This window comes from Odontesthes bonariensis, chromosome 13, assembly GCF_027942865.1.
Source record: "Odontesthes bonariensis isolate fOdoBon6 chromosome 13, fOdoBon6.hap1, whole genome shotgun sequence".
In the NCBI taxonomy this organism is placed as follows: domain Eukaryota; kingdom Metazoa; phylum Chordata; class Actinopteri; order Atheriniformes; family Atherinopsidae; genus Odontesthes; species Odontesthes bonariensis.
In genome coordinates, this window is record NC_134518.1 from 16,759,588 (window position 1) to 16,903,766 (window position 144,179).

At 41.8% G+C, this 144,179-nt stretch overlaps 6 protein-coding genes across 7 annotated transcripts; 1 reads left to right on the forward strand and 5 right to left on the reverse strand.

Annotated features, from left to right (window-relative positions):
* Nucleotides 1–6,903: 6,903 nt before the first annotated feature.
* glod5 (glyoxalase domain containing 5) lies at nt 6,904–8,559 on the reverse strand. The gene is made up of 4 exons (XM_075480606.1): nt 8,377–8,559; nt 7,881–8,036; nt 7,420–7,575; nt 6,904–7,312 (listed from the first exon to the last, which is right to left on the reverse strand). The coding sequence occupies exons 1-4, from the start codon at nt 8,431–8,433 to the stop codon at nt 7,184–7,186; spliced, it is 498 nt and encodes a 165-aa protein (XP_075336721.1). The 5' UTR covers nt 8,434–8,559; the 3' UTR covers nt 6,904–7,183.
* A 941-nt stretch (nt 8,560–9,500) lies between these two features.
* Nucleotides 9,501–17,250, reverse strand: rlim (ring finger protein, LIM domain interacting). The gene is made up of 4 exons (XM_075481194.1): nt 17,119–17,250; nt 15,871–16,096; nt 13,562–13,666; nt 9,501–13,474 (listed from the first exon to the last, which is right to left on the reverse strand). Exons 2-4 carry the CDS (start codon nt 16,037–16,039, stop codon nt 11,373–11,375), a joined length of 2,376 nt encoding a protein of 791 aa, XP_075337309.1. The 5' UTR covers nt 16,040–16,096; nt 17,119–17,250; the 3' UTR covers nt 9,501–11,372.
* A 3,315-nt stretch (nt 17,251–20,565) lies between these two features.
* Nucleotides 20,566–82,777, reverse strand: nexmifb (neurite extension and migration factor b). Of its 2 annotated transcripts, XM_075481195.1 has the most exons (4): nt 82,657–82,777; nt 35,770–35,900; nt 23,968–28,177; nt 20,566–23,419 (listed from the first exon to the last, which is right to left on the reverse strand). In XM_075481195.1, the coding sequence occupies exons 2-4, from the start codon at nt 35,849–35,851 to the stop codon at nt 23,227–23,229; spliced, it is 4,485 nt and encodes a 1,494-aa protein (XP_075337310.1). In that variant the 5' UTR covers nt 35,852–35,900; nt 82,657–82,777; the 3' UTR covers nt 20,566–23,226. The 2 variants fall into 2 exon arrangements, with proteins under 2 accessions (XP_075337310.1, XP_075337311.1); XM_075481196.1 differs by having other exon boundaries at nt 23,328–28,177.
* Nucleotides 82,778–95,493: 12,716 nt separating this feature from the next.
* abcb7 (ATP-binding cassette, sub-family B (MDR/TAP), member 7) lies at nt 95,494–120,846 on the reverse strand. The gene is made up of 16 exons (XM_075481197.1): nt 120,651–120,846; nt 118,384–118,467; nt 118,211–118,288; nt 116,791–116,910; nt 110,764–110,896; nt 109,163–109,431; nt 108,480–108,568; nt 108,237–108,324; nt 105,593–105,767; nt 104,871–105,028; nt 101,254–101,417; nt 101,000–101,129; nt 100,448–100,619; nt 99,126–99,229; nt 98,297–98,404; nt 95,494–96,874 (listed from the first exon to the last, which is right to left on the reverse strand). The coding sequence occupies exons 1-16, from the start codon at nt 120,798–120,800 to the stop codon at nt 96,656–96,658; spliced, it is 2,241 nt and encodes a 746-aa protein (XP_075337312.1). The 5' UTR covers nt 120,801–120,846; the 3' UTR covers nt 95,494–96,655.
* On the forward strand, nt 120,693–126,027 carry uprt (uracil phosphoribosyltransferase (FUR1) homolog (S. cerevisiae)). Its single transcript, XM_075481200.1, has 7 exons — nt 120,693–121,402; nt 122,000–122,042; nt 122,138–122,207; nt 122,647–122,709; nt 123,928–124,089; nt 124,769–124,867; nt 125,614–126,027. The coding sequence occupies exons 1-7, from the start codon at nt 121,152–121,154 to the stop codon at nt 125,718–125,720; spliced, it is 795 nt and encodes a 264-aa protein (XP_075337315.1). The 5' UTR covers nt 120,693–121,151; the 3' UTR covers nt 125,721–126,027.
* Nucleotides 125,950–132,548, reverse strand: zdhhc15b (zDHHC palmitoyltransferase 15b). The gene is made up of 11 exons (XM_075481198.1): nt 132,405–132,548; nt 131,956–131,982; nt 131,761–131,855; nt 131,560–131,680; nt 131,202–131,271; nt 130,848–130,880; nt 130,076–130,196; nt 129,726–129,858; nt 129,427–129,553; nt 129,022–129,140; nt 125,950–128,018 (listed from the first exon to the last, which is right to left on the reverse strand). Exons 1-11 carry the CDS (start codon nt 132,544–132,546, stop codon nt 127,975–127,977), a joined length of 1,032 nt encoding a protein of 343 aa, XP_075337313.1. The 5' UTR covers nt 132,547–132,548; the 3' UTR covers nt 125,950–127,974.
* Nucleotides 132,549–144,179: the final 11,631 nt, after the last annotated feature.

The window sequence follows — 144,179 nt, forward strand, 5'->3', positions numbered from 1 at the left end:
GCGGGGGCAGCAGCCTAAGCAGAGAAGCCCAGACGTCCCTGTCCCCGGCCACTTCCTCCAGCTCTTCTGGGGGGACCCCGAGGCTTTCCCAGGCCAGCCGAGAAACATAGTCTCTCCAACGTGTCCTGGGTCTTCCCCGGGGCCTCCTCCCAGTGGGACGGGCCCGGAACACCTCACCGGGGAGGCGTCCAGGAGGCATCCTAACCAGATGCCCGAGCCACCTCATCCGACTCCTCTCGATGCGGAGGAGCAGCGGTTCTACTCCGAGCCCCTCCCGGATGACCGAGCTTCTCACCCTATCTCTAAGGGAGAGCCCAGACACCCTGCGGAGGAAACTCATTTCGGCCGCTTGTATTCGCGATCTCGTTCTTTCGGTCACTACCCACAGCTCGTGACCATAGGTGAGGTTCACGGATATTATTCACGGATTTTTGGTCACAATTTCTGACACATTCAGCTGTCAGACAAAAAAACAAAAAAAAACTGAAAAGACATTTTCATGTGATACTCATGTGGAATGATGGGTTCCTAGTATGCATGGCAGTAAAGTTGCGTCAAGGGGCAGAGTCTGTCAAAACATTAGTCAGTGCCAATAAATCAGTTGAAGCCGAGCGCACATTTGTAGCCCTGCTTTCAGCTCAAGGACAAACTGAGTGAAATATCTTGTTTGACTGTGTACATCTGAAAAGCAAACATATAATTGCCTTGAATGTAGAACAGTGCTGGGAAACATGGTTGCTTCCTCGTTTCAGTCAGTCTTCCTTAAGTTAATGTGTACTGCACTGTGTTTACCTGCACAGGGACTTTGTTTCATGCATTTGACCAGCTTGATCCTGCAGGATGCACAAGGAAACCAGTGTGCTCAAACCTTTTGGCTGGCATCCACAAAGAACGGTTTCGCAAAACACTAATGGGTTTATTATCAAAGCTAAATAAAGTTCAGAAGCAGAGACGCAGCCAACAAGTAACTCTCATAGGGTGCACCAGTAGAACCTGCCACGTAAGACCATTATGGAGACTAACTGATGTAATCAGCTTCCATTTCTTTAAACTGGTCTTATCTCGCATTGACAGGGCCGCTTATTTTTAGTGTTGTGCACAATTACAACCAATGAATTCCTTTTTCTTTAGAAATATTTGGGATCTACAGATATTGAAATCTACTTTTATTCACGACATTCTGAAATAACAAAACACCAACTTAGATTCATTTGAGTACAATTTAATTTGAGTACAATTACAATTTCAGATATTGTTAGATATGTCTCTTCCACTCTTATCTGAGATACCAAAGCTGCCCCTCACATTGTAAAGACAAGATCTTGAAAAACTAGAAAAATAGAATAGAAATAGAAACTAAATGACTTGGTTTCAGCAAGCACTTAGTGATAATGGGCGGAAGAAAATACCTTTCGATGAAAGAAAAGAACACAAGACTCTGGGACGAAGGTCATGGTACTCAACCTGTTGGGGTGAGCAGATAAGAAAAGTTATGAGAAAAAACAAACAGAATAACAAACACTGGCTTCTGCCTTGGCTAGTATTCACGATCAGAAACAGAAAGAGATGTATGGGAGAATGTTGGGAAAGGTGTTCAGTCTACAGCAGCATCACTAGGAGATGGAGAGGCTCAGGGTCAAAAGCAAACTGTGAGTTTTATGTTTATTGGGCCTGTTGTTATAGGTTAAACAGAAGGTGTCTGCTGTGTTGTCAGATTGCCCAGATTTAGAGATCCACATGAGAAGACCTTCACAGTTTAACACGCTGCCTCCGATTCTACCTTTAGAAACTCTGGAGTGAACCCATCGGTCTTCACTAACCGGAATCACAAGGCCTTCCAGATATGATTTTACAGGGAGCCAATCATAAGAAGCCAATACATGAAAAACTTGATGAGGGAATCACCAAGGAAGGATTGCCTGAGAAAAATCACTACAGCGGCAACACATCAACAAATAATTTGCAGAACTCTGTGGGCACAAGCAATAGTTGGCAGAGTAATAGAGAGAAAGACCAAAAAGGTAGAACAGAGGAAACGATTTTGACTGCTGCATATGTAATGTTGTTTACATACAGCTCTGAGTGAATACAGTTAAATCAGCAGTGAAAAGCTGCAGCTGAAATATTCATGTTAATTGTGGCTGGCAAGCACTGGAACCTACAGTTGGGGTGTGTAAAAGTTAATTTAAAGCATTTAGAGTTGCCGCTGCTGTCCCATGTTAGGAGAGTTGCAGGCGTGCTCTTTATGTAAACACTCATTTCAAACATTTTTTGAGTTGGGAGCTATTCGGTGTCAAGGGTAACTAACAGAGCGATAAGGAAAGACTGGCACTATTTAACATGGCATCGCATGAAACGGTTCCTCTACTTTCTCTAGATGATTTGTCTCAACTGAAAACTCAACCTTAAAATGACTAATATATTAGTCAGCAATAATGACACCAAACAAACATGTATGAAAGAAGTTCTTTGAAATTTTGAAGAAATAAAGGTATTACTGGGGGAAAGCTCCATTTCAGGGGATAATTTTCTGTGGACACTTCCCGGATTACTCTGTTTAATGTAAAAAATATCTAATCAGATAACTACAAAAGACCCAGGGCAGCTAGAAATATCTTTATGTGTTCAAGTGGAACATAACTGGGAGCTGTTTATTGGGACAACAAGGAACAGACTTAAACTACAATAGGTATAAGTTACACATGCATGGCTCTCACGTTCTTTTCACCCACACCATAAAGAGACAATACAAAAGTGGTGCAGTGATGCCTAAAGATTTTAGCCTTCCTTTGTGACATAGATGGAGTTTCCATACAACAATGTCAAAATCGGGTTGCAATTGTTGGCTGACAGTAGGCCTACTGTTAAGATTTACAGTTGGAAAACAGAGAAACAATTATCCACCCCCATCTGTACTGCAGGTAAGACACCTTATATATGGCTGGAGCATCAGGCACCTTTCACGTGTCACTAATGCTTTCTAAGCTTGCGTCTCATTTCACAGCTTTGAATTCAATGCCAAACTGATCTGTTTACGGTAACAATCCAAAAGTTTTGCACGTGAGCACACAACATAGCAGGTGATATGCTTTAATGTGGAGTGGGTTAGGATTCGCCAAGATGTAGATGTGAAGTATGTCTCTTGTGCATCCTATTGAAGTAAACTAGGAATATGGGGGATTTTAAGCCTAAAACAAGGACATTTAGCGCAGGGGAAACTCCTGGTTTCTGTAGGCTAAGTGTCACCATGTAATCACAGCTAGTGTTAAATCAGACACTGTAATAAAGTTTTTCTAGATTACTGGCTGCAGTTCCGCCCCCTCACCTAAACACACAAAATGTGCAGGACATAGGAACCACATATCGTATTGAAATACATCACTTTGAAAGTCATGAATGACACAAAAAATACAGATTTAGTCCTCATCAGCACAAACAAAGCTTTTTGTTTCTTAACGATTTCCCTTTTTTTCTTTGGGACTGGGCTGCTATGACAGAGCCAGAACAGCTGCAACACAGTCCAGAAGACTGGACTTCCAGGAGATACGTAGCTCTACCCACAGAGCAAAATGTAGCAGTTTTACCATAAAGACATTTTTAAATGACTGCATTTTATGGGCTGCAGAATTGCTGTAAGCCTACATTTTTGCATTATGTGTAGCTGTCACGCATGACCAAAAATGGCAAAATTACTCCATTTGTCAAGGCTTGAAATATGTTACACACCTACAGGTTCCTTTAGAATTGTAACATGCTTAAATTTGGCATTATATGAAACACTCACAGATATTGCACGACTATTACATGTTAAAGAATGAAAATAAAAATGCTGACAAGGAGGGATGTTGGGATTGCACAGACCATGTTCAAGCCCTATCTGACCCAGTCTTGTCCAACTACTTTTCATCTTTCTGCCAGGCATAAGATATACATCATAAGGCTTAGATATTAATGAAAATCTGATTAGGGTTATGTATAAAAACATGTGTTTAGGCTTAAACATCAACAAAGACTTGGTTGCAGCTTTGTACTGTCTTCAACAAGAATTGAAAGAATATAACAGTCTCAAAATGTCCACTCTGTTGGCTTTCTGGTGACACTATGATTCTGGCATGTGGACAAATGTACCCGTTACGTATTTTCCTGCAACACTGGGCTGATATCGGCACACACTGATTAAGTTTAAAAAAAAACATTGTCTCTAAGTTATTTTGGGAACATTTCATATCGTATGTCATAAGCAAAGCAACCATGGAAGAAAACAATGATATTACTTGTAAAAATGACTGACAGGGAAATGTGGAATCGGTGATAAGGATGGGGTAGAGGGTTAGCACGGTGGCATGATACACACAAAAAAAAGTTCTTTCTTTTGAAAACAGGCCAACTCCCTTACATGAAATGTATTCGATGCCTGTAAAAGACACCTGGTTAATCAGTCACACAACCTTGGGGAAATTGCAAAGAAGGAAATAAGTTATGATCTCTCCAGGGTTCAAGACACACAGATTGGTGAACAAAATAGCAACAAGAAACAGCTATAAAACTTCACAGGTGTGTGGCTGACATAAAAAAAATTGAGACTGAGCTCGGCATGAGCCATAAGTACTTATGTTATAACATAATGAGTGCTCAGTGGTGATTTCTACAGGAGTAACACTGAACACCTTGGACACAGTGGCGTGGATCTGTTACGCTAGCGGACCATTTCACAAATGATGTTCCATGATGTTACCAGTCTCCAGAAGCCAACTGATTAGCAATGGAAGAGTGATGTATCAAACAGCTCTCTGAACCACCATCGGTCTTAAAAAAAAATGATGTAAAATCTTTTGGAAAAATGTCTCTCCATCCCTCTTACAGCGTTTCAGAGGCTTGTAGAACCACTGCCAACGTGCGTCAAGGCTGTTCCCGCTGGATGTGGAGGCCCAATGTCTCACAAAGACATATGATATTTTCTTTCCTCTATTTTGTCCGCACAAACATTTGCCACATTACCAAGTAACAACATTCTGGTAGCTCGAGACTGTAAATGTCTCTTGGACCACATTTTGCCAGGATGACATAAACACAAACATCCACGAACAGACCTCTGACACAAACATCAACTATGCTAAAACCATTACTCCCGAGAGGCGGATACGCCAAATGTGTCTTACTATCGATTGCACTGTAACATGAGACCAAAACACATTTGCATTCAGACAAAGTCAACAAATCAGAGAATTCAGCCACAGAAGAAATAAAATAAAAGGTAATAGAAGGTTTTTTTTTTTTTAATGTTTTTTTCCCTCACAGCCATTGACACAACACAGTGGTGGCGCCTCCTATAGCTGTGACATAGATGGAGTTTCCAAATAACAGTGGGCCTGCCGGGCCAGGTTTCTTTAGTTGGGTAACAACAAGCCTCAGTGTTTCAGGTTTTCAGTCGGGAAATGGAGTATTGGGGCAGCTGTGTCCCGATTACGGGAAACACCTTTAACTTATGTTCGTGGGAACAGAACCATAACAAGATGATGCGCTCTGTGTGGGTGAGAAGAAATCTCTCTTTTGTCCCTATATGAGTGTCAATTTCTAGGAAAAAAGCCATGGACTAGAGGAATTGGGAACTTAATATCTTCAGCATCTGAAAAATATAATTTGCAAAGGTTAAAGAGTCAAACAATAAAACGTATTATCATGAAGTCATATATTGCATTCACCTTAGTGTATTCAGTTTTGATGTGTGCTTGGTTAGAGTTAAAAACTCATCAACACCCTAAACTGACTTCTCTGAACCCTTAAGCTACATGAAGATTTGCGATCAAGCTTAATCAGCAGATGGCATTAAGTTTAAATTCTGAGATAATCTGAGCACTGACTGAGGATCTGAAGCTAAAGCTACAAATCAGGAGACACTTTAAAAAGACTTCAAAGTGCTGGATGCTCAAAACTGTCCGTGTTCAAAAATATTTTTTTCCAACAGATGTTAGTCAGGTGGAACAGCGGAAGTCAAACACAACTATTGTTGAGGGTTTATTATTACCTTTTATTGTATGTATTTATGCATTGTGCTTATACAGAGTTAATACACTCGTTTGTGAAGGGATCAATCAGGGAAAGGGAAACAATAACCCTGTCGTGTGACATACTTAGATACAAGGCTGATGACCTCCACCGGTCATTACCATGAGCATTAAATGTGCATTGTACCGCGATGGTTGCAAATGATGATGCTTTGAAAAACCTATTCAGTTCCTATAGGTCAGGGATCTCAAACTCTGGTCCTCCAGGGCCAATGTCCTACAGTTCTTAGATGTTTCCCTGCTTCAGATTAAATGGATCTCTTCAAAAGTTTGTTAAATTCTGCACAAATGAGGCAAAAATCTCAATCAGGTGTGTCGGAGCAGGGAAACATCTAAAAACAGAAGGACAGCGGCCCTCGAGGACCAGAGAATCAAAAAGCTCTCGGACCATTTTTTGCCTTTACACCAATTCTTACAAACACAGTAGTTCAAGAAACTGCGCAGGCTGGTTCCAAGAATTTGGACTTGTCTGTGTTCTCTAAGGGAGAGGACTTCATGATATTGAGTCAGCAGGGAGCAAGTATTTGTCTGCTAAACTCTAAAGGAAATTCTTTATTTGCTTTATCAATCCAGGGTCTTTATTATTCTAGTTCCTTCGCACCACCGCAGAATGAATTAGGGACCAAGCTGGCGCCTTCCTTTCTGTTATTAATATAAAAAAACATCAATACGGCACCGTGTGTGAAAATCCTGGTCGCTTATGTTAACCTCAGTGTCTCTAAGACAGTCAAACCAAACAAAGAGGACAGTCCTGATCGTACCAATATGGCAGGTTTTCATCCTTCACAGCTCACCGGACAGGACTGAAACTGGACAAGTGAAAATACAGAGCCAGGGGGACATGTCAAGGGAGATTTTTATTTCATCTTGAAAATAAATGACTTTGACAACTGCTTTGTCCGTATTGGTTTCTAAATGAGCAGTGTTGAGACGGGCCTCACAAATAGAAACGAAAGCAGAACTACAGTGGCGGATGCTCTCCACCCTGTCTGAATCAGGTGCAAGTGATGTTTAATTGCAGCCATTTTTGGTTGAAACGCTTCATTGTGAAACTTAGGGAGAGAAGAGTCAGACTGTTTATCTTGGCGTGCACACAGTCTCACGAAGAACCCTCTGCTTTAGACTGGCTGGCTGTAGTTCGAGACTTCAATGAGATTTTGGTCAGGATCTCTGAAGTAAAGTGAGGTTATGGGCCCCACGGCACCGCTCCTTTCCACCGGACCCTCTTCAATCTCGACCCCACAAACCTGCAGAGGAGGAGAGACCACTCACCATTTCTTAAGCAGCTCATTAGTCTGACACGCAGTGATATATAATGATAAGTAATGAAGTGAAATCTGTCTGAGAGGCCCACCTTCAGATGCTCGGCAACAGCAGCCAGTGAGGTTTTGGTGATGAGGCACAGGTCTGCCGAGCCTGCTGTTGGGCGCTTGGCTTTCGGTTCGAACTCTTGACCCAGCTGGTGAAGGTTAAACTTCTGCTGCCCAAAAGTGAGAGCCTTACGGTTTCCCTGGGAAATAAAGACGAGGCAAGCGCAAGGTGTCTCAAAGCCAGGGAGAGATGCCATGAGTTGACTGAAAGTCAAAGCCTGCCATCTAGTGGAGGTCAAACCAAATGCTTCAGACTTTTTCTAGGAAATAATTTGCCCTTAAAATGCCAATTCATAGGCAAAAAAAAAAAAAAAAAAAAAAAAAAAAAAAAAAAAAAAAAAAACGTAAAGAACAAAATGAATGTGCAATTAGAGATAATGGACCATGTTTAATCTTAATTTGTGTTTACCTTAAATGAGCTGACCTTTATTGAGCTGACACTTACCTTGAAAGTGATCACCTCCATGCCAAGAACTGAGCTGTAAAAGTTGATCGTGTCCGGCACACTTTTCACTGTCAACACCAAATGATCGAGGTGGCTCACTTCTACGGGAATGGTGGCCTTGAGTCTGACAGCTCCTTGTGTTTGAATGGAGGTTATCTAGAAACAGAAAAGTCATTTTTAAGAGCCAAACAAAATACGCCGAGGCATTACACCTTAATTCGACACGAACAGCGCCGCCCTGCCCAGGAAATGGCTCATTTTTGTTTGAATGAATAAATAAAACCTCGCTCTAGGAGCAACAAGCCAGCACTCTCAATCCGAGCCTTTTACCGTGATGTGGGCCAAATTTGCTGAGACGGGTTATCGCAGCAAGCACTTATCTAGACAGAAGTCTCCATACAGACGTTACAAATGAGCCATTTCGGTCTTTGCAAAGTAGAAGTGAGAAAAGTAAGAGCAGACGTTAGCTAAATGAACAGATAATTGTTCCTTTTACCTTAAAACACGTCCTGCGCAAATGAGACAAACGAGTCCCAGCCGTCCGGAGCGCCATCCTTACCACAATGTGTCACTGAGCGGTAGGCTACTTCCTTGTAGCTTTTTCCCCCCTAGGCTACAGTACACTGGTTACAGACTTATAAGTTAGGAAGTAGTGTAATAGGCCTTATTTTTCTGTATGTGAGCTTTGAATTGGGGGGAGAGAAATCCTGTTAAAGCAATAGACGCGTTAGTAACAACATAGAATCTACTCTGCCACACGTTACCTTCCTCACGGCCACCATGGGTCACAAATACGGTGACAGTCCTGCAACTTACAAGCTTCCTTTCAATGAGAACGATAATAACGTTCTAATATGTATAATACAAAGATATTACACAAAACTATTTTTATTTAGTAGCTAACTATTCTGGCTTTGTAAAACATCAAATAAATCTTAATAAAATTGTTATATATTTTTTGTATTATTATTATTAGATTATGGAATCATGAACTTATTTTAAAAAAAATTAAAAAAAATGAGTCACTACTTTGTTAAACCTCCAAGGACTTTTTCCCCCTCCCAGTCCTCTTTATTCGTTTCATCGGACCTGCACCAAACAAAAAAAAATCCCGTAGCATCATCCCCTTGCCAAATGCAGATTGATGACTCATCACTGAACACAGGCCAGGCCTCAGTGATGGTTTGCGTTGGGCTCTCCTGGCGGTCAGTCCAATTGTTGTACCTGCATGTTTGAGATTTACCTTTCCATTCTCTTCGTACCTGCTCCAACTTTTGAATACACCCTACTGGGAACAGCCAACATCTTTTGCCACACACTGATCTGAATTACCCTCTCCCAATTTTTATAATCCAGCTCTCGGGGTCGTGTCACAACAGCTCATTAAGCTCTCTTTTAACTACAGACATCTGCATATTTACACTTGCAGGTATTGCTTTAGAACCACCTCCTTGCTCTTCACACCATCGTCAAGGTGATCGCTTGACTGCTTTTTTTTTTTTAAATAAATAAATCTAAAAATAATTAAGTGGGGGGGGAATAAGTGGACAGACTAACGTGGCACTTGCACGCAGCATATGATCATTAAACAGCACAAGAAGAGAACAGAAAACATACATGTGATGCATAACTACATAGCATGACAACTCATTTTAATTCAGCGGTTAGTTTCATTCAACACCCAGTTAACATACTGCACTGGGTGGGTCACAGAACGGGGCAAAACATGAAGCTTCACCTCAGAGGAGACGTACATTTCATTTACATGTGTATAGTATTCAACAATTTCTCGCTTTCAAATTGTTAAGTCCCACAACGGGAGGTAATAATCGTGGCTAAGACATCAAACAGTGAAACAAGAAACATGACAGGAGGGCATTAACAGCGATGCCCTTTCCTTCCTTTAGCCAGTGTTCCTGCTCATCAACAACAATAGTAAAACCTACAGAACTTCTAAATAAAATTAACTTCAACACATACTTTAAAGGGTAATAAGTCTTCATTTAAGATTTGAGCCATAAACAACCATTTTTTTAAACGACAGCCCACATTTATATTGTGGTTTGCATCTCCCCAACGTTTGCACATATTGCACACCAGCTTGGAGCACTTGCTCATGAGGGCTCACCGGGCAAGTGTCGTGACTTTGCACTGAAGCTTAGACTAAAGGACAGTGACGTTAATGTGTCCAGATAACATGAATGTGTGACGGCGGAACCCTTGGATTAATAAATTAAGCAGTAACCTTTTCAGTTAGTTGGACCAAAAGTTTAAGAAATGTTTCTTGCTTGGATTAAGGAGGTAAATCGTATGCGTTTAAAACCCATTATGTAGTAATTTAAATCTGCTGATAAAACAGAAATCTTACATTAGTGATGGGAGGGGGTAAAAAAAAAAATAAAATCTAGCCAGCAGCTAATGATGATGATTGAGCAAGAACAATTGTAAGATCACTGTACACCAGAAAATAAATGTCTCTTCATGGTTGGGAGAGGGGTCAGAAATTGAGAGTGACTCAACATCTATTACCAACACTGAGACACTTCCATTTCTGATTTTCCTTCTGTATCATTGTAAGGCTTAAAGAAAACAAAAACAAAAAAAAAACAAAAAACAAAGGCTTCAAGATTCCAAAAGTAGAAAAGTTGAATTTGCTCTCTTCAAGCCAGTACAACACTGATATATATATATTTTTTCTTCTTTTCCTCACCCAAGAATTTGGCGCAGACTGAGGATTTTAACGGGAAACGCCACTCCAACAGCGGCTTGTTTCGGTCGCATGACAGAGCGAGCGAGTGCAAGTTGCAACCAACTGCAAACCAATTTCCGCGCCTCGAGATCTCTACGCAAATCCGCTAAGACCGTTTCCGCAAACGGGTGGCGGAAATGCAGCGGTGCTTTGCGTAAATGCGGCCAACGTGACCCAGATCTTTACATGAGAATTTACAATCCAAAACCCATTCAATGATACAAAGAATGATTCAAATGTTTTTTGTTTTTTTTACAAGCTTATTTACATCTAATACCTTTGAGGTGGTGTAACTAAGAACTGTCCCTATTTCCAACACAAGTCATTTAGGATTTAATACAAAAGATTCGATTTGAAGTGCCTGTACAACCTGCAGGTGTGGAGCATTTATTTGTAAGAGGGTTTATTTCGATACATAGGTCTGCCTGTGTGCATGACATTATGCAATGGAACACTGCATGGTCACAACAGGTTGATCAACAGCATGCATTGTTTGCGCCCAATTTGTGGACATCAATAGTAAATATCTAACTAGAAACAGAATATGTCTTGATATTATGGGATGGAACACCCCCAAATTAAACAGGTGACATTATGATCAAGCTCACCGACAGTATGAAGGAAATGCATTTCAACAATGGAGACATGTTTTCAAAGTGTCTTATATGACTTGGGTTTTTACTTAGTTTAAGAAAAAAAAACGAGAGAGAGAGAGAAAATAAAGGCTTGCAGTCTATTAGGAGTTACACCACGCTCTCTCGGTTGGCTGATACCAGGACAGCCCTGCGGCAGATGGGGCAAGTGGAGTTTTCAGAAAGCCAGCGGTCTATGCAGTGCACGTGGTATTCGTGGGAGCAGGGAAGCTTCCGTAGCTTGTTTCCCTCTGCATACTCCGTTATGCAGACGCTACACGTCTTCAAGGCGTCACTCTCGCCAAAGTTGCGCATGGAGAGGTTATCAATCTGTTCTTTGGTCAGTCCCTGAGGCTGGTCGTCGTCATCATCGTTCAGGAGGAAGAAGTGAGCAAGTCGCAGGAAAGGCAGCGAGTTGGGCTCCTCTAGGTTGATGGGTGGTCTCGGTCGAGCCCTACCGCCAAGGGCCTGGGGACCAGTGGCAAGGCCCTCATCTGCATCAGTCTCCACTGTCCTTCCCCTGACTCCAGCAGCAACTGGCTGCTCATCGACATCAGCAGCAGGAGCATCAGTATTACTAACATCTGGATTATTCAGAGTTTCCAAGTCTGCAGGTGTGCTTGTGCCACGGTTCGAATCTGAAGAATCTGAGTCTGAGTCCATGAGGTAGCCAAGCTCACCGAAGCCCGTCATAATCTGCCTTATCATAGACTGGAGAGCCATTGAGGTTGCCTCTCCCAAACCTGCATCAGAGATTCTTCGGATGGGGATTCGAATAGTGCTGACGTAGGTCCGTACACCAGCACGCTCTGAGCGTGAGAATGTCCTACGAAATCCACCTCGCTCACTCTCATAAAGAAATGTGTTGTTTGAGTTCTGGGAACGTGAGCGGGTACGACTGGCGATGCTGTCTCTTTGCCGGTATTCACCTGGACGCACGCGACGCACCTGAAGATCAAGCATTATAGTCGGGGGTCGGCGCCCTGCTGCACCCCCTTCAACCCCAACAGTCTCTCCTTCCTGAGATCCAACATTCTGGGCCTCTGGGACTGGTTCTACAGCAGCCCTCAGAGGCTGAGCATCACTGTCCGCAGTGCTTTGCCTGGAAAGAACATGTTGTCGAGTCCGAGAACTGCCCTCCACTTGAGGCACAGGGGGGTTATTAATGGAAGAACTAGGGCTTTGAGATGTGTAAGCATAGCGTGGATTAGGTAAACCATCAAGCTGATCCAAGTTGAGAGGGGAGCGGCTCCTGGCTAAACGGGCTCTAGTCCTGCGTGGTTCAGGACTGCGGCTGCGGGCTCTCCTTTGTCCTCTACGTGGAGAAGGACATGGTGGGGGTTGTAACAGCAGAGCTGCAGGTGGAATGGGAGGTTCCCCTACAATCTCTGGTGTAACAACCTCTTGGAGTTCAGGCTCTGGCTCCACAATGACAGCCAATTCCTCCACAACTGGTTCTTCCACCACCTCAGTCTCCATTGGAACCTGTGGTTCAGGATTTGTCATCACCTCTTGGCCCTGTTCAGGTGACTGTTCGGGGGACTCCTGCACCCCAACCTCCTCCAGCTGCTGCTCCTGCTCCTCCAGCTGCTGCTCCTGCTGCTGCTCCAGCTGCTGCTCCAGCTCCAGCTGCTGTTCCTGCTCCAGCTGCTGTTCCGGATGCCGCTCCGGATGCCGTTCCGGATGCCGCTCCGGATGCCGCTCCGGATGCCGCTCCGGATGCCGCTCCTGCTGCCGTTCCGGATGCTGCTCCGGATGCTGCTCCGGATGCTGTTCCTGCTGCTGCTGTTCCTGCTGCTGCTGTTCCTGCTGCTGCTGTTCCTGCTGCTGCTGTTCCTGCTGCTGCTCCGGATGCCGCTCCGGCTGCCGCTCCAGTTGCTGCCGCTGCTCTGGCTGCTGCTGCTGCTCCTGCTCCGGCTGCTGCTGCTGCTCCGGCTGCTCCGGCTGCTGCTCACGCTCCTGCCCACGCTCCTGCCCCCGCTCTTGCTCCTGCTCCCGTTCAGCAGCTGCCTGCTGTTCAGCCAGGTTGCGGTTCACACTAATTTCCAGGCTGAAGCGAAAATCACCACTATTTGGGTTGGTCTGGCTTACAGCCCTCCACGACTGGTTTCCACGATGACCAGTTCTGGTTGTGTTGCCTGTGCGCCGGACTGTGTTGAGCCAGTCCAAGAGGCTATCCCCACCGGCAGGATCCTCAGAGCTCTCTGGTTGTTCTGAACAATCAACAGAATGAATGATTGACACATCACATATAAATCCAACAACAAGTCATATAGTTGAAAGGAGGCGGACAAACTTACCAACTGGATCTTCACTAGTCTCAGTAGTAGGGTTGTTATTCTGCTGCTCTGGGCCATCTTTGATCTGCTGAAGTCTACTAAACAGCTCATCCTCTGTTACCTCTCCTGGAAGAGATGATAAAACAGTCTTATAAGATGAGAAAATTTGTCGTTTGTCAATCCACAATACTTTCTTGAGTGCTAATTGGGGTCAAATTCACTTGCTCTTCTCTAGTGATCTGCAGGGAGAAAGACATGGCACGTGGATGGGAGAAAATGACAGCCTCACTTCCTACAATAAAGACAAAATTTGAATTTAACACATTGATAGAAAATAAGAAGACACACTACATAGCTGGTAGGTACAGAGTAAATGTGACATATGTAATAAAAATAAACATATATATAGAAGCCCTTTTGTTACGTTTTGTGCTGTACTGTACTGGCTGGTTTACTTTGAACACAGCAACAGGACAATACTAAAAGCCTCCAGACTTACCAGGGCATGCCACTGTCCAGTCAATGCCCTCTCCTTGAAGGATGATCCAACCTTACATTCTCCCTCCCACTGTGCAGGGAAAGAAACAGATTGGACGTCTTCGACTGTCCACAGATGGTTGCATTTTGAGAACATTCAGGAATGCAAGCACAAGTATGGTGGGGGAAAAAAAGAAAAAAAAGGAGAAAGCTACAAATAGTTGTGAATGGCGGGGGGGGAATAACAGCAGAAAATCAAACATCTGACTTCTGTCTGGGCTAACTAATTCATCACCGTAACCCTGTATGTCCAATTCTTGTCTTTGAAAATTGGGACTTTTTTTTTTTTTTTTTTTTTTTTTTTACAGACTTTAAGCACAAAAGCTTGCATAGCTAATGTACGGATGTTGGCACAACTATTTGGTGACAATCTGGTTCAATTTGATACTGCTTTACTGTACTTATTTGCATGAAGTCAGCTCAGACTCAAGCAACCTTTCTCGAGGTATGGCCAGCTAGTGCTCTAACGTGGAGCATAATAAGGTAGCTTAAAAGAAGCAAAAACAAAAAAGCCGTTTACACACACCGACACATTTTTAGAAGAATGTGCAGACAACTTGACCCGTCCTCTTTCCACTGCTGCTGCTGGTGTCCCTCTACGGTGCAGAGGAGGCATAACGTGATGCAAAAAAGTACAGTGTGGAAATCTATGTTTTCTTAACAGCACATCAAAAGCAACGGTGAGGCTCCTTGATGGCCATTGCTGTATTGATATCAACACCAAGTGTTTCTGAGAGTATTCCCAGTGGCAGGGACCGAGTGGAAAGCATCGGATAGGTCACCAAAAAGGAAACTTAAAAGGCCACCAGCATGCATCCCAACTTAACGCACTCTCAAACAACAAATGCTCTGCAGTGCACTTGTATAAAACAGCTATAGAATACCTAACCTATAGAGCAGGACTTGTGGGCTGCTCACGATCATTCATCCCAATGTTTGCAGCTTCCCCCCATAATGTGTAATGATGTCATCAGAGTTTCTAATCATTCTAAATTCATTCAGGTTTAGTGTGTTTAATCAGATGTAAACTTCCCATCTGCCCATCACTCGTTTTAGATTGATTAGCACTAGTTTGAAAACACATACTGAACTTAGGGTAATACAAGGACTTGTGGTCATCTCGAATTAAGTCATCTTTGCCGTGCGGCAAATCTGTATACTGTTAAAATCTGCCTGCTGTTTTCATGGTGCTGACATTACCTGTCGAGCAACCAAGTTTTTTTTGTTCATGTCATTTCCTTTTACGTGCACAACTTGATCAGGATATGAACCCTCAGTAGCTTCAAAACAAATAAAAGTCATTAGACTTAACTCCAGCTTTGAGTGCTCATGTTGCCATCCGGCATGCTTTGCTTTAGAGGGTGCAGCTCTCCTCTCCATTTAAAAATAACAATGATCAACCTTTTTCGGGCGCCACTATTCCCATTATTTAGGACAAATATCAGCCAAAAACATTTAGTGTCAAGACGATATGAGCACCCTTTTATTCCTAAAAAAAAAAAAAAAAAAAAAAAAAAAAAAAAAGAAATATATCAAATTGTACTAATGCAAACAATGACGTTTCAAATTCACGGTAACCCCATTAAAACATTTTATTTTTTTTTAATAAGTGAATTTAAAAATAAATTTAAAAAAAATACACACAACAAAAAGTTCAATTATATCAAAATTGTCTTCATCTTATTTACCAAACAGGGAAGCAAGGAATTCACGCAAGTTAGATTAAAGGGGCAAGGATTTCCACATTTGTTACAAGCCAACAAGTGTAACTCGGTAAGTGTAAGATTTATTACCTGGATTGCCCAAAAGATTGTTGTCTCTCATAAGACGATAATCCTCGTCACTGAGGTTGTTGACAAACTGGTAGAAGGCCTCCTCTCTGTCCAGACGATCGAGCTGCCTTCTACGTTGCGACTCTGGCTGGTCATTGCCACCCTGCTCTACACTGTCAGACCCTTCCATTGACTCAGAAGGGAGGGGATGTCCAAGGGATGCTGTCTAACCTTCAGCAAAATCCAGCTGCAACAGAAAAGAAAGGCATTATATAGCTATGTATTCCCAACCACAGCTTCGTAATAGCACACCTTTAAATATCCCTACAGAGTACCTACCGGTACGTTATACACAGCTAATAACGAGGAAAGAACAATACTTTACAGAACTCAAAACAATATGTGATAAGCTTACGTTTAGCTAATGTTAATGCGGTTTAAGTCCGATAGTTACAAAAGAAAACTGAAATGCTAGCATTACAATAAACGCTACAAGAAACACTAGCATGCCGAGTAACTGGCTTTACAGTCGCGCAATATACACGGTATTATCTAGGAAAATAAATCACTAAACACTTTTTAAGAATTTTTCAGTCAACTTATTGGTATAATGATTTGTGTATCTTAAAGGCCTGTGGAGAGTCAGTATGTTGGTCAAAGTCGAGATAAAAACAAAATGGCATCGTATAGCTTAGCTTGCGTTTCCTAGCTACCGATTAGCATTGTCCTTCGTCGCTGACGCTGACAACTTCAATAACTTTGAAATATAAAAAAGTAGCAATGGTATTTAAGCAGTAATCACAGGTACGGTAGTGAACCCTGTACAGTTTGTAGTTTAGGTTTGACACAAGCTTATTAAATGCCCAAAGAACTCCGTTATGATGCGCTAAACTTGGTTAGCCATTTGACTATTTAACTTGGAAGCTACAGTACGGTACACAGGATATCCAATCTTAGCCAACTCCGCCAGTGTTTCTCAGTTACATCAAATTGACTGACCGTTTTATTGTTCAATTGTGAAGATAATATGAAACATGATGTGATCTGAATACTAGTACTATTGAATGTTTCTGAACACTTATTAATCCATGAGCGTAGAATTAAATAGACATTAAGCTACTACTAGCATTACCGCAAGCTAACGACGTCAACCAGTGACGTTCATAGCCAGTACCTGACCAGAGCGAACAAGCTAAAACGAGCTAAGCAGTTAGGATAAAGTTAATTAGAAAGAATATATCATCTGTCACAAAATCTCTAACACATTACCTGCTCGATGATGTTAGTGGCAATTTATTGGACAACGCAGTTGTTTCTTTAAGATTCTCTGAAAAAAGGGGATTGACGGTTTAGCTGAACGCGATCTCAGGATTCCATTTTCTTTCTTGTAGGAAGACTGCAATGAGCTTCCGGAAATGGACTCTGTTGTTGATTTTCCCTGAGCTTGATCTGCCAGGTAGACACTGACCCTGCGTTTTCCGTTTAGATTTAGGTCCACCAATCGTAACAAATAATGTGATTTTGGTTATATTTGTAGACTGCATAGTGTATACAAAAGTTCTGTAATTCATACAGAGTCTATGGTTGTATACAGTGTAACAAGAGGGGCTGCCTGAAATAATAAATTTAGGGTTTAACATTTCCTACTACTTTATAGAAACAACAGAGAAAGGATGCTTGTTTTGAGCAAGAGTGTCGCCAGATAGCTGTAGCGGCACCATGCGGTTGTAAATGCAAGTACCGTACATTTCTGCAGAATTCAGTCTTAAAGAAAAAGCAGGAGCGTTCTATCTATCTATCTATCTATCTATCTATCTATCTATCTATCTATCTATCTATCTATCTATCTATCTATCACCCTCTTTTGCAGAAGAAAGAAAGAGTGTAGCTGACACACACACACACACACACACACACACACACAAAGCTTCAAATGCTGGGTATCACAAAAAAAATCACAATGAGTGTCCATCCTCACAATACCAGAATTTTTTCTTTTATGACTATTTCATGTTTTGTCGTGTGTGTATGTCTACATTTTTTAACTGGGACTGTATGCGAAATATGCAGTGATACATACCCATGATGGAACATTTGCTGCATGTCATGCACATTGTTTTACGGCCCTATTTACTTGAATTTCTCCTTTCCAATAAAGTTTTCTCTTTGAAAACATGTTGCACTACATGGCTGATACTTTACAGTGTGCTGTAATGGGTTCTATTTCTGGGGAACTACCAAAATACTTATTTGGTTGTTTTTGGTTGGAGGACTTGTCAATTACACAGTCCCATTGTATTGTTCAAAAATCAAAAGTTTATGATTTTAAAACACAGTAAAATAATTCGCCAAGCTCATTTGGTGTTTGTTTAACGTGAGCATAACATGTTCATGTGCCTGTGGAGAGTTCGCAATATTTGTGTTGACTACAGTAAAATGTTGCATCAAGGATTAATTGGACTTACAGCGTAGCTTTCCTCAAAAATGATCAAAGTAAATAACATCAGATAAAGAAATACGTGTGGGTGGAAGAAGGACCGAACTGAAACACTGACATGCTAGAAGAGACCTAGCATGACCACTTGGCAATGGGTGGCACCTCTGATAAATTTAATTAACCTTAAGGGTTAAAAGTCGGAACTTGAGATTTTGTCTCAAGTTCTGACCTGTGCAGCCAACCTGTGGAAGCAGCCACAGATTGGCTGCTTAGATGTCCTTTGTTGTTTTTTCCAAAACTACTAACACTCGCCAATAGAAACGTGAAGAAACTGAGAAGCTAAAAAGCGTGACAGGTCTATTTTGTCTATGTTTTTTTTTTTTTTAGATCAAGAACTGCATTTGCCGTATAAGCTGCTTTTTTCTGGAATTGTCTAAAATGGGACAGGCTAGACTGAAAGACCATGTTCATGTTGCAGATAATTGTAAATCCAACTTCTCGTGTTGTTCTCTCGTCATTGCAAGTTGGCAATTGGAAATTCTGCTTTCAACACCGCATACAGGCCAAACTGCTCGCATCCTTATTAAAAGCTCATGTTGATGGGAAATAAGTTGATCTCTCTGTTTCATCGAATACCTGGAAATACACCTTTATTATAGCCTGGGAATTCCCATGCTGCTTTGCGCGCGATTTCATTCACACTGCAAAGGCAGCCTGGAAACCACTGCCCTTATTTTTGCTTGAGTTAGGGAACCAATCACAGAACGGGGGGGGGGGGGGGGGGGGGCAGCAAGACGATGACGACGTCTATGCGCGACACCGAAGCTTGTTGAGTGTTAATCCAACACGGCAGCGGACACAATGTTACCGTTCGATGCAGCCTTAGAAAGTGTTTTAAGTAGCTTAGAACGCAAGTTTACTTTTAAAAAAGAGCAACGTTTGGCGTTGAAAGATTTCATTGCCTCGTTGAATTTCTGTCGGTCTACATACGTCATCCGGTATAAGTGATAGAATTGGCTATGAATCGCGCGTAAAGCAGCATGGGAAGAACCAGACGCCATTTGATAGACATTCGTAGCTCCCAATAAACGTCTCTAGGCATTCGTAAACCACGCCTCAAATACAAGAAAATGCACACCTAGTTCCCAGACCACCATCTCATCGAGATGTGGACGCGTCAGCCAGGCTACCTCTATTGGGCATCTGTTGAGAACTTTTAAAATGACCCAAACTATTGTTCTAACACTCAAACAGGATTATCTTGAGGTAGCACAACATCATTTCAATTAACTGAGCACATCAGATTCGTCTGAAAATCCTTATATCCAAAGTTTTTTCTTTTACAATAAGTCTACCATTCACATAAAAACACGTCTAGTGATTATATTGTTTGTAGGTTTCCACCCTTGTAAACAGGCAGAATTAGATGCTCATTCTGTCAAAATGTCACTCTGCTCTCTTCTTAGTAGTGAAAGAAAAAAAGACACAAACCCTTTTCCGAATGACAGAGATACCTATATCTGTCTGTGCAATGTAAACACACAGGATTTCATTTAATAACCAGAGGTGTACCCAATCTATCGCATTACACTTTCAGTCTTATAATTTGCCTGCTCCCTTATCTGCTACGGGTGACTAAAGAACAAAAACAATGCTAATACCAGCTGACAAATTTGGAGGCAGACATCACAGGATCTGTTTACGGTGCAAGACTGTATCTCGAGCTCCAATTAAGCATGCCAGGATGAGTTGCTGTGTGGACCACAGTAGCCCAGCTCAGATTTATGGATGAACAGTCACTCCAGCAATGCCTGACCCTGAGTTCTAATTAGATGTGACATTAAAGTAACATGAGCTGAAGCCAGACTTGTAAAGAAATTAAAATGACTTTCGTCTCAGAATCTTCCAGTATAACAACCCCGGATAGACTAATTGGAAATATTAAGGTTGTTTTTAGGCTCACACATTCCGTGGCATGAGCAAACACTGAGCAAAGCAGATTACTTTCTCCCATATTTAATATCATTATGGTTGTACCCCAAAGATGGAGGGATATTTACTCAACAGATATGCTACTTACCCATACCTCAGTGTTTTTCTAATAATAAGATTTTATTACAATTTCTGGTCACGTTCCTTTATTCTAATTTTGAATTGGCAGGCTGTGTTTGCAGTGAAGTTGATAATGTGAAGATTTTGTCTTTACTGTGATGTCATGTAGGTGCTGGCAACAGCTACGGGTGGGCGGTAAAAAACACAACCCGACTCTCTTCAGAAAGCAGCATTCAAAATCTTATTTTAATTTGTATATTTACTCCATAAACATTATTACAAAACTCAGCAAGTTACCAATATTACATTATCACCATACAGGCTTGATCACAAATATTTAAAACCTTTGCAACAGTTACAACAAAACAAAAAAAACAAAATAATACTCAAATAATTTACATGAAAATCTATAAAACAGCAAATTGTTCACAAATTATATTTTTTTTTCCCAAGTTTTCCTTTTTTTTTTTTCTTTGCTTATTTGTGTTTTGCACAGTAACACAACACTCTCACAACAAGATCATGGTCTTATTACAAAACTCCCAACAAAATGTAAATATTTCTAGTTTTCTGTTGATACTTTCATATTTTGGTTTTTAAAACCAGAAACTTGTCACTGTATATCCTTTCCACTGCCCACAGAGGCGCATAAAAGGTTACTCACACACACAAATACTTCACAGCACTTTCTAAGAAAAATATACACTTACAAAATATGTTACAAATTGGCACACAAAAAATATACAAGATTTTGTTGTGTCAAGAGTTCATTAAGATTCCTTCTGGTAACAACTCTAGACAGTATATATAAAGCTCGGTAATCTTTTAATGAAAACAGTGAAAGTAATTCCAATCAGTGTCAAAGAATCATGAAGTGAATACATCAAACATAACATTATAATATACATTCATAAAGAGGGTTAGGTACCTAATCTATTTTGCATTTCTTCTTTTTGTTAACTCTGGGAAAGGAAAGAAACAAAGAAACAAAACAAAAAAAAAACTCCAAATCAAAACCAAAACGGGAAAAGAAAAGAAAACAATTGTCAGCTTTCTTAGCACCATTAACATGAGGCAGCTCAACAGTGGCACATTTTAGAAACAGAAATTAGTTAAAGAAAAGGAAAAAAAAAAAAAAAAGAAGAGGAAAAAGAAAAATGAACTCAGAGAAGTACATTCAATTTGACAATAGGCAGAAATGAGAGAAGGCAGACTAAATGGGCCTGCAGCCCATGTGAAGCTTCCCATCAGCAGCTTGTCTTGGTCCTAACCCTGATACACTATAGAAAAGAAACAAAGGATCATGGCAGAGTAGAGAGAAAAAAGAGACACAGAAAGATTGATTATGATCCTTGCCTTATGCAAGCAATCAATTACCATAACCTGTGTGTCAGAACTGCCAAATCCAGTGTGACAAGGCCTGTTCTCAAATCAATCAGTCAATTTGCCTGCATATCTTCGTGGAGTAATTACTTCTATGTTCAGAAATGATATTATTGTTCAAAAGAGAGAGAAAATATAGGCCTTATTTGAGTACACATTTGTAAAAGCTACCGTGTAACTGTTTGATTGGCTCTGCATTTCTCCTGAAATCCATTAAGTTATAAAATCTTTAGATTTTATAACTGATTAAATATGATTGTATGGTCCGTTTTAAGGTGGATTTTTAGATGTTTATTTCAGTGCTCTGAGGTAGTGAATGAGCCTAAGGTAACTGATAGCAAAGATATGGGAAATACACTGGATCAGATTGTAACAATACATTTTTCTTCTCTTTTTAAAAAAAAATCTATTTGTGGCCGTGAATTACTGGTCACAGAATTTTTCTACCAGCATACTGACCCATTCAAACTGAGATGGCAGGTAAAGACATGTAAAGAAAAAGTACCTTGTAAACAAAGAAAGGAGTTAAACGTAGACATCATGTGGAAAGTGAACAGAAAAATATGACACACCAGAGGTGCAACTTATAAAGTAAGGCAGTGTTATGAAATAAAATGACATGAAAATGTCAACAAAAGTTACCGTTGAAATTATCCTTTCAGTTAGGATAGTAAAATTTCCATGTGGAGCAGATGCAAAGACATGCTTTCCTTCATTTACAAGACTACTGATTCCATTTGTACTGAAAACTGTTGTCACATTCACAATAAACCTAACTGCAAAAATGTCCATTCACAGCTGATGCATGCATCAGAATCTCCATGGGTAATAATCTGCCTTAAATTTCCAGTACAAACAGCTATTCAGTGAGGCCCAGCCCCAAATGACAAATAATTCCCTCGCTTACCCTCAGACATCTGCACTACACTCCCCTTGGTCCAGAGAGAGCTTATTTGAACTTCTCCTATTTTCTCCGTCTCCGTCCTCTACAGTGGCCTTCAGAGCAGATCTCCCCTTTACCTCTCTTTTGTTGCTTCTCAGTGCCACACGATGTTGAGGTAAATTGAATTTGGCAAACATAGTGGGGGAAAACGAGAATAATTCACAGTCTTTCTGATTTGGTTTAGTGCGTGGTGGTGTACCACTGCCAGCTGTTGGTGCCTTTCATCGGAGAAGAGAGAAAAAGTCTCAAAGAATTCCTGTAGTTGCGAGTCTTTGTAAGGAGTCTCCAACCCGAGCAGCCAATATTCCAATGGATAGAAAAGAGGAACAGCCAATATTCACACATATATAAGAGGTCATTTACACAGCATTGTTACTTTTGGCACATTGATTTTAAGATTATAATCATCTTTTTTTTCTTTTTTTGCAAATATTGCATGTCCTTGTACAACAACATTGACAAAAATACTCTGAGGGTGGAGCTTTTATGAATTTGCAAGGCGTAAAAATGTAAATTTTGATAACCAGTTCCTCTAAACTCCAGGAAAAGAAGAAATGCTCAATTAAAGAAAACAGGGAGTCATTCCAACTTTGAGGGGAAAAAAAGACAATGTCTGATATGTCATCAATACAAAATGGTCCCATCTCGTGTGTTTAAGATGTCTTGGGCTAAAATAGGGCTCATAAACTGTAGGTTTCCCTCTTGAAATGAGCCAGGCAGTGCATGAAGGACAGCAACAACAGGACATCCATATTCTGCATACAAAAACAGATGAGGAGGGGAGGGGGGAGGGAGGGGGTACGTAGAAGTCACTCAATGCATTTGTGTATATAGCTACATCTTTAGGGAAAAGGGAAATAAATATATAATTCAGGGGAGCTAGTTCTGCTGATAAAATACAAAAAAACAAAGTTCCTCAAATAGGCGACAGAGCTGTTTTCAAGGCTTATTCTCTTTTTTTTTTCAGACAAAAGTAAAACAAAAAGAACGACTATAAGAAGAACAAACAAAGCATAAACAACAAAAGCAAGAAAAAAATGCAGCCATGGTCGTTTCAAATCTCAATCAAGCTTGACACAATCACTCAATAGGTAGTTTGCAAAGTACAAGAAGTTTGTCATGCAGATAATAGTTTCCTCTTCAGGGGGGGTCAAAAGGAAGTGGGAGGAGTCAGGGGAAACGTAGTACTCATGCAGCTCTGGCATAGCGTCAGTGTGGGTATGTTTGGGAGGGAGGGCTGAGCAGGTGGTGGGGAGGGGGGAGTGAGAAAGGGGAAAAACAGCAGCTGATAACAAAATATTACCTCAGTTTCTCAAAAGAGGTCATCAGTGCTATGTCCTTATTTGGGTCTCTCTCAGCTCGCTTTCCCTTCAGTGTCTCAATCCGAGGGAACTTTGCGCTGGTCTTGTGGCGATACAGCTTTTTGTGCGCAGGCCCGGGGTTAATAAAGTTGGGTTTATCAAACATGTTGCAGCCTAGTGCTAGCTGAGGGAATAAGGGATGAGCGGAGTTGAATTTGGCCTGGTTTTTTACTCCCTTCCCCCCAGCCTTTCTGCCTCTGCCAGCCCCTGTTAGCACAGCTCCTTTTTTCTTCAGGTCAGCCTCTGTTCCTGCCAAGATTTTGAGGGTCTTTAGGTTGAGGCTGTTGGCCTCGGAGGGCATGCAGGCCTCCGACATGGGATTCCATAGTGGCTCAATGGAAGCCATCATGAACCTTTGGACCTCAGCCATACCAGAGACAATGTTGGACAGAATATTGGAGGGCTCCTCAAATTCTCTCTGGTCATCCCCTACCAGGCTGTTACTCTCTGACCAGCCAGTGCCAGTCCAGTCCCCAGTGCTTCTACTGTCAGTCAGGCCTGTGCCACAACCACCTGCCTGGTTCTTTGCTGCCTTACCCTCTAACATAGCCTTGATCTTTTTGGTGGACCGAGAGTTCTGTTTGGGAGTCTTGACCTTTTCTGACTTGGGAGCTCTAGGAGCCCGGACTTTCTTTGGACTCTGTCCTGCAGCTGTCTGTTTGCAGCTGCCTTTCCTCTTTGACTTTATGCTTTTCGCACCAGCCAAAATCTCAACAGTCTGTTCATCGAATTCGGTAACTCCGAGCTCCTTTTTATCTAAACCGATGACATCCTGACCATTGAAATTGTGCAGTGGAAACTGACTTTCCTCCACCGCATATGCATTTGCTGTGTGCTCTTGTTGCTGTATACCGTCACAGTTCCACTTTACGTCCCTATTGCAGTCCATATTCATATCATTCACATCCTGGTATTCACCAGCATTTCCTGCCATCTTCATTTCGCGCCCCACCACCTGGGGAGACAGGTTGGGGGTCTCAGGAGGGGAAAGCTCTGACAATGATGAGTGTCTGAACTTGTCAGGAGTGAAGTTAGAGATATCCAGCAGATCTGAGGACTCCCTGAGTGGGGTAAGGGCATCCACACTCTGCTGAATCACCACTTTAGGACTGCAGTGAGCTAAGAAGCTGTCTCGGCCTTCCTCCTCACCCTCTCGCTCACAAGACTTGAGGCTGAGAGAGCTGTAATTGCTGGAGGAGGCTGACAGAGAGCCCACTGAGTCATAGCTGATGAGCCTACCATTGTCTGTGCACAGGGACCCTCTCTGGTATTGCACCTGCCCCTCCACACAAGCAGACTGACACACTTGCAGATCTGCCCCAGGCTGCAGCCCCGCCTCAGTCAGGTAGCTCTTCTCATAAAGCAGCCTGTCAGCCTCAGGGCTCAGCTGGCTGTAGTTAGACACTGGCAGGCTGTCATTCAGAGGCACAGCAGCAGGAAAGTTGTTGGGTAAGATGGGAGTCTCAGGGGTTTCTGGCCCAAAGCTCTGGCTGTGATTTGTGCAGAGCTGTGGGTGCCACATCTGGGGGAAGCTAGGGCAGTTCTGGGGAGACTGCTGGAGCTCCGACTCGGAAGGAGGGGAGAGGACGCAGCTCTGAGCGAGCTGAAGAGAGGCAAACTGTTTTTCCTCATGGGACAGCCCCAGAGAATACTGCTGCCTAGAGGACTGCTGAGAGAAATAGGAGATAGCTGCTCCACCAGAGGAGTCTGTAGCATCTAACAGTGTCTGCAGGTAGCCCCCTGGGATGACAGGGACACCTGTCTCCACCTCCTCCGAGGAGGGTGCTTTGTCAGAGGAGCAGGTGGATGAAACAAAGGGAAATTTCTCCTCAGATGCATGAGCTGTGGTGGAATTGTCAGAGAAATGGGGTTTGACTGTAGTTGAACTAATGCCTGCCTGTTCTAACTCAGCAGTCGGGTCCTCAATCTGTGTCGCAGTGATACAGGCATCCGTTTCATTTGTCACGCTCCTTCCTTCCTCTCCTTCTGCCTCTTTCATTTTCTTGCTCCTCAGCCTGGCTTCGCTTTTGAATTTCCTTATCCTGACTGTTTTATTTCCTCCCAATCTCCTCCCCTCCCTCTCCTCCCTCTCCTGGGAGCGGCTCTTGGCTGTGACTGTGTACGTGATAGAGTTTGTGTCTAATGTGACCGGGAGGCCTGGGGCTGCTATTATTCCTCCTACCATGGGGGTGGCCTCCTCTTTAGTGACAACACTCTGGCCCTGATCAGAGAGAGGGGAGCCCTGTGTTGTTGCTGATTGCTCCACAGTGTGAATTCTCTGAACCTTAAGCCTGTTTGCAATCTTGTATTTCCTTTTGGGATGACTAGAATTGAAAGGGCGATGATGGCGTCCGTTTAGATGAAAACCACGTTGTTGTTTATCTCTGGCAGCCAGCTTAAGCTGTTCCTGTCTCTCCCTTTGCTTCTCCTGCCAGAAATCCTTCAGAGGAGCCAGTGTCTCATATTTGCTCACTGTGTCGGCATTTAGGCTCACAGTCGCATCCACAGGGTCCAGCTTGCCCAGTTTCACTGACATGAGTCTCTCTCCTTTGAACCTGTTGATGATAATGTACTTGATGACCACGGGTGGCTCTTTGCGACAGGATTTCCGACGTTTTTTGGGGCACCAGTCTACATCCTCCTCCTCTTTCTGACCAGAGGGAGCTTTCTCTTTTTTCTCAGCATTCTTTTCACTCTCAAGCGAGTCAACATCATATAAGTAATCATCACTATATCGGACCTTTCTCTTGGAGCGCAAGCCATAATTGAGAGGGTTCGAGGGGCTGAGAAATCTTTTTGAGTGACCCTTTTTAAACTTGCCCTCCTGCAGAGTGTCTAAGGAGGAGCCAGTGCAGGAGCTGTCATCACTGAATTCCCCTGACTCCTCTGTTGAATTGAAGTCTATTAGGTAGCTAACTTTGGAGGTGGACATGGGGGAGCCTTGAGAGCCATCAAGTGGGCTCCTACTACTGCTGTCCCCAGCTTTCCCTTCCTGTGCAGCCTCCATGATAAGCTCATCAGTTTTGGGCTGTAGCTCCTCAGTGCTTCTCCTCAAGACTGACGCTCCCTCCTCTTTCTTGGCACAGTTGGCCAGGACGCTGGGGAAAAAGTTGAACTGTGTCTCCTCCTGGAGCACATTTGTTTTTTCCCTCATGTTGTCCTGGAAAGATTCATAACGAATCTTAAGTGAGCAGACATCGCTGCTTAATGTTGAATCGTCATCTTCATCATCGAACAGATTGTCAACATCCTCCTCAGAGAAAAGGTTGACTGATAGTTCATTCTTAGAACAAAGGTCCAAAAGTTCCATCTTACTCTCGCTGATAAAAGACTCAAAGTAGCCCCAGTCCTGACCAGCATTAGCCAAGAGAACCTCTTCTCCGCTAACTTTGTCCAATAACAGTCCCTCATACAAGTTCTTAGCTGTTGCATCATCCTCTGGGTCATCACAGTCCTCAGTTGTTTTGTTTCCATCTGGTCTCTTACTCTCACTTGAAGCTTTTGGTAGAGGAAAGCTGAGGAGCTGGTCAGAGAGGAGCTGCTCCCCAAAGTGACTCACTGTCTCTCCTGCATGGCTCAGGCACTGGATGCTGATGTTATTGATGTCTGAGAAGTCCTCACGACTCACATCACCTATCCGAACACTTAGCCCAGGGTCTGTGTCAGGGTTGGTGTTAGGGTCATGTGGGGGGTTCTGGATAGAATTAGGGTCAGTAGCGTCACGTGTCTCGATAAAGCAACCAAGGCATGTTCGAGCGGGCTGAAGAAGACACTCCTCAGTCAGGGCAGACACAGCGGCAGGCTCCATCATTGCAGATGACAAAGGGAGGGCAAGTGGTGAGGAAGTTTTCTGGGCGTCTCCTGTTGAGCCCCAGGAGCTTAGAGCTGGGGTGGGAAGTGATGTGGGAGCGCGGTGAAGGTGGGGGACTACAGGTGCAGCGTCATCGGAGGGAGGGCAGCGGGCCACTGTTTGGTCCAGAGAGGGGTTGGTGACAAGGGGCAAGGGGAGGGATGGTGATGTAGGAGGGGTCCTCTGGTGTGTGGGGCAGGCCCGCTTCAAAGTCTTTGCAGCAGGAGGAGGTGAGGAAGATGGAGGGAGAGCAGCATCGACGAGCCCGCACAGACTCAGATCACCACTCTGCTCACATAACCCTACAGGGAAGAAGGAAGGAGAAAAATCAGCTCCTTGAACTTTAAGTCTGAACATATTTTTTGTTCTGTTGTTACACTCACATTCTTCTTGGCTGCTCAAATGTAATTTGTGTCAATTAATCCCCTGGAGTTTGAAATGTCATTTTGTTACACCAGTCTTAAACACTACTAATTTACTTTTTTGTACCAGATTCAATGAGCGGCATTAACAATGTCAAATTAGATAACAAATCGCTCATTACTGTTGGATATTCAAACATAAAAATTAACACTTTGACGTGACAAATAGTTGTCTGCCTCACATCAAGTTAAAATGGAGGCAGACATGACTGAAAAAAAAGCTGCAAGAAAAACAAGATGTTTATTCAACAGTCCACAATAAGCAGCTACATTATATGCTTACATTTTAATGTCTCTCTGCTTGATTGAAAATGAGTGTAAGTGACTTGCATGAGATTTACAGTATGCAACATTTATTTAAAGGAACAATGGTTACTAAATGCTATACATGTTATGTAGCAATATGAATGACTGAAAATATGTTTAGAAATATGAGAGAAACTGCTTGTTTATGGAAATATACATCAACAGCACTGCTGTATTATACTGCGGAATGAAAAAAATCTGAATTCAAATCATTCAAAAGGGACATATTGTGCAAGGGGAGGGAGGAAATCTCTTTTTCTGTGCTTCAGAGATTATATTTAAGTGTCTGAGGTGTAACTCAAAAACCCTGGCACTTTTTTTTTTTATTTACAGTGAATTTCTGTCACACTCCTAGCTCAGGGTAGAATTACCCAGCCTCCCCATCTTTATCTCTACCAAACTTCAAGTTCAAATCATGCTGCATTCACTGTACCACAGAAGTTGGAGAATGTTTTGCCCTTGCTTATTGTTTTGTTATTCATTTAAAAAAACAATAATGTTATCATCAGTTTTATAGTCCACCGAACTTAAGAAAGAAATGCAATTTAATAATCTCAGTACTAGGAGTTGGGCTCCCTTATGTTTTGAATGCACAATCAGCAGCTACACCATTACTTAAATAAACTTAACTTCAGAGAAAAGTAGCTTTTATTAGCAAAGTTCTTAATGTTAGCGACCAAAAAGTCAAACTTAACACGGAAGAACGGATCAACAACGAAATCCAGGGTTTATAGAGCCAATGTAGAGCAAATGTGATTTTTGACTCATGTGTCCTATGTGAGCGTGTATGGTTGTCTGTCTCGTTTGTCTCTGTGTGGCCCTGTGATGGACTGGCGGCCTGTCCAGGGGGTACCCTGCCTCTCGCCCATTGACCGGATAGGCTCTAACCCCCCCGCGACCCGACCGACGGATTCAGCGGTAAAGAAAATGGATGGATGGATGTCCTATGTGAACATATTTCAACAGCCTTTGTGCCTAAAATTGGGATCACTCCCAACTATCCGTGACCGAACCACAGATGAAGGAAAAGTATTTTTTTGAGAATAAAAGTCGAGTATCGAGTAAAAAAGGGCATCGCGTGTCTCCTTTAAGTTCAGGTTTGCATATACTCAACATCAGTTCATGACATTATGTATGTAATCTCAGGGTTGTTAAAAAAAATTTAAAAAAAGATTAAGTTGTATTGCCTCACTTTTCCCTCTTTTTTTGGCACAGATCCAGCTTAGCTTTAATGTGGCAACATACCATAAAATTACACAGGCTGGCAGCAACAATAACAGTAATGAGCATATTGAAAGTGATGTTTTATGATTTCTCTACAAACAATTTACGACAATATCTAAAACAGTTGAAGACTTCCATCTGATGTGTAACAATCAAAACTCAAAGAAGCCGGCTTGCAGCAGCAGGCAGATCGCTTTGTTTGCTCTGCATAATTAGATGACAGCAGCGGAGGCAGGTATGTACACATGGGACTCGACAGGCCCATATGTTGGAGACTGTATAACCAACATTATCCACACCTGCCTCCCTCTCCACAATCCCAAGCTGCTGCCTCGCGCATATTCTTTAAAACGATGCCAGGAAGAAATTTTGAAATTGAAGAATGTAGCACAAAAATTAATGTGCTCACAGAGGTTAACTAGCAACAACCCCCATTTTAGAATGGATGCATCTAATCACTATTAAGGTACTGATAAGTGCTTGAGGGGAAGACTGCTTCGCAAACAGCATTCAGCACGGCTGTATTGGTGATAAGTAAATCTTTGAATATGGATATGATTTGAGAGTGATTTAATGAGGTAATGAAATTTTCTGAGAGCCGGTCTCTCTTGGTCTGTGGCAGAAACACCGGAGCAACAAGAACGCCTACTAAAAGCACACGACTGCGCGACTGCCATCCTTAATGAAGAAAACCTTAGAAGAAACATACATCCTCTCTCTTCCTCTGGGAGTCAGAAAACTGTTATAGCAGCAACTTGTCAGAGGCGGCTGAAGCCTCACAACGAGGCGTTTGCCATCAGCTCCTTTCAATCTGTGAGCCAGAATGACCTCAGAGCAAAAGCATGTGACTGACACATGTTCCCTGTGGAGAGTCAACACATACACACTTTTCAACATTTAGTATTCAATTTCTGCTGCATTGTGTGACCCCTGTTGGAAAGCAAGGTGCAATGAAGGAACACAATGAAAAATCAAAAGAAAAGAAAATCAATTCATTTGTATTCATTTGGAATTACATAAGGATGGAAGATTTTCCGGCACTCAAAAAAATAAAAAAATAAAAAAAATATAAAGAAATAATTGGTTCTCAATTATTTGCCCAATAAAGAGGTAAAGTCACAGAAAATGGGGAGCTACAGAAAAAGGGAGGAGATTATTAACTTCCGTTAGGCCCTTGTGCTTGCAGGGAACCAAAGCTGCCACCTAATGCTGCCCAAAGATTTGTTCGAAAATTGCTGTGAAACATTAAACTCATATTGAGAAATGGGTTTCCTCCAGGTTTATAATGGATTAACAATCTATCCTATCCAATGTGTGTGTGACTGTATTTTCACTATGTGACAGAAAGCGTGTGTATGCATGCGTAGGTTCATGAGTGTGTGTTTGAGTGTGTGTATGAGCGGGAGAGTGATAGAGTGTGAGTATTGGCTTGGGGGTATAGTGTTATCGAGAGGCCATCTGTCTCCAGCTGGACCATTAGCTCCTCAGCTGTTCAGAATGTGCCACAGATCAGTCAGTCAGACAGGTACACAAACACACACACACACACACACACACACACACACACACACACACACACGCACACACAGAGGGACTTACAGCGATGACTGCAGCTGACAAATCGAGTTTGACATTAGAGGTCAAAGGGGGATCGGCAGCCTCATTTTCACTGATATGGTACAGCATAATGTTACTACTGCATCTGAACTGGCAAATGTACACAAGATAGACATCCAACATGCTCACTGCCGCCAGGACTCAATATCCAGCTTGTGGAGAGAATAGCGCATAAAATAACAAGAACAAAAAAAAGAAAAACTCTGATATCATCCTAACACACTTGTGGTTCTCTAATGGTGTTATCAAGAGAGAGGCTCCTTGAATAAAAGCTGAAGCTGGATGTGACACAGTTCATGCAATCTGGCATGAACATTCACGACTGAGCATATGGAAGAGCCCAGGCTGCTGGCAGGTGGTGGTGATCTTCTGATCCCCTGTGCTGCCAAGCCCAGCCATGCTAGACAGCCCGACCACCGCCAAACTAGACCAGACCAGACCAGACCAGTTAGCACTCTGAGTTCTCAGAGTCACATCTCTCCCTCTTCGTGCACCTGAGGTAAGCCTGAGTTGCTCTGTGCCAGGCAGCTCTGCAGACAAACAAGCCCATGTCGAGGGACATGGTCATGAACATGAGCAGGAAGGCTAGTTGGCGCCGGTGGCCCTTTCTATAAGTGTGTCAGATCCCACACTTGCACATACGCGCCCATACTTCTTCCTCTCTTTACTTACAGCCACTGTATAAATTCAACAAAATAAAATAAAAACTATATTTTTTCTATAATCCTATAGACCAGGGGTCTTCAACGTTTTTCAGGCCAGGGACCCCCAAACTGATGGAGAGTTGGAGCAGGGACCCCCCTACTATTTATATGGCATACAATTGTGTTTTATATTTAACGGGGCCTAGTGCCGTGTATAAATATAGCTACTCTGTTATTGTACATTCAATACTAAGCTATTCAAATAATACACAGGTTAATATATTCATGTTTGTATTTTAAACATGTGCAAGGTACAGGGTGGCCGTGCCACTGCCATTTATAAACAAACATCTTGCATACAACACTAAGCTATTCAAATAATCCACAGATTTTAACTTTAAACATGCATGTAGATGGGACAATGAATCCTCAAACCATCTGTGGATAGCACACGTTTGCACACAATTTGTGAGAAAAAACTGTTTGAAAAAAAAAAAAAAAAAAAAATTTTTTTTTTTTTTAAATGTTAAAAATCGTCTAATCAACCAAAGATTTCGCGACCCCCCTGCAGTACCTCCGCGGACCCCCTGGGGGTCGCGGACCCCCTGTTGAAGACCTCTGCTATAGACCTATCCCTGATATTCAGTTTATTTGAAAGTATATATATCCATTCAGTGCAGAAAAGGGAATAAGATAGATCATAGCTCACAAAATGAAGTGTGGTCCAGATGAAGACAGCTGAAATGTTGTTTCATCCTTTTATGGGCTTTTTGAAATCATTTCTTTCTGCCTTACTGTCTGCTCTTCCATCGTTCTCCGCTCGCTATCTCCTTTCTCCCAACTTCCAGCTCCTTATCCCTGTTACATGGAGGATTCTACATCTGTAAAATGCAAAGCTAGCCATTTCAAAGGCTCAGCCGCCTGGGGTGTTCTCTCATCCAGCTGGTTGGTCAGCCAAAGAAGCCTTTCTCACTTCATCTCCACTATATGACATTTTATGAATGGTGGTGGAGAGGATCAATCCAGCCAGTACAGGATGTTCATAATAAGTGGTGAGTAACTGCAGCATGATTCATAGCTGTCCTCCTGAAAGAGATGCCCTATTCCTGCTCAATGGAGCTGCTTTCACCCTTTTTTCCACTTTTTGATGGTCTCTTCTCCTTACTTTCTCTCCTTGGGTGCCGCTTGAGGAGCAGGCAAATGCTGAGGATAATCTATGTGATTCTCACAGAGGGAACCTGTCAGTCCCCTCTGAGCCTGGTTAGAGCTGATACATTAAGATAAACCTTATCTAAGGATCTGTGGAGCTTAGTTAGTAGATTCACTGGATGCTGGCTACTGGCATACACCTGATAATCGGCCACATACTGGCTGCTGTTTTCAAAATCTCCTTTATAACAGGAAAAAACAACCTCCAAAATAGCAACCTGTAAGCTGCAACCATCAAGTTTTGATGAGGATCTGAGCTGTGCAGTGAGGAAAGCTGCCTGGCTCTTTTTGGTGGTTGTAAGCATCCACCTGGGCCGATCCTATTTGCTTCCCCACAGGTTCCACCAAAACAAAGACCCATTCAATGCTGGACTTAGTGCTGGCTGTGGAAAAACATTTGAATTGAACACTATTGTCTTTATTCTTTTTTTTCTTTTTTTTTTTAAATAAAGTGTTGTGAAAGTGCTTTGCATTGAAAAATGACTGAAAATGGACTGAATACACAAGCAGTGAGCTTTTCATGCTATTTGGAGCAAGGCAGGGGATATTCTTGTCCAGCCTGCCTCTCGGCTTATAAGTTGTAGTTTGCTCAACCTCTTCACCCAATTTGCCTTATTCCGATTCAGATTCTGACCATGTCATTGTAAGATAAATTGCAGCAATTTCTTTAAATCACATGTACACAAAGAGAAAAATATTAAGCTTGTCTGAATATTTTGGAGCGATGCAGAGATGTGGTTATAACACCACTTGGCCAAATTAACTCCATTTGTGGGCTGTTCTGCTCCAGAAAACTGTACACTAAAACTTCTTTCTTCAAAGATGAAGTGAATAAACAATGCTGCTTAGAGTTCATTAAAATTTAACCATGTAATCCTTTTCAAGTCTTATTGGGTTCTTATTATAAAGGACACTAAACACAGAAGAACAAGAATAGAATTTGACTACACTGAGTGAAAGTAAGGAGTACATGTACCATTGATTTAGGTCAAGTTTTTGCTCTCGCTCACTGTTTTAGCAGTGTACATATATATATATATAGATATATATATATGTACACATATATTTCTTTTTGTTTTTTGTGGCGATGATAAAGTAAGTTGTTTTCCCTTGTTTAGTGTTCACCACTGTGAATTGTAAGGTTTAAGCAGGTCACACAAACTCCAGCGTTATGGGAAAAGAGTCCACAGTTTTTGTCATAGAAGTCAAACAAACTTAAAATGCGAGACTTCCGCACTGGATGCATTTTGTGCAGGTGTGAGGCTGGCACAACTGTAACAAAATAACACGGCCTTGAGTGGTTATGTGCATTTAAGATGAGAGGAATATGCACGCAGAGATGTGATGGAGTTTCAGAAGGGATGTAGGAGCAAGAATTGTGTGAATTTGATAGCAGACAGTAGTTCAGCTTCTACTGTATGTCTCCATCACACTGGTGTTGGTACCGAGGGACAAACAATGGCTTAGTGCTAAGATAGAAAAGACGGGAGCTGTGTGCAGTAAGTCTTGCTTTCTCATTTAATAATTATTCTTTCGTTATTATTCTTTTTTTTATTTAGCCTCCCTTTTCCCCAATGACATCTCTGGCATGGGAAAACATAGTCTTAACCTGTTAAAATGTCTGGCCAGTAACTGCTGCAGTCTTCTGGCAATAAGTTGGGAATTTAATGATATACATAGTGAGAATATGACATATATGACATTTGGATTTGAAAAACATATATTTGCATGATACAAATTTAGACATTTATACTTTGATGAAAAAAGAAAAACACCTGAAAATCTACTTGAAAGTTCTACGAGAAAAGGTTCTATGGAAAAGCTTGAATTTTGAATATGTGTAGGAACCCTGAACAACAAAAGATAATCTATGTTAGAGAAACTTCACATCAAGGTATAATCGCAGGTACAACCCACGATGAAAGTTAGATAATAAACAAAGAAATCTAAATAAACTTGAATTTGCACACAGACCTGATTTGTGCAAACTGATGAATCTGCTAATGGCTGGACCCGCTGTCACATTTGTACCTTTTTATGCAAGAAATTAGATGCCATATTTGGGAGTTGTGGAGGCATGAGCAGAGAGGATTAACAATAGTTTACAAGACCTCATTTAATGTTTCTTTCTCATTTTAAAAAGACAGGATGTGTTTCACACTCCTCATTTCCTGTCAAAAGCTTAAAACTGAAGGTGAAAAACTCATTTTAAGGAAGCTCGTTTCAGGGTATGTACTAATACTAATTGTCTCTCCAAAGCTTTCATTTATTCAAGGGAAATATTCAAGCGCTTGCATATTGCTGGTAAAATTAAGAAATTAAAAATTCTTCTTTTGGATCAACAATAAAGTTTCCCTAAATGTTCAAAGTTCATTTTCAAACAATTTAAAAGCCAAATTAACAAGTCGCTAAAGTCATATTGAATCGACTTCACGTTTACGAGGTTTAGATATCAGAGAAATCTGCTGTTACCTGTGTCCTCCACGACATTCGCATTCTCTGGTTCTGAAGTCTTCACGATCAATGTGAGACTGCTGTCTGTTAACACATCCATCAATACGGCTCAACGCTGCACCACCTACGCATCATTTTCACTGTCCCACCTGTTGAAAGAGAAAGACAAAGAGAAATATGAAGAGAGATGAGCAAAAAGGGAATTGTTTATGGATGACTGTCTAATGAAGTGCAACATTAACGGCAGTAGCTTTTGACTTCTTTACAATATAGAGTGAGAGTAAACACAAAAACAAAGTTGCAGTAATTGAGTAGACAGCTCTAAATATGATAGAGATAACAAAGAGGCCTCGAGGGCACCAAACAATCACTAAGTTCTTCTCCATAACACAGATTCATGTCTAAGATTAATTTAAACTTTGCCAACCAAGAAAGTACACAAAGAGCCACCGCTAAGATTTCTATGGCAACTGTAAGCCACACTGTCCTATTTTAAGCTTCATTTAACATTTATAGCAGAGTTGTTAACCTATGCGAACTTCACATAGGCGGCGCTGAGCATATTTGTTTATTGTAATTAGCTGACTCCCTCTCTCAGACGCAAGAGAACAACCTGACTCAAAGAGGAGAGATTAAAGCGATGTGGCTGAGGTGGTGACAATACTTATAATACTTTTTATTGCAGCAACTCGAGATGGTGAAAGTGTGGGTGGGGAATGATTGAGTGCATGTAGTGAATGTGTATGTATGAGTGAATGAGCGCACTGGGTGCAGTCTAATACAGGACTATATTTTGAAGGCAGAGAGGTTGAAGTTTGTCAGCCTCCAAAAACTGGGTGATAAAAGAAAACCCATTGTGACTGTGAAAGAACAGGATACAGAAACTCTGGGCCTGTAAATGATGAACATTTGATGTTGTGGTCTCCTGGCTTTTTATATTGTTTTCTTTTTTTTCCCCCTGCAGTCTCTCTCTGGAGGAGTGGTGCTGCAGGATGACAAATGAGCCAAGGGAGGGGATCTAATAACATGATCTCCTTGTGGTGTGAAAAGGGTGGATGGGAGATTAAGACAGAAGGTAGACAATAAGACAAAGGTAGTGTGTGGCTGACTACAACCAGCTGCCATCTCTTTCATCCCTTTTCTTCTAAATGTCATTAGCTGTTCACTGACCTGAGTAGGAGAGCTACCTGAAGGGAACCCCTGCCCCAGCTTACAGTTGCATACACACCAGCTCAGTGGGTAATTACCTCATGAGCTATCACATCTACTCATGAGTGCCGCAGGTACAAGGGCCCTGTAGGTAGAGCCTGTGTGTATAATAGCCTAATAATGCAAGTACACATACTAAACGAGAAATTCAAATGGGAATTTTGAACTGGAAGCCAGGCATAAAAATGTTTAAAAAATGAAGAAAACATCGATAAAACAAAGCAACACAACCAAAACAATGATTAAAATGGACCTTGATGACTCTGTAAATCAAGACGAAACGTTGTCACAGAGATTTTTGTTTGAGTTAATGAGCTCTCTGGTTTGCTTTAAAAGCAACGCTAGAGAAGTTTGTGCACCTTAAATTGTTGAACCTCTGACTCATTTTTAAGCACACCAACCTTTATGCACGTTCATGGGCTTGAAACTGCCCCGGAGCACCCAGAGGCTGAGATATTGCACTTCACAACTTTTTTTTCCATCCCGAACCCGACACCTTTTTGCTTTACGATACCACGATTAAATTAAAAAAACACTTTTGCCATCAAAGAACAATTACTTTTTTTTTTTTTAGACAATGTCGCCATTACAAATAAAGTGTGGGAGAAAAAGCACTGTTGTCAATAATAATAATAACGTCAAATAAATACATTTTTTTGTAAAAAAAAACAACTATGTGGGCAGGAAGAAATAGTGTACAAGCAAAACACGTGATAAACATCAGATTGGACATTACTGCTGGAGTTTGCTCAAAGAAAAAACAGGGAGCAAAGTTAGCCTTATTGTTGCAATCAGTTTGTAAGAACTGATTATCTCTCCTGTTCTGTCTTTGCGTGGCTCTGTCTGTGAAGTTGCCGACGTGCATGTTTGAATTGATGAAAAGAACATGTTCGTGATCATTTCTCCCTCTGCTCTGTGTAGGGCGTAAGTCAGGGGAGATTGAAGCTGTGGTTGAAACATGTTTTTATACTCCAGAAATGACTAACTGGAAACATAGAACATTACAGCGGCAGCATGTCCATCAGTTATGTTATTTGGCAAACCTTGAAATGCAAAGTTATAACCTTATTGTTATCATCTCTGATGCACAGATGAAGCCTCTTTTAGCTTCCTCAGTTTGAAACTAACATGAAAATAAGTTCTTCTTCAGTAGAAATGTTTGCAGCCTTTCAAAGTGTCCTCAGCTAACTTGCAATGCATGGCACTGTGATATACAAAATGCATATTACGCTGCACATGTATCAATTTCACACATACTTCTGGCTTCTTTTTCCAGCCTCTAAAGCATGGCAACAAATTCACGTGTATAGCTGTCCATGTACAGGGTTCAGACAGAGGTTTGTTTTTATGACATTGTGGTTCCATCCCACAACTGCAGGGTGGGCCAAAGAGCAAAAAGTGACAAATTTTCTACTAATGCTTTAAGCCCAAAAGTGTCCCCACACCATCATCATGCTGAAACTTTGAAACAAAAAACATTTAAACACATTCCTCTCTATGAATGATATGAGCTATGCGGTTATCAACAACACCACCTACTTGCCCTGAGTGACATTTCAACTTCACCCAGCCTGCTGACCCAATCTGTTCAGCTACAATTCCCAAATCTACATAAAACTGAATCATAGCAACAAACGTTACATAACCTATGAGCCACAATTCAACAGTGAAAACATATGCAAGTCATAGGTTTTCTTCTTTACTTCAACATACAAAACTCCAACTCTGTTGGAACCACAGACGATGGCAACGTAGCTACAGTGGATACAAGCCGGGAAGAAATGCTGTGGTGCTATGCAATACAAGGATAATATCAAGTTAGATCATACAGTGAGTCAGTTACGGATATTTATCACAGAAATGACATTATCTTCCAATGGGTTGATATCGTAAAAAGGATGGGAATTGAGAAGCAGTTCCAAAGTTCCCAAAGCATCGGAATTGTGCACTTCTGAGTTTATCAATCCCTCTATCGATGCCGGCGGGTGGTGGCAAATGCACACTGACTGTACACTAACATGTACATGCTGGGCTCTTAAGTCTGTGTGGATCATGAGACACAAATCCCACTTTCCAAACACTTGAAAAAGAACATCCTTTTTCTAACTCAGTGGAAAACAAATCCCATACTTATGATATAGCAACCTTCAAAAGAAAAGAAAAACACAGTCAGTCTAGCCAACTTAGCGATGTATATACCTGCCAGAGCGAGAGCTCTGCCCTTTAACAGGGACACCTCTCTCTTTCTCTGCCCCGTTCAATGAAATTTAGCTCTGCCTGTAGTGTGTTATCAGAGGCTGTGCACTGACTGAGAATACATTGGAGGCATGTTTCTTCTAACATTCTCTCTGGGAAATCACAGGACACTTAGATATAGCCAAAATGACTGCATAGATATCGCCTTTAACTTATTTGGATGGCTTTTCTTTTTTTTTTTTCAGATGACGCAGCAGTAATAATAACAGACCCAGAGAGCAGTCTGTAAATGTTCACGGAGTGACTGTGAGTCGCTATGTCGCCATGACGCTGTTCGGTAACAATTTCAGACCTGTGTTACAGAAGAAACAGAAAAATATATGAATGAGACAAGCTTTATCAGTAATGCGGTTGGAAAAATATACTGTACATGTGAGCTCAAGGAATTAGGAGAGAAGCAAACATGTAAAAGGCTAGACATGTAAGGCAGAATATATGATAAATGACACATTGTACGCGCAACATAAGTGCTGCTGTTTACAAACCGATAATCTGTCACAGTAAATATCTTGCATTATGACAAAATTAACACCATAGTTAGCACATTGTTCTTTGACTAATAGAGCTTGAATAAAAACAATATTATAGAATTTCCTCCTTTTTGGGTGTTAACCGAGAAACTGTGGCTACAACCAACTTCCGCTGCTGCCATTAGTGATGAAAGGGTAAACTCGGGTGTCATGACGATTAGATGTGAAAGGATTGCACCTTTTTAAAGAAAGTAGCTATCTGAGATTGGAGCAAAAATTATATGAAATTGTTAGCTCGTTGATATTCTATTCCAATCAGTTTAGTATTTTGCTCACGTTTTCTGTTTTCTGGATGGAGTTGACAGACACTAAACCCAAAGTTTATTCTATTTGGGATCTCAGATAACAAGCAGTTGTGTTGCTGCTGTAAAACCTGTGTCGTGGACTTGTTTCCCCATAGAAAATTGAGTGAAGAATCAATAAGAGGATCGATAAGAGGATCGAAAAGTGGATCGATAAGAAGCATCAATAATGGCTTAGGTATTAATAAAATCTTATCAATTCCCCACCCCTAAAGTACTTATAGTGACAGGCTATGAATACGCAGCCAAGACCTGGTCTTCACTTCAAAGAGAAGCACCATAACACCTCAAGCCCCGGCTTAAAAGCTCATCTTTCGAGCTATGAATTGGTTTTGAGGTCAAGTTGTATTAATCACAGAAAAACTGAAGTTGTACCTCTGGCAATAAACACATCCCCTCCAATAAAGCATGAACTGGAACTGACTGGCTGAGATGAGCTATGCCCGGCCTTATCAGCCTTATCAATACTGCAGCCTTGAGAAAAATAGCGAAGGCACAGCAGTACCATTAAAAATAGGCTGTAACCAGCGAGAGGTGTGTCTCCAGCATGTCTGCAACACAACACATAGCTGGGATGCTGTTTTGGCCACAGAGGTGCTGCAAAGGTTCATCACTGAGTGCTGCTTGTAGGTGGGTATGTTCAATTGCATGTGTGTTAGATAAAGCCCCAAGGCTGAGGATCCACAGCATCAACATCCCCTAGCAGAAGCTGCACAATCACATGGAGTGAGGCAGAGAGAAAATTAAAGCTGGGCATTTAACAACACTCCCAACACTCCTCCTGCCAGCCAGCTCCAGCGCCTCAAATGTGTTTATTTTCCACATTATTCATGATTCTCCTGTATGCTCCCTCTCGCTCCCTCCTTTACCATCTCCACCACTCTGTCAAGACCTGACGAGAGGCCATTTCAATAATGAAGATGGACTAACTGCAATGGAGAGTGCACATAAATTGGAGCTACAGCCAACAAGCATGTCCAATTTGCCAAGCGGTTAAGCCTGATGTCTAGGTGCAGCTTTAAAAGAGCGCAGTGGCTGCCGTCAACAGGTTTGTGCAGACCCGATTCATCCATCCACATCATTAATACTTCACAGAGGGCACCACCATTTAACTCGGCTGCAGGAAACTGCTCTTTAAACACCACACATTAGGGCACGTAATCACTAGAGCACTCAGTTTTTGAGCATTCAGCAGGTGCTGGAAAATGGCTAGTACTCCTGACCCTTCCATTGTTCTTGCTTGTGGGCTGGGGTCTTTTGTATGATGAGATACAGAAATGGAGACAAAAAGCAGAGAGCGGAGGAAGACAAACAGAATTATTAGAATTTGATTTATCCTTTTAAACCCTCCTCCAGAGATCATGTGTTAATGTGCAAGCTGGATAACAAGATAAGAACGTGTTTACCCGGTCTATATGGAACTTATCGGCACCGCAATCTAATTCCTGCAAGCTTTTTCCAAGGTCCCAGTTTCACTGCATTTGCCCTCGATTCAATTGTATTTTTCTCCAATGAAGCCGCAAGAAAACGGCTAGTTGGAGTAGGATTGTGTATAATTGCCAAAAATACTAGTCGAGCTCCCACAGTGGTAGTAGATGTAGATACAAAGAGCTCATTGTGTCAACAGAGGGAGAGAGTCAGGGGCCAAGGAACAGATCACCAACTGAGGAGCTCTGAAAGAGGGCACAGCGCCACAGGGAGCACCGAACCAAACAGACAGCGCTGAAATGGCGACTCCGCTTTTCAGCACAGGTGTACAGTTACAGAGGAGGTTCACTGACTGGCTGGAGACAGGCTGAGTAACCTGCTTCACACACTATTCACGGCAATACTCTTGAGCTTGCAGCAGTATGTGGTAGGACTAAAGAAAAGCAAAAATCCAATACAGACACGGGTACTGTAAATAATAATACATACTACATAAATTCTTGAAATAACACACACACACGTTCACAGATATATTTTGGTAGTATGAACGTATTTAAGGCTTGAATTCCGAAATCTGGAAAGATTATGTGAAAGTCTATTAATACTGTTGAAGATCAGGGATGATTTTAATAGAATTAGAATCTATTTAATATGTTGCAGTCTTGAACATGCCCAGGTTTAACCACTGACACTCCGATATTATTAACAATGAATTTCCAAAGCAGTTGGTACCTGACAGACAAACAAGTGAAAAACAACAGCTGCGCCGTAATCTCTATTGTAATTACATGCAAAATGTTAAGTGAGACAGAAAGTAGCAACAGAATGGCTTGTCTTCCATGTTCCCTCCTTTTGCACAGTACACAGTCTGTATGGGTTACAAATTCAACTGCTGAGGATGTAAGAATACCTTATTCATGTGTGCTGCTGCTAACTTATATGTGCCATGAACTGAAAATATTATCAGCAAAAAAGTTTGCTACCGGTAGAAGATTAGTGGTGCATTCTAACTGAACAAGGATGTCAGGAAAAGCTCCGATTTCCAACTCAGATACACCAATCCAACATGGCTTCCCTGTGCTTAAGTCAAAGCTGGATTAAAACAGGCTTCTGTTTATTAGAACTTCTGTCTACTTGTGTCTTATCAAATCAGTCCACAAACAGTACTAACCATCTTCCATCTGTGAACCTCAATTTGTTACCTGTATCAACAAAATACCATTCAATGCTAACAGTTTTGCAAACAATAAGTAACTTTGTTAGCCAGCAGACCTTACTGATTTTCCAAGGTGTTGTGCTGAAAGCAATCAATAAAAGTCTACTCAGCTTCTGAGGCAGAAGTAATGCACCACAAGTTGTAATTCTATTACGGCATTGATAGTTTCTAATCGTCCAAAAAGTTGCTAGTTTTGACGCTAAAGGTTTACATTTTAAAAAAGTCACAAACCTGGGTCAAACAAATTGCCTTTTTGACCCTCAAAGTCTCTAAATTGGCAAGAGTAAGGTGAACTGAAGCTCGTCCTTCATCGCTATGAGTGAGAGGGATGCTAGGTGTGAAAAATGAGATATTTAAGCTTACAGTATAGTGGTATTGTGGTAAAATTGTGAAATTAAAAGAATTATATGTAGTTATTGTGTTAATACACATGCGGCTGCAAAGTTGCCTCATAACGAGAAGGTTTCAGTTCCAGTCCCAGCCGAGGTCTCTCTGGAGTTTACATGTTCTCTCCAGATACTCCAGCTTCTTCCCACAATCCAAAAACATGCCTTTTAGTTGGTGATTCTAAATTGACCCAAGGAGTGACTGTGAGCGTGCATTGTTTTTTGTCTCAGTTGTCTCTGTAATGGCCCTGTGATGGATGGGTAACCTGCGCAGACTGTATCCTGCCTGTTGTCTGATGGCAGCTACGTTAGGCTCCAGCCTGCAAAACCTGAAATGGATAAAGCGAGCATAGAAAATGGATGGATGATACACATGATAATATAAGTGTTTTTCAGTTTACATTATTTTGATGCAGTAATGTCAGTGGCCTTGTGGCTCTTTTGTTTATAAGTTAATCGTTGGCTGTTACCCATCAATCAAATGTAATATTTGGGGTTTTTTTTCTTTCATTTTACAGTTTTGGTTACAGAGTCATCACTGAACAAGAATCCCAATTTGTTGTGATACTGCAGGCTTAGATACTACATAATACTACATATTACAATGTTTATCACAGGTTTTGTTCATTTGATGAATAAAGCTTCTGTTTGTGTCTGCTTTTTGGTTCTGAGGAAAATATATTGCAGTGTCATTGAGTTGTTTGATAATTTTGTCTTTTTTAACATAGTTATTCCATCAGCTGCTCCTATGAAAAATACTTATTCTTTCATATCTATTCATTTTTTTCTGTTCAATAAATGACCATTTCAAAAACTGTACTGTCTATATATGTACAGCGACAACAAGACATGACTGAGATGGCAGCTTGGTGTGTCTGTACAAGGCGTGTCATGTGCTTCCTGAATTGTTTCACATATTTTTGTTTTAGCCACTGTTTCTTAATACAAAGCTCAGACTGGCTAACTCAGTCAAAAATATTGCTTGTCAGGGAAAATCTGTGCTGCAGCTTAGGACAAATGTCAGTGATTTTGTCTCTGACACATGAGGAGAGAGAGGGGGGGGGGGGACATTTCTTATCTGTATATCTTAATACATTGGTGCACCCTACATGTGCCTCTGCTACTGTGCACTGTCTGTGTCAGCTGTTTGGTGCTGTATTTGATCCAACATCCTCACCTACAATCCCTCACATGGCCACTGTGATGGCAGAGATATGGCATCCGCTTGAGATAATCATCGTCAATCTCAGGCTGCTGAAGAGCCAGGGAAGGATCCGATAGGTAAAGATTCACTATGAATCAGGATTAGGATCTTTATCAGCGCAGCACAACCTGCAGAGACAGATCTGGACAATTGTAACTACTGTAAAACTTGAAGGCTTTCGGTCTGCCTCAGAATAAAGGGGTCAGGCCTCTGAATTTATATCGAAATCCAGTTTTTTATCAGGTGTCTGCTCTAGCCATCAGTATTTCTGCACGTAAGGAGATTGAAGGACTGCTGAAACATATCAGTGACACGTCTTGCAGGATATAATTATAGCTCAGAGACAGGCTACGTATCTTTCCAGTTTAAGGTTTAATTAAAAAATGTTTTCCCACTGTTTTATGGCAGTCAATTCAATATTTTTGATGATTCTGTGACTGTTAATAGAACAGTTTTACCGTAGATAACCATCAGGTCTCACGGTGGACAAACTAGTATTAACACTTTTAGAATATGATCAAATGCAATATGACATAATAGATAAAAAAACAATGTACTATACGTTTTTTTTTTATGACTGTATGGACTGCATCATAAGAACTCATTTAATTCTACCTACTTTGGACAAAATACAGTAACATGAATACCTTTTTGTTGTATTGTAGTACTGCATTTCATTTCCATCTCAGGTTGCCATGTGTCTGCATCTCATACACATTTAATTCATTTTTTTGTCAAATTTAAATGATACACCACTTGCTTCAGTTCCTGAAGAATGACTGCAGTATTCTACCAAGGTCTTGGCAGGGTGACAGCAAAAAAGATTGCTTCACATACAAGAAAAACAAACCACAAAAAGGGGTCTTTTAAACTATATTCAATTGAAAACAGGACAAAGACATATGAAATGTTGAAAATGACACATGACTGATCTTAGAAAAATATAACCTCAGTTTGAACTTGATGTAAGTTCCCCCAGAAATATTGGGGGATGTTTACCACTGGGTTGCATCCCCTCTTCATTGAGCCACACTCTGTCAGTACCCGTTAAGTTTAAAAAAGTGAAGTTTTCTTTTACATTCTTACTTGATTTCAGCCCTTTGTCTTATTTTTCATCTCATAATGTGCTAAATGTTTTGAACTGGTGACGGGCAGGACTACAAAGAGGTCATTCCAAGGCATAACGTCTGTTCTTAATGCAGTGCTGCCTGAGGTCCTGAAGATCACGGTCATTCAAAATTGATATTCAGCTTTTCCATTTGAAGACAGATATTTTTTTAAGTAATTCTTTTACTTATGATATGTACCGTAGATAAACTTCACTAATTCTTTTTCAGAAGTTTATCTTTAAATGATATACAGTATTTCCCCGCATGGCCTTCTACAGAGGGATGGATCCTCTTTATTTCTTAATGACTCAGCTTTTCAGGGACACTGTTTTTTAACACACTCATGTTACTGATCTGTAGCAATTAACAGTGACTAAGCTATAAGTTAAACTGTTTAGTGTATGACACAACTTTTACAGTTTTTTTGTTGTCCCTGTGTCAACCTTTGCTGCCATCTATTTACAAATAAACTTTTTTTTAAAACAAGAAAACAGTCAATGTGGTGTTGTGTGTCTATTGTTTTCCATGACATGTAGAGTTAAAGTCACACATTGTGCATTCTTCTTTATTTAGATTTTATGCTGCATCTCAATTTTTATGGGACCAAGGTCGCACAGTGCAGAAACAAGCCGATACTGTATGATGTCTAAATTTAACATTGTTATCTATTCACTGATAACAGTTCTTCTGTTTATCTTTTGCACAACCTGAGCTTTTCAACAGCAGGGAGAAGAGGACAGTAAGAGATAAGGAAAGGAGAAAAATAAGCGAAGAGAAGGTCACCAGTAGGAGAGAGACAGGCGATTACAATGCATCGCCGCTTCCCTCCAGAGACGGCCGCTGTATGTGTTGACAATGCAGCTTCATTCATACATGTGCGGATGATCGGGAAATCAACGCTACCACTTGAAATAAAAATGAACAAACAAAATGGGATGGGGCCATGATAGTGAATGGCAGAGAGAAGAATGGCAATAAGGCAGGCAGTAGGCGAGGTGTTAAAAGTTGATTAGGTTGTTAAAGGTCACATAGTCAGGCCTCATCAGCTGTCCCAGTGGAGCGCAAGAAGCAGCTAAGGGCCACAGCACTGCCGCTAATGAGACAGAAGCAATGGCATCCTCCCTCACATATGGATATATCCTGTTCTCATGTGTAGAAATATCCCTATAGTACATGAGAGTGCATGCCAGCACCCAGTTAAAGTGACGACATGAACAAAAAAAATCTCGACTGGCCTGAGGTTGTTATAACAAGCCCTGCATATAGCACGGAGAAGGTTGAAACAAGCGCAGCATACTACAGAGGGAATTTAAATGCTAAATTATTTGAGATTGGAAATGTACTAACCATGCTTCTACACACAGAGTGCACACATGCATATGTACTCACATGGGCTAACCAACCATAAACTTTCACAGTACAGATTCATTTGCTCATTTGAGCGAATCGTGTTTGGTCCACCCACAACTCTTGAAGGGTCAGCCTTATGAAACGATTGCGTATTTAATGAGGCTGTGCGTACAAGAAGCTCACGCGTGCACCTTCCCATACACACTCATTACAACCGCAGTGCTCCCACTCAGTACAGTTAAAAAGATGCTGATGTATGAGTAACTGCTGATAAATACAGAATGCATTTATGCATCCACCTCACAGAAACACTGAGCCAAAACCAACAATCATGACCAAACCTTGGAACTCCTGGCGAATACACACAAGGACGTGCCCTCACATGCATGCATCGAAGAATCTTCAGTGCAACAGCAAAAAAGGTCAGCCGTCAGAGATGCAATTATCATATTTCCAACAGGTGCATTTATTAGAGCTACGCTTCATTTGCTGTGCTGAATCTAAATCAGACTGGGGGGACTGGGGGCCATTACACTGCAGTGATCAGTGCTAATATGGTGACATAATGTCCTGCAGGTTTACATGCCTGCAAAGGCACTCTGTCAATGCTTCTATCTGCCACAACAATTCCTGTCAGACACTTTATAGCTTAAAGTGATCAATATTTTTTATTACCACCACTTTGTTCCAGCTCTCTCACATAGGCTCTGGAATAATGGACATTAGCGGGCTGCTGCCTTTCTTTTCTTCACGAGTGAGCCTATAGATGTCTGTGTACATGTCTGTGTGTGCTCCTTATGACAAACAAACGCGTGACGGGCTTTGTCTCGAGTTATTTATTATTTGTTTATGTGACTGACCGCGCAGAATTGTGTGCCGCATGTGCTTGTGTTCAACATTGCATGTGTAATGTGTGCGGCGGACGTGTTCATGTAAGAGCTAAGAGTCCCTCATAATGAGAAGCCCTTAAAGGTGAGGCTGGATCACAAGAGAAAGGGCATCAGAAGAAGTGATGATGGTCGCTATGGCACTGGGCACAATGGTCGGAAATCACAGCTTCCAAAAAAAAAAAAAAAAACAACCTCAGCACATGTAGCAACACAGAGGTATACTGTACCCGTTTTAATTTAACGTCTGCAAGAACAGACCTGTCTACAGCAGAGATGGTGGAAAAAAGCAAAATCGCACTCAATATCAGTGTTGGCTACAACTGCTAAGAATGGCTAATCAATAGAGCAGTGCACCTATGGGAGACATGTTCCATTAAGTCTGTGGGTCAATGTGTTTTCCAGCAGATAGCACTGGTTTATTTTCCCTGACGCTTGTCCCTTTCCCCATTACCCCCATGCTTGATTAGCTGCCCTGCTTGCCTCTATTGATGTGTATTAGTGATCACCCCTGGAGTCCTATCAGTCAGTGGCTCTCGGGTGAACACACATGACCCGTGACCCCTGCCCTCCTACCCAGGATGATCCTCAGTTAATAAGAAGTATGTTCACCAAACATCTGCTGTACTAGGGACATTATTCTTCTGTCTGAAATGTACAATCACAGACACAAATACTATAAGTGAGTTATGATGCAGAGCTGGATTAAATATTGAGTGATATGGCTGAAAAAAAAAAGCCAATATGTCATTTGCTGGTTTAATGAAAGTGTGGGTTTAATTTGGGGACATTTGTCCTTTGTTTGATACCTCTCCTTTTTATTTATTTATTTTTTTTGTCAACAGCAACATTTTTTGTCTTCGTGTACATCAAGTCAGACACACTGACAAACAGAATGTGAGAACGCACACATATCACGAGAACTAGTAATTAATGAAATGACCTCTGAACGCTGCACTCCCAGCAACCCCCTCTCATCATAGCCACACGCAAACACACACATGCGAGAATAGAATTGCTGTCTGGAACCTGCCAATTATTCTGTACTTTACTGGACCCTCGCTGCATCAGAGGTGTGATTGGAATAACAACCACCCCACCAAACCATGTTGTTCTCCATTCCCTGTAGGGCTGCACTGAACCAGCATGGGGAAGAAGAAGGAAACACTGTAGCCATGATGAGGAAGAGGAAGGGGACAAGACCGAGGGAGTGGCAAGGGGGAAAAAGCAAAACGTGAGGATTACATGACGGAAGAAGAAGAAGGAGAGGAGAGAGAACGAAGTCCCTGGCAACATGCATCGGCAGTGTGAGTGCTGTCTGAGTGACACTCACTCTCATACACCCCCCCTCTGGGGAAATAACCCCCTTAATCCAGCATGCTCTTTCAGATAGACAAGATCCCCCTTCTTCTCCCAGCACGGATATGAAACGCTCCCCCTTGTGATTCAAATACCAGGGATGAAGGCTGGAAATCAAATACACAACATTGTGACGTGGCACAGGCAGAGAAAGACATCAATGTTCGATCTCCTCCTCTCTGGCAGCTGAGTCGCTGCCATAGAAGAAGGCACAAGGTCATTGGTTACCACAGTAGGAAGTGGCCTGCCATTGGCTCTTTTGTTGGGAGGTAGCATAAGTCAGTTAGTTAGGCTACGGCTACACGAAAACGAAACGAGGTTTTTTTTGAAAACGGGTACGAAAATTCTTGCGACCACACGGAAACGCGCTGCTGTCCAGACGAAAACGGATGAAAACGATGAAACGATGCAGTACACACGCCACTGTGTCACGCCACGCTGTGAGACAATAGAGAAGTGTTAAAATTGGCTCACAGCGTCAACGTGTGACTGACGTAAAAACGTTTTGGCTGTAACAATGGAAACGAAACGAGGCCGTTTTCAAACTTTCCCACTCTGGAACCCGTTTTCAAAAACTATCGTTTTGGGGTAGTGGGAACGCCGATAACGATAAGAAAAAGTATCGTTTACAATGAAAAACGTTTTCGTGTAGCCGCAGCCTTAGTTAGTCAGTTAGAAAATGTTTGTCAGGTTCCTTTATCTGAAAATATCAGACATATGATATTAAAACATAGTTTCATTTATGTTGCAATAAAATGTGCTTTTTTTTTGTCTAAAATAAATGCAGTAAAAAGCAGCTCCTAGCCTCGGCTTCTTAAGAACACCTTTTAAATCCTTCCCGCTGCTTTTAATGCCTTGTTCCCCTTGGTAATATCCTTTCTCATAAGCATGCACAATGTGACCAACATTCAGAGACAGAGTTAATTAACGGTACACAGCACTGGATGGACCGCTGAATCAATAAAGTCAAGGCAGGCCCAGTCGCAGCAGGCTGAGCGGCGGGACCCGCCAACCACATAGCCTTTTCAGTGCAAACCGAGGGAGGTCTTTTTCTCTACATACTGGTGAATCACTCCACAGCCAGGCTGCTTGGTACACAGAGCAAACTGCAGAGCTAGGCCGACACAGTGTGATATCATATTAGCATTACAAAGGCTTTCCCACCATCTGTGACACACTGTGGAAAAAAAAATCACTTTTCAGTTTCCAAGCCCTGAGTGCTGATGTTTCCATAGGTTCTGTGAAGACGGCTGATGTGAGTGTGGCTGGGAATGACAAAGGAAACGTGCATTTACTCCAGCCTCTCCGACAAGTAGCCTATGGTTCACCTACACTACAGTACACACAAAGTCTTGCATCTCTACCATTGCTGACTTACTAATATCACCATGCTGCACACTCTAGTGTTTATACTCTTAAAAACATAGGTTGGGTTCCCTAATTGATTCAAACATATAAAACATGATAAAGAAATCCATTAAAAGCAATGCTCTCCTCAGAGAGAGCTGAAAGAGTTCTGTGCTTCACTCAGCGGCCTAGGGGAATGAATAGACTTGGCTCGTCTACACAGCCCTCCTTGCTTTCCACTGTAGCCTGTTGTCACTAGCCCCTGGTCGTATGCCATTCGCCTACTTGGCAGGGAGAGGTGCTGTACAAAGCAACTGGCAGGTCTGGTAAATAATGCTGATGGAGTGTGATAGAGAGAGAAGTATCTCCTTTATTCCACAGAGCTACTCTATCTGTTTCAGCTGCGAGAGAGGGTGGACAAATGCCGGCTGCTTTTCTTCCGCAGTCTATTCGACTGGAAAGGCAGGAAAAAGAAAACGACCTTCCCATCTCTTCTTTGTGTTATCTTTTATTATGTTTGCCAGCTTAAGAAAAAAACAAATAGGCTTCAGCCAATCTTAAGCCAATGGTTTACCAGAGTCCTGAGCACTGCAGAGGAGACAACCTGCCAACAGCTGGGATTTACAGTTGAAACTTCATGCATTCAATTACACAGATGAAGGAGGGACAAGTGGACAATAGCAATGCAGCGTTGAGGAGAAACACTCATCCACGCAATCATGCAAAGCCCTCTACTTAGGCAGGAGGAAGAGTGTGAGAGAAGTATGTATGCTTATCACACACTGTATGACTGACTTCATAGCTCAAGCTCCAGCATCATCCCAGAAATATGATCACCGTCCTGTGAGAACATTGCCTGCTCCTCAACAATACTCAGTATTAATGCAAAAGCATCTTTAAGTTCATCCTCTGTATAAAAGAGCTCTGCGGTACATTTGCATGCTCTGTTGATTGCGCTTGTACATATTCTTTTAATGCATTTTAAGGCTCTGGCAGCAGGAATATGCTATTAACATTGCCCATTATCCCTTTTCACTAATTTTACACCCTACGTTCAATGCCTCGTGCTTGAAGAAATGAGGGAAACGTGCAAGAAGCAGCATCTATTATCTAAACGGGGCAAGCACTGCTTAGTCCAAGTGCACACATTTGGTAGCTTCAGGCAAAGCGAGCAGTAAAACTAATCTGTGGAAGGAAAAAAGAATTGTGTAAATGACAGCTCGTGATCCCATATATGCTCTGTGATTTATATTTGTATGAACACACTGTCCATGTGGTCCCCTGTCGTCTGATGTGTATATTAACTGGGAGTCTTACCGCATATGAAGAGCATATATGGCACAGTAGCAGCATGTAACGCCTCTCTCATCCCCACGGGAGTGCAAAGGGTCAATGAGGTTTCCAGCCCGGTGTAATATTCCTGTCACCGAGCCTCATTGTGAAAACACCTGTAGATGCATCCTCCCTCTCACTAAGTGTAACTCACATTAGCATATGGCCAAGAATATCCAGTCTGCTGAAGCCCGTCAGGAAGACAGCCTGGTGAGAGCTAAGGTAGCAAGGTTAGCTCTCTTGTCAAAACCAATATCCACCTCTTGAAGACTAGACCGGGCAGAGGCAGCCAAAATCATCTGCATAAAGGAAAGGCACTAAAATCCCCTCTCATAAAATACGACAGGGGAGCCAGCTCACACTGGTTAAAGCATGATGAAAGGAATGGAATCCAGCACAGCTCCCTGTCTGTGGATAATCAAACAACCCTGGCGCTAAAAGCATGGCATTCAGATTCAATTGTAAAAGCTGCTGCCATCTGAGGAAAGAAAAAGACATAAGAGAAAAATACATTCCTGTTGTTTTGAACTCTGTTGAAGCTTAAAAGATGTGTTTTATAATGTCTCCCATTAGAAATAAACACACAAACTCTGAAACCAGAAAAAAAATAGTTCACAGTAGTAAGCTCCGAAATCAAGAAATGCAACCATATTTGTTTCAAATGGTGACTGATTGATAATGCATTAAAAGCAATAAGGATTTATTGAGTGGGGGTATAGGAGTATGATCTCATGATATCCTCGAACTGGAGCATGACAGCCACATCTGATCCTCAAGGGAACAGTGGTACATATTAACCAGTAGATGATGACAATGTATCTCATGGATTGTTTATGAGAAAGATACCCATGGTGCTATAAGCAGAACACCTTGTACAGTCAATTGTCAGAGAAAAGACAAAAGATTATAAGATTTATTCACTTAAAATGGAATATGATATATCTGTGGGGTAAAAACAAAAAAAAAATCAAAGAGCCTCAAACGTTCCCTGACACAACAACAGGCTTTTATACTTGGAATGTAATGAAGTGGTGCACCAAAACAGCCGAGGCAACAGAGAGAGCGTACCAATGCCTTATTACATGTGTGTGAAGTGGAGCTGGGAGCAGGGAGGGTGCAGGGAATGTCTCAGTGACAGAGGCAAAGGCTGATGAAAGCTCTGCACAGAGCAGTTGAAAGCGCAGACACATGACACAGCTCATAACAGCTCACCATCCAGGACAGGATCGCATTCATGTAGCCCTCTCCTTCATGTATATTTAAACACTCGCAGCTCCAGTTCAATTTCGGCTAAAAGCATTTACTTTTCGGAGCACACATGCACATATACAAATATCTGAGAAAAATCGGGGCAAGCCTCTCACAGAAGCCGACAATGACCCCAAAATGGAAAACATTTTCTTGACGCAATTTCTTTTTTTCATTTTAACAAGCAGAGAAACTGAGCAGGCTGTAGTGGCCCTGACACATTAAGACTGTGTGATCTCACACATGGTTTGTCTTCAAGGCCCTTTGTGTGTATGTGTATGGGAGTCAATGTGAGAAAGCGTGTGGGTGTGTTTGCTTGACTATATCTTTGTGTAAGGGAAAAAGAGAATGACGCGATGATGAGAGCAACTGAGGGAAAAGGAGGAAGAGAACATGGACAGGATGAGATGAAATTGAGAGACAGAAAAAAAAAAACGGGATGGTGATGGTGGCAGCAGCCGTGCGTGTGTGTGAGGGGGGGTCTCTGTGAACCCAGGGGGTAGGTAAGATTACAGATGTACACACAATGTTTTGGAGCACAGGCCAAGGGCTGAATAACAGAGTGTTGCTTCTTCTGCAGAGCTGCGTGCTGCAGCTCACTCTGTGCCTTGTTCCGCTCAATGCCCAGGGCAGCCATTCAGAGACGCTCCCCGTGTAGACTTTCATGTCCCAAAAAACAGAGTTCCTCTGACAGAATGGCACTGTTGTTGATGAGCCTTTAGAAAGCCAGCAGAGAAATTCCAGAGGGCACGCATTTTTTTTTCTTCATTGTTATTCACGTTTACTATCAGCCAACCAGTCCAAGAGCAGTGCTGCCATTCTCCTCTGGTTCTTAGGTATATATTTGCCATTTGATTAAGTGTCTAAATGGAGGACAGTTGCTTCCATTAAGCAGCCATCCATTAAGGTGAAAATGTAGGGAAATTTTAGTCATATTGAGGCAGAAACAATCTGACTAACCTGAATTACTTATAAATTACTGTGACATTATTAGATCTTTGTCTATGACCTGATTCTGAACATTGTGGTAGAACGGTGCGTCTCGCTACCAACACTGGTAAAACACTAGCAAAAGTCAGAGAAGTGACCACGTTTGGTAACACTTAGTAAAAGTGTTATCTTTGTGACGGTTACCATTAAGTGTTCCTACTGTGATGTGTTTTATAAAAGAACTTGACCAAGACAAGATGCACATGACAGAGCAGGCTAAAATATCAACCTGAAAGAAACTATCTAGCGTGTGTGTTAGTATTACATGAAACGTTCATTTCGGGTGGTTTTGACACTGGCTGTTATGAGACCATTATCGCTGCATCGAGAAGATTTTCCTTAACCTGAAGAACAGATGCACAATGTGGATTAGCCATTAAAATGTCATTAAGTCTTATTACGCATCAAATGATTTTATAACAATGTCACCGACATTTTCTTTGATCTCAAGTGCAGTGATTAGTCATTTTAATGTCAACAGGAGTTAGTGTGTTGTTAAATGGTTTTATAGTCACAGCAGAAATTCATCAAAGCAGAAACATTAAACAACAACGATCATCCTTGTCTCATTTGTACCGTTTTTTTTCGATACACACACACACATATATATATATGTATGTCTATTATAGATGCCAATTAGTAGAGAACATTTCTAATTTTAATCAGCATACAAGTGCAGACTATTTATAAGCATCTTGAATATAGTAAATAGTGGTGATAGCATAGTGTCAAAACAAGGTGTGGCAGCCACAGTTTGACAATAGTAATAAAAGGTACAAACTGTGATCACGGTTTCTTAAGAAAACAAAAAGGGATGTAATGATTTTAAAATGCATCTTATGTACATTTCACTTGTAGGAACAATTATAGTTCTTGTGTTTATTTTGTGTTTTAGCCCTCTGTGGTTAACAGTCAAATCAAACATATAGGGTGGGATATGCACATCCACCTTCATGGGGTACAGGCTCAAAGCCAGATGGCTGAAACATGAAGCCTCCAACTTCTAACCCTGTGAAATCATTTTTCTCAACTTATAGCAATCAACGTTTCATCAAGCAGTTACCTGGCAATCTAACAAGAACAGTGTTTTCAAATCAACGCAATCTACTTAAGGACAAACCAGGAAAAAGCCTGAAACAAGAACAAGTAACTCATATCAATGAAACAACAACAGCAGGCTAAATTAATGTTTTAAAATCAAATTATCTTTTTCTCTCATTTAAATGTAAGACGTTCTCGACTCTTTTACCCCTAAGTGTGGACATATTCCATACGTTATGGACATATCCATATTGGACTGTCCTCTGAAGGTTAGACAACTTTTGCTGGAGTCTCTGTAAGCTAAAATAAACAGCTGTTTCAGTGTAATGAGTCTGTGGCTGTATAATTTCACATGAGTCATCTCAATTCTGCAACATGCCAGCATTGATTAAAAATGAGCAAAATCGTTGGACAAAACTGGGCAATGAGCGTGCTGCAACATGGGTTAAGTAGTGTTTAGTAGGGACAAGTCTGCTTGTGTTTGTAGCATGTTTGAATAAATGCCTAAAGGGAGAAAAACAAAAAAACAGCCAAATACAAGCTTAAAGATGAGTTGCTTGTAAAGAAAATAGTACACCCAGTAGCGTCTGAGCTTCCCTTCCAAGCTGTTCCCGTCTGCCTCACTTCTTCTGCCGCGATAACATAGCAAGTTTGTGCCAAACAGAAAAACAACACATATGATAAGCTGCAATGCAGAGGACTTAGCGCCATTGCTCTTTTTGGGCTCATGTTCAGGTCCAGGGGGACGTATCGTGTTGTTCTTCTACCTGTTCTGAAACTGTTATTTAAGTTTAGTTTTTAAGAGCTACTTTCATGGTGTTCCCTAGTAAAAATGTCTACGTGAATCACATAAATGTTTTTTAAAGATGTTCAGCCCTTAAGGTGCATCTTTAATTTTGCTGGGAAAAAAACCCCCAAAAAAACCACTAATTTTAATTAGATGACAGCAGAGTCTGGCACACAATCGCTGTTCCCCAGATATCATTCCCTGACTTTATGTTGTGAATATAACACGAGGTATTGAAGGTGTCGCAAAACATTTAAAGGAAACTTCTTTTTTTTTCTTATCAAGCAAACGATGCTTCTAATGAAAAAAACAAAGTAACATTTTCCTTCGTGAAAGGAGGATTGAACCAGGATGTAGCCGTTGCATATTTGTGTTGTCATTTCCATTAGGTGACATTAGATAAGTGGTGTTAAATATATTAAAGGCAATACACAAAGAATTCACACCAACAAACAAACAGAGCACTTTGATAAGACCAACTACATGCTCACTCTCAGTCAGTTTCACCATAAAAACAGAAGATTGAGGAGGTGTCTCTCTTTTTTTTTTTTAAACGTAGCGTACATCATTACACATAGGAAGGAAAGCAGAGTCCAGTATGGTCCTCAACCAAGACAACACATATACCGTGGTGAACAGAGCTGATTTGATTAGTCAGTTTGCCCTGCTGACGAAGAAAAAAGAGCTGTTGGCTACAGTTAATTCATTCTTGATCTAGCACCCTGTATCAAGTGTAGCCATTAAATTGAAATGTCTCTAAATGTTTCTAAATCGTTGTTCTACTTTTGAGCACTGAATGTTGCCTTTGTTCAGATATAGAATGATAAAAATCAGCTATCATTTTTTATATTCTCCGTCTGCTTTCTCATTTTTCTTTCCAAGAGAGTTGACAGAAGAACTTCACGACCTCCGTGACTGTGGGTCCGCCCCCTGATCATGAATATTTGAGACTGCCCTCAAAACAACACACTGATCTTGAATGTTACTCAGTCTGATTTAGAAGATTCAGAAACCTTCATTCCAGTTATTTTTGACACATTATCATTAATGTTAGAGCATCAGTTTGAATGATTCTTTTGCCAAAAGAATATGAGCTTAAGAAGTCAAAAGTATTTTGGTTCATTTCTACATAGCCCTACTGTGTTAAGTTCTCTTCCTTGCACGTGTTCATTGCTGGAAAATCTACTCTCATACCTAGTTTTCATACCTCCATCAATTAGATTATTGACAGGAAAGTATAAGTATCCAGTGCCACTTGTACAACTACAGCTGCACATTATATGCAGCAAATGAAGAGTGACGTCAAGGGATACCAGCAGTTAAAAGAGGTCAAAAGCAGGTGGAGCTGTGTACAGTATCTTGTGTAACAAATCTTGTTTGGTGTGTGAAATTGAGGAGAAGCTGACACACATTCACTTTTTCCCCAGTTACTCTTTTGAAGTAGCAGCTCTCATCAGCAACATGCGTAGCTTACTCCCTAAACCTCAAGGCCAACACAGCTGCCTCCACAATGTATATGGCAGCTTATATTGACTCCACATCTGTGGAAAAAAATGGAGCATCTTCCCATCTCTTCCTTTTGCAGCACCAGTTAACAGAGGGAAACGACGTTGATACATTGCCCGATTTTCAGATTCCGTTTTCTCTTAGGTAGCATCGCTTTCTTTTGCAAGAGAAATGCTCTTTACCCTGGAGAAAACAAAGCGTTTGCTTGAAATGTGTTGATTTCTACCCGATATTCATCGTTACTGCTGCTGCCAATTAATTGTGTTCTGGTTATCAGTCTGATTGTGTGTATCCTAAATATAACGCAAAGTATTAAACCAATATCAGTGCAGATCCATTTGAAAATGATCTTGCATCTTTTAACCTTCGCTGGGTTCTACAAGATACTCAAAAATATGTTTCTTAGCCAATCCAACCCCCCACCCACACATACCCTGCACCCTGCTTTAATCAGTGTACACAGTCAAATCTCATACCCACTGAATGATGTAGTTGATGGGAAATGTGAGAATATCGTCTGCCTCTTGTAAGAGAAAGTGCATTTTCCAATCCAAATCAAGGCCACTGTTATGTCACTGAAACAGTGCATCAGCTTCACCGCAGCACCTCTCTAACCTTGTTAGATTTTCTTTTTTCTTCACAATTACAGCCGAGCATTGGGCTTTTGTCCTGCTCAATGCCACGGTGGCCTTGCTGCTTCCATCCAGCTTCTCCTGTGTGAATGACAGCTGATAAAAGCCCGGAGCTTTTGCTGGCGTCACCGCCACTTTGTAATTCCACTGCAGGGGAGTGTGCTTTTAGCTATGAAGCCCACTGTCAAAAAAGCACTAAAGACACAGGCACAAACCCTCCCCAAACTGCCCTAAAGCTCCAGAGATATTTCCTCTGACATTTTATTGACAGAGACAATTGTCACCATTCCCCCCATGTGTTGTGTACTGTAGTGCAGCACCTGCATATGCCATCGCTGCAGACAATGAAATGATACTGGTAGCAGCATCAAATTCAGCCATCCTGATTATGAGGGTCCGCAATAAAATTTCATAACAAAAAAAAAAGATGACAATAAAGCCTCTCAAGTCAATAATGCACCAAGGCGGCACAAAATTATTTTCTACAACCTAGAAACCTCAAGTAAAATACCAAAGCCAGCTTATTGATGCTTGCAAAAGTGTGTGTGCATATATGAGTGCATTTGTATGTGTGTGAGAGAGGGACCTTGAGTGCAATGGGAGGAGTAGATGCTGCAGCATTCAGGGAGGGAAAGCAAAGCTAACTGTGAGTCAGACTCTCTCTGTCTCTCTCCTCGGCCCTTACCTCCCTCCTTCCACTTTCACTCTCCCCTTCTCCTCCTTCTCTCAGCACTTAAGCAGCTGCCTCCACTTATGCAGGGCACATTTCAGATGACAGGAGGGAGGGAGAAAAAAGGGGGAGGAAGGGAATGATGGGGAGGTGGCAGGAGGGGCACTGGGGGGAGGAAACAAAAGGTTGCATGATGATTGCACAACGATTCAAAAGCTGCTGAAGGGGGACATTCCAGCTTAGGTGAGAACTCTTCCCCCTCCTCCTGCAGCTTTAAAAACCCACACTGCTATGCATCAAAGAGGAGAAGGTTAACCGCTAGACACAGTAACCTCTGTAATAGAATTGTTTTCTAATGACCATCAAAGAGTGTTTACTACCTATGGGCCTGTGATTAATGGCTGTATGTGCAGGCCACCACCTATTTCCCATCCTCTCTCCCTGCGCTTGAGGATGATCACAGAGATGTGATGACGGTTGGGATGGGAGATTTGTCTTTCTGAATGGTTCTTTAGGATCTCTTAAGGTATGAATAGCTTGATCTCATGACCTGTTATATGAAATGCTTGTGTCTAAAATCAAAGTAGAGCAAAAAATTGGGCTGAATGGGATGATTCACTCAAGATGCTTCAGTTGTTCAAAGCGAGGAAACATTTTGCTAAAGCGTCTCCATAACATGAATTTCTAACGACTTTAGACTTTTTTCTTAAAAAAAAAACAAACTAAATCATAACAGAAGAAATGGTACACCTGACATTTTTGGGTTGACTGCATAAGTTAATGATTAATATCTATGCATTCTCTATACCCACTTTATCCAATTCAGGATAGCGGGAGGGTGGGTGGAGCCTATCCAAGCTGCCGTCGGCCAAGAGGTGGTTTAAGCCTGATTCTTAAGGCTGAGTTATACTTCTTTTAACTGCCCTTGCGCTTGCGTCTTGCGTGTATGTTAATGGCTCGAGACGTTTATACTTCATTTTGCTTTGTCGGCGCTTGCGTGTGCTGCGTGGCGATTCACCGCCAGGACAGTAGGTGGAGTAGCGGGTTTTTTCAATGACAAGCCTACTATGATGAAAGGAAATTCACCGCCAGGACCTCTTCGAGTGGATTCATGCTTCTTCTTCTTGTAAATAGCCGGTATTTTGTCAGATTTTCAACACCTTGGGGGTCTAAACGACTACTTTCTCGCCTGAAAATGTTTCAAATGTTGCTAAAGATATATATTTACAGAGTTTATAGCTTAAGGGAAATCAGCTTTTCAGGCTGGCTGATTTGGGCTCGGACAGGAGTGAAGTGCACTGTGTGTAAACGCTCTGCATACTGTCAGATCGATGAGTATGCCGTTTTCAAGTAGTAGGCGGTTTCGAACACAGCCAGTGGCTTGTGCTTGCGTCTTGCGTAAAGTTTAGAAAATTGAGGTGACACACGCAAGCACGCAAGGGGGGGCTTGCAACCGCGCAAGGGCTTGCGTTGCGTCTTGCGTTGCGTCTTGCGTTGCGTCTTGCGTTACCGACTATAAACCAGGCTTTACTCGGCGCAACCGCGCAACTGTTCTGGCTCGAGAACCATTAATGACGTCATCGAAAGCGCCAGCCCCTTAACAGTTCCTTCAGCTCATAAGCGCAGTTTGCGCCGAGTATGCGTCACATTTGCAGTTCTCTCCAGACCAGCGGGCGTCACTGTTGAGGAAACAAGCTGAAGAACCGGACGAAGAAAAGCATACGAAGAAAGCATACACAATGCCACCTGTGGTGTAGAACTGTATATGTATCTCAGAGCTAAGCGGCTGCGGCAAAAACAGAAGAGAAGGTGGAATGTTCGTCCTTTGCAACAAGACGAACTTTGTCAAACGTTGTCCTTTGGGACAACGTTGTCCCAGTGTAACTTCATAGACGTGTCGTACAGATGTTTGTAGAGGCGCACCCTCTCGGTCACCGCGGTCTCTGCAGTGTTCATGTTTCCTTTCTCTTGGTCAGCTGTTTCCGGTTGAGCTCGCGCGAAGTCAGAAAAAAAGTTGTGTGCGCGACCTTGCGACGCGCGAGGATTTTTTAGCTTGCGACGGGGGGCGTGGCGGAATTTTGGGTCACGTGACCGCTTGCGCCATTTGCGACCAGCTAGTAAGAATGGGTCAAAGCGAGGTTGCGCCGAGTAAGAATCAGGCTTTACACTCAGGTTTCCCATTTGTCACAGGGCCACACAGAGGCAAACAACCATACATGCTCATATTCATTCCAAAGGTACATTCACAGATCAGCCTAACATGTATGTTTTTGACTCTCATGCATGTTCTCTCCACATGCACAGGGAGAACATGCAAACTCCACACAAAAAGGCCTCAGCCAAGATTTGAACCAAGAACCTTGTTGCAGTGAGTAGGACCAACCTCTGTACCGCCCTATTGATTAATAAGGTGCTGCAAATGTTGGATAAACCTTGTTATTTATATCTGACTAGCCTCAGCCCACAAGATTATTCTTCATTTGTTACGTATAAAACTCTTGCTATTTGAAATTGTGGACTTTTGTTAATGTAATGTATTTCCAAAGTCATACTGCTAAGCCACGGTGTTGTCTGCTTATTTTGGTTATGACGCGTCTTCTAGCATGCACACAATAGATGATACAGACACAACAGGATGAGAAAGTAGGTTAGGGTGCCTTTTTGTGCAACACTCAGGAAAACAATCAGAATCAAAGTTCAAAGTTTAGTTTATCTCACCACAAAATCTTGTACTCTGTACTAACTACAGCCAGACGATACTGTCAATTGAAACATGTTGTTTTGGCGCACTTGTTGAAACAACTTGTACTTTAATTGCTCTTGGAGTTTTAACTGTCTGACCAGATTTGTATGCGCAGAGAGGTTTTTGTCAAGCTAAAGGGGCACAAAGAGAGCACAGATCTCCAACACAGCTTGCAGTCTTTCTCATGGTTTAAAGGAGCTTAAGGCTTTTCTTTTTTTTATAGTTTGTTTTGTTTGTTTGTTTTCAAGTGGAGTTTTATGAAGGACTTATGAGTAGTCAGTGTCTAATCTCTAATGCAACACGTCAAAGCATCGGACACAGATGTAATGGGGTCTGTATAGTGACATAATGTTGCAACCTGAACCAAATCGCCCCAGACTGCGTCACCACAAGGATATTCTTCAGTTGAAAAAAATGCCCAATTCAAAATTCACAATGTAGCATCATCTCAAACAGTTAAGACATTTTTAAGGTTTGAGTTGTTTTTTTGATGGCAAAACAAAAAATTTGCTCATAGCCCCGCTCTGAGTAGCTTCTAGCTCCGCTTGTCCGTGAGGAATTGTCTCTGACTTTCCGAACTGAGATCACTCTGACTGCTTTCTACTGCAGGTAAGACACTGATGACTCATAAGTATTACACGCAACCCCACATAAAAAAATGTTTTAATTAAAAACAAGACTGTAAAATATATCCTTTTATCTACCAAGCACTTTTCATGAAACTCTGCCCAGTTCATTTCTATCCTAATTCTGTTTAAACTATAACACTGACTAGCATAATGTAAGTGCTACAATAACTAAGAGTTTGTGTTTTAAAGCTACAAAATGTTCATGCACCTGTAACAAATGTGCTGATGGTGGACAGTTAAAGATGACTATCACTGTGACTGCAGGAGCTACCAGAGATTAAACTGAGGTTATTCCCTCCTCTTCCTTCATGGAGGAGCCATATTGACGGGGTAGGAGGCAGTAGGGGTGATGCAGGACAACCTGCTGCGGCAGCTTCAAAGATTACAGGGTCTCCATCCTCTCTGTGGCCTGGAGTCAACTGCACAAAGTTTTTCTGATTAGAATTAATTTACTGGTTCATAGCATTAAATAAATACAGTGTTTCTTCGGGGGTCATTTTGGCTTGGTTGATACCATTAGTCCCTTTAGTGCATTCGCTCGCTGTGCAGAGTGCAAATTGTGTTTTGAAGGGGATTTAGTTTCCAACACGGGAGGTCACTCTGGTAATATTTCAATAGTAAACATAATGTTGTATGGCAATAATTATTCTATTATAATCTTTAAGCCTAATGCACATTTTTGTAATCTTTTCTGGATGCAACCTTAAACCTAAACAGCTGCTCACCTGGTTCACAGCTGTTCACGTTTAACTCTTCTCACATAATCTTCCCTCCTCGGCAAGACTACAGTAGCAAACAGCTAATAATATGTTGGTGATATCTGATAAACCTAGTCCCAAAGAGCAAGCGGGTGAGACCGAAGTGAACAGAGCGAACTTGGCGCACTTAAAGGTTCAAATTACACGTCAGATACTATTTACAAACCTGCACTGTTATTTTTCAGCCACTTTGTGTGGAATGAAAATGTTGTCCATCGTGACAACAATAATCACACACTTTGCGGGCCTCTGTTAACTTGTTTTGTTTTTAACACTCCGGTTAAGCCAGACCTCCTCCCCTGAATTTTCTAGATGAAAAGCTCAGCAAAAAAAAAAAAAAACATAGTATGCCTCATTACCCGCCCTGCGCCAGACATCAGACAAGGTTAGCACCCAAGCATTTAGCATGCTGGGAGCACAGATGGTGGACGAAACCAGAGCTAAACTTACAACGGCTAGAAAGCAGTTAAAAGGGAAGTCGCTGTATCTCAGAGCTCTTGTTAAATGTGTCACAGGTGATACTGGGTGTTACACTAGGACAATTATATTTTATTATATGACTTTAACTCTTTCACCAGTCACTCAGCAGTCAGTGTATTCTGTCACTCCTTCAATCTCTTTTGAAAAGTCCTGGAGATTTCTATGACCAACCAGAAAGTCAGTGAGTAAAAAATTGAAAATGTGTCATTAAGTCATGGAAATTTTTAAGCTTCCTACTTCCCTTTCTTAGGAAACAATTCCAAATATTGCTGTGTATATATATTTTCAATCATTTAATAACACAATGTCAGGTTTATTCAAGAATCTGGAATACAGAAGGATAAAAATATATCTAATAAGGTAATGGAAGCATTGCTTTAAGAAGATACATTTCTATTGTAAAATGTCCAATAGCTTTGATGCTATAGAGATTAACTCCAAGTAAAAGTATTGCAGAAAAAATGCAGTGTAAACAGTGTATATCAGGAAGGTGTTGGTTATTTTGATATGTTCATGAATGGCAAAAACAATTAATAATAATAGAGTTAAGGCCCATGAGACATTTTATACAGTCTAAGACATCAAAAACGAAAACCCATAGCATCTTGGCTCTCCTTACTCCTTATTCTAAAACATGAAACATGTCCTGCTAATTGTCCAGTCTCTTGGGCCGAGACAAAGGCAGCTTATTGATAAGAGCTCAATAAGTGAGCATGGAGGTCTCTCAAGGGCTCTGAGGAATTTCCAAACAATATGTGGCCATACCAGATTGTGTTTAAATCTGGACTGATTTTCTTGGTGTGATATATTATCCTCACGTTTTTGTCTTTTAACCTGATAATCATGATCCTGATCCTTAGGGTAGAATATGTTTATCCATCAGATATTACACTGTTGTTATTTCCTCTTCCCTTGTTAACAGTATTTCGTCTTTATTTTGTCTTTCAAAATGAGAGCCTAAAGTGAAGACAGTGTTCATCCACATCACAAAATCCATTCCATTACTCTCACAGCAAAGATTTCCCTTTGTTCTCGGAGGCACAAATTATTTCCCCGTTGCTTCAGAAGGCGACTCCTTTACTTGGCTTCAAAACCAAAGGACAGGGGCAGGCAGTGTGGGAGGAGGAGGATGGCAAAGGACAGAAGGAGAAGAAAGGAGATACACAGAGAGAAAGCGGGAGAGTGAGGGAATGGGGAAGGGAGGGCAGAGGGGGAAAGAAAAAAAGCCAACGAGGCAGGACAGGAAAATCTAGCAGTGGATGTTAGTCAGAGAAAGAATATGTGTGCGATGTGTCTGTATGTGTTTAAGGGTAATAATGAGGAGGATGTAGGACAGAACAACAACACTACTCTGCCCTTCAGTCCCTCAACAGATCTCGATACTCACCTTCCATCTCTGGCTGCTTATACTCCGCCTTTCTTTGATATTTGGTTTCCCCTTTAAAGTCACTGATGTTATTAGTTTTGCAAACCCGGCTTACGGGCTTATTGATAGGCTGTGCAGATTGAAGAATAAATGGTCTCAGAATCTCTGATGAGAGAGAACAATAATTCTTGTCTATTGCTGCTGAAGCTGCAGCACATCTGCAAAACAAACCACGGCAAGAGGGAGTTTCTGTGTTTTCCTGCATTGAGACACTCTATGCTGCAGTTTTTGGCCACTGTGTGTTCAGTGGTCTTCCTCAATAATACATGAAAACACCAGCTTTCTTGTGAAACACTTAATCAGGCAGTATGGAATCAGAGAGAGCAGTGAATTGAGCACACTGTCACGGCTTTAATGTGCGTCTCTCTGCATTTGGAGGGAGGTGTGTGTGTGTGTGTGTGTGTGTGTGTGTGTGTTTTGTTTTTTTTTTTTTTGGGGGGGGGGGGGGGGTTAACCGCTCTGATGTGCCACGGCTGAAATTGGCAGGCTATCAGTCGCAACCCTGTAACACAATGTACAGCATTTCTAAACAGTATAAAAAGATATGACAGCCAAGAAGGCAGAGAGACAGATTGAGGGAGGAAGAAGAGATGGAGATAGAGTGCAAAACGCAGAGTGAGAGAAATACCATTTTTAGCTTAACGTGTAAGTCTAAATGTTTTCTTCACAACTGGGTCAGAACAACACTTAATACTAGACTCAGAGAACAAGCATTTTTTTTTGTTTTGTTTATTTGAAACTCAGATTCAATGCAAGGTGCAGCAGACCTAATTTCCCAGCAGAATAACAGAAACACAGCAGTCTCACGTATTTGAAATCTTCCTCATTTGATCATTCACATAAATACAACCATTTTTATTTAACAATTTATTCAACATTTCCAAAAATGCTCAATGTTTTGCAAATATTTCCCGGTCAAAATAAATATTCAGTTAAAGCATGTTCAAAATGCTTTTTTTCAATTTGTACACAAATTCTAAATTCATTCACTTCATTGATGGTTCCAAATATGCAGCATGGCATGTTGTGTCAAGCTACAACGTACTGCACTGTGTTCCTGTTCATTGGCAGATGCTTAGCTTCTTGTTATAAAGAATCTAATGAGTAAGAACACCTGCTTTGCCTTCCACTGACGGAAAATAATCCATCAGTTGGGGTAGTTTGTAAGTTCCCAGCAGCCATACAGGCTGACCGAGTGTAAACCTTTTTAGCCAGTTCTGCCAGAGTTTTCTTCAATCTTAAAGGGTTTTTTTTTTCTCCCCACCTTCACCTGGTGCTTACTCAAACGGGAACTGTCCTAATGTAAAGTGTAAATGTAAAGGCCTGAAATGATTGATGTGTAGGGGTGTGTGTGTGTGTGTACTGGCACAAAATTGGATTAAATAGAGAAGAATGTACGTGCAACAGCTAAGTCACCATCGAGATGTAACTAAGCATATAGGTATGAGCCTTCCATTGTAAAAGCGCTACAGTGATTAATATGGTTCAGCTGGCAACAAATTGTTTTACTCCAACTTGTGCAGTGAGTAGCTTTCCACTCCTTAAACAACCATGTCAGAAGGAACATTCTGTGGCCGTGGAAAAGGAGTTACTCTGTTTCAGATGGTTCCACATCAAGCTAACAAAAAGAATTGCTGAAACTATTAAAATTAGGCTCATATCTGTCTGACACATTATTAAAACCTGGAAGAAAAGTAGGGATATATTCCACTCCATTGTTCTTTGAGAAAGAAAAGTGATGGAAAGAAAATCTTGAACGAACAATGAACAGTTTGTGATATTGAATTGAAGAAAATCAACAATGGAAGTCAATGGCAATATTATATGGTGAAAGTAGAAGCATTTCCACATGCACAATGTGAAGAGAAGTAAAGATATTTGCACTGTACGGCTGTGTAGACTAAAGAGAAACACTATATCTTTGAGGCTAATTGCAAAAAGGGCTTTATTTGGCTTGGCCTGTTTAGTCCAGATTGGGCTACTGTACAAGCCTTTGGGGGCGGAGTTATAATGTGGGGTGGCTTCAGTTGGTCTGGTATATATCAAGTAACACTATGTGCCCATAAAAGTAGGTCAGCTGACTAAATGAACATACTGAATGAACAGGTTTTTACATCAATAGATGTTTTCTTCTCTGATGGCACACGGATTTTCCAAGATGACAATGACAGGTTTCATCAGGTTTAAATTGTGAAAAAGGGGCTCAGGGACTATGAGACATAATTCTCACTCTGGGTTGGTCACCACAGAGTCCAGACCTTAGCTCCAATTAAAAGGTTTGGGAGGCGTTGTCAAAGACTTTATGCAGGAGTCCAACTCTGCAATCATTAAAACAAAATTTGGGTGAAAATGTTTTACAACTCTGGGCAGAAATAGATGTTGTGGCATTGCATAAGCTTACTGAAATGATGCCATGGTACATGTGCGCTGTGATGAAAGATAAAGGTGGTCCAACAAATGATCGGAGTGTGTGACTTTTTTTTTTTGGCCAGACAGTGTATCAATAAATTTGAAAAAAAATCTCTGTTTCCAGGATGTTTCCAGCTTCATTTTACTAGAATTTAAATTTGTGAAATTAAATCTGAGGTGATTTGCATAAATAACTAACACACAATGCATCGTGAAATAAACATGCAAATGTATGAATAACTGAATAAAGACATACATGTGTAAAAAGACAAAGGTTAACAATGGTTTTGCCCGTGGGGTCACCTTAAACATTTTGTGTCAAAATGAAGGCAAAAGATGGAAAACGTTTGGGAAAAGAAGGCTGGATTTTCAGTGGACAATTGACAGCTAAGGCCTCCCTATTGGTAATCAGGCCTATTGATTAGAGCCCGTATGGTGCTGTGAGGGACTGGGAGCCAGTGGATGTGTGCATATGCACAGTGGTATTAGCAGTGCTTATTCTCCAAGCCTGTGGGACAATGCAGCCTCTGAGCGAGGTGATTAAAAGGCCCGAGCTATTGAGCTTCTCCAATCAATGCCCTCCTGTGCCGGACAGAGCAGGAGGCCACTTTCTAAACAACACACACATACACACACACACACACACACACACACACACACAGATACATGCACTAACATGCTTTCATCTCCTTCTTTTTACTTCACCCTTCCCCCAAATTCTGAACCAGCTTCATTAAGTGTTTGGACCAAATCCCCATCGCCCGGCTGTATGGCTTCTTCAACCACATCGCAAAGGGCCTTGTCTTTTGCATCATGCACACTGGCCAATTAAACAAATCAAATGCTGGAGAGAAAAAGGGGTGCAGGATAAAAGTAGGAGCTTTCCATTTAAATGGATAAGGTTAATGAGTTATTTGTATGGTTGACGTATTCCGATGGTTTAAAAGGTTAGGCGCATCTACACAGCTGCCCTTTGGAGTGATCTCCTCCGTTTCACGCTCCCTCAAGCAGCGGTAATGAGAGGTCACTGTGCACCATAAGGGCCTCAGGAGCCAGCAGCCATGGCCTGACCACCACACAGCCACTGACATATTATGATTTCTTTCAAGATAAACAAACCTTGAAGAGAGGAGCAGGTCATTTCATCCCTTTCTCTTAACCTACCTCTCTGTCTTCCTTTCAGTATCCTGACAAGTGGTTTGCTTTCAGTTCGCCACAACCGGAGAACACTCCTCTTTCTCTTGTTTTTTTTCTTTCTTGGAAATTTTACTTTCATATTTTCAGTGACTGCAGAAGCCTATTTTTTGTTTCCTAATGGAGTTCCTCTTGTTTTTCTCATCTCTAAATCCTATTTTTTAAGGGGCTGGCCTGTCCTCTTTAGATCCGCCGTATTAATCAGACATCCTGGTGTTTTTGTCGCTGCATGTCTCATCAACACCTCAGTTAATCCAGTCAAAAAACACTGCAAATTGCTGATACACAATCAGTCATGAAAAACAACTTAAATTTAGCATAACTATGGAGTAACATGGCCAATATATATCGCACCATTATCCATACTGACCGCATTCTATCCATGAGTTTGGACGTGATGAGATGATTAAAAAGGTCTGTAGGTCATGCGTAACACAGGGTTACTGATTTGGTCATTATTTTTATAAGCCTACATGTGCAAATAGGACAAAAATGCTCATATCACAGACAACCAGGCAGCCTGGGGTGTGTTGCTGTCAGTTTTGCCAGTGTGAACGGACAGAGGCGGTGGGCTCTGCTTAAGACAGAGTATTGTACAAACACAAACAAACGAGGCAGCGGCCACTGTGACTCAGTGCTCTAATGAACCAGCGTATTGACTTGCTGGCTTTCTCTTTCTCTCTGCCTCCATGTCTTTCTCTCCCTTACACACACACACACACACACACACACACACAGCCTGGCTCGCTCTCTCCCTCTGTCTGCTATGTTTGTATGGATCCCAGCTGCCACTCGGAATACCAATTACTGTAGGACCAGGAGTGGGGGAAGGAGAGGGAGAAAAGAGGAATGAAAGAGGGAATGAAAGAGATCTGTAGGCTAAGGACTGGGGAGAAGGAAGGAGCAAAAAAGACGAGAAGTCATGGAGCTGATCCTGCTCAGCTTTACTTGGTCACTGGGAGAAACCGAGTTACAGGCGATCACGGAGCGATAGCGTCATACACCGCCACTATGTCAGGACTTCTTGACATCAGACTTGAACACACAAGTTGGAGCAAAGGAAATAAAGGAGGCCAACAGGCGATCTCTGCATGTCTGTTTTAGTGACTCCCAACCAGCAGAATAAAGCAGGCAGAGGTTCAAAGACTGAATCTTTTAATCCAAAATGAAGTTTGTTATAAAACACTTTATCTGAGTCTTTTCCTTTTAACACCATCATTCTATAAGGACCAGCTGATGTGCTGCTGAACTCTGTACAGAGGTGAAAACCTCTGTAAGTTCCTTCAAAGGCAGTTTGCTTTTTAATTTGATTTTTTTCTACTTTTTTTTTTTTCTTTCAGCTTTTTACGTCATCTCAACATTTGAAATCGTTTTGGACATAAGATTCAAAACATTAATAACCAGAGAACTGACTTTATAGTCACAGTTTCTCACGACCACTTGTCACATTATCGGAAAAAATTATATTCACATAGCAAGCAAGCCAGGAGTTGGTTGTGTAAAACATTGGAACAATGGATGGAAGCTGAAAATATCACTTTCCTACATGTTGAAACTTACTGAACAGTCAGTGTTATACTCAGGAGGTTTCTATTGCCTTACAGTACCAGTGTAGTTGTTATCAGCTCAGGGAAAAACACTGTTCTTTTCTTTTTTTTCTTAATTCACCTGAGGACACCATGTCAGATTAAGCTGAACCTCCACACAAAACTCTGTAAGTCCTTCTAGAGTCACATTTTTCCTACAAAAGGTTACAGAAAAGCACCGGGAGGTTAATTCAGACATGTTCAGGTTGCTACCAGATTAATGGAAAGCAGTGCATGTCTAAGAGGGTGTTTTGTTTTCTGAGACAAAAAGTGCATAAAGAACCTAAACAAACCACAGCAACATTTTATTTTAGCTCAAACTCTAGAGCACTAATCCCTCAACTTCAAGATGAGCAGTTCCATCCCTGTGCCCACAATCCCTATGTAGCAATTCATAAGTTTTTATTCATCAAAAATACCAAAACTCACATTTCTCTATCCAGCATCATTGCACACAATAATCCTCTGGTGTCTTTTTCAACAAAAGATGCAATGTTAGATGAGGTATATTTTAAGCCAAATTTTGCAGTTACAAGTGTTTCTTCTTTTTTTTTGTGATCAACTTTTTTTTATTGCTTTAATGGGCACAGGTGTTTCTTCTTAAAACACATCTGAACAGTATGTGAGTGAAACTGCAAAGACACAGAACAAAAGTCAAAGCATACCTTGTTTTTATCTCAGAGATGCAACAAGTTCTCCGACTGAAATGATCACGTGAATGGTTTGTTCATACCCCTGAGCACAGCTCATAACAGCGTCCTTTAAAGTACCACCCCAACAAGTGGCAGAAGAGAAATACTATGACTCATTTGAGTGTGTCCACATCAGAACACGTGTCGCTCTCAAGTCTTTTGTTTGACAAGCCACAACGTTTTCATAATTTTTTGGTTTAGGCTCCCCTTTCTGCCAACTGATGTCAGCTGTCATTTTGACTGATCGTGGAATGGATTGAGAAGTAAGGTGCAGGGCTTTCAGTGCTTGTTCTCTCAACACTTTGACAAGACAGCACTTAACTAAAACACTGTTATTGTCATTTCTTCATTGGGTTAAGGCAAGGCAAAAAGGTCATCCTTTTTTTTTCTATTTCGACCGTCACCCTCATGGTGCCATTGAACTGTTTGCCGTGGTTACATGTGAACACAATGCTACGTTTGGTTTAGAAATTAACATCACTTATTTTTGGGTTCGATATCAAAACTACTTGACTTGACTATGAATACAATAGTCATGGTTCACGCTAAAACAGTTTTTTGTTTTTTTTTTAAACTCAACTGGGCCATCGTAGATGCCATTTTTACCCTGCAGTTGCTCTCACAGCCACTAGAGGTCACGCAATTTTTGATCATAATTAACTATCGCATGTGCCTGCAAGGTAAACACCACATTAGCATGTTTTGGGGAGGACCGTGTCCAGCGGTTCAACCAGTTTTGACAAAACTGCAGAATATAAGGCCCCTTGGGAATATGATTCTGTTGCACCTTTCAAGAAACCAAAAATTGTCTGCATCTGTGACATCTACATCCAAGATGCTGTGACACTCTTGCAGCTGACACATGACGGTAAATCAAAGGAGGCCTTTTTCTGGTCTTCCCGAAATAGCAGCAGCCCAAACACAGGAAGGGAACAGGGTGTTTCACTGGCAAAAGTAAAATGTTCTCATTGTATTTGTGGGATGAATCTGCACGCTGCATCTCCCTTATCAAGATATTTGTACATGATAAAGAGATTGAGACCATCGGAGAGCCTTCGGGTCCAGTGACACCCCTTCGCTCCTTCCCCCTTTCTTTTCTTTTCTTCAACTGCCGCAACAATTCTCATGACAACCATAATGAGCACGCTCACATTCTGCACGATACCACTAATTTGAGAAATTTCCAGCACAAAGACATAATTAGACAAACTAATTAGACGAAGACTTCACTGCACAGAGATCCTCCACAGTTCAACTCATCCGCCTACCTGCCGACGACTAAAATAGGAAGCAGCCGTCAAGCCCATCCATGCTTATTCCCTTCAGTTAGTGCAATGAGATGTTTGTGAGATTGCGCATAAGGGAGAATAACATGATCTCTCCCAAGGGCTGCAGCCACTCCTCAGCAGCAGTACAGCAATGCCTTTATTGTTGCTTTGGTGTCACATAGGACTAACAGGTCTTACCAAGCCACAGAGTGTCTTCCTATTTATATCTGAGGCTGCACACTCTAAAAAAGCTGCGCAGGCCTCCAACTGTACGCCTCTGTGTAAGACATGTTAATAAATCAGAGAGAGACACTCAGTGAACACTTAAAAATACGCAGAGTTCTGGTTTAGATGTTCATAGTGAGCTATAGGTGAAGTGGTGGGTTTCCTAATGAAGAATATGACAAGAGTACTTAGAGAGAGTTGATATGGTGAGGGAGGTAAAAAGGTAATTGATTTTAAAAGTGATGGGAAAACCCACAGGTCTCAGGAGGGAGCAAAAAACTGTCTCGACGGATGCAGAAGCCCCAGCTGCCTCCAAGATTAATGGAGTTAATTCGCAGTCTCACTTAAATACATTTTATAATGGGAACTTAAATTAACAGTTCGTAAAGGCCCAAGAGACAGAGTCAAAGTGTAAATTGTTACATTTTTTTTCTGTTTTTCTTTTTTCAATTTTTTTTCTCCCAACAATGAAGCCTTTTTCCTCTCAGCAAGAGTTCCTTGCGGGCACTCGGCGTTATCCAAATAATCGTCTTCTCTTGTTTGCATTTTGTGCAGCATATATTGGGGCAAAAAAACATGCAATGATTTTATTATTACATGAGTGCAGACTGACCCATGCATGCACAAAAACAAACCTGCATGCCCACATGGAAGCTCAGGGTGCCAAACAGGCTTGTGCACATGCGCACAAACGCATCCACATTTCCGAACGCTTGGCAGACTGTCACTGCATTCATTGTGGAGTCTCAATAGTTGTGGGCAGATTTGTAAGAGCATGAGAAAGAGATACAGGCTGTGTGCCACAGTGTTTGTTACCACTAATTTTCTGTCGGGTCACCAAGTCCAGATAGACTGGGCAGCAAGGGATTAACAATCAGCACGGAGGGCTTCTGCAAGCACAGGCAGCCCCTAAAACAAATAATTCATATGCACATATGCGCACACACACACAAGCAGCATGTAACAAATACTTTACGCACAATGCACATAGATACACCGCCTCTCCAGAGGTCTCATCACTTGAGCAAAACCCCATAGCAGCATACATCTTTGATAGCAGTTTTTAAACCTATTAGATCCCATGGCTTGCTCTACCCTTACAAAGAGTCTCTCTCGGCGGAATTACCTGCATAAATAAACCATAAGAAAATCCCAAATAGTGTACACAATAGGCAAAAAAGGTGCACACATGCATATGCACATACCTCAGAGACACATCAAAGGAGCATGTTGTACATAGTGTCATTTGAATATAAAAGGGAAAATGTCTGGTCTTGTGATGCTCTCAAAGTGTTTGGCCAATACATCAGAAACTGAGAAGTGAGGAAAAAAATAATGTCATAGATTCTGTTGGATTCAATTGCTAAAAGATTCAAACCTAAATTCTGAAAATTTGCTTTCTATGATCTGTCTCGTCATGTACAAGAGACAAGCCAGAAAATAAACGTACTACATCTGGGATCCAAATCCAAATCCAAATCATTCCTAGCTGATAGAATCTCCCTCTTCTTCTGACTGTTATAGTCCAAGGCAAAGTTCAACTCTGTAATTGTGTGAGGGACTGAAGCCAGTCTGAAAACGGGAGGTGAAGCTGGAGCGATACAGACTTCTATCAGAGTGTCGTTCGGAAGTGCCAGGCAATATCCAGGTGCAGGATGGTACAGCTAAAGCTCACCGTGGGAAAGCGGTTTGCATCCAAAAAATGACTCCCTGCATTCTTAAGATGACAGAAAGCTGCTCTGTTGAAATACAATAAAGAAATATGGCAGCAAAATGAATAAATACGGCTATGAAGAAAATTATTAAATAAATAAGTGGCACAATAAATAGTTACATACAGATCAAAGAGATCAACTGCCAAGCAAATCTGACATCAACTTAATTTGTTGAAGATAAATTTTGCTCTTCCTCCTCATAAAGAGGATGAAAAAAAGAAAATAAAATCAGTCAAGAGGAACAAGGAGCTGTGGAGCTTTTTTTTAAACATTGCAAAACAAAGCAACACTGACGGAATGCTGACAGAAAATTGTTAAATTATGAGCATTTGTAAGATGACTTATGATTATTTCTACTAGTGTACAACAGGTCCATTCAAAATCAAAAATATTCAAAAAGAGCATTTAAGTCTAAGACTTAATGAGCCATTACAGTGACTTCAGTTTTTGGCTAATACAATAAATATCAAGGCGCTAAACCGATTCAATTCAAGGAAATATTGTGCAAAATGGGTTTGGCACGAAATTAGAACCAAGCAAACAAAAACATAATCATGTGCCATTGTGACATGTGCCGGGTGCGCCAGTGTATCTGCGCTTCCTCCTGTGGGATCTTTACAACTCAGCGTGTTTGACCAGATACTCCTTCACCTGAGATTCTCATGCGATAAGCCACCGCGTTAAAACAACGATGCTCACGTAAGTAGGTTCTCCTCAGGCCACCAAAACAGCTTTGACCTGTTGGAGCATGGCATCACATTACTAAAACCAGCGTTTGGACAGACGTTTGTGATGATGTAATGAGGCGGCTCCAAAGAGGTTCCCGACATTAGGCAAATCAATTCTCAACTAGCACCAGAACCTGGGTCATATTGATTGAAAAGGTGTATGGGGCACATCCTGTGCTTGTACCTTGTTACTATGGTGATCTAACCAGGAGTCACCTCCATAATGCTGGCAGCTTTGGCTTTAAGCACAACATACCTTGCTAGCCCATTAATCTCCCCTCTCCCATGAGAGATGCAAGATTTTATTTCAGTGTGGAGTGAGAGTTTAATCCCTGAGATTGTCTCTCATTTACTTAACAAAATATTCTTACTTAAAAAAATATTTCTCAGTTGTCTTTACACATTCTACGAGATTTTGAAATGATAATTTAGTAGCCAACACACTGTATCTTTCTGGTTCCTATTAACAAATGTGTTCAGAAGGGCACTGCCCCCGTCTCATTTGTTCTTAAAGCTGACATTTATCTTTTCCATTTATCTGTTCTATCATTATTTCAATAATGTATATTGTTATTTTCACTTCAAGCTCGATGAGCACAGTATGACATTGAAAAAGACACCAAGCTTGTCTAACCTGTGTATACTACTCCTCTTCTACAGCGAATTTGAGGCGACACACAACTCTAAGGCATTCAGTGCAGTGTAACTGATCAGTTTGCTCTATTTGTATTGTCTGGAGCTGATTCTCCAAGAATAGCAGCTCTCACAGGATGCCAGGGAAATGGAATGGATTTTATATATCTTATCTGACCACATTTAGCTTCTGTAAACAAGAGTTGGAATTAGTATCATGGGATCCAGTCAGGAATTTACTTGGGAAATAAGTGGTTTTGCACATCATTACTTCATACTGCTGTTAGAGACACCAATACACACTTTAGAAAGTATATATTGAATATCTATGTATGATATTTTTTTTTAAGTTTATTAATGTAAAACTAATCTGAAAACTGTTAACAATTCTTTTTTGTAATTTATAAAAAGTCCTCACATTCAGGTTTTAATTTCTTTCTGAATTGGACTGCAATCGAGGATTACTTTGATTAGCTGTTAACTTTTGCCTGTTGAACTGCACAAAACCTTTAAAATTGACAAACTGCTGCAGATTATTTTTCTGTCGATCAAGTATATGAACTCCTGAACCTCTTGCTTCAACAAAGAACAAACATTCAATTCCCTTCAATTACACATTACAGTCTAGAATTAGCTTGAAAAAAATCCATCCATACATTTTCTATACCTGCTTAATCCCAGTCAGGGTCGCGGGGGTGGGGGCAGGGGAGGATGGGTACACCCTGGACAGGTTGCCAGTCTATCACAGGGCCACATAGAGACAAACAACTATCCACGCTCACACACACTCCTAGGGTCAATCTAGAGTCACCAATTCATCTGACACGCATGTGTTTTTATGGCGGTAGGAGAAAGCCGAAGTACCCGGAGAGAGAATTTTTTTCTCTCTCTGTTTCAGGCAGAAAAAAATATATGTGGTACTTGAATTAAAAACATAGCCAAAGCTAACTATTTTGAACCCTGAGCTCCAACAATATGCAAAATGTCACCATGGCTTTATGAGACATTGTGTAACTAAATGATGAATTAGCTCCTTTATCAGCGACGGCTATACTGAGGTGCATATTTGACTCCTTGTGGAGAGCATTTTACAGGCTCTGCTGTGATATATGTGGGCTGCATTCTGACAGTGTCGCTGAATGATGACTAGGGGAAATGGGTTAGAGGAGCAGGGAGAGATAGCAAGTTGAAAAATGTCTATTTGCGCATGACGGAGCTTCAGCACATCACAGAATGTTGTTGTCAAGGGTGAGCTGAGAAATAATGTCAAGCCCACATCCTGGCCCTTCAAAACTCCTCATGCTACAATTAGCTACTTGTTTATGACAGCAGTGACTGGGTCACTGTCATAATGTAAAAAATACAGTACTGTGTGTGTGTATGTGGGAACGTGTGTGTTGAGTGCACTGTGAGAAATAACAGGAGTCACAAAGCTGAGGAAATCTCAGAACTAGCAGAAATTCTTACTGAGGCAGACTGGAGCTGAAGAACACTGGCTGAAAAAGGTAGTACACACACAGCTGTACATCCTAGAAGTCAAGCAGCCACACTACACACTTCATGCACTTCATACACTCTCCTGCGTTGCATCTGAAATGAGAAGTCCTAATTATTATTTCCATTGTGCCCCACTCCTGTGACAAGGACCACTAACTGTGAATGATTATAATTATTATCTGTAGTAGAATAGCAGTCATGCTGTTGTATCATCAGCAACATCATCCAACAGATCCGGGTCAGATCCAACTTGAAATTCATGTATGCAATCTAAGACACATTCTCTTGTGTTAGGATATTTAAAAACATTCGACTCCTGCTTCGATGTGTTGTCGATGGATTATGTTTTGCCTCCAGCACACTATGGCAAATAAAAAGTAAAGCGATTTTCGTCAGCTGATTGTAACACCGTTGCAGCTGCAGAACAAGGCTTTTGTCATTCTGCTGTCAACATCAGCTATAACTTCTGATAAAACAGCTATTTGATTCAATTATCAGTAATGTTTGAAAAGGGCACAAATGGTGCCACAAACTCCACAAACAGCAGCGGGATTAAATAGAAATGAATTACGACAGATCTCAGACCAAACGCCAGCAGTGATGTAAATTTTACAAACTCAACTGTGAAAAGATTTACTGCAAAATATAGCCTGTCTCGTATTTGTACATAAATTCACAACATTGTTTAGAGTAGAAAACAAGCCTGTCTTGAATGGCTGGTAATTATGTACAGCAACAAATAAAGCGTGGTTTCTCTCTGAGGCACTGGTGGCTTGTTAAGTGGTGAACAGACAAAACAGCATTTAGAAAATGAAAGGTGCAGGGAAACATCCAGGGCACAGCGAGCTTCCCTCCCATTAGAAATAACACTGTCTCTCTTGTTTTTTCCAACTGGCTGTACTGGGAGGACGCACCCTGAACCCCCCCACTACCTACAGTAACTATGTATCTCCTTTTTTATTGTCCTGCCGTCGTCTGCCCGACACTTCCTCTAATCTTCCCCCATCGTCCATCCTTCCTGCTCTGTTCTTTCCACCCTCACGATGCATCATTCAATGTTTTGCTCCCATTCTCCTCGTCAACCGCTTTCATTCCATCCCCACTTTTTCCAACCCTCAAATCAAAAATAAGGCTGATGAAGGTGGCGTTTTATTCCAGTGCCGAGAACCCTGACAGTGCATGTGCTCAATGTAACATGAATATGAAGCTGCTGGTCCAACATGATGAAAAAATCTGTTCAAATTAGACCAGGGGCATTACAGACAAGGGGAATCTATTAGTGGTATTATATAACAAAAAACAGGGCTGTTATTGTCACTATGTGTGCTATTACAAAGGGAACAATACATAGAAGCACACTGTGTGAAACCAATTAAAATCCAGCCCTGTCATATAGCTTCCTCCCTTTTTGGGTCATGTTGCGAATCTGCCACTTTCACACCACTCACATCAGTGCACCTGTGTCCGCTGCATTAAATCTCCACCTCTTTGAGCTCCTTCTCAAATTTCCCAGCATTGCGCCTCACTATCTGTTTCAAGAATCCCACGAGCTGAAATTCAAGGGGGCCCGAGAGAGTGCGAGCAAGACTAGGGAAATTTCACATTATCTATCCATCTGCAATATAAGGGTAGGGCTGGGCGATTTTGAGAAAAACAATAATCTCGATTAGTGTTTGCTGTATCTCGATATACGATATATATCTCGATATCTATGCAGGAAAAAATAATATAAAAAAAAAAAAATCGCACCAATTTCAGCAAAGTTTTTTTTTATTGAAGTGCAAACAGGTAGGCAGCCAAGTGCCTAGAGGTAGGTACTAGTAACAAAGTGCTTGTGCACCATTTTTAACATTATCAAACCAAGGAAGAAATATATTGCCTTATTGTAATTATAAACATAAAATCTGAGGGTAGACAGTTATATAGTGGAGCGCAGTGTTTCCCACAGATGTGAAGGCAATGTGTGGTGGATTGAAGCAGCAAACATTCAGTGTAAGAGTGTTAAAAAACTACTTTATTTGATTCACAGCTGCTAGTGTTTTGACCTCGACAACCCAACTACATTTTTTTTTTTTTTTACGGCAAACTTGCGACTAGTTAACTTTATAAAGAAGGCGTAATCGCGTGTTTGCTATGGGACGGGACGGGACAACATTGTATTCAAAATATAAAATATTTTTATAGGACTTTTTAATGTGTGATTTTATAAAGGTGCACATGATACCAACCTTTCGTGAATTTCGCCAGCCGTCTTTCGGTTGAGCCAGAGCTATAGAGCTAATCTAACGCGACGCTGAGCTAGCAAGCTTCCAGGGAAGTACGGAGGGGAGGGGCTGTGTGTGTGTGTGAAGGCTATGCGAGAGAGACGGAGGCAGAGCAGGGAAAGGAAATGCATGCAGCTTAACGAATACGAGTATTTTTTTAAATAGCGTTAAAAAAAATAATAATAATAACGAAACGCCATATGTGGCAGCCGGTGTTGAATCTGTGGCGCACCGCCACGAATTAGTATATGTGTGGGAAACACTGGGAGCGGACAGCTCCACAGCACAGAAGGAAAATCAGAGTGGCGAAATCTTGTTCATTTAGGTTCTACAGCATTAACTCGAGAAATTCGATATGTCAAAATCTTTCTCGATTTCATAAAACATCTCGAGAAATCGTAAAACTCGATTAATCGCCCAGTCCTATATAAGGGTCTGATGTGGAAGCAGGAAATGAGCTATGGATGTCATGCCTGCCTGCTCATGGTCCCAGTGGCCACCACCACCAGCCTATTGAGATCAAGTTGGCAATGTGGGAAAGTGGTTTAATAGACCCCAGTTTGATTGGACTTTTATTTGTTGGAATCTGGCTGGAATCTGGCTGGAATCTGGCTGGAATCTTGATGCATTACTTTAATTATCCTGGTAGAACTTGTCCATGGACACAGTGCAGGACAGAAGCTGGATTTGGCATTCAAATTGCATCAAAGCGCTTTCTGCTTTTTTACCTTTTTGAAACCTCCAATCCTCAAAATGCTCCTGTTCGTTCTGCCTTCCATGGGAACTCTCTGGTAGAACTTGGAGGTCATGTGACAGTTTAAACCCTCTTAACCAGCCAGCTGACATGAATGAATCCAGGGAAAAGAGGAGAGGAGGCCATTTTCTTCATATTTTTGAAAGGAACTGGGGCCCACCCAGATCCTATAAGTGAGCACGTCCGTGTTTGCTCAGCCCTCAGAGTGCAGAGAAGCCTGCATCAGTTTAGCTGCTGCAATGGAAGTGAAGGAGGGAGGGGGGCAGCCTCAGCTGACATCTACACTTAGCCCAATCAACAGCTCTGTCAATGCCAAAGAGCAGCCAATCAACAGCAAACTCCTTAATGTCTTTCTGATTGCATTGTTTTTTATTCATTACATCACTTCTGTAACAGTAACAGTTCCTTGGCGCTGCACGCCTCATACTGACACATATTTTCTAAGAGAGGGCACTCTAAAAAGTAGATTAGCACAGTTTGCCTGTCAGCTACAGATGTGATTTTTCTTTTTGCCTCTCTCAGCCACTGTGTGTGCATGTATGTGTCTCAGGGAGAGATCAGTAGAATGTGTATGTTTAGGTGCGTGCACATGCAGGCACAAATGTGTGCATCTTCCTGGAAGAGATCCCGTCTGGGGGGCAGAGCAGGCAGCAAAAAGCTCAGCAGTACTTCAGTCCCTCAGGACACGCTGCAGTTCCCTCCTCACGGCTATGAAAAGCAATCAGAGCCCAGCCTTCTCCCCTGGACTTACCTCTGCCTTTAATTACAGAACTCAGCAGCCGCAGCAGAAGTAGCAGCAGCACAGAGAGAGACTGCCTCTGCCAGGCCACAGCCAACATGTCACAGCCCTAACACAGGGCTGGGGTCGACACAGCAGGCCTCTGCATACAGTGGCCTGACATATACAGTGAGCTGAAACAATTCAGTGTGTCCTGATGGGCTCAGCATGCTTCTGTGTAGACTGAGACAGAGCCAAGGTGCTTGTAATGATACAGCACTCCAGACGTAAAACAGCACAGCTCCACACAGCCAGAGAAAGTCCTTTTTGTGCCCTTAATGAAATGTCACCTGGTAAAAGTCAGAAACTTGTAACACACAACTGATACGAGATCACATGTTTGTGATACTGCAGGGCATCTTTAAGGGGGATCAGAACACACAGTTCGTAAAATATTAATCAGATTCCACGTCCTATGATTAATGGGCCTACTTGTAAATGAAAGAACGACAGATGAGGATCAGCTCACAAAGTATAATTGAGACTCTCTCCAATGTGAGAGACGTGGAGGTCTGACACGTATGCCCGAGGCTGAAGTAGAGGAGAAGCCACAGCACACACATGGGCAGGGGAAGATAAGAGTCTGTGTACACAAGCCGCTGGTTTTATTGCTGCAACATAATACTCCAACAGCATTTTAAACACATTTCTGGAAAACCTGCGAGCGCCGTCCTTTCTACAGGGGAACAGAGTCGTGGTAATATAATATGTCATTGGGCTCAATTTCTCACACAATTTAAACTGAACGAAAAATGGCACTTCAGTGAAAGCAATGAGGCTGACCAGGAGGAGACGTGAATGACAAATGCTGTACATACAAAGCTCCACGGCACGCTTGGTGACACATCACACAAGCGAGACACATACGTTCTGATATCATAGTTTCCGCATCTATCTTCAAACAAGGCTGGCCGGCCAGAGCAAGGAGGCTCTCTCCCCTCCCTGTGTCACATAGCCTCAGGCCCAATGGCACACTGTGCCGTCACACATGATAATGACACCCACATCAACGTGTCAACGCAATTTGTCCCTCTTATAGACTTTCTTTGACTCAATCAATGCATGGCCTTCTATCTGGTTTCCACTGCTGTCTTCACATTAGAGAAGGAGAGGGCAGACAACAGCTCGCTGTAACTATCCCTGAACCCTTGCAGTTTGACATTATAATGTGTTCTTAAAGCAAGTAGTTCAGAGGGCACCTAGAGAATGCTGGAAAGTCAAAAGCACACTGTCAAATTGGCTACAAAGGCTACATCAAACCAAATTATTGCAGGTCTCATCAGTGCTTGTGGCCATAAATTCCCAAAGTTCTTATCTAAAAAAAAAAAAATTCCATCTTACCAGTAAGAAAAGGGGGCAAGGGGAAAGTCTGCCAGGACTATTTTTTATCTTGTTCAAATGTAATCCAATTAAAAGCCTGTTTAATTCAAAGTTACACCTCCAAAGAACCACGCAGACAGGCTGTTAAGGGCTGCAGCAGCTCATTATTTTTCAGAATGCGGCTGGCCGTGTGGCTGACTGGGACATCCAGTAAACATCTGTCATGAAGCGCTCTTAAAGGGGAGCACAGACACAGCAAGCTACTGATCTAGTGACCCCACAGTGCAGGCATTCACACATGCACCTGTGTGCGCTCTGCTGTGGTGATGTTAAGGCCAATTCTTAGAATTTGTGCTTATAAACCGTTTATGAATCATTTATTCACCACATCATGGTGGAGGGGCCTAGCTGTAAGATGATGTGTTATCCCATTAGGTTTCAATAGCCCATTCATGAATCATTCATTAGTTTGGACCATGGATTATTCCCCTTTAATCATTCCTTATGCATATTGGGTCAGAGCTGCTCGGGATGCATAACGTTGATTCAAAATGACGTCCACAGGCCACTGTTTGTCTCCAAAAAAATGCAAACAGAGCAAGATAGCTGCCTTGAATTTGCACAGCCACACGTGGTATCTGTATTTGCGTTGCATTTCTGAGCCTAAAGCGAATCGGTCAGAGCTTGTGCTTGAAGTAAGTGTGGGTATTTTTCGCAGGGAATAGGTAATCAGTGGAGCAGAGACGGATGAATCTAGGCTACGAGAGCTGTCCCAAGGAGGTAGGGCTGCTACTACACCGCATGCATGGTGTGTTCTCCCTTTGAATAAAAATGTCCGATCAGACCAAATCGTGGCAAAGCAGGAATAAAAATCCGTGTGTGTGTGTGTGTGTGTGTGTGTGTGTGTGTGTGTGTGTAAATGAAGCTGTCATGTGCATACCTAACAGAGCTCGCTCCCTATTCAGACACACACTCAGGCACGCTGAATAGCAGCATAATAACGATTTCACTGCCTACCTCCAGAGCGTATGCGCCCAAACAGCGTTTTTCCCCCGTCGCAATGGGATCCTTCTCAGCTGCCCTGGACAGTAGTATCAGAGATGCGTCTTTCCCCCGAAATGCAAACACTTCCCCTGCATGTCCCCCCACCCTCCCCGCCGCCACCACCACCAGCAGCAGCAGCAGCAGCCCGGGCCTCCAGTAATAGCAGGTGGACGCGCCTCTCAATGATGGAGACAGAGCGACTCTCCTCTCCCCCGCCGCTCCATTTTCAATTACAGAAGAATTCGTATTCCAGGAAACGCGCTATAGAGCAGCCAGCATGTCCTAATATCGCCGCCTTTCTCGGGACAAGCAGCGGCCGTCGCCTCGCAAACTCCTGATTCGCGGCGCTCTCTCGCCTCTTATCTACCTTTCACGAGATGCTTGATGTTGCCATTGTCACGGCGTATTTTTTTTCCTCCTTTTTTTTCTTCTTTTTTTTTTTTTTTTTTTTGCAGCTGGACCTCTCCCCCTCCTTGCGACGCGCAGTCTCGTAGGCGCGCACTGTGACTGCTCCCCCTCGGATTCTTCTCGGCGCGACCTATGAGCGCGCACAGCCAGCCGACGCAGGGCCACGCACTGCTTTGACGGACGCGCTGAGCAAATCAGGTAGCCCACTCCAAATAGGACTGTATCATAACAGGGCAACTGCAATGACATGAATAATAAATGGGCTTCTCGTGTTCGCCTGAGCTGGATGACAAGCCCACTCACAACGCGTACCGGACTGTAGGCGATACTTGGATAGACTTGAGGGTCTTTTTCTCTCTCTGTATGATCTGGATCTGCAAACTAGGAGAGGAATCAATAAGTAATAAGTGAATAATGCGTTGCATGCAAATGTAGTGTTTTCTATTAAAGATAATGATAAAAGTGTGTCTTCATGGAAGAGTATAGGCTACAGTGAGGAAGACAAACTCCACAGTGGTGTATACAGGTTCCTGTGCTATGAAACATGACAGTTGATGGAGGAGGTCACATGATAACCTGTATGGTGTCGTGGTTAATCACATAGTTTCAGCTTCTTCAATTGTGACAAAATCGTGACTATATTCCATTGTTGATTAATCCTCTGATTATCCAATTGATTAAATGCATAATGATCAATAAAACGCCAGACAATGGTGAAAAATGCCAACACTGACTTCTGAGAGGTCAAGATGATGCATCCAGGTTCCACCTTTCATTACATATTGGCATATGAGAAGTTTAAACTTGCAAAAGAAAATTATTGATTCTCTTTACTAATCTTTTCTAAACTGAAAGTGAAACAATTACTCAGTTAATTGATCAGTTGATTGCCTGTCACTAGCAGCTTGGATAATCCTTACATGATTAACCATGTTGAGTTCCTCAAGGCTCTGGATGTTGTGGGGCTGTCTTGGTTGACACGCCTCTGCAGCATCGCGTGGACATCGGGGGCAGTGCCTCTGGACTGGCAGATCGGGGTGGTGGTCCCCCTCTTTAAAAAGGGGGACCGGAGGGTGTGTTCCAACTATAGGGGGATCACACTCCTCAGCCTCCCTGGTAAGGTCTTTTCAGGGGTCTTTTCTGGAGAGGAGGATCCGCCGGATAGTCGAATCTCGGATTCAGGAGGTGCAGTGTGGTTTTCGTCCTGGTCGTGGAACAGTGGACCAGCTCTATACCCTCCGCAGGATCCTGGAGGGAGCATGGGAGTTCGCCCAACCGGTCTACATGTGTTTTGTGGACTTGGAGAAGGCGTTCGACCGTGTCCCCCGGGGACTCTTGTGGGGGGTGCTCCGGGAGTATGGAGTGCTGGACTCCTTGATAGGGGCTGTTCGGTCCCTGTATGACCGGTGTCAGAGTTTGGTCCGCATTGCCGGCAGTAAGTCGGACATGTTTCCTGTGAGGGTTGGACTCCGTCAGGGCTGCCCTTTGTCACCGATTCTGTTCATAATTTTTATGGACAGAATTTCTAGGCGCAGCCAGGGCGTTGAGGGGGTCCGGTTTGGCGACCTCAGAATCGGGTCTCTGCTTTTTGCGGACGATTTGGTTCTGTTGGCGTCGTCGGGCCGTGACCTTCAGCTCTCACTGGACCGGTTCGCAGCCGAGTGTGAAGCGGCTGGGATGACCATCAGCACCTCCAAATCTGAGACCATGGTCTTCGGCCGGAAAAGGGTGGAATGCTCTCTTCGGGTCGGGAATGAGATCCTTCCCCAAGTGGAGGAGTTCAAGTATCTCGGGGTCTTGTTCACGAGTGAGGAACGAATGGAACAGGAGATTGACAGACGGATCGGTGCGGCGTCTGCAGTGATGCGGGCTCTGCACCGGCCCGTCGTGGTGAAGAAGGAGCTGAGCCAGAAGGCGAAGCTCTCGATTTACCGGTCAATCTATGTTCCTATCCTCACCTATGGTCACGAGCTGTGGGTAGTGACCGAAAGAACGAGATCGCGAATACAAGCGGCCGAAATGAGTTTCCTCCGCAGGGTGTCTGGGCTCTCCCTTAGAGATAGGGTGAGAAGCTCGGTCATCCGGGAGGGGCTCGGAGTAGAACCGCTGCTCCTCCGCATCGAGAGGAGTCAGATGAGGTGGCTCGGGCATCTGGTTAGGATGCCTCCTGGACGCCTCCCCGGTGAGGTGTTCCGGGCCCGTCCCACTGGGAGGAGGCCCCGGGGAAGACCCAGGACACGTTGGCCTGGGAACGACTCGGGGTCCCCCCAGAAGAGCTGGAGGAAGTGGCCGGGGACAGGGACGTCTGGGTCTCTTTGCTCAAGCTGCTGCCCCCGCGACCCGATCCCCGGACCAGCGGAAGATAATGGATGGATGGATGGATGGATTAACCATGTACAAATGCCGAACATTTTCATAGAATTACTTACTGTTTTAGGAGGCCTATCTTTGGCTGTTAGTCTGAATTATACATGCGAGGAGGATAACTGGGTCTCAGTGAGAGGACATTTTTATTTTCCAATATTTATCAAACTTATACGAGGCCAGGTAATTAATAATTCACTTGTTTATTTTTTTTTCCATCACATTTACCTAAAGTTGAGTCAAGGCAGTAAAAAACGGACAGATACTAACCAGGATTCACTCAAATTTTGTCTTAAACTGTTGCTATTTAAAGCAGAATTGTTCCTCTTGTTGACACAGTTCTGAGCATGTCTCTTTGGCACAAATCAGTGTGACACTTGTGTTTCTGGTATAAAAAAACGCAAGTGTTTCTATGGAGGGCATCAGAGCAAATTAAATGAAAAACTCATTTTATACCGGAGTCTATGTGGCTGTCGGTATTTTCCTGTCATTTGGAGGCTTCAAGGACATAATGTTTAAGTTTGTCGGCTCTAAGAGTTACACTCTGAGAGATGATGCTAATTTTCCTATGTGTTGATGAAAATGATTATGTTTGCAGAGTTCAATCTGTTGGCATTGTGGTTGTTAAACAACATTTAAAATTGTACTTGATACATTTTATTCATATACTGTATATATCTATATATTGCCCTGCGGTAATGATCAATGAAATAAAGCCACTAAACATTTTTTTCAGACCATGCAGTTAATTTCCTGTGGTGTGAATATATGATTAAGCTGTAATGGCCTTTAATAAAACAGACACAAAAAGCGTTGCGCTGCAAAGACATGCACATTACAACTAATGTAATATGTAACATGCAATTTGATATTAAACTTGTTCTTCTGCATGTGTTTACTCATAACCATGTCTTTATTTACTGCATCTATCTTTGACCCTCGTTATTACTCTGCGTACACAAACACACACCCCTCCTTTTCCAAATTACCTTGGAAATTGAAGAGTAACATTTATTTTATTAGAGAAGTTTTCACTTTAAGTGCTGAGTACAAGCTGTAAGCTAATGATCACCATAGTGACTCCATAGTAACAGAAATCAAATCCACATTTCTTAAAATACCTTTTCAACCTCCGTCATTCTTACAGATGTTTTTAAGCAAGAGTCAAATTAGCTTTCAACTTTTCTTTAACACTGCAAGTTGATAAGAGTTTTTTTTCCCAAGACTTTACCATAAACACAAGAACTGGGCGCTGTAGTATTGTGAATTTAATACAAAATTCTATCTTCAGCTATGCAAATTTACACAGAAGTTGTGTCTTCCGAACTCATAAATGTATATGTTTGACTTGGAATTAAAAGTTTGATTTCTTTCAGTGGCAGACATGAAGATTAGTGAAAATAGCAGCCATTCAGCACCTATACAATAATGAGAAAACTAGCTGTAGGTGATCAAGGTTCAGAAGTTTGATCGTTGTTGTTTCTCCTTTATTTGAATGCGTCATCACCATCTCAATTAGAGTTAAGACACCTTCACTGACCTTCTACAGACTGTGAACTCTTAACTACAGGCTAACAACAGTGTGCAGCAGTAGCCATAGATAGTTTGACCAACTCTATCAAAGAACACAGAGCCCGAAACAAGCTCCATGTTTCTAAAGTTCTATAGTGAGGCTCCTCTGGCGAAAGGGGAACAGTTATGATGGGAAAAATGAGGTCAGAATGAGCAGGTTATAGGATTCATGTGAGAATATAACATTAGTCCATACTTTCTAAAACTAATCTGTCAATACAATGCAGCTTTTGTGTCCATTGTGTTCTGGCCAGTGCCCTGGAAGCTCGCTCACACATATCAGTCACAAAGTGTATACAATTACCCTTGATCTGAGCAGCCATTTTGAAGCCTTGAGTTGTACATTTGGCTTTGAGTTTTAAATGTGTGGCAATGCTCACTAAAAACAATTGCGTGCCATTTTAGTCTTGTCCGAGGCAGAGGGGACCATTTTTTGGACTAGAAAGTGAAACTGGAGTGATACATGGAATCTGGTTGGACAAAAATATCCCTTTATACGAGTCTATCTGCTTTATAGTAGAAATTCTTTGAAAAGAGCCACAGCACACTGATCATAGGGATTGAATCTAGTTAGTTACATCATAACTAACATGATTAGTTATAGTGGTTAGTTAGTTAGAGGGGGTTGTTTGGAGTCAGTGTGGAGTGCACTTAAAGGTACTTCAACATTGCCTTTACTTCTGACAGTGACGGAATATATCCACATTTGATATTCATACTGTGCTAACATGCTAACGCCATGTTTGTGGAGATCTATCTATCTAACTAGATATATCTATCTTTCTAGATAGATATATGAATAGATAGATAGATATATGGATATCTATATATATATACATATATATGTTATAATATTGTAATAAAGAATTTACATATTCATGTAAAACTGGGACCAAGAATACACATTTTGCATTCAATATTTCAGTGAAGCTGCTTCACTGACGAGTTCTCATAAAGCAGAGCACAAACAGCTGTCCATCACACCTGGAGGCTTTCCAGCTTCAAATTCCTTTTACACAGATGTGGAGAATATTCATGATATGCTACTGTTCATTTTTCTGTGGTTTAATACTGAGATATGAGTATGAGGATATAACTCATTTGCATATTGTTCCTTTTTATTCTTTCTTTGTTGTGACTCAAGGATACGTGCATACAGTATCTTCTCTCTTCCAGTTGGTGTATTCATTATTGGTTTAATGTGGCTGATTTAGGTATAGCTTTAACTATTGCTTGTGTTTTCTTGTTTTGATTCTGCTAAAAGTTTATAAGTGGAGCAACAGTTTCACGGGTTAGGTATGTGTATGTACAATCGTGTCAAAAGCAAAAACTGACGATGGTATAAGAAGGATTACGCCATAATAAGGTCGGGTTTCCACATCGAGCAATCAAAAGTGTGCTCCTGATCAAACGTGATAAACAAGCAGATTTTTGGTTTTAGTTCTTTAAATTCTCAGAGGATAGCCCTGGCACTGAAGCTCGTGGCTGTAATCCTGCATTGAGAGCAGAACGTTAAATGCTGGTATTTCAGGCTTTGATGCTCATCGGGTCTGACGTTCAGTGTGAAATCTTTGTTTGTGACAGTTGTAACCTGCACACTCCATCCTCGTATTAGCATCACTGCGCCTGACCGAACAGCCAAAAAGGAGCTATTTGGTCTGACTTGTCAGCTCTGAATGAGAAACACGGAACTTGAGTCAAAACGCGGACCTGAATCACACATGATGGTTCACAATGATCCACGGGAATCTATTGGAAAGTCTTGAAGACCAATAAATGACAACAGTACAGTACTTGATAGGGTTTTACTGCTTTACTCACCATCTCAGACTTAGATCTCATACAGTTTTATCAACAAGTAAATTGTAGGTGTGACTTTTGTTTTGGAGACTGAAACTGTGAATATAAGCTCTCCAAAACTATAAAACTGTATGTGTGATACAAAGATGCTGGGACAGTGTTGAAAATGAAAATGTAAACATAGAAAGACTATCTCTTTTTTTCAAAGTGAAACTGGAAAAAAGACAACACGTCCACTGTTGAAACTGAGAAATTGCATCTTTTTTTCTGAAAATCATTTGCTCAATCTGAATATGATGCTAGCAACACATTCAAAAAACACTCCAAGTTCATCACTCCATCAAAGGCTGGCTTGACAAACTGTTCAGCAGTTTCGGAAAATAGTGTACAAATGGAATAATGAAGTTGAAAACTGTTCTGTGGTCTGATGAAAATACATTTTAAAGCTTTAAAGGAAGTCACGGTAGCTCATGCCACTTTTTCATGGCTTGAGAGGAGAGGGAGATCCAGCTCGCTGTCAGCACACAGATGAAAAGCCAGCGTCCGTGATGGATGCATTAGGGCACGAGGTACGGACAACTTGCACATCTGTGAGGGCCCCGTTACTGGTGGATAAAGTTCACGTTTTTAGCAACATATGCTGCCATCTTTTTCCTAGTCTTGTGAGACAATGCCAAACTTCAATCTTCATGTATCACAGCCGTATGGTTGTGTCATGGTGCTAACTCGGCCAGTATTTAGTCCCGAGCTGTTTCCAGTTGAACACATTTAGCACGTTATGAAGCATTATGAAACTCTGCTCTGAGCTGTCGAGCAGCTGTAATTCTTCATTAAGTAAGAATGTGAAAACATTTTTCTGTCAAAACTACAAAAACATTGCTGCCAAACAAAAGTTGACAAACACAGGGGTAAATGTGCCACTGCCCCAACAGTCTCTGAAACATGTTGCTAATATCAAATTTCTTAAATTCAGCATCAGCTGACCTGTTGTCTTTCTATATTCTTTAAATAGATAAATACATTGTATGATTTACAAATAATTTCCTTCTGTAAAGATTAAGATCAGATTTTTTTAAGATCAGATTTTATTGGTCATGCATACACACAAAATGTGTCCTATGCTTTTAACCCATCCAGGTTGGCACCTGTTGACCCACACATGCACATGCACAGGGTCACACACTCAGATGCCAACCTGGAGCAGTGGGCAGCCATTCACAGCGCACGGGGAGCACGGGGGCACGGTGCCTTGCTCAAGATTAACATCTCACACAGTATCTGGACATTTTAGGATTGCACTTTGTGGTTGAACGTTGTGGTTTTGATCAAGTTTCTTACTAAACCAGAAAGGGACTGGACAGATGATGATGTCATCTGGACACAAACCCCAGAGATGCTCCAAAGACAGTGAATAATGGAACGACTCCAGTGGGACTCTTTGACGGCAGCTGTAGTCATTTCACCGCGACACAGGGATATTCTCTGATACACAGCCAGGAGAATTACATTGTAATTATGTGCAGATCCAGTCTCTAATTCAATGATAATCAACCTGATGACCTCAACTAGCTCAGATTTTACATAGAATTCTCTTTGTAGCATCTACCATCAATGAGTACCCTGGTAAGGAGTGGTATATGTAAATCAAACTTGTAGTTTATCTACAATTTGCTGTCGCTTGCAGGTGGTTCAGCTACATTTGCATTTGCATTTGCATGATGATTTCAAACACTTTGATTAAAGTTATATTTGTATAGTTCGCTATAAAACTACGAGCAGTTTTGGGCCGTGACAGGAAAGAATCTATTTTCTATGTTCTTTTTGTTTTTGTTTTTTTCCACAATTGCTTCTCCGCTGTAGTTGAATCCTCCTTGACCAGCCCCTCCCTCTCCATCCTTTATCCAGACTGCTGTAAAGGCTGAATGCCCAAGCAATGCCCTTGTCTGGCAGCTTGCATCACACACTTCAGATTGTTGTTGTGCATGTGCAAAAGCAGTAGCTTGCAAAGCTGTGTGACGCAAATAAGATTTGTTGAAAATGGGCAATGAACTCAGTGAAGCCTTTAAGAAACTTTAAAAGTCTTAAATCTAAAGGACGATAAATACAGTACAGTTAACTTCAGAAACAAAAACAATTGAACTTTGCTCGATCTGATACTTTTTTAAGAGAAAAAAAATGGTTGTTTCAATTGTCCTAAAAAGGCAAAAAATCTTTTTCTTTTGTCTTTGAGTGTAAACCCATTGTAATTCGCAAACAATGTGTGACCTGGATCATCCGAGCTCTGCTCAGAGGTTGCATCATCTGCAGTGCACTGTATGCAGAGATGATAACACCATTTTTGTCTTTATTGACTTTAAAGCTGTGTTTGTGCAAGTGCATGCATGTGTGAATATTCATTCTCATTTTGACCAGGAGCACTGATATAGTACACAGGGATTACGCACATAAATTTACACTCCCACACAAAACGGTGGAAATAACTACATCTTCTCTGAGGGTTTGATGCATATTTATCAAGGAGTAGACGCCCTTGGCCACATGCTACTTCAATTGTAGTGGGATGGGAGTGAGCTGACTGTCTGCTGCAGAGGGATCGCCCCGGGTCTCAGCCTGCTCTGCCTGTTATCATGATGAAAATAGGCGCGGAGGACTTCAGCAACAGGCAAAGGAGGGGTCAGCAGGGATTTGACGTGTGTGGCTGAATCCTTACTATCACCTGTGCAACCTTAAGAGCTGTCGTGGGACCAGAGATGCAGCTCCATGGGCATGTTTGGAGGATCTACATATTAAAACCACCAAAAAATCACCATGCAGGATAATATGATACAGCCAAGGGCAGACAGAGAGATTAGGTGCAATAAGACAACCTTATCCTATCTGTATATCTGCAGCATTTTCTTTGAAAATCACTCCTTCAGCAGAAGGTCGTGGTGCTGCTGCAGTCCATATTAAGGGTATTATTAAAGGCCTTTGTGCCTGTCTCTTTCTTTTGCGCCTGCAGACTGCAGCATGGTAAACAGGGAAATGGCTTCCTCATTACCTCCTCAAAACATGCAGGCAAACGGCTCACAAGAGCACTAATCACATGCATGCCACACAGAACAATTAAGTGCCGATGAACAACAGATTTTGTGACTCAGTTTTTAAACATAAATAGCCAGAAACCAAACACCCTCCCTGCTCAAGTCCATCTCAGATTGCTTAGTAACTCGTATGCTTGCATGTTATGTCCTTGACATGCACAAAAAGAAAAGCAACTAAAAAGAAAGTCCTCTGTGAAATATCTAAGGCTCTTTCACAGAACTGTGGCAGATCATAGTGAGTTATGTTCTCCGAATAATTAGCGAATAACCTGTTAGGGGCAGCAGCTGAACGTTGCTGGGAGTCGCTAATGAATAGTTTTATAATCGCTTCCTAGGTTAGATTAGAAGGACACCATTAACATCAACTCATCTGCCTGGACATCTGACGCATGAAAGGAGACCCATCCAACCATAATCATCCAGTTGGTTTCTTTTTGAGCAGGGTTTCATCAAAGTCTACTTTCATCTATAATTTGTGACTTTCTCAGGAGTCGGGGGGGAGGCTGCACAATGCAGCACAGCAGGGCTTGGTCTGTCACCATGTGTGAATGTTTTTGTTATTGTTGGTTTCAATTATAATCCCGCCAAAAGGCCTCACAGAAAAATTTTGGATGATGTCTCCGGTCCCAGAGGAGGATCCAGAGAGCTGCAGGGGTTATTGATGGAGATCTAATGTCATTCTGTCCGCCAGACAGCGAACGCAAAGAGCGTGTGTTGGTGTCGCAATTGTGTTAATGGCTTGATAGCTTCAGCCTCCACGGCAGATCTTATCCACATGTACTTAGTGGAAGAAAGATCAATAATCTGCTCTGAAAAAAAGTCTGTGACAGTTTTTGTGTAACGGCTACATCTTATACTCCTTTGATTGCTGATCAAGAGATGCACACGTTCAACATGACAAAATTTCAGTAAATGAATCCGGGAATGGCAAATACATTAGGCTATTTACTATGAAGAAAACATACATATATATATATATATATATATATATATACATATATATATATATATATATATATATATATATATACAGTATGTGTGTGTGTGTGTGTGTGTGTGTGTGTGTGTGTGTGTATATATATTTATGGATAGAACAGGACTGCATCTTCCCTTTTCCTCAGGGCAAGCAGGTATCAATCACAGTGAGCCATTGCGCTCACACAGTACACAGTACAGATACTTTGTGCCTCTGAAATGTTCATGCTCTTCATTAAACTTTCAACTTTTAATTCATCCTAAGCGTCGGTGATATGTTGCAGTTACTTTTGAAGATCTCTATCTGAGAAGAAAGAAAAACAACATGAACGTAAACAATCCTCATCATCACATTGTGGTGAGCATGTCAGGCTGAGTCATTTATATGAATTGCTTTTTCATGATTTCATTGTGGTCTGGTAGCCTGCGAACATCAACCCCTCTAGAATATGTGAAGAACAAAAATTCAGCTGTGAAAGAGCCATTCTTCTAATTATCATTTCCTGTCCTGATCAGCACAATTGTACTGTTCTTTAAGCACTGTTAGTTTTCATAGCACACTCAATCTAACTCATCTAGACATGTGTAAGTGGCTGTTTTAAGCAGTCTAAAAATGCAGGACATTTGTTTTACATTAGTTTTTTTTTTTTTTTTCTCTTTGGGTGGATCTTTTTACCCCACCCCAACAGTTATGTATCAGTCCTGGTTTGCTCTCCAATTTTAAAACGATCAGGTGTCTCTGAGAGACTGAATAAAACAAAAAACAGAAACTGCTTGGCCTTGGAGAGGAATGCTGTCATGTTTAAAGTTTATCAAGGTGGTCATTTTTTATCTATGCCTCGTTTCTGTGAGTTTTTAGCAAATGTGAATTGAATGCTCCAAATAGTGAATACCTTGGAAAGGGACAAATCATAATTTTTGCCTTTATTTTTCAATGTTTTTTTTTTTATTTGTCATTCTTGTTTTTTTTTTTCTTGACAAATAAACCAGCTTTTTGTCTGTAATGTGCAACACAACCGATGGTCATTTGTGCTCTAAAAGCATCTTTATAATGTCCTTACGATCAATGTGTTAGTTTCAAAAGCAGGTGGTTTCTCTTGAGACTCACAAACTCACAATCACGAATGACAAATCATCAGACTGTTGGGTTGGTGTGTCCCTTCTGAAACTAATTCCAGTTAAATTGATATTTCTTATTTATTCATCAGTGGAATAGATATTTTCAAACTGTGTTGCTCGTGTACGTTTTTCCTGTAAGTAAATATTTACTTGTTCTTTCATTTATCTGGTTTTACAATCACGCTGCGCTTTAAATGCAATGTTAATATCAAGTATAATGTATACAGCACACCAAAGCTCGCCACGTTTTTTTTTGTAAAATGATCAGAAAGGCTGTCTGTCAAACATCACATTGATTCCAGGATGCTCGCAAAACAAGCTCATGCTGAACTCAGCAAATAAATGAACATACTCTGCCTTTCTACCCCATGTGAGTCATTTATGCTCAGAGAAGATACTGAATATACCCGCCCTATCCTTTCAATACATAGAAAAACAAGCGCTACTGTTGCTAATGTGTGTTGCTGCCATGCATTTGGTCTCCAAAATATGTAACTAGTTTTATTATCTATAAACATTAGAAAGGCCCTGACTTGCTATTTTGGGTGGAACTAATTTGATAGATCTGAGCCACAGCTTTGTGTTGGCTCAGATTTATCAACAGCATCCACTTAGTATTTCAGCCTATTAGAGATCCTCCATAAAAGTAGATTTCTTGTGTTCTGGTCGCTTGATAATGTATTAGTAAACTTGATAGGGTTTGGTTAAAGGGAGGGCATTTGGTTTCGTGATCAAATCTCACATCAGAAAGGGGCTCAGGTAGTGACCATAACCATAGAAGCATAGATAAGCTGTCAGCGTAAACTACCTCAGGCCCCGTACTTTCTGCTGAGTAAAATCTCTAATAACACTTATTTGAATCATTTGAGCAGTGCAGCGGGGCCAGAGGCCCAGGATTGGGAGGTTGTTTTATAACCTAAATTTAAGGTAACCCTAATCCCATTACGGGTGCGTCATGCCGCTCTCAAATACTGCAAATAAAAGACGAAGAACATCATTATGACGTCTCCCACTGTTGGTGAACTTTTGAGACCTTCGGCTTAGTAATTTAAACCATCAACTTCATCTTTTTGATAACCAGAAGTGACCACATGTGCGGAGGAAGGTGGGACTTAAGAGTGGAACAGGGAAGAGTATCTGTTCAGCTATAAAACATCTTTAAAAGGACAGTTACCACACTGATCAGAGACACTGGACCTAATCAATCCCACTTTGATCAATTGTGGGGAAAATGTATTCATTTAGTATTTCACGAGAAATGAAAATTGTCATGACCGAGTTCTGCATGTCGACGTCTTGTTCAGGAAATACGTAAAAGACAGACCTTATGAGTTAGAGAACAACCCAGCGTAAGGAAACAAATGTCTAATAAAGCCGGTGAAACAAAAGAGATGCGACTTGAGAATTATCGACACAAAAACTGATTAACTAAATAACAATCGTTGCATTGTTTCTTGTTACATTGTGCATCAGAAAAGTGTGAGGAAACTTTAGTCAAAAACCAACATTTATTTATCTGTCTGAAGCGAACTCGCACATAGTCCAGAATATTATAGGTTTTCCATTATGTGGGTTAAACAGGACACCCAAATATCACCTCTCCCTTCCTGGATACAACAGTGTGGCAATATTCCAAAGCAAATGTTCTTATTGGAGCCAAAAACAGCCCTTTGAGAATAAGAACGTACGTGTACTGTCAGTTTTTACACATTCACGCAACCTTCAAGAGGAAGACTCCACATTTTGGTCATACAATCTAAAAGGCCGTCTTAGCACTGTTAAAACACTTCGAATCACTCAACAGGAGAGGTTCGGAAACCATGGCTGGATGTGTTGGAAAAAATTCATTTGTTGGAAGAACCATTCATGATTCATCCGACCTTCTACATATTATGAGTGTTACTACTTATGGTACTTGTCAGCTTTTTGTATGTCCATGAAAACAAACATCCAAACGCTGTGATTTGTCTCCCATTTGACCTTTTGGGTCAGATCAATGACACAGGCCAGGTGCGTTGTGACTAAACTTTAAGAGGAGCATTTGCTTTGTACGATAGCGTCAAACCAGCCGCAGAACATTTTTTTCTCTTTTAATTCTGGCTTTTAACTGTGATCCCAGATCATAAACTGTGATATGTACACACCTTTTCATAAAATACAAACTATAAGTTCAGTTTATTTAGTGAATAATTTAAAAAATTAAATCAATACAAATTCTGTGTCAACATAAAGGCATATGTACGTCATTACATGTTTCCAGTGCAATGGCAGATGTCACAGAGCCTGATGTCAGAAATAAGGGAGAGAGGACAGCCGTGTTGCCTAACAGATGCCTCAAACACGCATGTGATATACAAGGTCTTATGCTTTGCTTTAGCTGAGACAACTGGCATATAAGCTGTATCTCTGGCCACCAGCCAGTGCTAAATACACTTGCTCCCTGTTCTGCTCCTCCTCCTTCATTTTGGCGAGCAGTGGCCTTTATTCGCATAAGGAGGAGAAGAGATAGTCACACTAATGGGGGTTCGGCTGGAGTGGGTAGTGGGGATGTAACCCCCCCCCCCCCCCCCCCTCCACGATGCCGCAGAGACCAGGGATTCCAGCGTAGGCCATCTGTGAGAGATGAAGAAACATGGCGGTGGCAGCTTCTCTCAACAGGAGCAGTTCCCACAGCCTTTCACGCTGTTTAGGATCTCCTCCTGCAATTTTTTCCTCTCCTCCTCCTTCTGGGACAGCCGCTCGGCCGGTGGCTCGGCTGAGTTCTTGGTGTTGTTCTGGATTCGGCTGTTCTGAGCGTTCCACAGATCTGCATATAAGCTGCCCGGGGTGTTGATGAGGGTGTGGTGGTCGCCTCGCTCTGCCACTTTGCCCTGGCAGAGACGAGAAGAAGAGCAAAGGAGAAAAGATCCGCAGATTAGCACAAACAAAAAGAAAGGAAAAAAAAAAAAAAAAAAAAAGGCTTCACATGAACATAGATTCCTATAGTTAGCTTCTCTTCGTGACGACACAACGCTGACCACACTCTGCGGAGAGTCAGCTCCCCCCCTTGAATCCTTGCCGCCTCCCCAACAACTGTTGCGTTCCTCTCTCAAAAACACCGACTCGCAGACACACGCGCGCAAACACACACGACAAGCACACATCCCTCCTACGCAGTAAAACACAATTGAAGGCCCTCTCGTTCCCCCACCTCCCATGAGCATGCAGAGGTGTTGGCATCATCTTTAGTGCACCCAAGATGAGCATGTGACTGCATCCGCTCGTTATTTTAATGAGCACCCCAGGCAGTCCTCTGCTGGTGACACTAGCAAATGCTACGGCGACATCACACGCAAACTTGCCTCCTCGCCGCTACCCTCTGATCCCTGCCATCTGACTCTGGAAACACGGAACTAAACATGCTCAACTCGCCACAGTTCAAAGGAATCTCTTCTCATTTTATCCTCTCACTCGAGCACTGCTGGAAAATGTCACCTCACCTGTTTTACATGCTATATTAACTCTTACTTTCTAGATAATAACTGCCTTCACTCTTGCCTCTTACGTGCTTTACAGCATCTCCAAGTCCCACCAATTGCATACTGCCGCCTATTTCTATTCAATTGAATGCTTCTGTGACGCACCTTGTAATGATAACACGCAAAAAACATTCCATTCTGCCACAGTTTAAAACAATCGTGGCTGTGTCTACATGTCACCTCCATTCTGATCCAAAGAAATAAATAAATGAAAAAAAAAAAAAAACTGCACAGAAAACCCATTTGAATCTCCATTGAAATACATGCACAGTCTTGGATAAGGCCTCATCAGTGTCTGGGAAGCTGGCCCATACATTATTAGTCACTGAGACAAACAAGACACGCCATCTGACCAAAACAGCCAGTCGAGACTGAATGCTTTAATGAGCCCTTATGGAGAAAATAATACATTGTCTTCTACCGACAGTGTCCTGTTGTTGTTGAAGTTAATGAGAAAAGCTAAACAAAGCATGTTTTCCTCACTTACATCGAGGAAAGGTAACTGGAAATAAATGAGTGGCAAAATAAGGCAACTTGCTAAATTCTTGTTTCTGGCAGACACGGTGCAATGAAGGTTATGGAGAGCGCAGGGCATTGTCCTTCCCTTCAACGCAAATTCATCTAATTGGACCGGCAATTAACACAGTGCATGTTTCCACGTGGAAACTCTCAACCGCGATATCTTTTTCTTTTCATCAGGCTGACATTAGAACTCCAAATGTTAATCAAAGAAGGTAAGTGATGGAGTTGAAAATAGGCGGATGAGCCGCTTACCTCTTGGAGCACTAAAATCTCGTCTGCATCCACGATTGTAGAAAGCCTGTGGGCGATGAACACTGACGTCCTGTCTTTCACCATCTCCTTCATTGAATTCAGGATGTTCTACAAAGAGAAAGGACATAATCACTCGGGAGCCTTGCAAGAGTATGTCCTAATCCCAGATGGAAATAGTTTTCATACTATAATAGCTTGCAATAATAACGGTCTGAGAAAAAAATAAATAAATAAAAAAAAAAGGCATGAATGACAGAATATATATGAAACATATTGCCAAACTCTGAATTGACAGAGAAACTAAGTCAATACAATGTTGCTCAGCAACACCCACCCTCACATGCCTTTCTTTGCATGGTTTACATATGATAATTCAAAAGCATCATTGTGATGAGAGGCAATAGAGAAATATCAATTTAACAACTGCATCTGCTACCCCACTCTTTCTTCTGAAGTTCAGAGAGGCTGTGCTGAACTTTCTCTTCAAATATAACATTTACAAAAACTGCGTGGTACAAGTTTAGCAGGAGATTAAGTAGGAGAAAACAGTGGCAGGTGGCAGGGGAGAGCACGGAGGTGGTTTGTGCATGTGTGGGATGGGGGAGGAGGGAGGGGTGTATGTCACAGCAGGTGTGTGACGCAGGAGTGAGCCGAATTATTGTGTACCTACAGCAGGTGACCGAGTGGGTGTTTGCTCTGCTGAATGTGTGCTCAGACGTGACGAGGTGCCACCCTGCACACGCAGCACTGAGCAGGCATTTCAGGGAACATTTATGCATGCATGCCAGTGTCTGTCAGCGGGAATGTGCTCGTTCACCGTCAGACCAACCTCTTCAGTGATGGAGTCGAGGGACGACGTCGCTTCGTCATACAGGAGGATAGGTGGATTCTTAAGAATTGCGCGGGCGATGGCAACACGCTGCTTCTCCCCCCCTGAAACAGATGACAAGACTGAACATCAGGCTACAGACGAAATGTTTGAAATATGTGTGGTTGCGGCGGGTCTCCGTCTGGCCTTTCCCATCAAATAATCAGCACAAATGAGGGGCCATCACTCAGACAACACAAATGCCACGGGGCTCAGTCTGCTAAAACAGACTTCCATTTAATTGCGAGGAAGAATCAGCAGGGCTCAGAGATTTCTCCCACCGTGCACAACTCGGCTTTTATTACATATGAGCGACGTGTGGCCTCATGAAAGCAAGCGGCTTTCAGTGAGTGTAAACATTGCTGGCGGTGGAGAAGAGCACTGAAGTGAGTTTGGAGGCTCAGAGCTCAGACTGCCCCCTTCTCTGACCCCCCTCCCTCCCTCCACTCCTCTCACACTCTCTGGCAGCTGTCACATATAGCAGCAGTGAAATTAATGAGAAGTTACTCATGTCTTTATTTTGTCCGTTCTCTCACTCGCTCAGTCACTCAGCATAAAGCTGCTGGTAATTGCATCTTGAATGTTGAGTGAAACCGCTCACACTCCGTTTACGTGGGCAATATGAGATGCAGAGCTCCTCGGTACCTAATTCTACAATGTTGTGCTGATCAAATGGGGATGATTTCATTCCACGGCAACACACCATTAAACACCCTCCAACAATAAACTAAAGAAAATCAGAAAAGAATGTCGGTGCCGCAAGAGATCAATCGGTTTTTGAAAAGTGTTTGTAAAACTGCGAGTATGCAGACGCAGTGATGTAATTCGGAGCTTTGTACATTTTTCAAAGGGAGCGGTCCAGCCCTTTTCAAAGCACACAATAATTAGAACTACAGCCTCTGATGTGTAGAAGCTTGCAAAAGTTATTTAGTCACATTAAAAATGTAAAGATTTTGCTATTAGATACCAAAATGCCGAAACAAACTGCATTTTTTTGAAGAAAGGAAAATATTTTCACATCAGACAGTGCTAGTAATGCTTAGTGAATCCAGATATTTAGACAGAGAGGTTGTACTTAACGGGCTTTTCTATGGATCTAATATAAGTCTAACCTTTCATGAAATAACTTGATTAACTGCATGGAAACACTCACTATATGAGACAATCTTTATCAGCCAGTTATTGAGATAATGTTTGTTTTGGAGGGTTTTTTTTTGTCAGCTCTGTCCCCGGCTTATATTGAGAGAGCAAACTCAAGCAGTACAGAAAAATGTGCAGCAAACCTGACAGCTTGAGGCCCCGCTCTCCAACCTGGGTGTCATAGCCATGGGGCATTCTGAGGATGGCGTCATGGAGGCCTGCTAAACGTGCCACTTGGTACACCTCCTCTGGTGTCGCGTTGATGTTCCCATACTGCAGGTTGTAGAAGATGGTGTTGTGGAACAGAACGGCATCCTGACAACAACGCAGTTAGAAAGCAAAATGGGGCTTCAGAGAATGTTTTTATTGCAGAAGAGGGAGAAACAGAGGATGGCAGATGAAAACACCAGGACAGGAGGGAGAAAGAGGAGACGAGCAAATGACTAAAAAATGTTCATGGACCATCTGTTCAGATAAGCCTCTGAGCTCACTGCAATGAAAACCTAATTGAATTCACCTTAGTTCTGAAGCTATTGTTAACAATGAATCTTGTATTATGCTGCGCATTGCATAGAACTGTCTATGAAAAGGTCAAATACATGACATTTACTCTTCTAAGATTATGGTACAGATGCATTCCATTTGTGGTGGAAAGCTGTCCGTGTGAATGAATGAAAATTTTTTTTTTCTCAGACCTGAGGGACGACCCCCAAAGCCTTCCTCAGGCTGTCCAGGCTGACTTCTCGGATATTCTGCCCGGCGATGTAGATGTTCCCCTGCTGGGGCTCGTAGAAGCGGAACAGCAGTCGCATAATGGTGCTCTTCCTGCAAACCAATGTGGAAAGAATAGTCAGCAATGCCGTCAGTGAGCTGCCACACCTGCCCCCCCCCCCCATCCCCGTTCACATGAAAAAGGATGACACACCTGGAACATTCAAAGGCGACCTACCCTGAGCCACTGCCACCAACAACAGCCACCTTCTTCCCAGCAGGCACTTCGAAGGTCACTCCGTTTAAGACTTTCTGACCCTCGAGGTATTCAAAATAGACGTCCTCAAAGCGGATGGTGGCCTCCTGCGGTGCGATTGTTAATGGCGGAGCAAGATTCTTCTCCTAGAGCAGACCATCAAGAGGTTGAGTCAGAAAGGTAGAGAGCACCCACTGCAGAGAAGGCCTGACATTATACAACCTTGTTCAGAGGCAGAATGCCGGAGCATGGAGCCGACATGGACTGCATTAAGCAGAGACTTCACAGCATTATTTGAGAGGTCATTAAAAAAAAAAAGACCATATGAATATCCGCTCTGTCCTTCATGGTTACTGACCGAAGGATCAATAGGCATGAAAACTTTTGGTACATGCTGAACTCTGTGGTGTGCTGAGATACAGCCAAGGTCAGCAGTGAATAAAACACTGTCCTTAGCCAGAGGATGAAAACCTGTTCTGCTCAACGTGCGCACTTGCAACACAGCCACCCACAATCCGCCTCAGTCAATTAATATGAATAACCCACAGACCATTAGTATAAACAGATGATCATAAAACCATAAAACACCCTCCAATGAGGGGAAAAAAAAAAAGAAAAAAAAGGCAAAATTATTTAGCTTTTATTTTGTGGTGCAGTTTCACGTGAAGGGGAGTTTGAAATAATTTTACATCTGCATAATAGGCCAATGTGCTCCACATAAAAAAATAAAAAATAAAGCATTCAGACAATAATGGCCTGCTGGGCAGCACCGTTCCACAGGGAATCACAATGGAGGGGAATATTACTGATGAGCGAAAAGTAACTGGACAGATTCATTTCTGCTCCTGTAATTACAGGCTGCAGAAGGGAATGCTCTCCTTATTGTTCGGCAGCGGGCACATGTTTGCACTTAAGTGCACTCTCATGACGCAAAAGAGAGAGGAAAAAAAAAAAAACTATGACAAATGACACAGGGAAGAAGTTTGAGGCTTATGTATTTAAAGTCCTAATGCTGAGGTATTAACCCATTGACGCCGGATGTTGCGTAGCGCAACATTGTGCCTAACGCCGGTTGTTGCGTTGCGCAACATGGTCCCTAACGCCGGTTGTTGCGTTGCGCAACATGGTCCCTAACGCCGGTTGTTGCGTAGCGCAACATTGTGCCTAACGCCGGTTGTTGCGTTGCGCAACATGGTCCCTAACGCCGGTTGTTGCGTAGCGCAACATTGTTCATTTATCATTATTTTCAAGGCGCATGTAATGCACAATGATTGGTATTTGTTTGGAGAGGATGAGGACGAGGACGAGGAATTTTTTGGCTTTCAAGTAGACTGGCAGTCCGCTGGATTTCGCCCCCGACGTCAACAAAAGTTTACTCGTACACCGGGGCTGAAGGTGCCAATATCTGAAGATGCAAGTCCTTTAGATGTGTTCTCGCATATTTTCACTGATGAAGTTTGGGATATGTTGGTGACACAGACAAACTTATATGCGGATCAGGCGCGCGGCCACACACCACCCAACTCGAAGTGGAGCCCCGTGTCAAAGCAGGAGATGAAATCTTTCATCGGTATCTGCCTAACTTTTGGAATAATCAAACTACTAACTCGCCGGGATTACTGGAGGCAGAGCAAGTGGCTGTATCAGACAAATGTCGCCCGAGTGATGGCACGAGATCGTTTTGACATGATCTGGAGGTAATTATTTATTCTTGCGCTGCATTCTGACGACTTCTCATTCTTATTTGAGTGGCGTTGCCCTTATGTAAAAAAAAAAGAGAGCCCGGTGCGAATTACTGCAGTATAACTATGATGTTTTAGAAGTCGTGTCACTGAAGTATACAGTATAACTGCACAATGCAAGATATATTGCAGTTTCTTTTTATCATTCATTATTATTGCTGATATTATAATTTTGCAATGACGTCTCTATCATGGCCAGAAATGTAGCTGAAGTGGTGCCTACATTTACTACTAATACTAATAATAATAATGATGATAATAATAGTAATGATGATTAGTTATAGTATAGTAATAGTAGTATAATAAATAGCAGCATTGGGTATTATCCTGAATCATGTGTGTGTCTGTGTGTGTGTTTGTGTGTGTATTGACTCATCTTTTTCATTTTTTTTTAATGAAAATGTGTTGGTGTTAATGCTGAATGAACATGACGGAATAAAAGCAGAGAATTTAACCTTTAAAATGCAACTTATTTCATGTCTTTATGTGTTTCAGAGGCTGAGACTATTGAATTGTTCTTAAGTGTTTTCAATTAATTGTTTTTAGTTAAAAAAAACCTCAGGCATTGGGGACCTTTTCTAAAAACTGGCTTAGGCATTGAGCAGCTTTTTTTGCAGGTGCTTTAGGCGCCAATGGGTTAACGAACCAGATCTGTTTGTGGACTTATAATTTATTAAACTGGACTTATAATTAGAACGTTTAAAAATGGTAAATTAATGAATAATTCATTATCGATAACTTGGGCGAATTGCAACCCCAAATAAAGGCTAGCAGAGGTTGGCAGGAACGAGAACTGAAACAATTATTCATTTCATCAAAGGCAGAACAATCAGACACAATAAAAATATTTCTGCTATTTTCCAGGAATGATGGAAAGAATTCAAATTTGCAGCCCTAGCCTTGGAAAACACTAAAGGCTAAAAAAAACAAGAGGTTTTTGTGAACAAAAAACAACCAAACTGAGGCAAAAACCAAGTTAAAAAGTGCCACCTACTCTCCTCTTCCAAGTGACTGGCATTTCACTCACTCTGGCTTAATCAAAAGCAGCACGAGGTGAGGTAGACCGAGTAAAAGGATAGAAAATATAAAAGAGAAGGATAGACTTTTAAATAAGCACATCTATCGAACAGAGAGCCACTAACCCTGACCTCTGCTTTCACACCTTGAAAGTCACCCTTTGTCTCGCTTTTCTTCACTAATTATGATCAGATCTTGGAACAGAAAAAAAAAACCACACAACTTAAATAAGCTAAAAACGACTAGACTCGTTTAACTTAACAGCGAAATAAGTGACTAACTGCAAAACCTCGGCGAAAGTAGTAATTCAGACAAAAATCTGCAAACGTTTCCATGTCAGACAATTTAAAAAATAACGAAGGCCCTCGTTAAAATTACCGCTAGTTTCAACAGTTTAATAACTAAAAAAATAAATAAACAGCGGTTAAACGAGAAGTTCTGGTGGAACCTGTGATCATATCAACATACAGATTGCACTAAAGCAACCAGTAGTGTCAGACACTACAGGCGGTGACAGACGATGAAGCACCTGTGTCACATCAAGCATATAATTACCGTGTTTGACTACAACCCATCATTTTTACACCCCACGTGGACTGGTTCCGTGTTAAAAGTCTTCTACCGCTTCTTTTCCGTTACTGCTGGGTGAAAGGCTTTCTCTTTTCTTTTTTGCATTTATCTTTGCTTTCAGTTGTCAGACTGAACTCCGTGCTCACTTTCCATTATGCATTAAACGCATTTCTTCTGTTCTTTTTAGTGAGAGAAAAAAAAAATAGCACAAAATAATTTTCTGTTTCACTGCCGCGATGTGGAGAAGTTCGTGTCAGGCTGACAAGTTACCTTGATCTTTGGGTCGACGTTGAGCAGGGTGAACAGAGTGTTCATGTCTATGAGGGCCTGTCTGGTCTCTCTGTACACCGTGCCCAAGAAGTTGAGAGGAATGGAGAGCTGGAAGAGCAGGCCATTCACCATCACCAGGTCCCCCACAGTCATGGTGCCTACACGACGGCAACACAACAACTTACAGAGATGCACATAACCTTGCTCAGCGGCAGTGAGTATTTATCTGTGGATGGAAGAGCTAAGAGAATATAAATAAATAACAGCTCAAATGTTTCTTCTTAAATCGCCATGAAAGCAGACAGAGCATCTCCAACCACCTGTGATTTAATTTGATGCATCAAGGCTATTTTTTTTCTCCTATCCATGCCACTTTTTCATGCTTGCTGTGTTTTGCTCTCAATTAGTTTCTATTATCGAGCTCAGTCAGCTTTACTTGTCACATTCATCTTGTCCATTTGATTTAGTTTTGAAGGACTTTTTAAAAAAATAAATAAATAAAAATTTTTACTTTTCTTGTTTGTTTTTTTTTCCCCATTTGATTTTGTCCTATTGTGCTGTTACTGAAACTGGGTAATGAGAATTAACATTCAGGTCCAGCGAGGTACTTTTCATCCTTCCACTCGGATGCTGTTAAATTGCATCTTGAAAGGGTGGTTTTCTGGGAATGTACCTCCAACCCACATTTATACCCCACCACCAAAAAGCTCAAAGTTGCCCACCTGCTGCGATGCCTTTGCTGGTCAGTAACATGATGGCAGTGAGGCCGACGCTGAAGATGGCACTCTGGCCAAAGTTGAGCATGGCAAGCGTCGACGTGGTTTTTAAAGAGGATGATTCATAGGTCTTCAGGAATGCATCGTACCTTTCAGCTTCATACTTCTCGTTGTTGAAGTACTGCAGACGAGATGAGAAATTTGGTGAGTGTGGAGACAAGGGAGCACGGGCTAAGGAGACACGCATGGACTCACAAAAAGGAAGGAAAGGGCAAGTTTAGCGAGAAAGATGGAGAAACGCAAATATGGTTGAGGTTAAAGGTTAAAGAACCATGTAGAGCAGGCTGTGTCAGGCTGATAGACGCTTTAGCTCAGCCTGCCGCGAGGCTGAATTTGTTCTCGGTGACTGCTCTGAGCAAAGTCTGGGGCTCAGTTGGCCTCTAAAGCACTTTTTCATGTCTCTGTATCTTCATCTGCTCCCAACAGATTTTAAAGGACGTGAAGGGCGATGGAACGATCTGAAGCTTTGGCAGAGAAGAGTGACTGTGGTAAAACAACAGTTACCAATATTAGGCAGTTGTAACTGGAAGGAAAGCCCAATCATCACTTGCAAGTAAAACAGGAACCGCTGCACGGTATTCATCACTGGAGCCGACGTCTCTGTATTTACATCTGTAGCAGCTTACACAGGTACTGTCATTACAAACAGGGCACAGGTAGCTCCCTTTCATGTTACACAGCACAAGCAACACTAATTTTGATTAAGACAGCTATCATTACGAGAAAAAAAAAAAAAAAAGACTCACAAATCAGCCTCAAGCACGTCTCTTAAATTCAGAACATAAAACAACTGCATAATCATAACAATTCTCAACCCTGCTGCCAATTACTTAAAACAGTTTCTGTGCTGCTGTTGTTTAGTTTGCATTAATGGTTCCCTGCTTTGGTTAAGTGGGCGATTTAGTTCTCTAGCTAACAGCAGTGGTGCTGTGCAGATACCGACTTGCCACTGATTTGCATGTAAGAAAATGCAGCAAATCGGAGAAAAAGAGAGAGAGAGACAGACAAGCAGCACACGGAGGACAAACCGAAGCAGCGCAAGGCACCGTGTTCAGGTTCCCATCCAACCCTTTGTGAAAGTGGAACGGATTTCTGAGTGGGCGGAGATCTAATTACATATGCACACTCACAGCTCAGAGTGATGCTAAATCCGGCCGCATTGACACAGATGACACAAAATAACCAAAACAACAAGAAAAACAGAACACAAAATAATAAAGTGAAGAAAGTAACATGGTAAAAAGCACACACACATATATATATATATAAATAAATATATATATATAAGCACCTGAAACTTGATGGGAATTATATTTATGTGCGTACAAATAGGTTACCTAGAAAGGGCCTTAAAAAGAGAACAAACATGCAGACTGAAGACAATTATGACAGAGAACATAGGAAGGTGTAAAAGCAGAGTGAAAGCACTCCAGTCCCCAGCTGACATCTGGCTCATAACAATGCCCCAGTGACAGACACCTTTCAGTCTAAACTGTAACTAAAATGCTATTTGGTTCATTAATTAAACCAGCCAAATAGTCCTGAGTGTCTAGTGCTTAATGACTCATTGTTTGTTGTCACAGGAGTGAAATAGAGTGAAACAGGTGGACCACTGACACACACAGAAAGAAGAACAACCAAATGAGGTAAACACATATGAGATATCAATAACAGGGAATTGTGCCTTCAAATGTCTTCCAGCTGAAAAAAAAGAAAAGGGGTCAAGTGATCAATCGACAATTTTGATTTGAGGTTTTCCCCCGAAAATGCTAAAAAGTCTCAATTCTGTCATCTTCATTGTGACGACTTTCTGTTTCTGCTCTGCGATAATATCACATCATTCTTTGAGGGATCTGAGACAGATGACCAGTTGTTGACAGCTTTCTACTTTTTGAAATAAAAATCCCCGATTGTAGACTATTAACATGTGCAAACCTTTTACTGTATGACGATACATTTTATGGCACGAGCTCACTGACTGATAATATTTACTCAAATGTTGCATGATCAAAGTTTGTACTTTGGGTCCAGTTGATACGCAATGAAAAATAATAAAAAAAAAACCTGTTTCCGTTGACTTTAATTGTAATGTACTGGAATTCATTCCTGATCAGACAGGCAACATTTAAACCACATGGAGTATGGTCCAATGTTTCTACCTGCCCCTCATTTATCAATGAGAGTCATATCACTTAGAGTGCATCAATACTTGAAATCTTCCCAAATGCTAAATGACTGTGTAACGAAAAGTTTCGGAAGGTTATCAAGAAAAGAAAAAAAGTGGGTTTACAGTTGAATTACTGGTTTAGAATAACTTGGGAGGGGAAATATGATAACCTAGAGGAGGAACTAGCTACAACAACCATAAATCTAACTGCTGTCAATCGTTTTTGGATTTTAGGTTTCCCTGTAATGAGTCAGAGAGGAAGTTGGAGGCAAATTATAGGGCAAATTCTGACACCGGCAATCGCGCCATTGAAACATGCCTGTTTTTAATAATAAAGAAAAAGACTGGGCAGGAAGAGATAAACTAAAAGGGTGGATCCAGGGAAAGTTTGGGGTCGAAAGAAGGAGCGGGATGGGGGCTCACCTTCACAGTCTCGTAGTTGAGCAGCGAGTCGATGGCTGCGTTGCCAGCTTCATTGTCTGCTTTATTCATCTCTATACGAAAACGAGTCCTGTATGCAGAGACACATGCACAGCGACATGAATGCTTTCATTAGTATGTTTCAGCCAGAGAGTGGCCACCACTGAGGCATTTACCGACGCTGGAAAGAAATGATTATCCGGAGCTGCAGAAACGCAGAGACTGCATGAACATCTCCATTCTTACCTCCACTGAGTAACAAGAATTGTGAAAAGTGTATATGCTGATAAGGTGCCCAAGGCCACTGCTGCAAACTCCCCTCCACACTTGTAATACTGCAGAAGAGAAGAGCAAGAAAGGACACATTTTACATGCTGTAACTCATCAGCTTTGAGATCATTCTGTACATTGAGAGGTTACTGTTGTTGACCATTCCACTGTGAAATAGGGTGTCACAAATGGGCGAGAGACTATGAGACATAATCGTGCTGATTCTTTGGCTGTTTGGGCAATTGAGTCTGCCCTCATTATGGGCAGTCTGACATTATCTTCTAATAGCATGCAGCTATTCGTTCTGTGGTGGCTAAGACGTGAGCCATCCGTTTGGGGCATATTTCACAGGAGGACATTAAGCTGCTACAAAGCTTTGGGATTCATCACGACACAATGGGACATTGTTTTCACCAAAAGTCCGCAAGGATTCATATTCCATTAAGGATGGAAATGAGACAATATCTGAGAAATTAATTTCCAGACAAACTGCTGTGAAGAATGTCAAGGTGATGGAAGGTCCTGAGTTATTAAGAACTGAAACGGCAAAGGAAACGAGATATTAAGCCACACATGTTGTGCTGTGCTTCTAGGGGTAGCTGCAGTAACAGAGATCGCGATCACTATCGGCTTTGCATTTCCTTATTCACGGGACTCACCAAAATTGCACTGACGAGGCCCATCTCGAAGACCGTGGGTCCTAGGTTGAAGACAAGAGCGCTGAGGACAAAAGAGATGCCCCGTGTGCCGCGGTCAATCGCCTTGGACAACGCCCCCGTCTGGCGGCTGAGATGGAAACCCAGGTCCAGGTTGTGCAAGTGGAGAAAGACGTTCTTGGCGATGCGCCGGATGGAGCTCTGGGCCACTTTGCCAAACACAGTGTTCCTCACCTCGTTGAAGAGAGCAGCACACGCTCGTGAGACACCATCTGGGACAGCAAGGGAGACGGAGAGTTTTAGGTTTTTGATGCGATACATCAGACTGAGGCAGCTGAGACGAGGGGGGTTTGAGACTATTTGGCTGCACTGAAGCATAGGCCTGTATGACGAGGCAGGACATGTGTCTCATCTCTGGTCCGCAAACGCTGCAGTGCTACAGCAGCAGCCTCGGTCTGTAATTACAGACCAGAATGCTCTCTTCGAGCTCACTAGTGTTGTTTGAGCAGGCTAAACGTGTTAACACAATACTGGAGGACAGAGTGAGATTGAATGAACAGGCTTGATTTCACAGAGTCTAGTTTTATTTCTAAAGGAAGATAATCAACCTGCAGCAAAACCAAAGTAGTTCAGTTCAATAAAATCAAGGGCCTCGTACTTTAAAAGGAAATTATTTGATCTCACACTGCTCATAGATTGTTGTATAATAACATGGCTGGCACGACCGTCACAAATTGATAAGAGTCTGAGTTGGAATGATGCATGGTGCTCCTGTGGGGAATTTCACTGAGTTGTGTGACTACATGTCTTGTCTGCTGAGACCAAAGTCAGGGTGATAATCGTCCTGTCTGCCGGTCTTCACGGTGCTGTAATGTGGCGTTAAATAGGAATGCTCGTCTAATGAACAACGTGTCCACATCTGACAAGGTAGGATGAGAACTGTGCAGCCTTTACATTCAAATTACACCAGTCACTGCAGGCTCCAAAATTCACATGAACAACATTCCTGTTCAACAAAAAAAAAAAAAAAAAAAAAAAAACACAGGAACAAAAAGAAATGCATTTTTTTTTTTAAGATCTTCCCCAACTTTCCTCTTAAACATGCAACACTGGTGTGAAACACCTAAGTGGGCTCATCAAAATCAGACGCTGCAGGGCTAAGTGCATACTGCATCTGGGCTGTCAGTTTCAGAGTGGGTGTAAGGTTCACAATATTTATTCATGTTTCTATTGCTTTTCATGAGAAGAAAAACTAACCTTTACTGGCCTATTTTGAAAAGAAAAGGAGACAGATGACTGAACCTAGGGAAATTTCCCTGGCCTCTGCACAACGCCGTTTCTTTTTTATCAGCTTCAAAATGTATCCTTTGCCCTGGGAGCACACTGGTATCGTACTGAAAAGTCATCAGTGCTCACAAGAGTGTTGTGAAGATTAAGAGAGGTGAACTCAGCTGCAGAACTAAGCTCATAATGTACATAATGCGAGGTTGCGGAGCAGCATTGATATGAATGTGGTGGGAAAGGTCAGCCTGTTGATAACGGAGTCCCACGGTCCACTCTGATGAGTATGGCACCTGCCGGTGTAATATAAGTCAGGGACTTACAGCCAATCAGCACAGCCGTTGCCATGGTAGCCACAGTGCTTGGCGCGTCATTCAGGTTCAGCATCTGCCCCGACATCTGGTTAAGCTCGTCCACTGCATACTTAAACATGAAGGGCACCGTAACATTGGTGAGCTGGGAAGGAAGAGGGGGAAGGAACATTCGGAGGGGGAAAAAAAAGGGAAACGCTGTTAAAAATTACACAAGGATGTGCTCAATATGCAAGTTTAATCAGCGCATTTGTTTCATATTCAAGGAATGATTCATTTTGATTTCTTTAAAAGAAGCAACTTTTATTCGGTTCGACACGGAAGGGGATACAGAATAGAGTCAGTGATCAAAACTATACAGCCTGTGTTGACTCAAAGTTATAAATCACGTGATAACGTCAACAAAACTGGTGGCAGCAGCTCAGAGGATTTTCACCGTGGATAAGAGATGAGCATTTCAACAGTACGCCATGTGAAACTTTTTACAGACACCACCACACAGGAAAACGTTTAAAGATTAATTGAAGGATTTTTAAGAGAAGACAGTCAGCGATCTCGATCATCCACGTAAATATATGATTTTTGCTTGATCGCATGGGACTTCTGCTATCAGGGCAAACAGAATGTTGTGCCTCTGAAATGAGTCCCGTGTAGCATGAAGCCCCGGGAAAGTTAAAGGGCTGCGGAGACTCGACTGGACTCTGCACCACTGTTCGCTCGGCTGCGACGTGCGCTCTGCTACATGTGCTGTAGACAATGCTGACCGTGTACAGCACAGTTGGAGTCACGTTTTCTCCCCACGGAGTGATCCACTTGAGGTACGCTCGAGATTGCAAACCCCCGTTGAAGAGGCCATTCTATTCTATTACAAATAAAAGGGCTCGCTCCATGAATTTGGCAACATTTAACCGACATGCAAAACAAGCTCTTTCACGATTAATCCATACCTTTGTTCTAATACCAAAATAATCAAAGTGCACATTTCTGTTTGGAACATCAGAGTCACTGCTCGGTCTGCTACATCCCTCTCAGGATCTACTGCAGTCAAACACCTGATATGCCCATCTACACATCCCACAAGAAATTCTCTTGTTAAATTCTCCGTTGTCAACTTCTTCTTTTACACTTTCAATTAACAACCGCATTGTTCATCAGTTACATTGCACTGTGTAAGAAAAAAAAAAAAAAAAAACTGAGAAAACAAAGCTACTTGAAAATTCTATCGTCTTGCAGCGGTCTCGCTCTTCGTGAACATCAATTATTTTAATTTACAGGTGCTAGGCAGATGATTAGAGCAGCCCGTTGCTGCTGATTGGGGACATTGTTTGAGCAGTCAGAGTATTTACAAAGCTTTGAAATTTGGATTACTTTGTCTTTCACAGTGATGACAGCAAACAAGCCATTGCACTGAGAAGCTACTTAGTGTCCGAGACTTGATGAAATGTATCTATTTTTCGAGCCCTTTGTGGTGCGTCTGTGTATGCACACCCCACGTGTAAACAAGATGATTTCACCAGGAGGTACATGGAAAAACCGAAAACACCCATTCAGGTGCTTTTCTAACATAAGCACGGTGTGATGTGTTAGTGTGTGCATGCACGTGTATTCTTCTTGACTGGCTCTGCTAGTGCTGGAGAGGAGGCTGGTACTTCCTGCTAATGGAATTGAAATGGTTATTAGGGCTAATTAAAAGCACAGGGACAGCTGTGTGACTCAGGCAGGGCGGTCCGCTGCACATTAGGACAGACAGAGAACGCTGTATAACACAGCAAAGCATTTTCATTTGAGACCCATTTCATTTCAAGCTGCCCACCTCTTACATGGGGGGGTTGTTCTTTTTTTTGTTTTGTTCTTTTTCTGTCAAATTCTGCACAGTAAGCTATTAACAGCAAAAATTATGTAAAAGTCGGGAATAAAGGAAAAAACCCAACATTAACCTGAATGTAAAAGGCCAGCTATGAGGCAGCAAAGGCCTACATCTCCAGGGCACTTGCTTTATACACGTGAGTATTACACTCAGACAAAAGAGAGCCTCCTCGTCCCCCAAGGAAAAACAATATCTGCCACTTTGCTACCAAGACAACAGAACATGACACAAAAATAGCCTGAGCCTATTATTGTAGAGCCAAAACATGTCCTCAATTTTACCACTAACACATGATAAGGTTGGATTCGCTCTTTTAATCCATTAACAGCCACCACTGGAGATTAAATCGACTCGGTGTCAATCTGTACCTGACAATGTGTCATCCCTTAATAGAGATTCGGTGTCAAGTGGCAGGGAAAAGGCTTCGGGCTATGGAGAATCAGCTTTACCTTATAGTCTGACATACAGACTGGCAGAGGGCTTCATTTGAGGCCATCTTGTCTATAATCATTTATTTGCAATGAAAATGTCACTGATAATGTGGCTTGCAGAGGTGAGATGCACTGGAACCACATAATTATTCAGTTGATTTAAAAACTGCATTTGGCGCAGCTGGTGATTTCAGTTCAAACAGACAAACCGGTGAAATGGAGGTTAACTCCAACCAAGCAGGAAAATAGGAGGCGTAGATTGGATTGTATGCGAGTGTTCCCTGCTCCTTAGCACACACTAGAGGGAGCCGTGCTGGGTGGCAGCAGGACACACTTATTTAGGTGCTTTGAATTTGTGATTGTTTTCCAGGGTGTAAATTAGAGACCATCAACAAAGGAAGAGGAAACACATCAGACACTGATTGATGCATGCCATTAATTATTTAAAAATCTGTTGTAACTAGACATTGTTTTTCAGTTTTTCGCGTGGGTTCCTCCCCGAGTGCAATCACTCGCGCTGTTTGAGCAAAGGGTAGTCGAAACCGAGAGGTTATTTGATTAAGTGAGATGGAATTGCAAATAAAAAATACATTAACAATCAGACCAGAGCTTATGCTGATGCTTTTAAAAAACATCTGACTACAGAGTTTGATTACCGTATCAGACACCATAAGTTGTAGTGGGTCATTTTGAAAGATATTTGCCTCTCAGGTCTACCAGCCGACACGTGCTGCTCACAAAGCAGTGGTTACAGGCAATGGTTGATATTATAACACATTCAGAAACGATGCGCCAACAACAAAAGCAATATAAAGGTGAGGACTTTAAAATGAGCTTAGAAATGACATAGACATGTCATTCTGAAAGTAAAAGTTATGCAAATCAGTTGCATGCTGATGAAATCAGACACCTTAAACAGACCATCCTCGTACCATTTTCAGAACAATAAACTAATAAATTTCAGACTTCAAACTGACCCGTTAACCTATTTTCCGTGTGAGATTTTGCGCCACCGCACACCCATTTAACTGACCCAGCGATTCTGCATCCTTGTTTCACGTGTTGTGTCTTTCTAAAGTGTATCACCTGAGAAGTCTGTGATAGCTTCAGAGATGGTGTGAGGTCGAAGTTTTGATCTTTGAAATGTAATCATATTCCTGCCAATACCAGTCCCCTCTGATTTATCCCTCTTAAAAAACATCAACACATCAAAATGCAAGAATATCTCTGAAATGGTGGAACTGGGAGATGGATGCAGACAGGAGTTCCGATGGTGTCTAACTTGGTGTAGAGGTTACATTCCTTTTCCACAGTAATAAGCCAATGCTGTTGGATGCATACGGACTGCTGTTTAAAGGCAGAGAAAGAAAGAGTATTCCAAAACAAAACAAAAGACGCATATCAAGGACTGCCTTGTTTTTTCTTCATTCCTCTACCCCTTTTAGTTCTCTTTTTTCCTGCTTTGTTCTGCCACCATCCTCTTTGTGTTTTCTACTTTCACAAACAAACAGCGTGATGTCTGTCGGTCCTCTTGGGTGGTGATCGGCCTCGAACTTTATAATGGGATGGAACTTTGCATCAGCAACTCTGAAGCTGATATCGAGTTCAGCACGGTTAACCACATTTTCAATTTTCATACAAAAACGCATACGACGCAACCCAGTATCCATATATCTGTGATAGGCCAACGCTGACACAAATGAATCCACCAAATGCTTAAAATTGAATTAGGTCACCAGCATCCAATTTTAATAGTTCCTGTGTGAGGCATATTTAATGTGACAGCCTAATTAAAAGCTAAGCCTTGCCAACCAAGCATCAAGTTGATTGTTTTGGTGGAATATCAGCGATATGCATCTGAAACTATTTGTCATTAGATTACTGTCACTGAAACAGGAGTGGCAAAACCGTCTGCTACTTGTTGATCACAGCTCTACTAAGATTATGTTGCCTCACACAGAACAAAGCCACCACTACATTTTATTTCTCTGACTTAGTGCTTTGCTCTGCTTCCTTCTACTTTCGCTTGAAGTGCAATGGAGTGCGGGAGGAGCAAAGCTTTATGGCAGGATTTACAAATAGTAACCACTTTGTATGCGCTTAAGACAGGAGCGATTGCAAGAGACAGCACGAAATCCAATAAGATGATTTTGCAGGCATGCAAACTGGTAAGGGGTGAAAAAGGTGACAAGGGTACACGGACACACGGCACGCGCGGAAAAGCGGAAACATGAGACGCATTAAGTTGTAAATTATACAAAATATATATTATGTCCCATTTGCATTAAGTAGAGAACAGCTGTGCAGCATAAAAGATGAATTTATAGGTACAGTAGGCCTATCAATTGCATTTACTGTACTATTATGTGTTTGATATATAACATCACAGGTCTTCAAAAACATTTAACTGTAGTATCATACATTTAATTACATTAAATTTAACGAAAAAGTTAGTCCCATGGTCCTTAAATGGATACTACAAGTATGTAGGATTAAAAGTTTAATTAATTACTGCCCCAAGACAGCCTATGCTTAGTAATAGCCTGAACGATAACTCTCCCGACCACTTTCGCGGTCCGCTGTCATTAAACCATTAAAGTGAACGTTTGGCATGCCGAGCCAAACGAGCTCCACGGGAAAAACTTATATCAGCAATTCACTTGACGTACCGCCAGAGACAAATTTGTATCGACAGCTGGCACTCTAACATGAAAAACATTCTCGCGGCAAGCTTAGTTAAACGGCATTTTTTCATGACAGTGTAAGTTTTGAGACATGCATGCCACGAGCACTACGTAATCCTACATTGTGCCCCTTTTAACTTCGATTGATGGTGCATCATACTGGATGAACACGAGTGCACCTGTAGGCTGTCATCATCAACGGGGGTGTGGGCGAACAGCGAGGGGATGGGGGTCGCACTCTCAAATACGACCTGTGGCAGAGCTCTCCGGACTCTGCATTGATAAACTCACGACGAATGAAACGACCTCCTCAAATGGGCAAATTGTTCCCTTTCCGTGATTATCGGAGGGTATTATGAAGGGGCATACCTCGTTAAAAAGCCAAGTCCGGCGACAATTAAGGTCTCCATTGACGTAGGCTAAAAGTATTAGCAAAGCCCTGAACTTGTGTGGAAGGCGCTAGTTAGCCACTCTACAGTTACCTCGAGTAGCACTAACACAAACAGCGTTCTGTGAGGCGGTGAAATATCGAGGAATTGTAGACTATTTCAAGTCTGTTATCAAGACATTTAGCTGACACTTGTATTAAAGACACTATTAAAAGCACATTAATTGATCTAACGACACAATTCGTTATGAAGACTATTTCAGGACATCAGTCAAATTGTAGCATTTTAGCGTCAAAGTTAACAACTGTAAACATTAATCCCTACCTGTCCTTGTCGCAATTTCCACCGTGTGGGGTCGGGGTGGGGGTGGGGGGGTGGGGGTGAATAGGGGTTCGCCCTCCTCACTTCTGATTGGTGATAGTGCTTCTCTCACACGCCACTCTTGTCAGTCATTTGTTGTCACGAGAAGAGAGCGGCGGTGATAGGTCTAGTGTTGTTTTGAGGTTCACAGTTCCACTCGCTAGTTGACATGCTCACCCCCCCCTCCCCCCCATTTTTTTTTCTCCTCGGATCTACGCGATTCAGAAGAATGACCCATTTTGATTTCAAAACGGCGAATTTCGCCGAAAGGTGGCAAGTTTGCATGCCTGTTTTGTTTTTAAACTTACCTTGGCTCCAGCAAGCAATCCAAGGGAGATGGCAACCCGGGCCCGCAGGTCTGGTCTATCCTTTGGCCACACGTAAGACAGCATTGCGGACAGAATCGTGGTTGAATTCACCTCCTTCAGCTGTGAAGAAGAATAAATAAAACATTTCTTGTTAGATCACTGTGCTTTGATTCTAGGCTGTTCCTGTTAAATGCAGGTAAGAATAGTGAAACAGTAATGCCTTATGTCGACCAATACTGGCAGCTTATACGAATTTTGCACTGAGAGTGACAATCACAGTCGCTTTAAGACGGCGCTGTGTGTAGACACATAAAACATCAAATGTCAACATGAGTCCCCTTGGAGATGGGAGAGCAGCAACAATGGCAGAGTCTCCAGGTGGACTCGGGTATCCAGTCTGACACTACAAGTCCCAGGAGACACCTGGGCTGTCATCCCAGTTGAGGCTGAGAGCTAGCTAGTGCCAGCATGGCTGTTTACCCACGCTCCAGCACACATCTGCCACAGGGACTCTCCGCAGGCCAGAGAATATGCGGTAATTCCTCTAATCCACTCAATATGGTGGCACCATGTTACAGCATTGCTGTATGGCAGCACCTCCAAGCAAATTACAGTGACAGTGTGCCCAACACCTGCTTTCGATCAAATACAATCAAGCAATGTGTGACACTGTGAAAGGAAGACAATGGATTAATACACAACTGAAGGAGCACACCGGTTCATCTTAAATAAAAAAAAGTGAAGCCAAGCATCACTATCTTTTATTTCCCCCATCCACATACTGCAAAATCTAATTCAGACTTGAGAGTTAAGATCCTCTACACTGCAGATTCTAGCCTGTTTAGTTTATACACCTAAACATGTACACTGCATCTTTGTTTTTTAAATTAAGATAAAAAAAAAATAAAAAACAGCGCAGAAATTCTTACCCCTCTCCTTAAATGACGTCACATTTAACCAATTAGATCAAAAGGTTCCTAAAACGACTGGCACTAAACCCAATTTTTACAAGAGACCATTGCTTGGATTCTGGTAATTAGACCGTTAGTCACATGAGCTCAGGTGGGGCATAAGGCATAATGGTTTGACATTAAATACAATAATCAATATAAAAGCCTTCAGAAACCTTCCACAGAAAGTTTAACACACAAAGCAACCTCGAAACACATCGATGGCACCACAGCTGAATAACACAAGCATAGATATGAGTAATCCTCTTATTATACTGACAGACGAGAGGATCAATCAATTAAATGTTAAATCAGCACTGACAATGTTGGATCAGTACTGTCGACAGCCAGTGGATGAACCAGCGTGATTTAAGGCTGCTTCGCTCAGTCTACAAGCTCTCCTTGATTGCTGTGCAGTGCCTGAATGGGTCCTCAAACTTGGCAGGGTGAAACAAAGCAGAGTTGCTCACCACATTTTTTGGATCTGTATTTAGACCTCCACCTGCGTGTCCGTGCCAACATGTCCGTTTGTCTGAAGTTTGCAAATGCTGTGGAAACACGACCAGAACAACAACATTGTTATTTTTCAGTTTAAACGTTGACAGCAGACACTGAGACTCAGCTGTTGATCAAACACACTCACCTTAGTTGCCTCTAAAATCCGACGACTGGCTTCTACTCTGCTCGTGCTCCATGTGCCTGCTCGCAGATGTGGAAGCGAGTGTAACTGAAACACACGAGATAGAGATTAGAGATGAGTTTTGTCTCATCTGTTTCATTCGCTAACGTTTTCACCTTTGAAAATAACTCAACCATATTCAACAGGAGGAAAAGACCAAACTGAACAGCCTATACCTTTGATTCCAATGCAAACAGGCCCTAAACACCTTCTCCTGCGTATTTTTATGAACTGTGACACTCGCTGTTTAGAATGTTACCAGAGCTCAAAGGTCGTGCTACGGTTGGAGATCAGGTGGGCAAAGGTGGAAACAGAGAGGCCGGTTAAGCTTCCCTGAATATTTTGAAAGCAGTATTTGTATGTTAAAATCAACAGAACGTCCTATTTATGCAACATAAAATCAATGTGCGCAATAAACTTTTGTAAGCGAGTGGAAAGCACCCAATTTAAACTCACTCCCGGTTTACGTAGGCTGGATACTACGAGCACACCTACAGGGGCTGTGTGCCGGATGATACAAGATATATTGTGGGTGGTTTAAGAAAGGAACACTGGACTTAGTTTAAACTTACCCTGCGTTGTAGCTACAGTTGTTCTGACACAAATACACATTTTCATTGGAGAAGTGAGTGGGCAAACATTGGATATTTCTGTTTGCTTGAAGACTACGTCAGCACAAACACACCTGCTTCCTGTGATGGCTTTGCCCATCATGTCAACAGAAACTGTATAGCTTTAAAGAAAAGACACATCTGTGGTGACACCGTGGCTTTTCTTACTCATTCCGCAATCCAGAAAAGTACATCTTACATTAAAAGTAAATGTGATCATTTGTTTGCAATCCAGCTGTATTATTGAGGTGTTGCTTTTATTCCAAAATTCTGGAAACCTTTGAACTTTCAACCGCAAAAGGATGTAAAATCATTCGAATTTGATTTACACAAAAGTACTGCGATGGCTTTGGCTTTCTGGCAGAGTGATAAGACGCATTAAAAGCCCACTTGGAGTTCAGTAAAAGCACCTTAAAGCACTGGTCAACCATGACCCTTATGTCCTGATCAAGTCAGGCATTAGTCATTACTTCCAGTAGTGGCAGCAGCATCATCGTACTGTGGGGGTGTTTCTGAGTGACATTAATCAATTGGCTTGTAAAGGTTAGGGGAAATCTGAGTAAAGCAAAGTACAGGAAATCTTTCTTAAAAACCAGTGCATTGAGAACTTTAAATTGGGCCAAAAGGTTCATTTTCAGCAGCAAAATGAAAGTAAACAGACAGCCAAGACATTGTTGGCCTAGCTTAGGGAAAATGTTTCTGAAAGGCCCAGCCTGAAACCAACAGTGCAGCTCTGAAGAAATCTAAAAATAGCTGCCCGCTGATGAACACCATCCAGCAAAGCTTATAGGGATCTGCAAAAGGCAAAAACAAAAAATCCCCAAATCCAGATCTGCAAAGCTTGTGGCAGCACACCAAAGGTGCGTCAAATTAAGAGGCAGAGTAAGGCTCTTTTTAATAAATTGGCAATGTTTTCTCAAGCTATTTTGGCGTTGTCATGATGAGGAATGGCGTGAGGACAATCATTAGTTCAAAAGATATTGTTATTCATTTGGGGCAGCAACGACATGTATGAAGACTGAATGGGTTGGAGTTATTTCTAAATTAAACGTGCCAAATAAAGCAGCTGAGTTCAATTGATCACTAAATGGATCAAATAATCGATGAGTCTGTGGATCCAAGTAGGTAGAAAAATCAGCAGTGTAGTCTGTTATCGTCTGTTACAGACGAGCTTGTCTTATCTAACTAGTCCCTCTGCACTGAGTGCACGTGACCGGGACCACTGTCAGGGCACGGGGTTAGCGCACTAATTTGATAAGAAATCACCTCAACTTGGTCAGTAATCCGTTACCGTGACATTTGGTCAAAACCAAACGAACAAGGTGTATATTTGGTAAGTTTTACACACGAATAAAAGCGCCATTACGCAACTGGAAATACAGGTAATACAACCGTCTGATGTTAAATTAGCCCAATAGCTCGTGGTTGTTCAGCGCAAAACTTTATACGAGTGGTTTATAAACGGCGTTTTTGCATGACAGCGGCCGGATAATCCAGAAGCACATGATTAAGTTTGCTTCCAGGGAAGTTAGTTCGAAACACTTTCATCTCTGCCCTTGCGTGGTGTCTGTCATTCCAAAAAACACCGTGTCCTCTCCGACCAGCCGCCTTGTCACTCACCACATATGTGCTTTGGCGCTTAGGGTTCGTCCCGTCTTCAATGCGGCTTTTATTCCAAACATGATACGAGCTCGTCTGGCGAATGATAAATGCTAGTTTTCGTCTTTGAAAGTGAAAACCGCATTTCAGAGGCAGCAACATCGGCGCCATGTTGACGAAGAAGGAAGGCGGTTCGTCAACACACCGGCTACGTCATATCCGGCCTTCATGTGCGGTGAAGTGTCAAGGCTAGCAAGAAGCAGCTCAGCTGTACGCCACGTTTTTTGGATACATAATAGTTGTTAGACTGCCCTCAACACGGCGTGGACGAGTGTTCGCATGTTTTTCAGCCAGGTTCCCGTGGGTGGTGTCTGCGCGATAGTTGCGTAAGTTGTAGAGCAAGAGTTGAGGCCACGGGAAGAGCACGTTATCGCCTTTGTCAGACGGGGTTAGTACGTGTGTCGCTCGAAAAAGCAACGCTAACTGGCTTTAGCCCTGAAACGTTTTGAATTCATACTCAGGATGCCATGCCACAATCAGCAAGTGAGCAATGTCAACAGTGGCCAGGAGCACCCAATGAAGCAAGTCCGGTTTGCAAACAACAGCAACAGTAGCAGTAGCAGTAGCAGCTGCAGTGTACCTGCAGTACTGACCAACTCTGAACCAAGTGATGCCTCCACGCAGCCTGCCATCCAACATAACCTGGGACCTCAGCTTAAACTGCTTCCCCTGAACGACCAGATCCGTGAATTACAGACGATAATCAGAGACAAGTGAGTAACACCCAGGCCTCACAATCAAGTGGACTTTATTTGTGACTCAGTGTCTCCAATTCAAAATCAAACATTCAATCTAACTAGAAAATAGTGTCATTGAAATTAATTTAACGGTTAAAGATATGGCTGTTTATTTCACAGTAAGAAATGTAAGCATGTTACCTCTTTAAAAGGCAGTGCACCATGTTAGGAGGAGGTTATATAATTCTAATAATAACGGTGCGTATTTTCGGGCAAAGTAATGATGCAGTAATAAAACACAGTCTTGGATTTGTTTGCTGGGCCTACTCTGAACATACCTCCAAAGTATAAGATGAGAAAGTAAATACAATATTTCTGATACTCCCCCTTGAAGGAAATACGGTCGTTTTAAGATCTTTTCAGAGGAAATCAAAGAGCATTTGGTGAATGAGGGATGAATACAGTTTCTTTGTCAATGTCAATATAATTTCTACTTTTCATCTTCTAAGAAAATTATCTTTTTTGCAGAAGACGTTTAAGGTTAATGTTTTAGGTTGAAGGAGAAATAAGACATCTGTCATCAGAGCACTGTTAAGCATCTTCCCCTGACCCAGATTGACTTGTGTTTTACAGGACGACCAGCAGAGGAGATTTTGTTTTTTGTGCAGACCGATTGGTAAGATCAAAACATTACTGCTCCCTACATACTCTAACGATACGTTTATACATGAATGAACGGATGCCAATCACTTTTTCTGTGTCCAATTACAGATCAGACTAGTAGTTGAAGAGGGCTTGAACCAGCTCCCTTATTCAGAGTGCACTGTGACCACTCCGACAGGTGAGAATCTCTTTTTAACCCATCTGGACCGGTGGCTTTGTTTGAAATGGGCTTCCAAAGCCCGGGGGATTCTGTGGAAAACTTAAACACCATCCACGGAATCTCAACGTCAATTTGATCCATGAGTCTCTGACAAAATGAGAAACTTGAAGTTAAAAAAACTTTTATGAGATGAAATCTTATCCTTTTATCTTAAGACTTTTATTAAAACAGTGATAGCAGTTGGAATGTCTTGGCAATGTCACTACATGCTATAAATGGGCTGTGATAAAGTCAGGTGTGAGGATCGAAGTTGTAAAACGGCCGAGCTCCGATATTGGTCCAGTTCAGGTGCATCAATAAATGTCCAGCTCTCCTCCTCCAGCATACAGCATACCTTGTCCTTAACTGCTGTATTTGTGTTTTTTTTTTGTTCGTTTGTTTGTCTTTTTCCCCTCAGGGTACAAATATGAAGGTGTCAAGTTCGAAAGAGGCAACTGTGGAGTCAGCATTATGAGGAGTGGTAAGTTAAATCTGCTGGAGCACACCCACCAGTTTAGTCTTTCCTTTTCTAAGGACATTCCATAAGTTTTGCATACATATGTGATTTGCTGCCGGCAGTCTTGTTTTTATCTCTCAGTGAAAGAGGTGGATTGTTTGAATATCAAGTAATCCAATACAATCCGGTTATGAGGGGCCTTCGAGCAAGATACAGTATTGTGGAAAATTCTTTAGCCACCCCCTCTTTGCTTTATATTTTGTTACCAAGGAGACTTTCTTGCCATCTTTACAGTGGTCTTGAGCAGTAGCTCTTTCTGATGGGCCTCACATTGCCTGGTGACCATTTTAATTTGTTGGGATGCCGAAGAGCGCACAGTTTGACTGGCATAAAAACAAATCCTCCATGATGATGATTGGCAAAGAGCTATTAACTGAAAACATTGGATCTCTCAGCTTGATTATTTTGTTTTTTGTTTTTTTTTTAAAAGGAAACTAAATAGGTGGAGGAAAAAGGAAAATGTAGCATCCATTTGAAGGAAGGGACAAAAATGAGAGAAGGCTGAGGAATCCCAAATGACAGGAGAAGTGGACTGACATTCAGTGGCAACAGGTCTTATGGAGGGATGAATCCTCCCCAGAGCCCAGACTTATTATTATTGAAGCAGTGTGGGAAAATCTTGACAGAGAACAGAACAAAAGGCAGCCGACATCCAATAAAGGGCTTTAGAAAGTCCTTCAAGAAGCCCGGAGAACTATTCCTGAAGACTACTTTACAAGAAAATTGCAAGAAAGCTTGTCTAAGAGGGTTCAGGCTTTGTCGAAGTGCTCAGACCAAATATTTACTTTCAAGCTTGTTAGAATCGCACACGCTTTATTGCCTCACATGCTGTATTTAATTTACGTTTACGAACGTTTCAGTATATTGTTGCAACTATTTCTCATTTTCCTGGCAACACAGGAAGAAATTAGGTGTAGCTCAAGCATTTTGTACAGTAAGGAATATATTTACTACTTTTGCGGGACCTGATTTCTGAAGGAAAAAACAATCATTGGGAAACACATGTAAAAGTAACACTCCCTTTTTCTTTATCAGTTTGTTGTGATACGGCATTCATGTCGTTTAACGGCATGCCTTCAGATAATTAAATCGTCACTGATGACAGACGCAGCAAGTCTGAACACAAACGTCTTTAAATGGGCAAAACGATTCAGCCGGTTGTTTGTACGTGTCCTCCCGCAGGCGAGGCCATGGAGCAGGGCCTCCGTGACTGCTGCCGCTCCATCCGCATCGGGAAGATCCTCATCCAAAGTGACGAGGAGACGCAGAAAGCAAAGGTCTACTATGCCAAGTTCCCCCCGGATGTGTACAGAAGAAAAGTGCTGCTCATGTACCCCATTCTCAGTAAGTAACAGGGGGGCCCGAGCGCGGCGTGCCTTTCTGGGGGCTCCCGTTACCGCCTTCAGTCGCACGTAAATGTCAAGAGATGTCTGATTTTGTGCAAATGCAAAAACAGCTTTATGTATTTATTCATGCTGAGAAATATTCCCCCGAGTTGACCTTCACCACCAAGTCTGCATTTCCACATTATACCGGCCCCTTCATGGTGCTCTGATAATTATAGCTCTCATGGGGGAAATTATACACTGCCTGGGAAATGGCCACCAGGCTGTTGAATAGCATAATGAGGGCCAACAAAAATAGTATCTTAATAGTCCTGCTTTCCCAATGTCACAAAGTAACATTTTCTTACTTTTGACAAAAAAAATGTGACGGTGACCTTGGCTGAAGATACATTTTCTTATGTCGGAGTGATGGAACATGAGGTTTAACTGATGCGTGCTAACTGGGTGAAAAAAATGAAAGTTTGTCGAGGCTCACGGACGGGTCAGCGAGTGAACGATTCAGCACTTTTAGAGGTATAATAAAAAAATAATTGAATTGTTATATGGACCCAGTCTTTAATAAACACGAGTCAGCAAGTTTTAAATGTATGTACAGTCATTTTTTCTCCCAGTGAAGTTGCATTGTAACCGGAGGGATATGACGCATGTGTCTCACCTCACACTTCCTGTGTCTGCAGGTACAGGAAACACCGTGATCGAGGCGGTAAGAGTGCTGATTGAGCACGGCGTCCAGCCCAGGCATATTATCCTTCTCAGCCTCTTCTCCACGCCTCATGGTATACCGCTCCGCACCTTACAGAGTATTCATTTACCAACGCACCAGATCACCCGTGCAGTCTTCAGTCTCAGCTTTTTTTTCCCTCTCCGTTGCCGCCCTGGTGTTGCTAATTTTAAACTTTAAAAGTCTTCTCTCCATTAACCGCTGACCAGATTGCTGTGACATTTAATGTGACTATTCGCGGTTTCCCAAAGAAGGATTTCTAATTATTTCAACTTCACGACCTTTCTTCTTGTGAATCTTTCGGCTCAACATTTCAACCTAAACACAAGATGCATTTAAATCTGAAGGGCACGTTGCTTTCAAATGCACGCAGTAATTCACTCTTTTAATGTGAATGAAGCCTTTTTTTTTTTCAATTTAATTTCTTTATTATTCTTGCCACATATTTATGTGCTTATTTTCTGATCGCGGTGAAGCGAAAGTGTAGAAAGAGGACAATTTAAATGGCACGCAGCACCAGGTCCAGTCTGGACTGAACTGAACTGAAGGTCAGTTAGCAAATGCAAGACTTTAAGCCGCCACTGGCTCGCAAGTTTGCCAACATAAGAGGTAAAGCTGAGACCACTGGGAATTTGATGTCTTGCTAAAGCGCATCTAAAAAAACATAAAAATTATTCCTATTTTTGCCACTAGTTTTACTGGTATCTCATCTACCTTTACCATTCACACTCACAGAAATGTATCAGGATATTTTTTACATCTTTTTTTTAATATACAATCAAATGTATGCACCTCTTCCAGGAGCCATATCGATAATCCAAGAGTTCCCAGAGATCACCATTTTGACCACAGAGGTCCATCCAGTGGCCCCAACGCATTTTGGACAGAGGTACTTCGGCACCGACTGAACTGAGGACAACCAGAGGAACATGATCAGCAAAAACTGCTTTGGGTATATTTTTGGTATGCTTTGTCTGGCATCTCATGTTCTCCTTGTTGTGCCAAATACCGCCTCATTTACAAAGTTCCTGACCTGTCACAAAACTATTAATGCAATTGTATTTATTGTTTCTTTTGTTGTTGTTGTCGTGTATGCTCAAGCTTAAAAAAAGAAAGAAAAAAGACTGTGTAAAGAGCTCGAGGTGGATCATTTTATTTTGCATGTTACAACAACCCATCGATCAATAAAGAATTTCTATTTCTTTACAGACAGAACAGCAAATGAAATTGTGAGTTCTTTTCGGCCAATCTGAGGCGGTGAAAAAGGGGGAGGCGCCACAATCACGTACTCTAAAAACGGTTCAAAAAGGACCACGTGCTCTCCCAACAGTTTCTAACTGGTCCGCCGACCGGGTGCCGTCCGTCTGTCACTAAATATATCCTACAGTTTTCTAATAGCTTCAATAGTTTATTTAAAGTGTCACAGAAGGGAGCAAAATATACAAAGACCCTCTGCAGCAGGTAGAAATCGGTGAACCCCAACACACAGGAAAAAAGCTGAACATTATTACAATAAATAGACACAACCATGGGAAACACTCAACATGAACACATTTCCTTATAGTTTTTACACACGCTTTAAAACACACGTCTCAGAAAACCCGCACAGTTCGAACACAAAAATGAGGGATTTCTCAGGCACCAGCAGCCTTCGATCTAGCTTACCCAATGAAGAAGAACGGAGCCGACGAAGCAACTTCAGGCGTCCACATCAAACATGATCAAGGTTTGTTGAAGGCCCAACTTTTTAACCATTACTGGAACAATGGGGGCCCTCGATTACAGAAACCATTAAAAACGGACTAAGCTCGGAAGTCGTGAACTGTCTTGATGAGGAGAATCTGTCTCAGTGCTTTTAAAAATGTAGAAATACATACACAGACATACATATATATATTTTTTTTAAATCATTTGCAGGAGACCACTGTCCTCGGCCAGCCAGTGGATAAGGATCAGCTGTTAGAAACTAAAAATATATGTACAGTTTTGACTACTTAAATGGAACAAAAACGGAAACGCAGAAAAATACGCATCCTCTCCCATGCATAGATTTGTGCATATGACAAAAGCCGTTTTCCCGCGACTTGATCCCCACACAACCAGACTTGTGTGTCATCTGACTAGGAACAGCCGATATGACAGAAAATAAGGGCGTGAGAATAGTTAATGAACACAGTATGTCCCACAAGCTTCCCCCAGACTGAAAAGTTAAAATGATTACTGCGTTTTCTTTTCAAGTCAGCAAAGTGGCCACCAGCTTTAAGTCACCATATACAGTAAATTCTGAATATTAGAAGTGATAAATAGAAATGAAGTTAGCCTGCACATACAGTTGTCAAAACTCGTGAGCTTTAGCTGCAAAAACATTTGTGCGGCGTTAGATTTCCTGGTTGTTGTTCCCGATGACTCTCCAACTGCAACAGAACGCTAGAACTCTCTATAAAACCAGAAATACGATGGATTCTTTGTGCCTAAAGTGCCAACAAAAAGGACCCGCAGGCAGGACGATGGCCAGGACACATTCTGAGGAGAAACTCGACCCCTCCCAATAAAGAGGAATACTGAAGTAAGTAAGGCGCAGATCCGGTCAGATATTACAAAATGCTTCCGTTCAGTGGAACAAATAAAGTTAAATCTTGTGTTAGTGCTCTGTAGACATGCCCAAAATGGTAGAAGCCAGACTACAAGGTCACTAGAAGAGATGTCTGAGGTTAATAGATACCACCCAGCAAAGGTCAATCCTTAAGGTGCAACACTTAACTCAACCCAACTCTGAAAGCGAGGCATGTCCAACAGTACCCGCCAGAAGCTTCCCGCTGCCCCTGCAGCAGAACAAACAATCAGTGATATGGCCGATGAAAATAAATAATTACTTTTATGTAGGTGAGGTAATACTTGACAGAGTGTCTCCGAATAAAACCAAAGCCGTTGCTTATCCATCTGTGACGGGAGAGGTGAGTTGGTCGTCCAGCGAGTTCCTTTTTTTGTTCGTCATCATGTAAAACATCAGGGGAAGATTGGCAAAGATCATCTGAATGCAGGATGTCATCCACGTGTTTGGCCCCCTTTGGTGTGTCCCGACATCCACATGATTTGGAATGCGTTCACCTCGTGGTACACAGTGTGCGTGATACAAGTCTACATCCCCTGCACCGGTGTGAATTATTCCTCCATCTCTATGGTAACAGAGGGGTCTACGTCGTCGACTGGAATGAGAGAAAATACATTTCAGCGGGCAAATTCGAGCTATTCTTTCCACTGGTTTTGCTGTAACTGATAGAGCTCAAAGTTAATGGTGTGTTTCGTGTGACCACCAGGTGGTAGCAGAATGTTAAAGAGGAACTAGGAACACGACAGTCGGAGGCCTCCAGATCTTTAGATCTGAACAAATATCTGCAGATGGGGCTGATTGCTGAAGCGAAGAAAATGCAGTGCAACATCCTCCGAAGCTTTTTAATCAAGAGCTGAAAATGGATGTTCTTTTAACATACGCAGGGGAGAAAGAAGGTGATTGTTTTTGTTATTAGACGGCAGTTTGTATTTACGATTTTGAATGTGTTTGACAGCAGACACGGAAACGTCTGGATCTGAGGATGAATCCAGATTAGCTGCAAGCGTTCATGCACTTTAGGTTCATTCGAGCCAATTCCGTCATAGAACTGGGAGAATCAACTGCAACTGAAACCATGCGCAATACTTTGCTAATAACCAAGGTGATCGTAATCAGAATTGCTCTGAATTAATAAATGCATATTGTAACTTTAAGGGGAGTCAAAACAACCAACAGGTAAAGGTGAAAAACTACCCCATCAAAGCACAGTTATCATCAACATAAGTCGTAAACAGGAGGCATATTTTGCCTCTCGAAAAGACTAAAGATTAAAAGATGATAACTACTCAAGGAAATTGTATTTCCAGTACTTCACCTACAGAGCTTTTACAGTCATATTTCCTCATATGCTTTCTACAGCAGTAAAACCCTACACCTACTACATTTACGAGGGTTCGCTTGTTCAGGCTACTCTACTGAGAACTGTTTGGCCCATTTTGTCAGGTGGCACCACTCCTTGATGACAAGAGAAATGAGTCATTTTACTTGCAGCAAAAAAAAAAAATGACATGGAGACACTTAAAAATCCTTGTATTCTAGAGATTCCACAAAAAGTGTGCGTGAGACCATAAATTTATCTAAGTTCAATGGGAACTCACCCAAGCTTCCGTCTTCAGACCCGTCCTCTGACTCATCCCACATGTCCTCATTAGCTAATAAGGGGTTACGTGACTCAGAGCTCTGACTCTTCACGGGGAAGTAGTGGCCGTTCCCTTGGCTGACACGCAAAAAAGTACAAAAAGCAGTTGAGGTTAGTTAAAGATTGAAGACTGTTACCGGATCACGGTCCCTCGCTCAACATTGTGTTCATTAGCTTCAATGCTAGTACACGTAACACCACTTTGTACCCTGCAATCAGCATCATATTACCAGCCGACTCTCCATTTATTTTTTGGATTATTCAGTTCATAGGCCTTTGGGTCTGCAATCTAACTTATTCCACTGCAAAAACTACTGGAGGTTCCGTTGATGTACTCATTTCCATCTCTTGACAGGAAGCTCACCTTGTGACGATGGGGATAAACCACAGTCTCCTATCCTCTCCAAACACCTGCTGCAGGTTTCTGCGCATGCCCACGTTGAACCCATCTCTGTCCGGTCCACCGACAAAGACTGGAGCGGAGAAGGCCTCTGGAAAAGGGAAAAGGAGCTGCGGGTCAGAGTGTGTTTTCATGCCGTAATTCTTCACCGCTATTGTTCTATACTCAGGCACCAAAAGAAAGATCAAGCCTGCCTGACATCTATGACAATGGGAGAGAGAAGTTTTAAAAAAAGGTTAGCAAATAAATAAGGACACTCTCACCTAAAGTGGATCGGTTCTTGGCGACCAACCAACAGTGGTACCCAAAGAGGAACATGAGGCTCACGAAGAACATGAGTGCCACAAACATGAGGAAGAGGACATGGAACTTTGCGGGCCCATTTGGCAAGTCCCCCTGAGAGAGAGAGAGAGAGAGAGAGAGAGAGAGAGAGAGAGAGAGAGAGAGAGAGAGAGAGAGAGGAGAAGCAGTGGATATAAGAACCTTAAAAAAATTAGGGACCTTTAAAAACAGCAGTAACCCATGACTTGGTTTGCCAATATTATTAATGCCAGCATGCAGTTCTTAAAGTAATCAGATGATAACTGAGTAATAAGAGGAAATCATTACTCACCACCCAGAACTTGAGGAAATACTGAAAGACTGTGGCAGCAATGAATATACAGTACAGCATAGAGTAGGCGAGGAAGAGAAGAAAAAACTTGTAGTTGGAAAAACCAACACAGTTGTTCACCCTAAGAGGAAAATAATAATCAAATCAAATCAAATTTATTTGTATAGCACATTTCATGTACAAAACAATTCAAAGTGCTTCACATAAAATAAAAGCATTGCAGCAGGGAGTGGAAGAAGCATTAAAAATACATAAAAGAATATAAATTAATTTAAAAACAACAACAGTTCAGATAAATTAAAAGATATCGTGCCAATTTCATGCAATCACATGAGAAAAGAAATGTTTTTAACCTGGATTTAAAAATGTCTACATTTGGTGAAAGTTTAATCTCCACTGGCAGTTTGTTCCACTTGTTTGCAGCATAACAGCTAAATGCTGCTTCTCCATGTTTAGTCTGGACTCTGGACTGGACCAGCTGACCTGAGTCCTTGGATCTAAGAGCTCTGCAAGGTTTATATTCTCTGAACATATCACAGATGTATTTTGGGCCTAAACCGTTCTGGGATTTGTAAACCATCAGCAGGCTTTTAAAATCTATTCTGTGACTGACTGAAAGCCAGAGTAAAGATTTTAAAACTGGTGTGGTGTGTTCAGATCTCTTAGTCCGGGTTAAAACTCTAGCAGCTAAAGCCTAAAAAGCCTGATGTCAGAGTACAATAAGTACATAAATACACTCTAACATTGAAATGCAGGCTGAGTTGCAACTTACCAGGGACAGTGATGGTCCATCTTCAAGACGCACCTACAGGGAAGAACAAATGATTCAACTATATCATTTTAGAGGTACGCCAGAAAAGCAGTAAATAACTGAAGAGTATTTCTCACTAAACAAAACCCCTAAATTTGCCTCAAAGTTTCAACAGTTCAACCCATTTTGCATGTGATCCCAAAGGAGACGGCAGATAGCACTGATTGATCACTGGGCTGTTCTTCTGAACAGATGGCATGCCAACAAAGCAACATTTTCTAATTATCCCAAACAGTACCACCCCGGCCAACAAACATCTCTTCGCCTGGGTCAGTCTCTCTGAAAGAATGTGTTGGGGAGGAAAGAGAGGCTTACGTTTCACAAACGGAGCAGTGGTGACAGCGGTCAGGCTTCAGTACCTGGCAGCGGTCACAGAACCTGATAGCTGTAGACAAGAGGATGGCAAGTTGAATGGACGACATTTGAGCTGAGCATCCCCTTCACGTACTTCCTGCAGTCTAGTGCTTACTCTTAGCAATCAGCACTAATGAAAGAGATACGTTGGCTGATTACTGTGGAGGGGGATGCTCAGGAGAGCACACAGAACTAATTTCCCTCACCTACTTGCTGTCATCAAACGCTGATTATGTGTGACAGGATGGATGGTGGCTAATGTACCTGGCTCTTTACCCTAGTGGTTGTGATATTTTCAGTGTCCGACAGGACAGCTTACCTCCAGACTGAGCGCGGGTGAAAATGGGCAGTTTCTTTGCGATGTCAACCAGGACTTGTTTCTGGGCGTCTGGCCTCTCTTCCATCTCATATCGTTGCTTGTCCGAGTACGACAGCTGAAACTGAGAAACACCAGATTTTCTTTAAACACATCGTGGACTCGATGTATGTCCAATAAGTCATCTTGTGGTTTTCCAGGTACCTTTTTGCAAGGTGTGGCAGGGGGGGTGAAAATAGCCTTCCAGTAGGTCCACGAGAACATCACAAAGCAGACGTGAAACACCAGTAGATAAACCACTGCCAACACAAAACCAGTCACAGCAAGATGCAAAATGAGCTGAGTTTGTACTTTGATACTTCACACTGATTATAGCGGAAACACGGGGGCGTAGCTTACCTTTTTCCAAAGAATTGGTGAGCGTGACTGTAAACAGAAGAACATTAAATATATTAAAAAAAATAATAATAATAATTAAAAGCTAGAAGCACGAAACTAGTAACAACAGTTTGCTCAATAGAGAAACATCATTTCCAGGCTAACACAACTGCCAAGATCATTGGGCTGTAATTGTCTCAGAGCAACAATAGGTTTGTATAAACCCCGAGCTATAACGCTGATCTCTAATAGGCAATAACAGATTAAATCAGCCCTTTAATAGTAAGGTAATCGAATAAAATCAGGAACCCTTCGCCACTTCCGCTTAGTCTGCTAGCTCCTATCCAGTCAGTAACATTATTTTTGTCAACACTGCTGTGCGGTAGCCTAATCTGCGGTGTTTCTGTGTGTGAGAGAAAGAGGAAACGGTCAAAAAATGGCTAAAAACTAACACACTCCGTCATACTTACAGAGGCATAGCTCAAAGACGTAGGCATAGTATGACCACAACATAACGGCAGTTATTATGAGAACAGGAATCCAGGAGAAAATCCTTTGACAGCATCTCAAACCTCTGGAGAGAGCCATGTTCCATCCAATCTCCGAGACCATCTGCGCTCGATTACCCTTCCTGGAGCTAATCCATCAGCGACATCCGGAAGCAACTCGCTGTACTGAAGTTACCAAACATGTCTGTGGTTAACTTCACAGCCTTTAGTTTAACGTGAATTATTTGTTGATGTGGTTTACGTAAATTATTTGAATACTTTCAATATACATTGAACGTGTATTTAAGGAATTTACGCCCAGACAATAGCTGCTTAGCTGTAGAAAATCCAGCTTTCAAACAGTGGCACTGCTCACTGAAAATACATGAACCTAATATCCAGTAACAGAACAGCTGGCTTCTGAGCCCTCCAGCATTATGTAACTAAGATGTTTCTAGTGTTTGAACTGATTACCTTTAAAAAGGAGTTAATGGGCACAGATGATATTTTCAACAAAGACATAAACTAATGCTTTGGATTACAAAAATGTTTAATCTGAACGCTTTTAAAATACTTTCACATTCCATCAAAATCAATTACTGAAAATATTTCACTTTTTATCGATAAATGAAAAAAATTGAATTCAACGTACATTACTGGTTTCTCACATGGCAATGGCTCCACTACAAGTGCATGTAGAAGATGTGCTGCTTTTTCTTTCAAGAATGTACTTGTTCTGCATTTGCTGTTCCAAATCAAAAGCCATGATTCAACTTTGTTCTCGAAATGAAAAGTGAACAAAAGATGGCTGACTGGAGAGAATGAGGGAGGGGGCTGGGATAAAGAGCAGCATGGGACCCCAGCTGGACGTCACCTGTGAAAGGTTTTAAGGAAAACACAGAAATCTTTTGATGAACGGCTCTTTGTGCTTCATTTGTAGGTTACACAGGGGCTGAATGTTTTTGTAGTCAGGATGACTGCAGGCCACACACACGCAATCAAGGAATCGCCTAATTGTTTTGACCCCCCCAAATCAAAGCTCTGTCAGCTTTGTTTGAGGGTATAAGGTCTGAATGGTGCTGCAGCTCCATTAGCTTTTAACATGAAGAAATGGGTTCACCCTCTCCATTAAACGACACTGAGGGAATTGCATCATCTTGGGCTGTTTCTAATTAGTGTCCAAGATTTTGGGCCAACTTTCAGTGTGTAGACATTGTTGTCCTTTTTTGTGAATATTAACCTGGAAGACCTCACGCTCTGTGGACCCGGTCATGGTCTGGCATTGCCTTGCTGAAAACAGGCAGCATCAAAGCCTTCATGTGTAGTTTAGCACTGATGGTGCATTCACAGATGTGCCGTGCCATGAGGACTAATATACCCCCGTAACACCACGGATACCCATTTTCTGTACTGATAAACAGACGGAGGGTCCGTCTCGTCTTCAGCCAGGAGGGTGTGACTGCTGTGACTTTCCCTTTTCACTCAGTGTATCTTAAAGGAGCTTAGGTTCAGAGAAACGCAGCTGATTTTGTTGTTGTTGCATCATATGTTTTAATTAGGGCTGGGCCACGATTAAAATCTACCGATTAAAAATCTAATTAATCACATGATTACCCTGATTAATCACTATTAATCGCATTTGTACGCAAAATCCAAAAATGAATTCAAAAGTAGTGTATAGCTTTTAGCTTTTAGTTATATTTTAAATGTACTGCAATATGAATGAAAGTGCCATAACATTTGTTGTGCAAACACACTTTTAACATCAGCATTTATATGCAGTTTTTATGTAGAAGCCTCGCTCCACTGTCTGTTTCCTTGAATGACTTACTGATATCAGTTGTGTGTTTTGCCTTTAAGTGATATTTTAGACTGGAACTACAACGGTGATAAGACAATTGAACTTGGCAGTGTTTACAGATGACTTTGGTTCTGTCGACTCCGCCGTCTGGAAGAACTTTAAAATGAAAATGGCCGAGTAAAAGTTCTGTACGTTTCTCCATGTTTGGTGGATCCGCCAATTACTTTTTTTTCCGGTTCCGCAGCAGACAGCTACAGACTTTTACAAAATAAAAGCCTGTGAGCAACAGACTTTTACAATAATAAAACAAATGATATAACAGGGGTGGTTTGTGGCATAGTGGGTTGAGCAGGTGCCCCATATACAAGAGGCTATAGTCCTCACTGCAGCTGGCCCCAGTTCGAGTCCCGCATCGGACGGCCCTGTGCTGCGTGTCGTTCCCCCTCTCTCTGCTTCCTGTCTCTCTGAACTTTCCTTTCCATTAAAGGAAAGCCCCCAAAAAATTTTGTTTTTAAAAAAAAATTAAAATTAAAAAAAAAACATGCGTTTAATGCGTGATAAAACATTTATCGGGATTAAATAATTAATGCGTTAACGCGATAATAACGAGTTTACTTGCCCAGCCCTAGTTTTAATGCAGTGCTGCCTGAGAACCTGAAATTATGATTTTCAGACTTGTCCCTCATGATATATATGATATCTTTACAGATGCTCTAAATATTTAATTGATATCATCATAGATGGTGAAATTGGCTGACTTAATGAAGACATTTTTCTCACTGAAAAAGATGATTATTTTGAACTATCTGCAAAATTTCCCCCCTTTTCCTAATTTTCCTCTTATTTAATCTTACTTTTGCATACTCTGCTTTTTTAGCCTCATGTTGCCCCCACCTGGGTCATCCTTTTTGCAAAAATGTTGCTAGCATCATATTTGATACAAAACATTCTGTTCTTAACATGTAATCAAGTGTCCAAATCTTTTTAAAACACTGTTTGAATCATTCGGAAATATTTCATCAGCTCCTCACTGAGGAGGTAAAAAAGGATTGTGTCTCCAGGGTATTAAGTTCGCCCAATGAAAGCCAGCCTTCTAAACCCCATACTTCCTGTTGTTGGTCTGTCCCGCGTTGACACCGATCCCCCTTAACACCTGCGCTGTTTGGGCTCAGGGATGACGAGTCATCTGTTGCAAAACTTTGGGATACATCAAGAAGAAAAGTTTTTTTCATGTTTTTCTCTTGCTCAGTGCCACAATGTTATCATTTATCTTTGATGCAGGAGCAGCTTGTCACCAGCTGCTCACTGTGGATTGTGACAGATGTCAGGTTTGAAATTCATAGACAGCTACTTCATCTTACTTCTGTCAGTGATTCTTCTCTCTCTTCTTGAAGTTCTCAGGCAGACTCCTGCCATCGCCTCCCAACAGGGCGGCGCGTATACATTCATGGATGAAGGTAGAAGACATGGCAGTAAATGCAATGAATTTCTGAATTTGAATGAATTTAGACATTTTCTATCAAACGGAGTCAACACCTCATGTACTTTGCAGCAGTCCCCAATGGGAGGCACTGTGAGACTGTTTTAAAATCTATTACTTGCAGCTTGCTGCTTCAGATGTTATCACGGCAACTTACAACACACCTTTTACTGACTGCTCTTTATACTTTTGAGGTGAATAAGGACTCATTAGCGGTGTTCATCCTGCTCTGTAAGTTTTGATTATTGCATCAAAGGAGAGTGAAGCTGTGCATTAAATGTGTGTGGAAACATCGAGGTATTCAATAACATAAAAATAACAGACTTGTTTGAACATAGGTTTGTGTTTTTCTGGCTCATAGTCATCATTGTAAGATTGAAAAATAAAAAAAAAAGATCACTGATGTCACCGTAACCTTCCCATCATCTCTCTTTATGACCGTGTGACTCTCCACTTAATAAACTTTGCTCCTCCGTCTCTTCAGAGAGATGCCGTAAACTCCTTTTGTTCTCAGGATTTATGTCCTGCCATCATTTTCTGACGTGGCCGTCCAGCACAATGCGTAACAACCGGGGTAATTGTCTCCCCATTACTGTATGCTGTGAAACTTTTCACCATGTCATGGGACCTTAAGATTACTGGAGCATTTAACCGTGGAGTCACAGGCTGAGCAGTGACAGTACCACCTGCTTTCCCCCTTTACGTAATGCAGACTACCTCCCTCTTTCAGGGCCTTATGGGAGAAGGGTGTGAGGTGGACTGCACCCAGTTCTAACCTCTCTCCCATTGCATATGGTTTCCCCTCTGTATTCTGAGGCCTGTATCTTCTCCCACTTCAACACATTGTCCTTCTCCAGCTCTCCATCCAGTTCCTACTCCCTTTGCCCCCTCCCTCCTCCACCAGCACCCGCCTTCCCTTCTCTTCAGGCAACAGTGTCGGCAGCCGGGTGATGACAGCTCCTCTCTCATTCAACCGCTCACTGGAGGCAGGGAGCGGCCATCCATCCATCAGCACGACAGCAAACCCCTCCACTACAAAGTCATTGTGACTAGCAAAATAGTAACGGCCTTTTAATCAAAACATTTACCCCTGTGCAGAAGTAAAACACCAACAGCTCATATCAGCAGGTTGAGGCAAACTCCTCGTCTCAGAGATGTGTGCGAGCATATCACGTTGGAAGTGCATTCCTCGCCGCCCTGGTGGCAGTCTACATACACAGACAGTAGGTGCCGGAGGAGAGCCTGTTTGGGGGAGAAGTCATGCGTGGCCGCAGAAAAGTGCGTTAGGACCCCTGTTTACAATGACCCGCCATGTAGGTTTGTTAACTGGCGAGAGGTGCACAATGGGCGACCCAACGCTGTGCTATAGGAGTTTACTCTTGAGCTGCTCCTCACCGTTATGCCTTGAAGATGAAGTGGCACTTAGAGTGTGCATTTCATTTGACCCCTGAGACTCTCGTGTCATGCAGTTGTGCTCTGCAGTCACGGCTGATTCAGGGAATGCTGATGATGCTGAGCACTTGGGACTGTGATTAATCTGGGAGGTGTACTGGGGAAGGGAGAGGAATAGTGGTATTGTTTATTTCTGAGTGTTTGTAGACTTTATGTCTGTCTCTGTTTTTTTTTTATTTTTGTTGCAACACCACAAGATGATGCAGTTTAGAGTTTGATAGAATTTCCATTTCATTCTCCACATGCTTCAGCGTCTGGACGAGGAATTCATAATGTGCGCATCTGTTTGAAGTCAATAGGGAGCACATATTGGAAAGTCTGCATTCATCCAAGCGTATTGTCATTGGTGTGTGTCCAGGTGATCAAAGAGCTGCTGTTTTGAGTTGCCCACGTTTAGACAAAAAGTATGTGTGCAAAAATCAGCCGTGAGCCCGGGAGTAATTAGAGAGGCAGACCAGAACAAGAAAACACAGCTATGACTTCACAGAACATGGTCGCACAAGTCATTTGCAATTTAACTTAACACAACACAGAAAAACACTTAATCCATACTAAATTTAACCTATTAACACAAATGCATTGCAACGAGAAATGTCTTGTTTGATGCATTATGCATGTATGAATAAGTCAGGGGGAAATTATGGAGAATAATGCAAGACATTGCTGGATTTTTACATCATGCAGCCACATGTTCTGACTCCGAGGACGACAGCAGAGCCTCAAGGTCTGGTTCTGACCCCACTGATGGACACAGTGGACTTCAGACGTCTGGAAAGCTGTTGAGTTGCCGTGACATCAGCAAACTGCACCCAGCGGAGCAGGGGAAGCCCTTAAAAAGGGCCCAATTTCTGCCGAGCCTCTGCTCTTATTCACACTTAACAGCAGAACAAACAATGACGGGGAAGGGAAGAATTGCAGACACCTCACCCAGCATGTGTGAAAGTAAATCTGCTCAAGGGTGGAGACATGTTTGTGTCTTAAACAATCATGGAAATTTCGTTGGCCACACCACATAAGAGGACTGTATGCGTTTTTAATAAAGGAATTATAATGTCAGACACTCGTGGGTAATTTCTACGTTTCCTTGCAGACCTCCACGGAGCTCTTTTGATTGCTTTGATGCTGACAGCATTTAGAATGAAAAGTGTATTTCATCAGCATCATTGTTCGTGTTCTGGGGTTGTCATCAAACTGATGAGCTGCTGTACTTTGCCAAGTGATAAAGTAATAAACTATGTGTAACCACATGATAATATTTACAGGAGAACATCAAAGGGAAGTTGTTGCAGCTTTGTCACTTTCAAGAGCCTTTTTGAAAGCTGAAACACTGCCGGTCTCTGTCTAAACTTAACCACCTCATCGCAACTGGAAATAACTTATGGAAAATCTGATCCGGAGATAACCCTTTTAACCCATCTAAAGTATAGTGAGAACAAAAGGGGAACCTGTTACTCAGCCCCGCTTTCATCACCTTCGGTTGACTTTCCATGAAGACAATTGATTGTATCAATATGTGTTATTTGGCTGAGTGAAGGGGAAGTGGTTGTTAAGTGCCACTAGTGAGATACAAACAGAGAGAAAACAGAGCTGCACTGGACACAGAGGGCAGCTGGGAAGTCTATCATCTCTCAAGTTCAGATGCTGTTTGTTTTTATTGTTTGTCTGCTTCCACGCTCGCTCAAGTGCATGGACTGTATCTGTGGCAGAGGGCTCTTTCCATTAAACACAGACACAACATACAACCCTGTATTCACAAAAGACGTGAGACAGTTTAAAATATCAGTAAAAAACAGAAGGGACTGATTTGCAAACCATTTGAACCGTATCTTTCATTAAAAATAGTGCAGACAGCGTATCAAATAATGACACTAGGAAAAGTCACCATGAAAAATACAATACCTTTAAATGCAACAAAAAATTAGTTTGAACCTTTGTCAAACAGTTACGAAAACAAAGTAATGACTTTATATGCTTTGATTGACAAATTCAGTAATAGTTAGAATATCAAATGCCAGCAAACACTTTCCAAATAAAGAAAAAGATCGAATCTCAGGCGCACCCAAACACTGTTTTTTATGCATTCAAATTTCCCCGGATTCCGTGAACAACAAGTCCTCCATTCGAAACAATCGCTGCGTCCTGTAAACTACCACCCCGGCAAGAGACAGATGGTAAATAAGACTCATCTGAGTGTTTCCACATTGGAGAAGATGTTATTTTCAAGTGCTTCCTTTAATGAGATAAAAAGTCATCAAAAAGAGTCAGGAGCGTGCGAGGAGGATGGTGCAGTTGGGCGTAGCGCTTTCATGCATCATCCTCTCAGATTCCATTTTGCTGATTGTCTTGGCATCAACAAAAGTTTGTCACGGTTGGGTTTAGTCAGTAACATAACTTGATCAGGGTTAAACTGGTTAGGGTTAAAGACCTTCATGATTTAGAGTCAAACAACATTCTGTCATTTTGATAGATGTTATTTTGAGACTCCTCAAACAGTTGCTCTCCTGACCACTTGAGCTTAAGTCACCAAGGTTGCATATTCTTTAAATGTAAAGTATATTAGATTTTTATTGTCATTATGAATAAAGATGGAGTTATTTGGACCGTTTCTGCTCAATCTTTCCACGTTTTCATGCACTGTCGACGTTGAAATGACCCATTCTTGCTTTGAAACACTAAACCTGACACCCTTCCCTGTCACTAATTAATCCGATGATTGTAGAATCTTACAGAATGCTGTTACTTGCTTAATCTATAAACCTTTCTGTCTTTCTTTATCTCCCTCTAAACTTTCTTTGAGCATGCTGCTGGCAGCAAATTCCTTTGTGTCTGTAGTTTAAAGATCAAACAAAAAACCAAACAAATTACAGGATCCAGCCTTTGTTGTGTTTCAGAAAACTTTCCAGCTTTACTGGAAATTAGATTTGTTGATGCTGATTTTCAATTTAATACCAAGGACATCCTTTTTAAATGAACTTACAACCCATTACAAAAGAAAAATGGATTTGAACCCTTTGGATGTTTTGCATCTGCGATCAAACTCTCAGCATGCATTGGGAGCACACGGCAGGAACAATCAGAATATCCTTTTTTTCCACACAGCCTGAGAAAACAGATTGCTCACTGATGGTGCAACAGGGAATAGCCTGAGGTAGATGGTGGAAAGCTTCATTGGGTTCTGATGATCCAGTCCTCTTGACGTAAATATACGTCAGGTTCACTTGGGACCACATCAGTCTTCTTCCACCACTGGTATCTGTCTCTCATCCCTTATGAATAAACACTACGCTGCCTATAAACACACAGAGAATGACCCCTATCATTCTCTGTTGCCCTCAGGATTAATGAGATTAAACTACTTGAAAAGTCTTATTTCTTGACTTTTGGGCCACTGTGTGAAAGGCCGTAATAAATAATCGAGGTTGGCAAAAGTCACCAGATCTAATTTTGCATCTCTCTTACAATTTGATCGTTATCTCTCACTTGCCATATTGCAGAGCCCACACTTATCTGAGGCCTTAGCTGCAAAGAAGCAGTCCAGTTACAGATGTGCAGAACTTCATTAGAGCCAGGTCACACAAAGAAGTGAGCTTTGACAGAGCAGTAATATGGCATTAGAAAATCTGGGTGAGAAGAGCTCATCTGTCTCCTGCAAGAGCAGTGAACAGACATCCATGAGCACCCTTTTTGAACCACACACAAATGAATGCTTTCCAAGTTTACATGCTCATAAGTATTCTGATGAATGCCTTGAGTAGTGAGGTGACCCCATCGACATTAGTCATTTGCATTTTAAATGGCTTGTTTTTCCCTTACCCTTCTAAAAATTTTAGTTTAGGTTGACAGTTTTCCCAGTCCTGCATGGAAAGGGTCTGGAGTTATCATCGTGTATGAGATTCCTGAGCAGGTACTTAAGGGAATCTGTTTCCATGCTCCAATTTAACACATTGCAGCAGAGAGTGCGAGAGTGGAATAAATAGAACAGAAAGATAATGTGGGAGGGAGAGAGACGGCGGAAAAGAAGGCTAACGAGTAATGAGAGTGAGGAGCAGACAGGAGGGTAAACAAAGCATAGGTAAAAGAAGCTTAAGAAGATGCGTGAATGTGGGGGTGCTCACAAAGAAAGATCCAGATACAAGGAGCAAATCGAAAGCATATGGGGGTGGAAAGGGATTTATTGGTTTAGCAATGCAGTCAGAGCTCCCAGCACTGTGAGAGAAGGCAGCCAAAGGTGGCACAGTTACTGAGTTGTAAACGACATTAAGTAATCCCAACCTTTGCATTTAAAGCCTCCTGATGTGGGCATCAAACTGTTTCATGCTTTGGGTTACCAAAACAAACGGGTCGACCGTGTTTTGCTCTGTTTCATAAGGAATGTAACAGATGCAGTCTGGAGCCGCAGGGGGCTGGTTAGTAGTCATAGCACATGTTGTTGACCTTGTCTGCACCCCCAAGAAACCTGGACCGGTTTACTGTATCTGATACATGCATGCCTTTGAAGTGTAGACAGACAGACAGACAGACAGAGAGACAGACAGACAGGGAAGTGTACGACCAGGGCACATATGCCATTTCAAATCACTGCCTCTGCCAGCAGGAACACTTCATTAGCTGACATTGCTTTTAAAAATAGAACTGATATATAAACCACGTGTCTTGCAAGTTACTACTCATATTGCAAGGAAATTTCCTGTCATTTTCTGCAATACTGCCTCATGCCTGAGGATTCATAATGCGTAATCAGTCAAGAGGTTTGAAATTTACAAAAACTTGAACATTGCCCACAGTGATAAATATGGGGACCTTTTTCCTATGAAGAAAAGAGCACATTCGGGTAGGTGCCATGGTTCTGTCAGAAAAAAAGAATAAAAAGAACTTTTTGTGAAGCACTTCAGCTAAATGTTCGCGCTTACGACAACAATACTGTTGGTTCAAAGTGCACCTTGTTCATGGTGGGCTTAGTTCCTGAACAGAGATGACAAAAAGTTAATTTAGTCAATAAACGAACAGATTGATGGAAATTGTTCAAAATTCCAAGGGATCACTGCTCTTTGTCAAGAGCAGAGGATGATTCTGGATCAAGACCAGTTAAAGAATGAACTGAGGTCCTGAGAGCATAAAGAAGTAGCTGCAAGTCTCTCCAGTACTTACTGCATGTTTTTAATTGCAAAACTGATGCCATGTCATAAAACTCATTTCTGAAATGACACTATACACAAATATAGGCATCTGTGGATTTGCCTGCACATATATTTTCCTTCATAAATACACTCAAGGATATTCTCAATAATGTGTATCAAGATATGCAGCTAGTCACTGAGAAATATGAGAGCTAGCTCAGTCTGTGGGACAGTGACTGGAGCTGATTATATTTGGACTGTGGCATTTATATACATGAATATGTGATCATTAACTGTATGAAATGTTGCGTTTTTTATTATGTCCATAAAGAAATCACTAATGCAACATAACTGTGAAAGGGTGGCACATAATTATGAAGCACGGCTGTATCGAAATTGAGTCTGAATTGCATCAGCAGGGACCTGCCTTTATCAAATAGTTAGTCCTCTACATTAAGAAAATATAGTGTGAGTAAGTGGGGGGGTTTAAAGAATTGGGTTTTTGTCCATCTTAGAACGAGCTATTAATATGTAATGATCCTGCAGGTAGCACTCTTCCACCCTTTGTCATGTTAAACTGCTGTGTAACTACAGCAGCCTGCAGGGAGCTAAATGCACTGGCTCTAGTACACCACCATTCTGAAGCCATAGTTTGTCTTCAGACTTGGAAGGAGAGGATGAGGTGGGGCATTGGTACAATTTGTGCTACTAGAGGTCACTATTTCCAGTACCAACACAGTCTCACAGAAGTTCATGGAACTGTCACAGACTTTAACTGTTCAGCTGTTAATGGAATTTCTTTTGTGGACACAAAAATAACTTCGTATAGGAATATAGTCTCCTGGCATTTCATGTCAAGCGAAAAATTCTGCTATAGGAGGTTAGAGTGGTTAGCTGGTGGGGTATACACGAGCAGATCTGAATTCACTTTCAGTCTGAAACGATACTTCTTGATCTAACTTTACTTTTAAACTTGTTTTCTGTATTTTTTAGGTTTAGGCACCAAAATTGTTATCTTTTTAAGGCTGGGAAAGGCTCGTGACTTTTGTTAAAATGCTAATAGGACTCAGTTCTCAAGTACTGCATAAAAGAGTCAGGAATCCACTGCAAAATGTGCAAAATATGCGGGACACACAAACGAAACCTCCTTTGAAATACACTACTTAGGAAGCGGGGCTGGGTGACACACACACACAAACACGAACGCACACACACACATACACAAAACCACAATTTATGTCCATACAATGATTTATGTTTCGGGATTTTGTCACATTTGGCCATGAGAGCAGTTTACCTAAACACCAGACCTTTAAAACTGGTAAACATTGTCATGGTTCACTGAAATGCAATGAAAGCAAGAGAATAGAAAAGTAGCAGGATATGTAAATATGCAATCACTTTTGTGTACGTGAACACAAAAAAGTAAAAGTTGTTTCCAAGAATGCAAGTCAGGAAATAACAATTTGTTGCCGTTTCCTAAACTGCATCATGTGAATACAGCTGAACACAGTCCAATGCCACTAAATTACAACAAATTGTTCTTAGTTAATTTCTTACATAAAGACATGCCTTTTACAAGTATTTTCAGCCATATATTCAAATATGCTAATGATGCATAATCTAATTCAAAATAATTATTTTTTACATAATTTCCTAGAAAGCTTGAAATCAATGAGTGGGGGATTTAGTTATTGTTATTTTCTTTAAATCTATAGTTTTTTTGTCAACAGCACCCTTTATTGGTATAGAAGGAAGCTGGTTTCACTTAAGCTGGTTTCCAATGATGTATTTCATTATAAATGCTCCATCTTTCCATTGGCACTGTCCTGTAAATCCTGGCAACTGACTTTGCCTCTTGCAATGGATCCAGTGTTACAGTCCCTCTGCTGTCAGGAGCCACCAGC

Bases quoted from the DNA above. Each gene is read 5' to 3' on its own strand.
- glod5 (XM_075480606.1), bottom strand. From the start codon at position 8,433: ATGGCGCTCCGGACGGCTGGGACTCGTTTGTCTCATTTGCGCAGGACG. The intron at 8,037-8,376 runs GTAAAAGGAACA...TTCTGTTTCTAG, and splicing joins TGCGCAGGACGTGTTTTAAG to ATAACCTCCATTCAAACACA. The intron at 7,313-7,419 runs GTGGGCCTCTCA...CCTCCTCTGCAG, and splicing joins CTGTTGCCGAGCATCTGAAG to GTTTGTGGGGTCGAGATTGA.
- uprt (XM_075481200.1), top strand. From the start codon at position 121,152: ATGCCATGCCACAATCAGCAAGTGAGCAATGTCAACAGTGGCCAGGAG. The intron at 122,043-122,137 runs GTAAGATCAAAA...GTCCAATTACAG, and splicing joins TTTTTTGTGCAGACCGATTG to ATCAGACTAGTAGTTGAAGA. The intron at 122,710-123,927 runs GTAAGTTAAATC...GTCCTCCCGCAG, and splicing joins AGTCAGCATTATGAGGAGTG to GCGAGGCCATGGAGCAGGGC.
- rlim (XM_075481194.1), bottom strand. From the start codon at position 16,039: ATGGAAGGGTCTGACAGTGTAGAGCAGGGTGGCAATGACCAGCCAGAG. The intron at 13,667-15,870 runs GTAATAAATCTT...CATCTCTTCCAG, and splicing joins CAATCTTTTGGGCAATCCAG to GAGAGGTAACAGAGGATGAG. The intron at 13,475-13,561 runs GTAAGTTTGTCC...TTGATTGTTCAG, and splicing joins GACTAGTGAAGATCCAGTTG to AACAACCAGAGAGCTCTGAG.
- zdhhc15b (XM_075481198.1), bottom strand. From the start codon at position 132,546: ATGGTCTCGGAGATTGGATGGAACATGGCTCTCTCCAGAGGTTTGAGA. The intron at 131,681-131,760 runs GTACCTGGAAAA...GGTGTTTCTCAG, and splicing joins CTGCCACACCTTGCAAAAAG to TTTCAGCTGTCGTACTCGGA. The intron at 131,272-131,559 runs GTAAGCTGTCCT...TCTTGTCTACAG, and splicing joins CACCCGCGCTCAGTCTGGAG to CTATCAGGTTCTGTGACCGC.
- nexmifb (XM_075481195.1), bottom strand. From the start codon at position 35,851: ATGGATGTGTTAACAGACAGCAGTCTCACATTGATCGTGAAGACTTCA. The intron at 28,178-35,769 runs GTAACAGCAGAT...TCTTCCCTGTAG, and splicing joins GAATGTCGTGGAGGACACAG to GGTTATGTGAGCAGAGTGGT. The intron at 23,420-23,967 runs GTAATATTTTGT...TTTTGTATGCAG, and splicing joins ACCTCTTTTGAGAAACTGAG to AATATGGATGTCCTGTTGTT.
- abcb7 (XM_075481197.1), bottom strand. From the start codon at position 120,800: ATGGCGCCGATGTTGCTGCCTCTGAAATGCGGTTTTCACTTTCAAAGA. The intron at 110,897-116,790 runs GTAAGTTTAAAA...CTTCCTTCCCAG, and splicing joins GATTGCTTGCTGGAGCCAAG to CTCACCAATGTTACGGTGCC. The intron at 101,418-104,870 runs GTAACTTGTCAG...GGTCTGCTCTAG, and splicing joins ACGTCGACCCAAAGATCAAG to GAGAAGAATCTTGCTCCGCC.